The sequence below is a fragment of the Alosa sapidissima genome, chromosome 5, assembly GCF_018492685.1.
Source record: "Alosa sapidissima isolate fAloSap1 chromosome 5, fAloSap1.pri, whole genome shotgun sequence".
In the NCBI taxonomy this organism is placed as follows: Eukaryota; Metazoa; Chordata; class Actinopteri; order Clupeiformes; family Clupeidae; genus Alosa; species Alosa sapidissima.
In genome coordinates this window covers 30523344-30665523 of record NC_055961.1, presented here as the reverse complement: position 1 = coordinate 30665523, position 142180 = coordinate 30523344, and the positions used below count along the sequence as shown (strand labels likewise).

The following is a 142180-nucleotide window of genomic DNA, read 5'->3' as shown; positions in this document are numbered from 1 at the left end:
TAGAATTTGAATTCTTAATATTCTTCTAAATAAATGGGAAACTTTATTGTTGCCATCATAATTTAAGTCTAGCATTGGCCGAATGACCTAGTGGCTGAAGCCAACCAGCCTGAACCTTATTCTCTAGTTCGCATTTGTGGATGTCTGTTGAAGACCACTGGCCAAACCTTTGCTTAGTTCTTACTGGAACAACTTATTTTTTCATATGTAATATTTTTTTATCTGCCATCATACATCTACTTAGCCAAAGCATGACCAGCAATGCCAAAATATGGCAACTCGCAACTCCACTAAACATTTTGTAATGTTATACACACACATTGCATGTGTTTATAGCTAAAATGTGAATTCTATTTGGAAGACATTAAAACCTAAGCATGGAGTGGTTTTGTATTGTTTCTCCTCTATTCTAGGGCCTCCGTAGGACAAAATAAAATAATATACCTGAGTCTGTTTTTCCTATTTTTTAGCCACTACAGATCAGTGGCAGAGATTTATCTTTTTTAGCGTCAAATACAAAATGTGGGGGGTTGAATGGGACAACCAGCTCATTTATAATTTAGTATTCAGTACCATTTGTGTGTGATGCAATCTCACAGTGTAATCACTGCCTTGCAGAAAGCAGTCACCACTGTAAGAGTTTAAACCAACCATTGAAGGCGCTTCTTCTATGGTTTATTAACGAGGGAGGCTGAGACAAGACAGCTAGAGCAAACGTGCACACGTCACCATCACGTGGCTATGAATAAAGTAGATCTACAATTCTTGAATTCGGTTCCACTCAAGTTCCAGTGACTCAGGTTTTCATGACAATCTGGTTTTACAGGTTGGGTTGCATTGCATCAACACTGCATACTTCAGTGTTGATGCAGTACTTTCTATGGTTTTGAAGGACTTGAAATGTGGTTGCCAGTATAATGCAAATAGCAATGACAAATTTGCCTGAAGTGAGGATCCAGCTCTAAGATTCCTTGCATTATAGAAAGTAAAATCTTAAAGGGGGCTTGGGGGTTAGTTTTAAACATGCCCTAGTTAAAAAATATATAGGAGAGTAAGGAACTTTTATGTTAGAATGGCTTTTACCCTTATACAATAACTTACTAACTCAGTGATCATTGCTTATCTTATCTTAAAGATAGATCTAATTATAATCAAATTGCTGCTTCAAGTGTTCTGTCTGTGCAAAAAAATACAGTTCTGACTAAACTCAAAGCAGCTCAAACTGAGCAATCTTTTCCCATCGGGGTGGGTGATTTTATTGGCAAAAAAACCCCCACACAATTCCACTACACAAAACACTCCAGAGCATCACCAGATGAAGGAAACACTGAACTGAATTTTAAGAATGTTTAATTCTTGTATGTTTTTCATTAATACAACTATATTTAATTTTTAATAGAAATCATCAAATATAAATAAACACAAAAATAATCACAGAAATGCAAAACAATTACCAACACACAGAACAACACATAGTGCGTTCTGAAAAACAAATGCACAACCCACGCACACCAACTAGGTTTTTAAACTTGCCTACAAAAGGAAAAGACAAGATGACCAATTATAGTGACTTTCTTTCCTCCAGACAAGGTATTGCTTTCTGGTTTTGTGCATGTGTGTGTGTTGTGGTGGCAAGTATGGGATAAAACATATTTACAGATATATGCACATCATCCTCCTACACAAGTCAGAAATAGATGGGATGGTACTGTTTGCGTGTCAGCTTGGTTTGGCACTTTGGGCAGGCGTGGGTCCGGTCAAGGGACTTGCACAGGCATTCCTTACAGAACATGTGGCCACACAGAGTAGATACCATTCCTCTGCCCCTCTGCACAATCTGGAGGGGAAAAAGGAAAACATTTCAGAGTGAGATTAAAGGAACTAAGTGCAGTTTTTAGTTGAAACATTAAAAGACCTAGAAATAGCAACAGAATCCTTCTGATGTGATGTCAAATAAATCACCTCAGCTCTGTGTTGTCCAGATATCCACTAAAGTTAGCATGCAAACCAGACAGAGCTTAGCCCACTCTCCTGTTATACCACTTTGTACCATGTGAGGCACCAGATCAAATACTATGCAAGTCAATGGAAGAGTGCAGTCATGAACAAAATGGTGCATTCAAGATCACTTGAATCCTACATGACAAGCACAGATATAACAGAAAAATTATCATGCTCAAGCCAGTGACCTACAGGCATCCGAGTGCAACTACCGGCATTTTAACAATGGAACTTGGATTCATTAGTTTTCTACTTCAAAAGGAAAATGTATACTGATTTTCCATTTAACATATGGTCTGGTCTGTTTATGTATTGTATACATTTTAAACTAAGCAAATAACTAAAATGCTAAAGGTTTTCATTAATATTGAAACTCTTTTTAAGGCCAATAATTTCTAAATATATTCCAACAACAACACAGTTTCTGTTTGCATAGTTAAGGCGGGCTTATCCATTTTAACAGGGTGGATGAAGACTGGACCTTGCTGCAAGTACTTACCTCAGCATATGTACTGAAGCATACCTGACAACTCACTTCACCTGTTGTAGACCTATGAAACACAATCTGATTTTATTATCCAGGATTTCGATGTGAATCATTAACTTCGGACCTACATGTTATCCATTAACCTAAGATAACCATTATTAACCTCATATCAGTGATCAAATCCATGATGTCATATAAGCACATGTATGCTCTTGGTCATACTAGAATATTTAAGGTCCTTATACATGAAACTCTATATCCATCTGATCCATCTGCCTTTCAATCCCATCACCTTATAATACACAGCAGGTCAGTATAGCACTCCATGCACAAAAGAAAAAAAACAGTCCACACACAAAAATTATTTATCATTGACACCAAGAGGCAACATTTTCAGACATGGTCTAATTAAGGAATATGGCATGAGTAAGAGTGGGTTGGTAAGGATATTACCATATCTGTGGTTTGGCCACAAGTAACCACAGCCACGGGTTCATTTCAAATAGTTTCAATCTTAGACGCTGCACATCACTCGAGAGCCGAAAGCTTATGTGCTTGTGCGTACAATCATTTGTATAGCCTACTTCTATACGTCACATGCTAAATTGAATATTCACTCCATTACATTTCCTCCATTTCTCACCCTGTAACTGTCAAAAGTGACATTATGAAACCACTGCCCTCTCGTTTTGAATCAATGGAACATCAGAGTGATTACTAGCAGTGAAAAGTCCAAGTGAGGATGTCCTGGGAAATTCCCACTCCAGAATGTACCGGACCGTACTGCTGCATTGTATAATTACTCTAATGACAAACATTGAAATATGCAGAAAACATGTCTTAAGAGGCTACCTTAATCTAGAGTTCGCTCGGAGAGATGTAGTGGTGACTGGGGTCTCTTCTTCATCACTGATTAAAACATAGCCTTCAGCAGCTATGTTGTGATGGCTCCGTGGACCTGAGGAATGTTTACAATTATCTAGATTTATCCAATTTCACTCAAAATTCCCCCTACTGGCAAGGTGCGTTCATCAGTTATATACAATATTATAAATTATTGTTCTGTTATTAATATGGCTTAAGGCCAGTCATTTTCTTGTTTTATTTTGCATAAGCAAGCTGTCAGGCATGAGCACACTGATATATTAAAAAGCTATTTTTCCAAGAATCAATCTTTGTAAATATTTATTCATTACCTTCATCCACCAGCTGCCACAGCAGTGATCATCAGTTATGAAAGAGACAAAATATGTTATTAGACAAATCTCCATTAAATTCATTTCAACAGATGTCCAAAGATGGATTATTTATAATGATAATTTTGAAACCCACCACCACGCAGTCAGTATTTGTGAGGTCAACCACCGATGTTTCAGGGGTTTCGCTTGTTAGGTCCACAACCTCTTCACCTGCACATGAATACAATTACACAACTGACAAAACCCCCAAAAACGTCACATTAAACAAATGATTTATTTTTATTCTGACATCAAAACTTAATGGCCATTTTGGTGAAAGGTTGTTGACGATCACACTAAATAGTCAATCAAATTACACCCCTCCCTCCTGTGCTCTGAAACAAGGTGTTGATTTGCTGAAATCGTTTATGGCTGAGACTGAGCCATTACGTTTGTCTTCCATTAACAGAGCCAAGACTGTTTAACATACTTTCTGGAGCTGACACACAAAAAGAGCAAACTGGAGGACCACAATGAGAAATTTGCTAAATATGACAAAATGTGTATTGATTTGGACTCTGCTTTAGTCGTTTGAAGAACACCACCATAGGGCATTGAAAGGAAAATGTATTCAATAAGAATACTCCCATCAAATAATACCTGTAACCTACTGTGCCACCAGTATAATGTAGTAACTTAGATAATACTGTGCAAAATAGAGCTTAAAAAATGATAAAATTTCAGTTTAATCACACATTGGCAAAACTCCACTAGTATTTTTCAGGAACTTACCACGAAGTCTGTCATTCTCAACATCAATTGTCTCTGGAGGTTCTTCCGAGGTCATGCTGTTGGTGTTACGTCTACTCCTCTTGGACCCTGGTCTTGAGCATGCATCACCAACCCGTTTTTTCCTCTGAGTCTGTCATGATAAACAAATGTATGCAATTATATCAGGAAAGGTAGTGAAAGGTTACACTGGACAACTGTATTAACTATATGTTCCCTGCAACACATTATCCACAAAATCATTTCAATTATACCTCAAATTAGATAGATAGATAGATACTTTATTGATCCCCACAAGGAAATTCAATTCCATAGCAGGGCTCAAGACTAACGTTTCACTTTTTCAGGTGCAACCAAACTTTTTTACAGCAACGCAGCAGATAAGGATTATGTGTTATGAGACACTTTTCAAGCAGCTAAAGCTAAAGATGAAGAAATATGCTGGATCAGCAGGTAAGAGGAGACGGGAGTGCCACTCGCCTCGGCTAGACTAATTTCTGTCAATTAGGCCTTGCTACTAATCTCTTATCAATGCAGTTTTATTGACCGGTAGCCTCATTTATTGTGATGTCCAAGTCCCACGTTACTGTTTCTTTCACGCATGCAGTGAGTGATTTGGATCAGGGGTGGCACGGGGTGGCCACGGCCACCTCAACAGAAACTCTGGCCACCCCTGTGGCCACCCTGGCTATGTGGCTGACGGAGACAAAATGTGTCCAAATTCACACCCATTATTCTGTTGAATTGCTCACGGAGTACTTATCACACATGTGAAAGAGCAGAACCTGAGCTTTCCAATGATATTAGCGGCTAGGTGTTGTGATAAACGGTTCGCGAGAAAATGAACGTTGGATATAGGCTACATGACATTTAATAATATTTCCATTGTGCACACACCGCTTTGTCCATCTCCACACCCATTACTCTAAGTGGTATATCTCACGAACACCTTGGTCAAAACATAGCAAACCATATATCGACATAAACAGCAGACCTTACTAAATAACGGCTTCTACACACAGTTGCGTTCCGTCAACGCATGCCAGTGGGTGTTCCCGACGGTAGCTATGCAAATGACTGAGTATAACCATAATTTGATTGGTTGGTGCAGTCCGTCGATTGGCTTGATTGGCCGCTGCCGTCTGTCTGTGCAACAGCTGAACTTCTCAACGCGAGCTACGGGAGAAACGTAACGGCTCCTACACACAGCTGCGTCCGTTGCAGTGCTGGAGACGCATCCCATTCACTTTACATGGGCTCACGTCATCCGTTGTCGAACTGAATTGTGGGTCCGTTGCGTCGCGTTTCTCCCGTTGCTCGCGTTGAGAAAGAACGCAACTGTGTGTAGGAGCCGTAAGAGGATATGAAGCATTCCTCTGTACAGTAAGCGGATCCCGAGTAATCCGGTTTTGAAATTGCAGCAAAATTCTACATGTTATCCAACTTTGGGCTGAAATTGTAATATATTGTAATAGCAGCCCAAAACAATGAACTTCCTTTCCAAATCAAAAAATCAAAAGTTGGTCATGGCATGCACAGATCAACAGTGCATGCTTCATGTGGCATGGATGCAGCACAAAGTATTTTTACCTAACATAAAGGCTGACAGGCTAGACGGTCTTAAAACGATATAGCCTAGCATATGAAGAGCTCTTTTCTAAGACGCTATAAATCCAAGTCATGTTATTTAATTGTGTTTTTCAGGTAATATCAATAAAAGTGCAGTTGTGTTGTTTTAATTGAGTAAATAAATTGTGACCGCAGAGAGGGTGTCCATTTCACTCAACGTAGGCAAAGTGTCCCATAATTGGAATCAATAGGTGTTGCATTTTATTTATGCACATTAGGCTACCACGGATGTGCATCACTAATTCCCATGAGTTGGATGGAAACGCTGAGGTTGTGACTGTAGCTAGTTGTCTCGGTTGTTTTCCCATGATCATGAATTAATTGTGTTGTTTTCCCGAGATCCCAAATGAATTATTTTGATATCTCAAGATAACAAGGTGAAAAAAATAATGATATGACATGGCCTCACTCGGCTTCCGTACTATTCCACTTGCATGTGAGAAATCTTTCTCACATATGAAAAATATAAAGACAAACCTGCGCTCACGTTTAAGGGCAATTCCGCGCAAAACTGTCACATCCATAACGGCAACACAATGCCATGGTATTTAGTTGGCGTTATGGATATATGAGTTTTGCGTGGAGTTGCCCTTAAATGATGACAGCCAATTCTTGCATGAAACTTCACCTCACTGAATATGAGCAGGCCAGACTCCAAGGCCATCACCAAATCTAATCTCTGGTAGGCCTAATGTTGAATTTCGTCAATGAAAATTGAGTGTTGTATTGTGAACTATGATGTTACTTTGCATACCAAAGGACACTGGCAAAATAGGGGGTGGTGTTTAGCCTACATGGGAAGCCTAAGGCCTATAGTATACTTATGTCATTCCACTTTACATTTCAAGTTACTTTTGCACATTACTTTTAAAACTAGTAGAAAATGTATTAAAACATCCTCTGTTGAATGAAAGTAACTATGTTAAATATCCAAACTTTTTCTTGTAATCGTCTTTATGAGGCTCTTCTGAGATTAAAAATAAATACATTTGGTAAAAGTGTCTCTCCAGGCAAAAAAGGTTGCCGACCCCTGATCTAGCTTCATGGACATAGGCTAGGCCTACTAAATAAATAATCTCTCTCTCCTGACACGGGCAAACACACACACATTGACACAGACGTGTTCAATCGGTTTAAACCCTTGATATCTGTCTGTTGCCTAAACTACAAATGTTCATGAACTAGACCAGAAAGTTGAAAGAAAGTTGAACTTAACAAAAATGCATCTGTATACACGATCATGTTTGATTTAGGTTAGCTGTTTGGCTGCGCTGTGTAAAAAGAGAATGGAATCCACCGTTCCAGGATATAATCTATTTCGACGCGCCTCCAGCACCTGACCAGCAGCTGAGCTAAAAGCGCGCTCACTTGATGCACTTGTTGCAGGAATGCAGGTTGCAGCGCACCCTCAGTCATGCGCCTGTGTGAGAGGGAGAGGGGAAGAGAAGATGGAAGGTCTTGTAGACTAATCATCATATCGTAACCTGTTTTATGCAGTTAAGAGAGATTGCAAGAAGGTGTGTTGCACTTTATGTTCTGTAGCCTACATTATTAATAACTAAGTGAGAACTTTGTGAGAAGAAGTGCTTTGTCAATTTTTGACCCGTCCCGCCCGCGATATTTTCCGATTAAGCTTACCCGCACCCGCCCGACCCGCGGGTTTCCGCGGGTAACGGGTTGACCCACGCAACACTAGTACAAGGATACAAGGAAGTTTATTGTCACATGCATATAGTTACTGGATGTAAGAAATGCAGTGAAATTATGTCTGGTGTCAGCCTATTTGTGCATTTATGGGGGGGGGGGGGGGGGGAAGCTTCCTCATGAGACAATGTGCTGTGTATGTAGGGGGGAGGAGGGGGGGGGGGGGGGGGGGGGGGGGCAGTGTACTGCAAGTATGGTGAAGGGACTTACTATTGCAAGCAGAGTACTGTATGTAAGATGTATGTGAGTGATCACAGTGTAGATGTGTGTGTGGGCGGGAGGGGAGTGGAGCAGTGACTACAGATACCCAGATACTACTAGTACCCAGATAAGTTACAGTTAATTTATGTAGACATACATATGCCTTTCTGTGCAGAAATTGAACGACTTAGGTAAAAAAAAGTGTAGGCCTACTAACTCATTTTCAATGACTCAAAATGCAGTGTCTCAAAGCTGAACGCTCTGTTTGCATTAATACTTACGGTGCCACTCATGTCAGTGTCATGTAGATTCTGTTGGATGCTTTATATCCAGGAAACTTGTCACCTCCGTGGGCACTTGAAATATTTCAACTGGGGGGAAACAACTGCTTAGAATAAACATACAGATCAAATTAAACACGTTGTGTCAACAAACCACCTCGGTCAGGCAGCCCAAATCCAGTTGGCAAAGGCTGATGAATATCAATTTAGGTAGCATTCAACTATCGCATTTGAAGCTAGATTTGGCTAAGGTGGCTTACTATTAGTTTGACATCTTTGACAGACACCTCCCTGACAGTATTTCAAGATGTCAATTACAGCATACCGTTAAGTGTTGTAGGCCCAAGGGTAACCCTATATTTCAACGATAATGTGACTAACTAGTCATCAACATCAACCGTTACGTTAATGTTAATCAACATAGCTAACGCTAACGTTACCTTTGTCTTTCAGTTTTGTTTTCCCTAACGCTAACGTTAAAGCTATCTATTCCATCAATTAACGAAATAGTTGACGTGGCAGGGACCATTAATTGAACTCAGGGGTTATAAATATCTTCATATCATTCTAATGTTAATCAACACACAAGTAACATTAGGTAACGTTACAGCTAAATCCAAAGTGTTCCAGGTTGTAGGCAACATTAGCTAGCAGCTAACGTTAGCTAACCCTAAACAACCTCGAATCGGCAACAAAAGGTATAGACTAGCTTCTTTAAGATACGATACGTAAGAAATTCAAACAAACTATCTAAGCCTATGCTTGAGATATCCATGAGTTGCGTGTTGCATCCCTTCTCGAGTTTAACGTTGCTTACACAACGCAGCAACGTTATGAATTGTAAGGCTAGCTGGCTATCTCTTCTAATTCCATCTGACGACCTAGCCAGCTAATGTTAGCAGCGACTGGTAGTGACATTGTATTTCAGTAAATTAAGTGAGACAGTGACAATATTAATAACCAACAAGGCCATCCTTCTTTCATTAACACCTAAATAAATTAGAAATAACAATTTAAAACAATTGTGTTTAATCTGGCAACTTACATTATGTCGTGAAACAATCCATTTGTCGGAGTCTCTAACGTCAGAAAATTCAAAAACTACTCTGACTACGTCTTGTTCTTGTCAGTCTTGTAGCTTGTCAGCCACTGTGTAAATTAACATTTACTGCCACCGTCAGGATTGGAGTAGCCATGGCAATGGCATAAACTTTCCCTCAGGGGATGGGCAAGGTACCTATTTTAATCAATAACAGAGTAGACTGTATATATGATATATAGGTTTGTGTTTTATACAGTCATTGCTATCAATTATTTGTTGTCTGTGTATGCTTCTGTCAGTATATCATCCTTTACTAAACAGTTATACCAGACAGTTGATAAAGTATCTTGGTTATAGTGGGTGCATATGTGGTCATATGCCACTTTGGAATTAAAGGGCAATGTCTTTCAAATGTTGAATACAAAGTTTAATACACAATGTCTATGCAGATATTATTTCAAAAAACAAAACAATATATTATGTTAATTACTCAATGATGCACTGCAAAAGTTAAGCGAAAACTTTTATTACAGGTCTTTAATTTGGTTTTGGTAAAATAATCAGGCAGAAAAAATGCCACTGGTAGACTCTTACACTCTATACAGAAAAAAACCTATGGCGGGCGGCACTGTTGGTAGTGGTAGACAGGTACACGTTAACCATAAACCACAGAAGAGATATGTACAACATATACATGAATTTATATCTGGATATCGCATTTTAACAATATACAATGAAATGTGCATCAAATGTGCAACTGTGATGGTGTTAGCTGTGCACCACAACTTTCAAAATAAGAACTTCTTAGACTGTGTTATGCTTTGTTTTGTAGTGATAAATACAGCTTAGTAATAATTTACAATCAAACAAATATTCAAATACTGAACATGGACAAACACATAAGAAAGAAGAAAAAGAATAGAAGTATTTTTTTGGTTTGGTTACATTGCACATGAAAAGCAAATAATTGGTCAACAGCAGCATTATATGGTCACTGTGTGGAGTGTCATCACAGCATGTTACAAATGTCGTAACCTTTGGTGCAAATTTTGAGTTCACAGCATCTTTATCCATCAGTTATACGATACAATACACACATAGTCCACTGATATCCCCCAAGTACACCTGCTTATTTAAACAAAACATCTCTGTGTGAACTCCAAACCATATGGCTGTAAGGCACGTAAACACAGAAACACAGTCGAAGAGGTCAAGGGGATGTCTAGCTGCCCTCTCAGGGTTTTCAAACATTACATTCTTTCGATATTTAGAGTAATTGTGCAGTAAAGGAGAGATGGATGTATGAGGGAAAAACAAACATAAAATGTCTCTCATAAGGCAATCAAATACAGGCCACCAATGCTCAAAACAGGTGCAGAGAGGCATTTCTGAATGGCCAACATGTAGGAACCTGAAGCAGCGACAGGCTGTGGCTAACAATGAGTTCCACTCATGCTTATTAAGAAGATAAAGCTAAATTTGGGCATTTGGTTGGGGGAAAAGAAATTAAACCACTAAGGAAATTCTGCTCTGATGTCTGTGGCAACATACAGATGACAATTTTTACTTTGGCTTGCTGTAAACAACATGAATCCATCTACCCTGCCTCGTACAATACAGTATGTACAGACTAATGCTGGTGTGAGGAATGTTTTCTTGGTACACACTACCCTCCCATTAGGATTAATCGAGCACAATCTGACCGTGCACATCCCTTCACCACTAGTCTACCCTGTTCAAGTGGTCACCCCCAAGATTATGTAACAAAGCACACAGGATCTCATTCTAGTGCCATGAACATGACAATGACTGCTATTAGCTACCCTGGCAACCATAGACCCCGGATCTTATTAGTTCGCCTTTGGGATGAGAAGGATCTGAAGGTCAATATCATGTATCAGTGACCACAAAGTTCAGCATTTAACAGCTTGAAATTTTAACTTAAATGAAAAGTTCATTGTGGCCAGAAGAAGGGATACATCATTGTTGCAGGTCATTGTTGATCATTTGCTCAGTGGGTATTTAGATGAAAGAAAAAAAGCTTTTTTTTTCCAGTGAAGACTACACATGCTCAACTTTTTTCAGACTAAACATACTCATCAGTTCAACTGCCCTTTAAATACCCCCAGTATCTTCAGAGGGTTTGTTGTGAATATTGAAGACAAAAAATCTCCTTTAGGAATTCTTAAAAATTGCAGAAATAATGCAGAAATTCCATGACAGCATTTTTGCAGTGATATTGCAATATTACGAGAATCTGTAATTACAATTAGCAAAATTCCAGAGGAACTGGACAAGGTGTGGTAGATAAGGCCAGTCCATCACAAATACTGTGAATGATCAGGACTATTATCTTTGTTGGCTCGTTGCTGTCATTTTTCTTTATTTTCAGTTCAGTCTGGTCTCTGAAGAAACTCATTAACTAAATAATATTACTCTTCAGGCAACTTTAATATCTTGTATTTATTTACCATATACATTTTTAAAAAAATCTAAGGAGAAATATTGCACTTTGCACATTTTTCAGTACACAAATAATACTGATACCAGCACTTCAATGTACCCTCATTTCACACTTATAGTGTTCGGCATAAGACTGCTGGGCTTTAAAACATGGGAGGGCTTTTCCTTCTTGTAGTGTTTCAAACCACCAGTGCCCCGGTAGAGATAAAATACACAAAAAAAGGGGGAAAAGAGAGAGTGTGGGGCGGTAAAAACAGGCATCTAGGTTAGTAGTGACAGAGGGAAGTAGCTCAGAAATGCCTTTTTGTCCTGTCAGGTCATGTACTGTGTGATTGCACGAAGAGCGTAAAGCAGTTCCGCCTGCATTCGAGCCTCCATCAGAAGAAGATTCACATGAACCTTGGGGAGGGGAACGGCAAAATGAAGGTCATTTAGTTATTCAGACAGTATCAGTATCACTAGCCAATATGTGATTTACTTTGTTTACTTTTTACCACAATTATTATACGATGTCTGTTGTTATTTCATTGTTACTGTAATCTCAGCTTCACTGAAAATGAGGACTCTCCGAACCTCAGAGAATAAATAAGGGTTGAATGAATGAATACATGAATGATTGATTTTAATTGGTTCCTTTTCCTTGAGTTAGAATGTGTAAATCAATGAGCCTATAGAGACATATCATTTATGTCACAAATCTAAATCATAGACACACAATCAAACACAATGACACACAGACACACAATCGCATCCAGGCACACAGACACACACCTTCTCAGAGTGGCGGAACTGATGCCAATAGCGGTCATACATGCGACGTGTGGTCCTCTCAGGATAGCAGGTCACAGTCTTAATGTAAACTTTCAAGTTGCGTTCCAGAAGCTGATTCACCTCTCCATAATCGTAATCATCATACCTACACACAGAGGTCCCATGAATTAGACTTACATAATCAAAGGCAACAGTGCTGCTCATCTGATGCATTTTACCATGTTGGTGTTTCTTACCTGATACCATACATGCAATGGACATAGTTAAAAAGGGCTCTCCGCAGCATGCTGGTGTCCACACCCTCTCGGCTGGCCATGTTGTAGTAGGTTAAATCACAAGCGGTCCTGAATTTTTCATCCAAGAGCAGGCCAATGTCTGAATACAATCTGTTCACCAACGAGAATCCATGATCTTCCCATGAATAGTCCTACAAAGTAAGAGGCATGCATCTTAAACAATCAAATTATTATTTTATTCTAATATACCTGTAAAAACACACAGATGTACATATGCTGGACAGTACACAATTAAAATACCTGTGCGCGAAATGTTGGTGGGTTATCCTCTCCTCGTCGGGCAAAGTCTTGATAACCAAAGGCAGCATCTTCGACAAAACGTGAAACTCTGGACGGTGAAATCATTTGGTCATCAAAGTCTGTTCAGGCACAAGCAGACACTAATTTCACCTCAGACAAAAAGACGGATACATGATAAGAAAAGTGATCATTTATTATTTTTTACATTTCGGTTGCTAAGATCAGCAAACAAGACAGTGAGTAACTGCTGCGTGACTGTTATCACTGAATCATGGCTCAACGATAACATCCCCGACTCTGCTATACACCTGGAGCAGCTAACGTGCTATCGAGCTGACCGAGCCCTAGCAGACAAAAGACGTGGTGGAGGAGTTTGTGTTTACACACATGATGCTTGGTGCCGAGACGCTACGGTAGTACACAGACACTGCTCTCCACTGGCGGAGTTTATGATAATTAAGTGCCGACCCTTCTACCTCCCCAGGGAATTCACCGCGATTCTGCTGGTCGCGGTGTACATCCCCCCCCAGCAACAAAAACAGTGACAGGAGCATGGCACTGAATGAGCTCTATCGGGCCGTCAGTGAACAACAAAGTGAACACCCGGATGCCTTCACAATCACCGCTGGAGACTTCAATCACGCCAATCTCAAAACTGTACTACCAAAATTTCACCAACATGTAAACTTCCCAACAAGAGGACAAAACACCCTGGACCTTGTTTACACCCCACAGAAAGAAGCCTACAAAGCCAAACCCCTCCCCCACATTGGACAATCAGACCACATTAGCATCCTGCTGCTGCCCCGATACAGACAAAGAGCAAAAGTCACCAAACCGGTTCTGAAGGAGGTGAGAATGTGGCCGGAGGGGGCAGTCTCACAACTTCAGGACTGCTTTGAAACAACAGACTGGGATATCTTCAAAACAGCTGCCACCCACAACAACCACATTGACATTGAGGAATACACAGACACTGTGACCTCCTACATCACCAAATGCATCGATGATGTTACAGAAATAAAACACATCACCAATCGGGCCAACCAGAAGCCATGGCTGACAGGAGACGTCCACAGACTGCTGAGGGCCAGAGACAAAGCCTTCAGAGCTGGAGATGTAGCTGGCCTAAGAACAGCGAGGGCTAACCTGTCCCAGGGCATCAGGAAGGCAAAAAAGGATTACACAGACAAAATAACAACACACTTCAAAGACAGCAGAGATGCACAGAGCCTATGGCAGGGCATACAGGCCATCACTGACTACAAGCCTGCGCCACGGAGCTGTGAGAACAACACCTCTCTGCTAAATGACCTGAACAGTTTTTTCGCCCGTTTTGAAGCACAAAATGACACTCACCCACAGAAAACCCCACCTCCCCTCCACGACCAACCCCTGTACCTGTCCTCTGCCAGCGTGAAGAGGACACTAGCCACCATTAACCCACGCAAAGCAGCAGGCCCAGACAACATACCAGGACGAGTGTTGAAGGACTGTGCAGAAGAGCTGAAGGATGTTTTTACAGACATTTTCAACACCTCTCTGGAGCAAGCAGTCATCCCATCACTTTTCAAAACTGCCACCATCATACCCGTGCCAAAGAAATCATCACCATCATGCTTCAATGACTACCGTCCTGTAGCACTCACGCCCATAATCATGAAGTGCTTCGAACGGCTAGTCATGTCACACATCAAAGCCACCCTACCCCCCACCCTGGACCCCTTCCAGTTTGCATACCGAGCCAAACGATCCACGGAGGATGGAATCTGCTCTGCCCTCCATCCAGCCCTCACCCACTTAGACAATAAAGACTCATATGTGAGAATGCTGTTCATAGACTTCAGTTCAGCATTCAATACCATAATACCACAACAACTCATCAGCAAACTGGACAAGCTAGGATTCAGTACCTCCCTCTGCAACTGGCTGCTGGACTTCCTGTTGCAGAGACCACAAGCAGTACGTGTCGGGGACAACACCTCAAGCACTCTGACCCTGAGCACGGGGGCCCCTCAAGGGTGTGTGCTCAGCCCCCTGCTCTTCACACTGCTAACACATGACTGTACAACCACTCACAGCTCCAACCATCTGGTGAAGTTTGCGGACGACACAACACTGGTGGGCCTCATCACTAAGGGCGATGAGGCTCACTACAGAGAAGAAGTAGACCTGCTGGCTAAATGGTGCAAAGACAACAACCTCCTGCTAAATGTCAGCAAGACCAAGGAGATTGTTGTCAACTTTCAGAGAGGCCACAAACAACTGCCACCACTGTCCATCGACGGAGATGCTGTGGAGAGAGTGAGCAGCACAAAATTTCTGGGGGTGCACATCAGCGACGACCTCTCCTGGACCACCAACACAGCATCACTGGCGAAGAAAGCCCAGCAGCGCCTCTACTTCTTGCGCAAATTGAAGAAGGCAAGTGCCACGCCTCCTGTCATGACTACATTCTACAGAGGGACCATCGAGAGCATCGTCTCCAGCAGCATCACAGTGTGGGGCGGAAGCTGCACAGATCAGAACAGGAAGACCCTCCAGCGCACTGTTAACACAGCTAAGAGGATCATTGGAGCACCACTCCCCTCCCTGCAGGACATTTACACCACCCGCCTCACCCGCAAAGCACTAATGATTGTCAAGGATACAACCCACCCTGCACACGAACTGTTCAGCCTCCTGCCCTCTGGAAAGCGGTACAGGAGCCTCCGCTCCCGCACCACCAGACTGGCAAGTAGCTTCATCCACCAAGCAATCAGGATGCTGAACACTCTACCCACTCTCCCATCACTGACAGCCCCCCCCACCCACCAGCCAGCCAGGAACCTAGGAAACTAGGATCCTGTCTACCCTAACCCCCCCCCCCCCCCAACACCGCCATGTGGAACTGCACTGTGACTGTGCAGCCTAACGTGTTGCTGCTTCACATCAAGCCTGATATACTTGAACGAAATTTCAATTCTTTGTATGACCAGTGCATGTAAAGAAATTGACAATAAAAGCCGACTTGACTTGACTTGATTTTGTCACATAAAGCTTCTTGTAACTTCCAAACAAGTTCAATTCTTTTTGTGGTATCATAGTGTATGTGTCTGTTGTGGTACCTGTAGACCCCACAAAAAGGCTCTCCTTTTTCTCCTTCTCGAAACGGATGACCATCTCCTCCTCGGAGGCCTCCTCTTCCTCCTTCTCCTCACGCAGCCTCCTCATCCTCTCCAGAAGAGACTCCAACTCGCTCTAAAACAAACACAGTGGTGCTCAATCCTGTTATGTGTACATCCAAAACACACACACACACCTTACCAATGTCGTTCTTTTCACTTGCACACCATGGGTGATGTAAGATAACTACAGTTATCAGAGCTCAATTTTGTCACGGTCTGTCCATCTTTTGTTTCTCCATGTAAATATGAGTCGCCATAATACATGTAACACCTAACTTTGCCATAATAATTTGAACTGACATCCAGGGTAAATAATCTCATTGTAGTGTATTGAATTGACCCATAGACTATGTGTTTCAACTATCTCACCAGAACATCTTACCAGGCTTTACGCTGGTATTGCTCATCAGTGAGTGGGCACTCACCTCCGGACTTTTGCTGAGAAGGATATCCTGCTCCAATTGGCCAAATCCAGTAAGCTCACAAGTGCAGTAGGAACTGACCGGAGCTAGCGTGTCAGGGTTGATGCCACTGCCAAAGATGAAGCTGGCCAGTGCGTGAAAGTGCGCCAACAAAACAACAGCATGGACCAGCTCAGCCAGAGACCAGCTGTTCTCCCCAGTCTTCAACAGGGCCTGAAAAACAATGACAATGAAACACTAGTGTAAGGATATTGTTTGCCATCTTTCAATCTGCAATCTTTCATTCACTCACAAGGTCTGACAGACTTTATTCAGTTTTTTTTATGTATTACTGGCTGAGTATGTGTGATGATGGTGTATTAAAATATGCATGACTATGTTCTTGATATAATATCCATTACACCTTCATACTCTGCTATGATTGGACAGTAGATAGTTCAGTGAAAGCATAAATTACATTACCGTACCTCTATATGTTCCTTGGTAATGAGCCATGGTCTGTGCGCAAGTATTTTGTTGAGAGTGTTGAGATTTCTTAATTTCTCGTTGGCATATTGCAGTCCTTTCAGCCACTCCAAACAAACTCCTATCCGGTAAAACTCCTGCACATGCAGTAAAACCAGGAACCAACACTGATGCCGCGCGGCTGCCTACATTCAATACAAGACACACACACACACACTTAATATGAGTATGAACTACAAACAAACTACCAATAAATTGCCAGCGATACTAACAGTATATCCCACATGAAAGATACAAAGTGAAATGCTACAAAGCAGATAGCAGTGAAAGATACCCATTCCACCAATAAGATCAATGTGCCTCAAAAACAATAACAAGTGAAGAATCAGTGTGGTAATCTGTCATATTGTTAATAGTTAACAGCACATGCTGTATAAACCAGCTGCACTTTATGCTCTCACCATAATGGCAATATAGTGTCTGTAGTGGAGGGGTAAGGGCCCGTCTCTCCTCAGCAGGTAGAACTGGCAGCGCAGGAAAGCCTGCAGGTAGTGTGGATGCAGGCCCATCACTTGGGTCAGGTGATCCAGCCGGCCAGTGGGAGAGCAGAGCTCGGCTAACAGCAGTTCAGCGTGGGGCTCCACCACCCACGTATCCAGAGACCAGGCCTCCACTATCTGTATGCAGAGAAAGAAGGGTAGTGAGTTTGTGTGTGTGCGCGCGTGTGTGCGTGTGTGTGTGTGTCTTATGCTGTCTCTTACCTCTTCTTCTGGTATGAAGGAGCTGGGGCCAGTGGAATACAGTCGATGGATACTTCTGCTCGGCTCCTGGGAAGACACAAGAGTGGTGTCTCAATATTAACTCACAGTCTATCAAAATGCCTTAGTTAATGACTCAGCTGAAATCATGGCAGATTGTGTGGAGTTACTCTGTTCGTCACAGACCTCAACCCTACCAGCTACAAATGGGAAGTACATCAGAAGTGATGCAATTAAAATGGGGAAACCTGTGCAAACCTGAGATGCACAAGCATTCATAAGGGAAATGATGTCCTTTACTTAGTTCAGGAAGTCTGACTCACTAACTGGCCGTGTGCATGTTGGCCAACATTTTAAGTCTCACAATCTTCAAAAGATGAAATCTGTCCTGATACAAAGTTGTTATCAACTCCCCTAACCTACATCAAAATTCCAAGACCATATGGAATAACAGTAAACTCTACTACCACTACCTAAGTTTCACACATATACGGTTAAGTAATATGAAGAATGAAAAAAAAAAAAAACATGCAAGTCTATTCAGGCTAAACACTGCAGCCTCTCCTTTGAATATGAACACAAATCTTCAGTTCAAGATTGACTGCCAATTAAGACCACAATGAAATATGAACAGCTCTATCTACTAATCCAAGGATGAAAATGAAAATAAGATGGGCCATGTCTGAGTAGTTAGCATGCAGAGCACAATGCCTCCAGTGTTTCCCATACATTTACTTATTTGTGGCGGTGGTCAATCAACATTGACCACCACACAATGATTTTCCAGGTTGTACTACATTGTGCTTAAATCTGGTTAGCATCATAACCACGCTGCGCTAATTTGTTAAAACTGTTGCATTCAAGTTAATTCTGCAAACCTACCATCACAAATAGAATACAATTTGTGGGAAACACTGGCCTCTGATTATTGAGGATCACATAAGGAGACATGAACTTAAAAAACATACATATGTCACAGTATTGAACATTGGATCAGAGTCGCTAGCTGTACAAATAATTGCAGCCTTTGCGATTGGCTAATTGCATTAGTTGAAATGGCAATGTCTCTTCGATAAATTTGATTAATCTTTCAGCTCTAGTCATAGGTCGGAAATCCTGTGCTATTCAAACCTTACTGTGAACTGACTACAAAATGCCTCTACAAAGCATCAGCATACATTCAGCACAATAGCAATACTTAGCTGGCACCAGTAATGAGCAGAAGTAGTGCTTATTATATTATCCATCATGTCACTTCTAACAATAACTAGCCTATTCAACAACAAACAATATGCCTAAGAACTAAACTCCTAAGAATTAGTCTTAGTGATTTTGTGAAAAGTAGGCTTCTTCATACGTCATTGACAGTTCAAATGGTGATTCAAAGCCAGAGTGTAATTAAATCTACTGTATGAGCCCCTGGAGAATTGCTCTCTAGAAGGCCCCATAAATGAAAAGATAAGATAAACGCAATATCAGCTGAGATGATTTTCCAGCATCTAACCACTGGCTGCCCCTCAGTTACCTCACATCATAAAAGCCAACGCACAGCAGACTGCCATAAAAAGCTGTAAGTCCACTGGAAACTGAACATTGTACCAGCACTTTGACAGCAGAGTAGTTACCAGTGGAAATATGCCAAACAGCCTGAAATGTACAGAGGGAAAGAGCTACCCAAATATTCTCATTAGTACACGCCTTGAATTCTATAGACAGTACAAATTAAGATAGAAACTAGATGTACCGCATAGCGGTACAAAATATGACCGCCGCTCAGTCCTGTACATCCGTTCCGCGAAAATAAATCACACTTCAGTTTGTCTCCATATTTTACTCCATCCCCCACTCTTGAAACTTTTGTGTATGCTTGTTTGGCATGCCTGAGTGTGTGTGTGCGGCTGCACAGAAAGTACCCTACTGGTGCTGAAAAGGTGAATAGATTGTAGAATAGCCAAAGAAGATGCAGAATTGTTATAAAACCTTTAAAATCTCTAAACAATCACAAGTAGGGCAGTTCATCACAGTTCATCCATTGCAACTGGATTGATGAAAGGTCACTTACACCTGTAGGCTACATTGTATTTGGGAAAAGCAAAAGGTATCAGCATAATGTTATTTATTTATTTATTATTATTTTTTTTTATGTATTTTTAAACAAAAACATCTCTGTCAGTTCCATGCCGTTTTCAACAGCTATCAAAAACAAAGGTCATTTTTGGATGGATGGATTTTTTGTGAATGTTTCTTCTTCTACATAAGGTTTTAGTCATCTTTAGTTCATGTAATACTTTATTGTCAATGCACAAGTTAAGTAACAGTAGTCTGAAACGTTATTGTTAATGCACAAATTAAGTAACAGTAGCCTAGTCTGAAACGAAATGCTGTTTTACATCTAACCAGTGGTGCAAATAACTGACATGTCCAAATGGGCCTTGATGAAATGCGTCGCTAGACTGTTCATACACATTTTAACGGGCCAAAGTTGAAGAGCTTTTCTCCGTTATTGTTAGTGCAAATATAGGCTGATTCATGTTCCCTTGCATTGTTTAACTGAGGTCCATGACTAGTCTGGCTTTCATCAGACCAAGCTCAATCTTTTAAGAAATCAAAAAATAAATAGCGGGCAGATCAGGCTGGGTTCACCCAGCCTAGTCCATAGGCACCCGATATTGTTTAATTTTCCGATTGAGATATACACGCTCTGGCTATTCTAAATGCAAAAATGCATCAGGGAGTTATGACAAAACGGTAACTAACAAACTAGATCCTAATAGAAAGCTTCCCTAAGCTACAGGTAGGATTATAAGGTAGGCCTATTTACAACATAAATTGTCAATAGGCTATGCTGGCGACACAAATAAAATCTCCTTTGGAAACCAATGGCTTACGCCTTACAGTATCAAGCGGACTTAAACTGTCATATCGTGGCGAAAAGTTGTAATAACATTCACGCAGCTCCATGAGTCAAGGAAAGCGCGAATGAAGTAGCCACTTCTAAATGGGACCCACTACACAGTAGCTTAAGGTGTTTTGCTAAAGCAGCCATAATGAAATGAAGGTGTCATTGTTTGGATACTTCACACACACGTGCTTTTTAATTTCACAGACTACAACTACCAAGCTGTAATCAAAGCACATCGATTCCCCTCTCACACCCTGCACGCACTTAAAACAAAATAAACAGGCGTCTCAGTCTCACACATGTATAGGCAAAACTGTATCAGACCGGTGTAACGTTGGTAAATCTTCCATTGCACAGAATGATTTTGTAGCACGTGCAATAAATGACAGTCGAAAGATACAAACAGTGCTGCTATACATTTGCTTGCTATAACCGCATGTATAGTTTTCTACAAATGCAATAAATCAAATGCCTCCATCACTCAACCAACGCTAACGGTAACATTACCTAGGTCCTTATTGATATTACAAGATTAACGTACCTGCAGTAAAAACCAAGCATGTCCGATAAACATCCTCAGATTTATTTCGGCTTCAAGAAGAAATGGGAATTACACTTCATGTGAACATCGTCCTATCCTTATTAGATGTTCGCTGCGGTAAATTACAGTCCTTGTATGAAGCGTCCATTGTTTTTTCCAACCCACTTTTAACTTCCAACAAAATTACGTCTCACTGCAACGATGCGCCATCTAGTGGACAAACGACTACTTCTCGCCAATACTGAAAATGCAGCCATGATGATGATGATGAATATTTATTTTGGCTTTCTTTTAATCCTACTGATTTTCATTTTTTACCGGGGGGGGGGGGGCAAATCACAAATGAGTGATAATGAGCCAGGTTGATGTGGGCCCTTGAGACCAACATACCATAAAAGATTCACAGAGAACTGTGTCTGCCCTACCCTCCTTTCGGGGGGTCCAGTCCAGCGGGGGGGCTGCAGATGAAAACGAAAAATGACGGTTCCATGCTATCCATGTGGGGGTACATGCCCACCAAGTTTTGTGTACCCCGGTCTTTCAGTGTCCCGGGAATCCTTGTTGGTGTACGTCACTAAATGTACACATAAATTATTTTATTGTAAGGCCCCCCATGAACGAAAGTACACAAAACTTGGCATGCATTCAGAGGGTGTCATAATGATCCTACACTTTTAATTTCGTGCAGTTTTGACCTTGTCAGCCAGAGATATTGAGATGAAAACACCTAATTTTTTGCTTTTTAATTTTTAACTAGGTGGCGCTATACATGAAATAAGTGGTAATGGGATGGGTTGACATGCCCCCTTAAGACCAACATACATAAAAAAGGTGGACCTCCTAGGCCCTACAGTTCTCGAGATATTCACAGAAAACTGTCTCCGGCCACCTACAGGCCAGTTGGTGTATAGTAACATAAATTAATTTATTGTGTGGCCCCCCATGAACGGAATTCCACGAAACTTGGCGTGCATACAGAGGGTGTCATAATGATCATACACTTCCAATTTCGTGCAGTTTTGACTATGTTAGGTCACAGATACCTTCAATTACAACACCTCATTTTTACTTTTTTGTGTTTAACTAGGTGGCGCTATACATGAAATGAGTGGTTATGGAATGGGTTGACATGGCCCCTTGAGATCAACATACAAAAAAAAAATGGTCCTCCTAAACCCTACGGTTTTCGAGATATTCACAGAAAACTGTGTCTGCCCTACCCTCCTTTCGGGGGGTCCAGTCCAGCGGGGGGGCTACAGATCAAAATGAAAAACGATGGTTCCATGCTATCCATGTGGGGTTACATGCCCACCAAGTTTCGTGTACCCCGGTCTTTCAGTGTCCCGGGACTCATTGACGGAAATTTGGGCATGCGAAAAAGAAAAAAAAAAAAAAAAAGAAAAAAAAAAAAAAATTCTGACTAAACCTATATGACCGCCGCTTCACTGCGCGGCGGTCATAATTAATGTCTCAAATTATTGTTGCTTTTTTTACATACATGTAACAAATACATTACATCTAACTAGAATTTTAACTCTAGCTGATAACCCTCAACAAGTAGGCTAGAATATGTATGGCATGGTCCATGAAAGCAGTTAGTAGGTCTGATATGTAACAGGGACGTGATCCTGCGTCAGAAATGTTTACACAGAACTCCCCCCCTGACACACACACACTCACTCTCTCTCTCTCTCACACACACGCGCATATGTACAGTTTACTCTGGTCCCTTCTCTCAATGGACTTGTCTGAAAGGCAAACAGACATTAAGCCAGTAGAACATCAGTCCCAGTGCCCAGACACTGCAAACAAAAGGGCCTGTAAGGCCCCCGCTAGCTTTTATGTGGTGTGACCGCATTCACACACGCGTATCAGCATATTCGCACCATGTGTAGAAGTGTGTCAGTGTGTGTCCGCGTCTGTGTGTGTAAGCAGTGCGAGCGGCATATGTCCCGGTTAGGTAACTCCTCTCATCAAACACACTCACCCTCACACCGATCTAGCTCACACACAGCCTGTGCTGTGTAGCTTTAGTCAACCACACCGGCTGCACACAAGGGGTTGACTAAACACAAATTAAATTATGCTGGCTTTTTTGAGATAACATTCATATCTTTGATGCGTGTTATATAAGCAACGTGGACAGTTATATCAAATTCTCAGTTAAGACACAGTCAGTGCTCCATAACCTTGTGCAGAATATGCCCCTCAGCCTTCCTTTAGACTACATTTTAGGTTTCATGTCTTCGAATACTACTGAGAATACTTTTTCTGCATTATTTAAAATAAAACGACAATGATGTTACATTTTAGTGTAATAAGTGAATTATATATCAGACATTGGTGAATACTCTTCAACATTAATTTTCAAATCATAAATCCTGTTGCTGTCATACAGTCCTAGTCCATGACTTAGATCTCTATTTAAGCTTGTGTGATATGCCAGAGTGAGGCTGCTGAAGGGCTGAGCTTGGCACTTTTGATGTTGCTGGAGTTGGAGTGAAGCCAATCACAGTGTTCTGTCTGTGTTAATGCGCTGGAATGTGACTTTCTGTCCTCACCGAGATATAACTTAAACAACATCATGTGATTGTGTGGTGTCACAGTGTTTGGTGCTCCCCCACTGCTGTGGAATGTATTGATCTGTCTTGGCTTTGTACTAAATGTTTTCATGATAAAATTATGCCTAGTGTGAGTACATTATTACAGGACATTCAGGTTCTGGTTCTTATCCGCCGAGGGCAATCTTTTGTACTGAGGCTTTCATGCTGGCAGATTTCATTGTTTCATAGACCCAGGAGTTCTCCCGAGTTCTGCACTGTACCACACAAGTAAATGCAAGTCCCATGAAACAGAACTACTGTATGTACGTCTGCTGACCTGAAATCAGGGTCAGTGCCTCATGCATCAAATCAAGCACAGCTGGAAGAATAGGCAAAAAACTTAAATCAAGGTGCTTGATTCAATTTGACCTAGATAATTCTGGGCTGAATTTATACTGTGCCAACATATCTCTCAGAAGTGCAAAAGATATGATGCCCCACAGTACAGTATCATCAGTGCTACATAGAAACAATCCTAATCTTATTCACATTAAGTCTGGAGATTCATGGGTGCAACATCACTGTAATCAAGAACAATCCATTCCAAGAAACTGCAGTGTTGTGCAACATATTGCAAGGATGACGATGACAAAGCAAAGCATGCTTGATAGGACATCTGGCCAGTCTTAAGGGCTTTGCTGAAGTCCCTATTCACACACTTGTGTCCTATGAGAGGTGATAGGGTAGGACGTTGTATGTTACATGAGTGCCCATGTCAGTGAAACAAATGGAAGAGTTCTGTTGTATGAAGGCAAGTAGGAGTGCAATGGAAATATTCGGTTTGGAATGTCCATGTAAAATAACCACACGTCTGACTTACTACAAGTTGCAGGTATATGCGAACACCTACAAAACAAATGTCAAAAAGTTCAAGAAGGAAGCCTCCATTTTGCACAACAGGGAAATGGTCTTTTATTAGCCTTTTACACTACTTGGAAAACTAATGACGGAAAGCGATAACTAATGTGGTTGACTAAAGCTAACCAGTTTCATCACCACAAGGAACTAGTTATTTCAAATATAAAGTATCATGATAAAGTTTACACAAACAGATCACAAAGAGCAAACAACAGGACATTTATCATTCAATTCAATATGATGAAAATTCCACGTCAACTAATATGCAATTAGACTTTGATGTTATTCCTTAAAGAATGAATTTCCCCTTGAGGATCAATAAAGTATCTATCTAAGATACTTTGTGAAGTACATGTGATAAAATGAATATATCGCACAGCATTTGGTGAGTGATGTACACCCACCAACTCAACTGCTATATTCTGTCATGCATGTGCTGGTGTTACTAACCATTTAAAACTAGGTCATGTGCACTACTTTCAGAGTGATGAATGACCTCTTAGAATAGCACCTCAGAAAAGAAGGCCAGGCTGAGAATTCCACCACCTTACCCCACCCCCTCAACGTCTCACTATTCTGCTGCAGTCACCTCTTTTGGACAAAAAAATATGTTTGTATTGTAAGTAACATTTTCCCTTTTAAAACTGCCCATGCAGTTATGCACAACAAATCATGATTGAATACTCTGGTGTTTTTTGACGTTTTGAGATAAACAGACCTTGTACTGTCGAGACTAATACACCAGATTTTCGCACAAATCCAGGATAGCTCATCCAGCTCACTCTTGTAGATATATAGCACGGCTAGTTTGTTAATCATTAGGTGATAATCGCACAAAGTGCTGACAGGATCAAAAGAAACCACCTGTGAATGCACCAGTAAAAAAACACTGCATCCTGAACTATGTTAGCCCTACCGCCTGGCTGGCTGGCTGAAGTGAACTGGGTGACGAACTTCTTCTCGCGAGTCAATCACACACTCCTCGTTCTTTATGAGGAGTTATCATAACTGTTAGTTTTACACAACAACTGTCTGAAACTTGTGTAACTCATACAGATTACAGTGTATGTGAAAGGAGATCACTTACCTTGTCGAAGATCATTTTCTGACAGACCGAGCAGATGGGATAGGTGCTTGGGGAGGCATGAGGGTCCGCGTTCACATTCATTCTGAGACTGTCGCCCAACGATTACAAATAATTATGCAAATTGGTGTTACGTCTCCAGTACCTTTGCTGGCACACACAGGAGAGAGACAGGGAGAGAGGGAAAGCCGTTGAGATGTTAGGGAGGAAGTTGTTGACTTGAGGTGATTCGGACAACCGGCCTCCCCTCCGCGTGGCCTCTGCTCTCTGCAGGCAATCACCGCTAGCGCACCGTATCTGTTCGGGGACCGTGAACACCACGCCCCCTGGCCTGGGCACCAAGATCCACGCCCCCCTCCCCCCGCCAGTTGTGGGTGATTGGATTTAAATCCAATCGTTAGTATGATCAAGTGGCCATCAAGCAATAATATCATAAACTTTAAGGGACCATTGGGGCTATAACGTAATGAATAGCATCTGTGACACTTGATGATGACCTCCCTGCAAGTTTTACAGTAGGCCATCCATCTCCAGACAGTTGTCCATCTCTTTCAAACACAAACACTTGGAGGCCTTTAAGGAAAAAAGGCTACATTAATGTTTTGAATTGAACTAATTAAAAAGAGTCAGTTTAAACCTTTTCATGACCTCAAAAAGTATCTGTAGTATACATTCGGCCTACAATGCAAAATAGTTTTTTTTTGTTTGGTCTGTTTTAAAGATGTTGATCAATGAATAATTTGGTCAAGACATCAACCAAAACTGTGCAAAATATATGGTAGGCTAAGTTGTGGTTATTGCTTGAATTTTAGGTAGAGAGTAGTAAAGAGGAGATAAATGCATCAGCAAACCCATTTGGCCTGTTTAATTGCTACCATAGCCAGCACAACTAATGTTAATTTAACCTTCAATGTCTGTGATAAGTAGCCTAGCACTATATTGCATCAGATAGCCTACAAACCATAAACCACACGGCATGCACTGCATCTTCAATACTGAATAACATCCACATCTCCACTTCAAACAAAGCATACGTCCTTTGAGAAGACTACTTCCCTTATAGTCTTGACTGAAGATAAACAGGCCTAGCATGTTCTTAGTCATCATAGCTTTTGGCTATGACAACATGGAGGAAATGCTGACTGGTAGGCTGATAATAGATACATTCTTTCAAGATGATATTGCTTTATTAAATTCACTCAAATATATTCTTTGTTGGGTTATGAAATATTCCTAAAGGTAATGGCATATTTTTTAAGATGCAAAGATTATGGAAACGTGTTTACAAAGTTAGCAAATAAAGGGGGTCAGCAGAATTTTATAAAAATAAAAAGACAGCACTAATTTTTAACTAACTAACCAGCACAGTTTTGAATCAGGTCTGGCCATCCCTCCCAAAGAGAACAATTATTGTGTCATCAGGGCTCTACAGTGCGCCCATTTCACTCGCACATGCGAGTAAAAATGATGGCGTGCGAGGTCAAAAAAATATTTAGGCGCACTGGTGCGAATGACTTCTAACCATGTCAATGTTTGTCTACAAAATACACCGCAACATTAAGAAACATTACTGGTGCAAACCATAGAATCACGTCGCGAATGCAGCATAAAAACTACAACTCCCATCAACGTTAGCAGTTTCGCGTTGTGACTCGCTAGTAGTCGCTTCTATCAAATCCAAGAGCACGCAGAAAAAGTGGAAAGTTAGACTAGCCAGCCAAGATGCAAAGATTGAAGAAATTAGTTCTTCTATCCACCGAATTCATCGGATTTTGGAGGAACAGGATGAGATTCTGAGAATGCAGTGAGAGAAGAAAAGGTAACCTAACATGCCTTTTAGCCCAGTTGACGTATTGGCTGCAATATGCAAAATATAGCTGTAGCGAACAGGCACAACAGTAGCTTCCCGTAATACTCCCATTTTATTCAAAGGTAGAACGCTACTGACAACTCCAGGCTTCCACGCATGCTTGTTTGTTTACACCGAATACAAGCTGAAGTGCAAAACGAAAGGAGGCCTAACGTTTGCCTACTGCCCCCATCAATGCAGATATTTCAAATAAAAAGTAAAAGTATAAAAAATATATATATCCTTGATTAGCCTATGTTGGGTTTTGTGGATGAGAAAATGTAGTTAGCTGTTTTAGGCAGTATGCAGTCAGATAGGTCACCATGGGCATATTTGGATTAGCTACAGATGGATTCACAAATAAATAAATTAGCCTATTTGGCAGGATACTTGATATACAGGCTAAATGCAAATATGGCAATGTATTATACTATTTTACATTAACAAAATGTAGGAAAATAGAACAGACTGAAAATAAAGTAGGCACTGATCTTTAAAATCCTATTTCCTGTAGCCTAAATGTTGTCAGTCATTCTTAATATTCGCAATTGGTGCACTGGCATGTCTAAGTGTTAGCTGCAGTGTAATGTTAGATTATGTTTAAGTTAAGTACAGAACTGACTGTGCGCCCAATGTTTTCTCTGTGCTCCTAATTTTTTTAACTTGGGCGCACAAGTGCTCCTGGAAAAAAATGTTAGTGTAGAGCCCTGGTCATACAACAGCTTAATTCTCAAGAACTATTGTGTATGTATTAGTTTTTCTGTTGCTGATTAGCAGGGGAAATATGTATTGATTGCTAATTCGTAGTCACATTTTACTGCCATTAAAGTGTAGTGTAGGCCAATTTCACATTTTGTATATTGTACATACTGTTTTGAGTCATTTGTTTCTGGCAGATGCTATGGAGCTTCGATAGTCACTTGTGCTGGGCTCATTGTCACCAAATTCAGTTTCTGCTTGACATACTCACCACACTTCTCTTTGTAATACTTCCTGTTTGGAGCCATGATTGCATGAATGTTTTTGATCCATCATGTTCTTTTTCCTTTGCTTGCCATCACAGCTTAGCTTGTCAACCATTTGCTAATGCTCCTAGCCTAGTATGCCTATTGGCTCCTATTGACTGATATAAAAATGAATATAGGCTACTTTTTTTTTATGAAAGACAAAATAGTTTACATTTAACTTTAGTGATTGTGTGGTTAAGGGGCCGATTACCACCAGTGGTACCCGTACCACATTTTGAGAACCACTGATATATCAAATATTTGAAGTCGAGAAAATACACGTTGAATGTTAAATGGATATTGAACTGTTGCTCATTTTTCCTTACACTTTTAAGGTTAGAGAATGTGTATTTGTATGTGAAGTGTTCAAAAGGGGCTCTCGTCCTGGTCTTTTCATAAACTAGGCTTCCAAAATTGTGGTTAATATCAGCAATGTGTCTTATTGTCTTGACACTAGAGATTCAATACTGACACATACATAGATAAGTTATTACTTGATCATCCCGAAGGATGCAAATTATCATTGGGCTGTCCTAAATGGTATAAAATGCTTTGGATATCTTCAAAGACGCTATTAGATTCATTTATACTCACATACTGGAATACATTCACATGACAATATGAATGGTTTTGTATTTGCGTATCCAAATGAAATAGGATACATAATTTTCTGGATTTTATTTTGAAATGGTCAAATACTTTGTATATTGCAGTATCACATACAAATGCTCAAATAAAAGGGAAATTTGACTCAAGTCTGTTTATATGTCTGCTTCTTAAAACCATAAAAAAATTCACAAATAAAATGTACTTTTAAAATACTATTGTACAGATCCAATTCCAGAGTACTGTGGATGTGCCTATTTGTGCCAATCACACACACACACAGAGAAATGCAGTAGAGTTTTCAGATGTAATATCCCTGGGTTTGGAAGTAGTAAAAAAAGGTGATCCTAGACACCACAGCAAGAAGTTCATCCCTCAGTCCACACACGCAGATAGAGAATGAGAAAGGGGGAGAGAAAGACAGTTGTAGAAAAGAGGAAGGAGAGAATACATAACTGTAGTTTTGTACAGAGCAGGAAATAATATGTATTTAAAAGTGAAAGAATAAGACAGAGGGAGCTTTTATAAAGTGTTTCCTATTGGACTACTATTTAGTCTGCCTGGCAGTATAGACACACTAAACCCATCATTATAAATACATAAGGCTGTCCACACTACCAAATAAAATCATGTGGATATTTCATACAAATCAAAGACAACAGAATAATATGGTAATAACAGGCTTAAAAGTACAATACCGTTCAGGAGTCATGCATCTATACAATCGTTCCACGACAGAAAGAGTGTACGAGACATTGGGGGGTAGGGAAGCGGGGTTTGGGAGTGAAGGTTAAAAATATGCTCAACAGACACTACCAGTCTCTCATGATGAGCTGTCTTTGCATACAAGGTCCTGGGCTGGACAAAAGAAGTGGGGGAAAAATATCCACTTCCACATTTCCATGATTCAGGAATACGAGTGAAGATGTATACATGATTAAAACGGAAAACCAAAAGAAAACAAATAAGAAAAAAACAATAAGATCTTTTTTTTGCATATGAAGTGTTTGAAGTAAAGACATTAAAACATAAATGAATAAATACAGACAGAACCTAAAAAAATGGTGGGTGAGCCTGACCCGTCTCTGCTGTTTACAGTCTACCCAACTATCTGTGGAGGTCTTTGACATGTCTTACTGGTCGAAAAAAACGTCAGCAATTCCATGAAAATCCTGTCAAAAATATTTTAAAAGAATCTAAAATCTGTGACAGCTTCTGTTTGTTTGAACGAGGAAAAGAAAACGATCAAGCTTCGAGAGCACACAGAGGCTTAGCCTCTTATCTCAAAGCGACAATACGGTGAAGCCCATCTCCATGCCATTGATTTGTGTTACGGCAACAGGAGTGAACTTCCAGAGCGATCAAACTTCTTCCCTTTTGAAAGTGCAGCCACTTGTTTCATCAACTCACGATTTTTGGCCTGTAAAATATTACATGAAACAAAAAATGTGAAAGTTACCCGTGTTCCCAAATGTTTACAATATTTTGGGGCATAATTATAGTGTTCTTCTATCCAGTCTGTTTGGGCCTGTGGTGAGGAGACATACCTGTTGCTGCTCCATGGACTCCTTATGGGCTTTCTCCATGTTGTTCATCTTCACCCTCATATTTGACTCCTGGTACTGAAAATCTGCCTTCAGCTCAGTGAGCTACGAACAGAAGAGAACAAAAAAAGAGCATATTTTTTTTCCCCCTTCATGTTTTTTTTTACATCATATTGTATAGACCTCATCTACCTCACTGTGTACTTACACAGAGCAGCAACAAATAATCATCTCCACCATCTCTTTTGATCTCATTTTGTTTCCGTTACTCAAACAAGAAACTTCCATAACTTGGTAACTCATTCAGACTATCCTCAACAGTTAAAAAAAAAAAAAAATAATTGAGGGTTCCATCCAGGAACTTAAAGGGAAGAATCAATACCTTCCGGTCCTTGTCCAAGATGGTTTGATCTCGCTGCTGCAGAAGTCTCTTCAGACCCAGAACCTCCTCCTTCAGCTGGCTGATGAGGATGAAGTTGTCCGTTCCTCCTGAATCCACAGACTGGGCAATTGAGCTGCTGCAGGATTTACACATGGATGCAAGGACAGACAGGGAACAATCAGATGATATGATTTAAAGGAGCGAAGAACACAAACAGTGATGTATTGATAAACCTTCTGAGAGGTCTGGAGGTTTCTACAGGGGAAGCTCATTACAGCATGCCTGCATCTGCTTTAGTACCTGTCTCCATTTGATGGCTTCATCTCTAGCTTTGGTTTCTTCTTTGGAGTCTCCTTCTGAATGGATGATGATTTGTGGCTGTGATGATACATAATTAATACATTTGATTACAATGGGAAGACAAAACAAACAAAAACCTTTATATACTTGCTATTTCATTAACACATCCCTCATAACATGATATAACAGAATAAAACATTGCTTCTCAATACTGTCACCAAACAGACACTAGAGGTGGTATCAGTTCTCAGGTCAGTGGGCCTCATGCAAGAACAAAGCATTGTGGTCCAACAGAGAAACTAATAGGTCAATGGGAAGGTTCGCAACAATCATTCTGCTAGAGACTGTTGATAATTATGCCAGTAAGACTGCATACACTAAACTCAGTCAGGTAGTGTAAATTAACAACCCACCCCCCTTTCTGTCAACTACCGCTTATGTGTGATGCAAAATATATGTTATAAAATGACCCGTTTAGGTCCCAAAATGTAAATGTAAGTGGCAGTGCTGCATTAAAGATATTTTCTTGTATTCTCTGAAGCATATCTGATCAATTTCTCTGCTCACGTTTTATTGCACATCCTGCACAATCATCAATGTGTGATATTTGGTGTGTCTGCTTTGGCAGACAGCATGTGTTATTCAGTAGTACAGTAATTTTGTTCAAACACGGCTTTCTTTTGAAAGTGGGAGTAGACATTTTGTGGCATCATCATGTGTCAACAGCAACTCATCACAAACTTAAGTTCAACTGTCTCCTAACTTTACAGTCCTGCTTTTATAATGTAAATGAGAAATTACAACTGGAAATACATCTCGCAAATCAGGAAATGCTTAAGAAGGATAATCATATGGCAAAATTAGTAAAATCTTTACAAGATGTAATGGACTAATTAATCAACAATCAATCAAAAACAATTATTTAACCTTTGATGAGAGAGGCATTGGAGACATAAGACATTTGTATACAGTTGCAAGATCCTGACCATTAAATCTGACATGGTCTCTGATGTACCTTGCATGAGCTTTTTCACAACAAACTGGTTTGCAAGAGTGGTCCTTGTATGAGGCCCATTGAAAAAAAAAGGCCTACACTGTTTGTAGACTAATAGACCCTTTCAATCTGTTCTTTGAGGGATTCCGGGTATGTGCCACCGGAAATGCCTTTGGAACGCATGTTTGTTTATGCAGTTGAAAGGGTGATTAATCAATGTTCCAGCTTAAAATCTCATTCTATGCATCTCCTTTTTTTTTTTTTTTTTTTTATGAGCATCACTGTGTGTGACTGTGACTATGTGTGTGTGTGTGTGTGAGAGAGAGTGTGTGTGCGCGCGCATTTGTGAGTATTTGCGTCCGGTCCTCACCTCTGCTTCCATAATCCCTGCTCTTGCTCTGGACTCAGGCTACCACTGAGCCTAGAAGATGTTCCACAGACAGAGCGAAGGGGAGGGAGGGAGAGATAGATAGATAGAGAGAGAGAGAGAGAAGAGAGTAAACAACTCAATTCCACTGTGGATTCTCTCAGCGAGTCATTCAATACACGACTGCCCAGTCATTCACTCGCATGGCATCTCGCCCCAGATACTCAGCAGTTATGATGAATGCTGCTGCATGTCAGAGGAGTCAAGTGCCAGTTCTAGGCTAACAGTGCTAGACTGGAATTGCACTGTGGACCTCAAGAAATGCATGCTATCGGACAGCATTGTTGACACCAATAGAAGCAATGCATGCAAACAGTTCTACTGTCGTACTAAAAAGGGTATTCACAGACCATATGCAATTCAGTCAGGAAAACTCTTGTTGTTTGACACCAGAATGAAAGCAGTTTTATGTTTGTGTATTCCAAATTGTGCACCAATGTGTCGTGAACATTTAAATGCTTGTTTAGCAGGGAGATTAAAACAGTATATAACCAGGTTGGACCCATCATGAACACAGGCACTAGCTTGTCAAGCGTCCACAGATGTCCCGACACTCAAGTGTGCCCAAACTGTGATTCAGGAGATGCATGACGAGCATCAACAAAAACAGCCAAACAGTGACGTGAAAGATAAAGTCTGTATAGCATCAATGTTGAAGAACACAGCTAGTCTACTTTAAATGTCAAGATGATGTGTCAGTGACAAAAGACGCAAAAAAAGACTTTAATAGCAGCAACACACTGATAAGCCCAGACAACTCTATCTGCCATGAGCCACATCTATATTTCCATGAAATTTTTCCTCTTTTCCCACACCATCATCTTAAATGTCGCCTACAGAGCACATCCAAGAGCTCAAAAAGGGACAGTTGTTGTTTAGAGTTTTCCTATCAGAATAAATAGTTAATTACAGTAAGCGGCTTGAGAGTTCTGCTGCTTACATAACTATGTTGGCCAAGTTCAGCTACACTTAATGCCTTCAGCAACAAGGCTAATCTGCAGGCTAATGCGTCAACATGAAAACAAAAGTCGCTGAGCAGAATACCAAAGAGACACTGAACAGATAAAGTCAGCAATACTAGTGTGAAGATTTGCAGCTTAGATGACACAGTATGGCGACACGTCCAAACCTGAGATTGACTATAATTTCACTACTAGACCAATTTCTAACAGAATATGAAAAAAAAAAAACTTTTGAGATCAATACAACACAATAAGTCAAGTAATGAGCTACACGCCAGTTGATACTCAGGTCTACACTCACCGGCCACTTTATTAGGTACACTGCGCTCCTGTGTCTCCTTCAGGTACACCGTGATCCCGTGTGTCCTTCGGGCAGCCTTAATTCTTCGTGGCATAGATTCAACAAGGTGCTAGAAACATTCCATCAGAGAATTTGGTCCATATTGACAAGATAGCATCACACAGTTGCTGCAGGTTTGTCGGCTGCACATCCATGATGCGAATCTCCATTTCTGCCACATTCCAAAGGTGCTATTTTGGATTGAGATCTGGTGACTGTGGAAGCCATTTGAGTAAAATGAACTCATTGCCATGTTCAAGAAACCAGTTTGAGATGATTCAAGCTTTGTGACATATCCTGCTGGAAGTAGCTATCAGAAGATGGGTGGCCTACACTGTGGTCATTAAGGGACAGACATGGTCAACAACAATAGTCAGGTAGACTGTGTCAACGTTCAATTGGTATGAGGGGGCCAAAAGTGTGCCAAGAAAAAAAATCCCCCACACCATTCCACCACCAGCACCAACAACCTGAATCGTTTACACAGAATAGAATATGCTTTCATATGGTTTATGCCAAATTCTGACCCTACCATCCAAATGGGGTAGCAGATATCGAGACTCATCCGACCTGGCGACATTTTTCCAAACTTCTATTGTCCAATTTTGGTGAGCCTCAATTTAGCCTCAGTTCTGTTCTTAGTGGACAGGAGTGGTACCTGGTGTGGTCTTGCTGCTGTAGCCTATCTGCTTCATAGTTCACCATTTTGTGCGCTCAGAGATGCTCTTCTGTTCTGCATACCACTGTTGTAACAAGTGGTCATTTGAGTCACTGTTGCATTTTTATCAGCTCAAAGCAGTCTGGCAATTCTCCTCAACAGGCATCAACAAGGCATTTTCTCTCCCAGAAAACTGCTGCTCACTGGAGATTTTCTCTTTATTGGACCATTCTCTGTAAAGCCTAGAGATGGTTGTGCGTGGAAATCCCAGTAGATCAGCAATTTCTGAAACGTTCAGACCAGCCCCTCTGGCACCAACCATGTCACATTCAATCTTTTCTTCTCCATTCTGATTCTTGGTTTGAACTTCAGCAGATCATCTTGGCCATGTCTACACGCCTAAATGCATTGAGTTGCTGCCATGTTATGGCAGTTGAAGAGGTGTCCCTAATAACGTGGCCTGTGAGTGTATATAGACTATGTCTCTCTATTTCTCTAGTTAATTCCAAACACTCCCATCCATCTAATATCTGCCACAAAACAATGGGAGGATACATAATGACTGCATGTTCCGTCATGAATCTGCTCTGCGGGAGAGCGGGTGGACGGCAAAGCAGGTAAAACGGCTTACTTGTGGTGTGAGCTGCTGTGGCGGTGTTGGTGGTGGTGGTGATGGTGCTGCTGTCTCGGGTGCTCCTTTTCGCTGAGCGATGACGAGTTGGAGTGGGACGAGCCCAGGCCTTTCCGCTGCTCCTTGGTCTTCTGGAGCACACGGCGATATGACAGAGTACACAACCAGCACAGGAGCTTCCCATCCACCTACACAGAGAAGACGACACAAGACGAGGGAACACTATAAACAAACCTCACTGCATAAGCCTTTCAGACCTTTCCGCCAAGTTGTGAAACAAAGCCACTCAAAACAAAATAAATAGTAAATAATGCTTTGGTTTAGAAAACAAATGATGTTTGGAGAGCATCAAATTACGAAAAAAAAACTGTAAACATTTTGGCAGTGCTCCGGTGAAATTTGAGGCAACGGTAATGTCACCTTTCGCCGCCCCTCCTCTTTCCTGTCGAAGGCACACTGCTGTTTGCACTGCTCGCAGGTCTGTGGAGGGCCATACTTCTTTTCAGAATTTGTGCAGCGCTGACACTTTGTTCCGATGAACGCAGCAATGATGTTGCAATACTGACACGGCTTTGGCTGGAGGAACACACACATAACACAACGTGTAAGGGTAAAGTCACTCGGGTACACCGCAGAATGGTAACTCAATGCAATCCTCAATACTCAAGTACAACCGTACTAGGAAACACTTAAACTTGGATTTACATGTGGTTTGTGGAAATTCAAGTTCAGTCTATGAAATCATTGTTGAACAATACTGAACATCACCTTAACCAAACCCAACCTGTATCCTTAACCTTAACCATAAATGGTTGTTAATGGGGTGTCAACATTTTCTTTATAATCTGAGCATCTGTGGTCTAAAGCAGACCATCCAAGTAAAGTGTGACCCAAAACGACCCTGTTCAAATTGTGATAAACCATCAAATTATCATTTGCATAAATATTTACCTCCTTAAATATGTTTAATCTCTGCACTTTGATGAGAATCCTGTGACCCTGATTAAATTATCCCTACCCTTGACCAAATAAAGGATTTGCTCAACCCAAAGTCAAGAAATGTTTTGGAACCAACATATTACGATTATGATATTTGAGCAGATGCAACCCAGGAGGATAACTTACCGTCCCAAACTGTTTAACATTCTGGGCACATTTCTTGCAGATTGTGTTTGTTTTGCTGTGAGACAGAGAGACACACACTTGGTGAGTGCTGAAAATGTGTACGAAAATATTGGCCTAACGGGTTATACAAATAATAATAAAAACAAAACAAGGACTTACCTCTCCTGCTGAAATTCAGACCTGCAGTATGTACATTTAACAATAGGGTGTGCGATTCGACACTCCTGTATATAAAACAAGAAAAATTGTTGAATGCAACATAACAGACACAACCGTCTTTGGTCAGTTAATTACCACACCAATCTAAGGCTACAAAACAAAATATAAATTCACATATTCTAATATAAGTTCAAATATTTACTTAGGTAACTTCTGTCTATGAGATTGACAGGTCATCTATACGGCTTTCAGCGCTGTATCAGTCTTCAGTGGGTTAAGACTAAAGCATTAGGCTACAGTAGAACAGTCTGTATTTATAGAAGATAAGTCCATGTTAACCATTTGGATGCTGACTGCTACTGCCAGTTCTTGTGTGAATATAAAAGGTAATTCATATAGCTGTAGGCTATTTCATACATAATAATCTACAACTTTACCAACTACGTGCCTCCTCGTCTTAAATTGATTACTGCAGCATCTTAACTACTGCTCATTAAACAGATTATGTAAACACAACTCTAAATGTCTACATTCAAGTGTGACTCATGCAGCAGTTCCGACACAAGATGCCAATGCAAACAATTTCACTGTTAACCACAGCTGCCACAGTTACTAAAAGGTGTTCATTGGGGAAATTGAGTAGGCCTACGCCTTGCACTGTGTTTACGCAACAACATTGTATCTCAATTCCGCGTACTTTGTATTGCACAAGTCATCCATTTAAGACGTAAGAAGCAGAGGATCGACAAAACAGGTTAAACTTTCGTATAGGCTACAATAATCAGCCTATTCTTTTAAAAGAGCTGGTACCTTATCGGCCGAGATTCTACCACTGGTACCACATCGGATGCTACACTTGACAACGTACGATGAACATTAGCATTACACCCAGTAATCATAAGCTCATACTGGTGCATTTCAAACAAAACACTAAGTTGGTTAGCTAACGTAGCTCCTGTTAGCCGTCAAAGTTCTAACGTTAGCTGCTGCTGATGAGAAAACACAAGTTTGTTTACGGCTGATTTGGGTTATTTCAAGAATATGGAAACGAAATAACACAAGACCTTTTGGTAAAGCGTTCTACTGGGACTGTTTGAGACAAATATCACATACTGCTGTGTCAGTGTTCACAAAAACTAACGTTACCAGCATCAAGTCGATGGCTACCTCAACAAGGCTAGCCATCATCCGGTAAGTACCGTTAGCATCCAATGTACCTGCTAGCCAGGGAACATACAGCCATTTGTCCTTCCATAGCATGCTAACCCTAGAGTAGCTTTGTTGCTATTTCTAGCCAGGAAAACTGACATTACATAATCTGATAAAACCCTCTTTTTCACAGGGGTACTTTAATTACTGTGTCTCAAACAACTGTTATCATAAAAGCTTAATTTAAGATCGATACATATCAGAATATTTCCCAAAGGAAGATATAAGTATGAGCATGCACACAGATACAAACCTTGCACAGTTGTTGTCCCTGGGATAGCTCCTCGAACGGATATCGCTGGTTACATTTTGTACACGCGTAAAGGGCCGATGTTGCCATTCTCACAAAAACACAAAACACGCCAAGTCGAACTCCAAGATTGTCAGAAAGCCACACGACCGATACCAGACAGTCTGTCAACTGGATGGTCTGACAGACAAATCCAATTTGAAAATAAACAAAGGAGCCAAAAATGATTTGAGATTACAACTGGGGCTAACTTTGCTATGTAGACAGCTACTTTTAGCTAGCAATGCTAGCTTCCTAAACATCTAACGCTAAGTAACTAATTGTTTGATTTGATGAGTAACTAGCTTGTTTCCCTACAGATATCTAACCGGATCACACCGTACCACTCAAATATCATATTCGCTATCTATCTGTTTAAATACCAATATCTGGAGTTAAAACCCTCTGTTATTTTCCCTTTCTCCGTCTTCAGCGCATCCGCGTCGTCACGCTGACCGGAAAACGCTCAGCAACGACAAAGGATGGGCAGGAAAGCCAATCACGATCCACCCAAGGTGGGCGGGAATCGGCATTTGAATTGTTTAAGCCAATGGTATGAAAAAGAACACTTCTTTGAAATGTGTCCAGCCCAATTTCTGAAACATTCACGTTGAACCATATAGCCACGAACTCAGTTCACAAACTTTACGAGCAGAAATTATAAGGTATCAAGTTGGTACTTGTTACGTCATGTGACCAAAGAGAGAGCAAGGGAGGCATTCTGATCTAAACAGATATTCATATCCCTACTACACTGAATCAGAATTCTTGAATGTATTATTTTATGTACAGAGGTGTGGGGTCCCATCAAATATACAGTACCCTCTTTTGGGACATGCATTTCAGTTTAACCATCATATTGAATTGAATACTTAACTTGGTGTAAAGAAGTCACTCCTATTTGTAAAAGTTTCTGGTGTAAAACATGCAGGCTCCTGCGGGCGTTGATGCGATGGTCAATGGCCATCCCATGTAGCAAGCAGGGAACCAGTTGGTAGTTCACCAAAGTGCCTGACCTGTACACTGTATGAATGACAGTCTTGGAGCAACAGAGCCGATGCAGAAAGTCCAGCGGGTAGGCAGTGCATAAAACAGTATTGGACATGCCAAGTCAGTCAGTAGGCCGTGTGGCCACGGCATATTATCATGTCTGAGCTTGTCCATCCTGTGATTTACAGTAATCCATTACTCCTTCACAGAGGTCACGGATTTATGGATTCAATAATAGCATGTTGTTGAAGAAGTCAGACTTTACAAAACAATTCTGAATTCCATTTAACAGAACTTTATTTCATATGGCTTTGCAGTACACAAAATTATGTAGTGCCAACTGATGACTGGACCAGTTTACATTATCATTGTATTAACCTCTGTAGACATAGACACAGAACTGTACAAATTCCATGGATTTGTTTCTATATTAGTGGTCTTATGAATAGGTTGCTATTTTCAGTGTTTGAAGATGTAATACCTAATATTTGATATCCTAAAGAATTAATAACATTGGCTGACTAGCGTGTATTTGTTACAATTTGGATGGTTTGGTGTCAACAACTTCTTATAAAAAGTCGTTAACAAGCTTTGTGTGTGATATGCATGAGTTTTATTTACAACAGAGTGGAGTATGTTGGTATAATTCTTGGTGTGGTTGATGTATGCAGTATAAGGAATGCTACCGTATTGACAAGAATGCCTGCATGTCAACCAAATATTTACAACATGGAAAAAATGCAGCATTTGATTTGTTAATAAGATGCACTTGAAAAAGCAAGCACATTTAAGCACTGACAAAAGACACAAGGACAATATCCTCCCTGATACTTTCACAAAGTTCCCTTCCCTGGGAATAAGGCAAGCAGTCAGAGAAAAAAAAACGGAAACTGTCCTATCCTGCATATGCTATAGTAACAACTTTCACTTTGTTTAGGAGGTTTAGGAAGTCCAGCATTAAAGATATGAATATTTGCCCCTTAAAGTTAAGGTCAGAAATATAGTAATAAGGATCAAGGGTTAGAGCAGCATTAGAAACATTAGCCTGCCTTGTGCAGATAATTGTTTGTTACTAGGAATGTATCACTGGCTTAAAGATTAACGTTACAGCTTCTATTGGCTATAGGCCTCAAAAGAGAAGAAGAATTCTAAAGCGCATATATCTCACTCTATTGACACAGACCTGTTTCTCGCGCACACACACACACACACACATACACTTTTCCTAGTAAATGTATCGTTAAAGCTGATAAACCAAGTAAAGCTGATTCATTTTCCTGCCAGTAAATCTCTGCAAGGCCTACACGCAACCACTGACTAATATGTGAATTCCATGAAAACCCTCCTCTATTGTATGTCTGTGTGAGATCAGATGACCCTGCCTCAGCGTACATCCGTTCCTAAAGACGGACACATTCTGCTGCCCACTACTTAAACTTGAACTACCTTCTCTCTGTGACCTATTTAAGCATGTCAAACATAAAATAAAACTGTACAAGTGCATAAGTACTTTAATGTAAATGTAATTCACACCTAGTTCCATTAGTAGCCTTCATCTAGAATGAACTGAGTTGCCTCTAGTAACTAGTTAATTTAAATTAAACCTTGACACTAGGATTTTTCTCCATTTGTTAAGTCTATTGCTGTAATGACAGCAAATTATGGAGGGATCAGAAAGGCAGTCTATGGCGTTTAGTCAGCCGTGGGTCCCTGACCCACACTACTGCTGTCGAAGAAGCGGCCATGTTTGAGACCTAGGAGCCTCCAGATCAACCCTTACACTCTCTCTCCCCCTCTCCTAAAGCACCTGTACAATCACACGAAAGTCTGCACAGGTGTGATTGAGCGTGTGGGAGACCCAGCTCTCTCGGAGGAGGACGAGGCCGCCCGATTGGCCACCTCCCTCTGCAGCTCCTCTACTCTCTTCTGAAGTTCGGCACGCTTGGCTAGAAGCTCTTTGTAGCGCTGGTGCAAAGGCTCCTACAAACAAACAAAAAACAAAAACAGATGAGTGAGAGAACAACAGACAGATTATAGCCCTCTTTCCCATACTCCTGAAGCAACATGTTGATTGGCTGAAATTGTTTATGATTTGGACTGAGCCATTATGTTTGTTTTCAACAAGCCAAGACGGTGAGAACCCCTGAGCTTATTTTTTTTTTTAACATGCATGCAGAATGGACAGCTAGATGCCTGTGAGGCCTTCTGAATTTTGATACACCTTTAAATGAAAAATGGCAGTCATATCTGACAAATTATTTCTCTTGATGAATCAGCATGAATTCCAAGTGTAATAGAGGATGTTTGTTTAGGAAGTTAACAAGAATTCCAAACTATGTGCAAGTGAGCATATAGAGAGGTGTATTTACTGAAACTGACCTGTGGTCTCATGCGAGGATTCCAGCGGATGTAATACCCCACCCACAGCTCTAGATGGCGCATACTGACTACAGGAAACAGTACATGAGAGGAGTAGTTCACATATAAGGGGTTAGAAAACTCTTCAAGCTGACTATTAATTAAAGACCACAGTGACACCGTCTTCTTTGGTAATTCCTGGAAAACGAGAACAAAAACGAAAACAAAAATGTATTAATAAATAATATATGTATTAATAAATATATAAATGGACAAGTTGCCATCTATTTACATCACAATAAACACACAATGTAATACACACACTCCTTACAAACCTCTTTGAGTCGTTGCTGTTCACTATTACACATGAAGGTCCCAAACAAGCAACTGTATAGATGGTCCAGGATGGTGATGAGGAAGTACTCATTAAATTCAAATGCAGCAGGAAACTACACAAAGACAGATATCACATAAATATAACAATTTCATTACAATTATACATTTTAAGATTATATTCCTAAAATCAGTATATATCGATCTCTACTTCCTAATCACTAAGTTGGTTGTTTACACTGGTGAAATCTGAAGAAGTCCAAAAATAATTAAACTACTGCTTCTTAACCGTAAATGTCACTTTTTCCTCAATTGACTGTTAATTCTAACCATCCTACAACTAGTTACTATTTAGGCTGACATCTGGGACCAGATGCATAACTTTTAGCTCACCTGCCGAGTCATCTGCCAAACACAGTCGATGAACTGCAGGAAGACTGGAGAGCGATCAGCATCTGTGTGGTTCTTGTCTCCATGACCAATCCTCTGCACGAGGAAAAAAAGTAACAGAAAGGAATAGTGACCGTTTCAAGAGAGTTCCATTATCAGCATCATAGTTGTTTCCACAAAGCTTCTGTTTTAACATTCCATATTGGTTGATGTAAATTTGCCATTTGGTTGATGTTATTTGCCATTTGTGCACTGATACTTGTATGCTGTTTAAGAATGTCTAAAGCTGACGATTCACAAATTAACTTTTGAAACAATGTTGCATGGACATTGCTCCTGAGTGATGTGGTTCTGACACATTCTCATTGATTTTGGCCAACAACAGCTATGTGGTTGAAGAGAAACATTGCTCAAAAAGTTGCCGCATGCATCATCACCTAAAAATACAACTGTGAAAATAGTTTATGATATAGTAATAGTTTATGAACTGTTAATGATAAACGTGTCCTACTTATGGCAAACAGTGTGAAATGTGTGGGTAAAAATGGTGCACGTAGCGTGTAAAGCATCTAAAGGCGGAGGATGAAGCACCACCCACAAGACAAAATGGCTAGACAACAATCTAAGAACAGATTAAGTCTCCTTCCCCTCATCTTTTCTCTCTGCCCCATCCCTCTGTCTGTCTCTATCAAGCTTTGCACCAATGTCTGTCTGTCTGTCTCTCTCTAGCTTTGCACCAATGTCTGTCTGTCTGTGTCTGTAGCTTTGCACCATTGTCTGTCTGTCTGTCTGTCTGTCTGTCTCTCTAGCTTTGCACCAATGTCTGTCTGTCTGTCTGTCTCTCTAGCTTTGCACCAATGTCTGTCTGTCTGTCTCTCTCTAGCTTTGCACCAATGTCTGTCTGTCTGTCTCTCTATCTCTAGCTTTTCACCAATGTCTGTCTGTCTGTCTGTCTGTCTGTCTGTCTTTCTCTCTCTCTCTAGCTTTGCACCAATGTCTGTCTGTCTGTCTGTAGCTTTGCACCATTGTCTGTCTGTCTGTCTGTCTGTCTCTCTAGCTTTGCACCAATGTCTGTCTGTCTGTCTGTCTGTCTCTAGCTTTGCACCAATGTCTGTCTGTCTGTCTCTCTATCTCTAGCTTTTCACCAATGTCTGTCTGTCTGTCTGTCTGTAGCTTTGCACCATTGTCTGTCTGTCTGTCTGTCTGTCTCTCTCTATCTTTGCACCAATGTCTGTCTGTCTGTCTGTCTGTCTGTCTGTCTCTCTCTAGCTTTTCACCAATGTCTGTCTGTCTGTCTGTCTCTCTCTAGCTTTGCAACAATGTCTGTCTGTCTGTCTCTCTCTAGCTTTGCACCAATGTCTGTCTGTCTGTCTGTAGCTTTGCAACAATGTCTGTCTGTCTGTCTCTGTCTAGCTTTGCACCATTGTCTGTCTGTCTCTGTCTAGCTTTGCACCAATGTCTGTCTGTCTGTCTCTCTCTCTCTAGCTTTTCACCAATGTCTGTCTGTCTATCTCTAGCTTTGCACCAATGTCTGTCTGTCTGTCTGTCTCTAGCTTTGCACCTGTCTGTCTGTCTGTCTGTCTGTCTGTCTCTCTCTAGCTTTGCACAAATGTCTGTCTGTCTGTCTGTCTGTCTCTCTATCTCTAGCTTTTCACCAATGTATGTCTGTCTGTCTGTCTGTCTCTCTCTAGCTTTGCACCAACGTCTGTCTGTCTGTCTGTCTGTCTGTAGCTTTGCACCATTGTCTGTCTGTCTGTCTGTCTCTCTCTAGCTTTGCACCAATGTCTGTCTGTCTGTCTCTCTATCTCTAGCTTTTCACCCATGTCTGTCTGTCTGTCTGTCTCTCTCTAGCTTTGCACCAATGTCTGTCTGTCTGTCTGTCTCTCTCTAGCTTTGCACCAATGTCTGTCTGTCTGTCTGTAGCTTTGCACCATTGTCTGTCTGTCTTTCTCTCTCTAGCTTTGCACCATTGTCTGTCTGTCTGTCTGTCTGTCTGTCTCTGTCTAGCTTTGCACCATTGTCTGTCTGTCTGTCTGTCTCTGTCTAGCTTTGCACCAATGTCTGTCTGTCTGTCTCTCTATCTCTAGCTTTTCACCAATGTCTGACTGTCTGTCTGTAGCTTTGCACCATTGTCTGTCTGTCTGTCTCTCTATCTCTAGCTTTTCACCAATGTCTGTCTGTCTATCTCTAGCTTTGCACCAATGTCTGTCTGTCTGTCTGTCTCTAGCTTTGCACCTGTCTGTCGGTCTGTCTGTCTCTCGTAAAGTAGATTGGGAACAAAATAGAACATTCAAGCATTGTTTTTGTTTTTCTTGTTGAAAGGGTCTATCTATACTGAAAACCGCTCTGTCCAACTATAACTATGTTTGGATCAGTGACTGTACATAAACAATCTATGTCAGCATATGTCATTGAGGAATGATAATGAGATACCGGTAATATGTTTAGTATTGTCTAAGTAAGGCTTGAGAGGACTTGTCTAGTATTATGGCTAATAATACATAATTATGTGCCAAGCATTGGTCTTCATACCAGTTGGAAGCGGTGACCAAAGCTCAGCCACTCTTTCTCCAGCAGCACCTGGAAGCCTCTGATGGTTCTGTAGTGAGCATCCAGCATCAGCATGGCTAAGGAGGTCAGCTGAGCAGTGCGGTCCCAGCCATCACTACAGTGCACCACCACAGAGGTCTTGCCAGACTCCACTTTATCTGCAATCCGCAGTGCTCCCGCCAGGATAGACTGGACATCAGAATGAGTGACAGAAGGAATGAATCATCATGTCAAATTTAATTAATGGATGCTATATCTGTATCATATACTTAAGTCTCATAATACATTTTCCCAGTAATTGTTTATTCCTACTTTCTGCCTTTGGGTTGACTCTTACCTTGATGTGCTCAAGCCAGTGGGTGGACTCCAAGTTTGAGAGCCAGTGAGCCTCGTCAATGTTGGGATACACCACCTCCTTCAGTTTTCGTAGTGACTCCCGCATAACATGGAGATTGTGGATATCTAGAAACACCAGCTCTGCATTCTGATAGGCATCTTCACTCTCGTAACCGCCACCTTTCATCTAAGAAATACAAGTAGAAAATGTCAGAACCCATCTTCTGTTCTGTTCATTTGAAAAGTCATACTGTATGTCCACCTAGTCCTGGTTTGGTATTGTATAATCTGGTCAATTTGCCTTATTAGCTGCTGCATTCACACTTGGTCTGACATCAAATATGAAGAGCTTGTGGGACTGTGCATTGGCATCCATGATGGCTTGCAGAAGTTTCTCGTCCTCTTTGCTGCGTTTCCCGTTCACTCCCACCATGGGCTGGCTACATCGTGTTATCGTTGCCTGGCTCTCTGGGTGTATCCATGACAACACCTTCAGGAAAAGCAAACGGCCATTTGCATGGTGAGCATGTTAGTTTTTAAGATAAAGATTCAACTTTAATTGTAAGAACTGGACTGAGGGCCAAATTAGATTATATTAGGTTAGATTCAACTTTATTGTCATTGTGCAGAGTACAAGTACAAAGACAACGAAATGCAGTTTGCGTCTAACCAGAAGTGCAAAAAAAAGCAGTGCAATGTGATATACAAAGTATAGGCAGGTAGTGCATAGACAGGACAATACATATAGTGCAGTGTAGATAGTAGTATACAGTTGATTTACAGAAGGTGGTTTAGAGTAGTATAAATTAAATATAATTTAAAGGACCAGTATGTAGGAAATAATGGAAAATAAATTGTAAACATTCCAAAAATGTCCCCATATATCGTCAGAGGGTAAGAAAACACGATGAATTGAAGTAATGGCTTATTTGACAACATTACTATAACCCATAAAAACCCGTAAAACCCGTGAAAAAAAATGAGTTACGGGGCGGAATCTCTTGGAATTTTCGTTTATGTTTTGAACGATTAATTCTAGAATAGCGTATTAATAATGGGCTAGCGCGTCCTCCTATTTGGGTTGCCAAATTGGCGAAGGCCAACTGTCAACAGCTGAGCAAATTTCCAAAATTAAAACAAGAAACCAATTAAGTGGACATCGGAGGAGCTTCCTGCGACGTCTTCGTCAACCAGAGACGGTTCTAAAGGATCTTTGGTCAAACGAAGAATATCAAGTCTGACGCAGAGCTGGCCATATTTCTCCACGACAGGAAGCCTAGGCTAAACTTCATCTGCATCGCTAACTTCAGCTAAATATGTTACGTTGGTTAGAGAGGTATGTTTTGTTTTCACTGTTTCCGTAATGTGTAGCTGGGTCATGGTTGGAGAAATGTTAAAGCAGCTGCAGATCAACTAACGTTAGTCTGCATTACATCTGGCAACCCAGAAGAGGCTCGCGTCTAGGTAGTCTTGAGAACGTTCACCAGTGTTTTGATTTTGGCCTACAGAACGTTCGGTAACAATTCTACAAATCGCTCCTTTAAATATAAATGGGCAATGTCACTTACTGGAATGCGGCCTTTGGCCCTGAAGGCTGATACCCTCTTCAGCTCCTCATCGGGAATGGTTACCGGAACAACGAGGGTGGAGGGGTATGTGTCACACAGTTCATAATGGTCATTAACCTTAGATATCCTCCAGCTTTCATTGGGCAGTCCCTAGTACAAAAGAACCAGTTAAAACAACAAATAAAAAAAACTGCTAATACCAGTCAGTGTTTTTTTAATGCAGAAATCGCTCACCTGTCGTTTATATTCAGCCAGGGCATCATATACTTTCCATCCATTCTCAGGAAAAACCTGGTCATACTCACAGGCAAACAGAGGCTGAAAGACATACAAGGAGAAAGTGCAGGTGGTTCAGGGAGAGAAGTAGGGAAGTGAAGAGACTTACAGCTGAAAAGTCACACCCAACATGCTGACAAACAACTTTAGCTTTTAACAAAATAGGTTTAAATGTTCACAAAAAAATGCTTTACCAGTCCATTAGAAACAGGGAAGGCGTATTTCATGAGGTTCTCAAAGATCGACTTCTTCAGAGTATCTTCTGGCTGTTTATGTACAAAACGCAAATTTCGGATATCCTGGGAAAACAAAAACAATCTGGGTTAGGGTAATCTGGGTCCATCATTCTTACGGACAAGTTGCTTAAACACAGTTTCTCTCCTTACTTTACATATGATCCCATAAGACACCTCTCCACGACTTGTAGCAGCTCCAATCTTTTCCACACGACTCAAAACGCCAAGAGGTATATCTAAAACTGTGCCCGCATCCTGTTATAAATATGAACCCATGTCAACATTGAAACTTTATTAACTATGTCCATAGGAGATACAGAGTGTGTTTGTGAATGTGCATGTCATGAGTACATACCCTGTCCATGCATTTGAAAAACAGTCGATAGTTCGTGACAGTCAAGGTCCCTCTGAGTGCTCCAATGAATGGGCAAATGTAAGTGACGTCTTTGGCTGAAATGTTTAGAGAAGGAGCATACAAGTTTTAGGACAACATAAAAATATAAGAGTGGAAAAAACTAAGACCCGCAACAACGATTTATAATATTTGCACTAGGCCTACTGTACATTTTTTTCATCACAAACTGGAGTCTACATGCTATACAATTCCAAAGCGTCAACAAGTTGTGTAATTTACTAATATCGATGTGCATACCCATATCTTGAACAGTCTCCTTGGTCAACAACTGTGGTTCATCTTTATGTGAGTCTCTGAACACCTTGGGGACTGGTTTGTTTCTTATGTTTGACTACTCAGTGGTGAAGGACAAAACATAGACAATTAAGATCATCAAAATCTACAATGAGTAATTTCTGATCAAAAGGAAAAATTGTTCAATGTATTACCCGAAGCTGCTCGGGGGACAAGGGCGAGTCTGACACCGAAACAGAATCCGAGGATATAGCTGAAGGAGGCTTTGCCTGAGAGGAACGGTCAGACCGTGACGTTGAGGAACTGTGAATAAGTGTAAAGTATTGGTCAGTCAGTTAACTTTTAGAAAACGTCAGGACGTTTTCTATCTTAAACTGCCTCTTTGCAGAAATGAATTACAAACATTTCGACGTAAATAAATGCTTGCTAACATTAGGGCTAGCTATTCCAATTACACCAGAATACAGGAAGGCAGTGTTAATATTAGTAATAACGTTATAAGGATATGGAAGAAACAAAGCTGGTTGTGGCAGTGATTGTTAACGCCAGGCTAACACCAATGTTGGTTGACTAGTTCTCATGTTATTCACGCTAGTGTACAGAACAACATTTTAACTGGGATAAACAATTCCATACAACTTCTGCTAACCTAGCTAGCTGCCAACTAATTTGGTTAAGCCCCACCTGGATAGAGAATCAACACTCGGCTGCCGGGAGGATGATTGTTTGGAACCCAAACTGTCGACGCTACCACTCTTTTCCATTTTCAAGCTCTTGCTTCAAGTTTCGCCAAGTTAAGGTAAAAATAGGCTATCTGATTTTTATATATAGTTTTTACTTTGTCCTCAAAGGAAAAGTAGCCTGCTGAAGGGACAGGAAGCTGCCATCTTTTCCCACAGTTCCTAATCCAGGGGTGTGGTTTGTTTTCCGCTGACAGATCCGTGAACAGAGAGGGGTGTTCACAAACCTCACACAGTGGCCTGCTTGTTCATCAAAGCCTAAGCGCACCACACCAAAGCATAGTGCCTAAATAAGCCCAACTGATACTAATTTGATGTAGGCCTATGACATTTTAACTAATAGCCTATGCTTTGTTTAGATACTTGCGCCATTTCATCTTGAACTTGAACAACCTTCAGTGCAGCACAATAATGGTAAATTAGTGAAACTAACTCATTCCATAAATTATTCATCTTGAATTAAATGCATATTCATTTCTTTCATATTTGAAGCAACACAAATCCTACATATTACATGCATATATATTTTATAAGCTAGCCTGCATATTAAACAAAACATTCAAAAAACAAAATAATAAGCAATAAAACCAATTGGATTTGTTTCTTAATGTACACAGATGACAATGGCTAGACTCAATTGTTGCCATTAATAATCACAATATTAATAACGACTGTATTAATCCCCCCACCATCTCTCTCTCTCTCTCTCTCTCTCTCACACACACACACACACACACACACATGCATAGACAGTGACAAACACACACACACACACACATGCATACGCAGTGACATGCAGTCATGCAACAGTCTCTGTCTCAATCTCTATCAAACAGCTATATTTTGTATTTAAACAATGTTATGTTGCGTCAAAGCCTGTGCGGGTGGACAAGCTGTGGTGCGTCAGAGTAATCGAGTCTGAACTATGGGTAGGCGGAACTCTAGGTCGAATTGGGTGGGAATTCTAAAGAGGCTTGTTGGAGCTCAGTAAAGGCTGCTATTGTATGTAAATGATCATCATAAGGGCATATGACTGCACCAGTGCTGGACAGAGGCTAGTGTGAGGGAAATCATTAGCAATGCAAAGTCATGGTGCTCTGGTTCACAGACGTCCTGGTGAAAAGTACCCCTTCTCTTCTGATGTTAACTCCATTGTAGCCGATTGGGTTTTGGACATCTAAAGGTAAATATCTCTTTCATGGACATGCTCGAGGCAAATATCTGTACTGTAATTATTTCACTAAACTATTTCTTGTGTCGAAGTGATATAAATTGTTTCAGTTTGGAGATTCATTACATAATATCTTGTACATCTTGGAGTAAGAGCACCCTGCTTCACTGAATTTAATTATTTGTCTCTTTCTAATCTTTCTAATTTGGACATCATGTAGTTTTATCGGTTTTGTGCTACTTTGTCATGCTGTTTTAGGGCCACAGTTGTCAAAATCCATGCATTGTTTGTACTTGTGCTGTATGTTGTGATACTCGCCACAGTACATGAACATGTTGACATGTTAACATATGTTCATATTAAAAAGACAGCACTTTGCATTCTTACAGTGTACATTAAAAAGCCCTTGTGGTGCAGTATTTGTCTGTTAAGCCCTTAGCACACAAAATATACTGTTTAACTACATGTCACACCTCACTCTTAAAATACAGAACACCTGAAAACTCATACACTCATAGCATGTTTAGCACACATGCATTATACATTTATTGCCATAAATAGGCCCATCTGTCATACACTTGTTCCCTTCCCTCTTTTGGACACCTTAACTGGACATTAGTTTTGTATCCCTCAGTCATACTAAAACAAGTGCACTGGCTAAGCTTGAAGATAAAGCCACATTGCAGTGTTATTTAAAAAATAAAATCATGGTCTAATGAAGAAACAAAACAGATTGTTGTGAAAACTGATAGCTGTAGTGGATGCAAATATTCACTGTCTACTTGTCTAGTGTGTGAGAGGTGCAAAAGGACTAGTCCAAAAGAGTATTGTAGGACAAAGTGAAACTGGAGAAAATGGCTGCATGGGGAAAATGACTGAAATTGTGTAGGTACAAAAAACCCTCAGACCCTTTATGTATTATGCAGTATGTTTATGGAATGGGAGATTGTGGTCATTGAGGAATTTTCTTGGCAGAATGTCCACAGCCACCCATCCATGCACATGAAAGCTTAAGTGTCACTAATATCAGATTAAGCCCACACCTCTCGCTGTGCTGCACCCAGACTAAGCTCCTGGACTGAGCCCACTCTGTTGCTAGTCGCTGCCTAACCCTCAGGTCACATGCCAACTCTCGCATTCATGCCAAGGATGTCCAGATTTCTCAGCGTCCCATTGGCCATTGGAAGGTCACATGACTCCCAGTGCCAGGCGCTGGTGCTCTGCTTTTAAGCTGCCGCGCACCAGTCAGGCAGGCACAGAGGGGTCGTCTCTATGCCGAGTCTTGCCCAATGCCCATCCTTCAGCGGCGGGTCCACGTCACCCTCCACCCGGGCGCCCGCCCATGCCTCTAACATCACCTGCTGAGCCTGGTAACCTTTTTATTCCCTTCTCCTCTGTCCTCACTCCCTCCTAAACAATCCTTTCCTTTTTCCTTTTCCTTTTTTTAACTTTTTGTTTTTTTGTCTTACATCTGAAATATTAATTTGAGAACTTTTTTAAAAGAAAAGAGTGATAGTGAAAATAATTAAGTTACAAGGATCAATGTCGGAAAGGACTTCTGGGATTATTGATAATTATATCAATTGGTAGATATCTTAAAATAGGACATGTGTTAAGTAGAAATAGCAGGTAGAGCTTCAAAGCATAGTTTGATCCGTACCGTCCTGCTTTTTTAAAACTCCTGCATTTGAATTTCTCTTCCTAGAGCTGGAACCAAAAATGAACTGGGCGTCCTTTTATGCCGTGCTCAGCGGTGTAAACAGGCATTCCACGGGCATCGGTCGCATCTGGCTCTCCGTCCTCTTCATCTTCCGCCTGCTGGTGCTGGTGGTGGCCGCCGAGAGCGTGTGGGGCGATGAGAAGGCCCACTTCACCTGCAACACGCAGCAGCCCGGCTGCAACAGCGTCTGCTATGACCACTTTTTCCCCATCTCCCACATCCGCCTGTGGGCACTGCAGCTCATCCTGGTGTCCACTCCTGCCCTGCTGGTGGCCATGCACATCGCACACCGCCGCCACGTCGACAAGCGTCTGTACCGCCAGTCGGGCCGGTCCAGCCCCAAGGACCTTGAGCAGATCAAGAACCAGAAGATGAAGATCACCGGCGCCCTGTGGTGGACCTACATCATCAGTCTCCTCTTCCGTGTGCTATTCGAGTCAGCCTTCATGTATCTGTTCTACAAGATCTATCCTGGTTACAAGATGTTTCGGCTGGTCAAGTGTGATTCCTACCCCTGTCCCAACACAGTGGACTGCTTTGTCTCTCGGCCGACCGAGAAGACGGTCTTCACAGTCTTCATGCTGGCCGTCTCTGGCATCTGCATCCTACTCAACATTGCCGAGGTGGGCTACCTGGTGGCACGGGCCAGCAACCGGCATCTTAATGCTAAAGACTCTCCTATTGGAGCCTGGATCACACAGAAACTGTGTTCCTTTTAACATGCCTCCTTAGATTTGCTTTAGGCACTAAAGTGGATCAAGTGCATTAAGGTTAATAGGATCACTTTGTGACAGTTGTAATCTGGGTCTATCGACAACCACTTAGCTCCGAGCTAGTGTTATTTCTTCCAAGGTGCTTACCATCGTACCAGCACACATGCAAATGCATCTGTATAGGACTACATCTGTAAAATGGATGCCCCCTTTTGAACTGGTGTGGGTGTGGCAGGTGAAAAGGAAACATTGATCCACCCGTCCATCCACTCATCCATCATTGTAAATGTTTTAATGTCAAATTAATGGAAAGATATGTCAGATTAGGATGTGTGTTGTAACATGTCAAGCCTAACTTGCGTACCATTCTACATACTGGGTAAATAATTTGTTGTTTACTGCTAGAGTATTAAACTATAACTTTAATGATGTATAATATTTGTGAGGTAATGCACTGCATATTGTCATATAAATAGAGGCAGTCTGTAATACTACATGCTTTGTACTGTTGATTAAAAGTCATTCAGCACGGGGATTGTACTGTCAATTATAGTTTTTTTTCCAATTTATGCAAATATACCTCCAGTTTTATTTAATCATTTAAAATAAAATGAAATTGGTGCTTTATCTATAGATGTCATATTTATTTATAACTTGGGCTTTATTTGTTTCTTACTCATTCATGTCTACACAGGCTACAAATATCCGCTCATCTGGTGTGTCAGTTCAGTGAAATTGAATGTTAATTTATACCACTTTTCTGTCTACCTTTACCCTGTGGTTACCTATTTGCTTGAATCACGCATCACTTGTAAGTTGCTTTGGAGAAAAGAAAGGCTCGGCCAAATGGAAAGCTATTCATTAAAATGCAGAGGGAGAAGACAGTAGGTATGTGTATACTACAGTGTTGTGTGGACATCTTCAAATAATATTAATTCTTTCAAACAAAAGTAGTACTTCCTCATTTGTGTAACTTACTGAAGAGTTATCCAGACTCATATTACAGTACAATAACGGCAGGATGTGTCCAGTTTTTCACACCTCACTGCAGTACTGACAGTGCCCACAAGGAGGCAGCATTAACACATGTACATTTGACACACAAGCATGCATGGTTGCCCACAAGCACTGACACAGACATGCACTTGTGTGTACAAGGCACAAATGAATGCAAAACATCCATGCTTGTAACACCCCTCCTCCACCACCTCCACCCACACTACTGCCCATTACATACGTAGGCACATATTCAGTGGCCTCTAGGTGTCATCATTGAAGAAGTCCTAGAGGACTCATTTGCCCAACACAAAGATCCCTCCCAAGAACAGCTGTAGCCAATGGAGAGGTCTGAGGGGAGAGCTGGTGTTTCAAAGAGATGAGCCTCTTTTTCAAAAGGTCAGCAGGGTTAAGGTTAGGGTTAGTTCAGGACCATTTATACCACGTCTGGATATATGGGAAACTTCTGATGTGGAGTCATCTTCATCATGATTTTCTCTCTCTCTCTCTCTCTCTCTTTCTTTTTTTGTGTGCAAGTCACAGAAAGTCTCTATGCCTACAGTATAGCCTAGTAGGATTACAATAGCCATCAAATATATTTGTTACATGTATTTCATGTACAGTAAGCATAATGATGTTTGTATACTGTGTGGTGTGTGTTTGTTTAAGTTTGTGTGTGTGTGTGTGTGTGTGCGTATATGTATATGTGTGTCTGTACACACGCGTGTGAGTGTATGTGAAAAAAATATATAACAGTGACACAGTAAAGAGTGAATTATATTTAGCCCGCTGCCGTAGAACTTTTCGCTCAATCTCATTGGTCAGTCTAGCTGTCCCTCAACAAGTAGGAACAAGTCTGGGCCAAATGTTTGGCTTTAAACTTCTTCACAGGGAGTGTGTGTGCGCACCCTGCCAAAATTAACTCCCTCAAATACACACCGTCAGAAGGGGGCTCTAGAAAAAGAAGTAAGAGGTGCCAACACCAAAAGAATCTCTCCTGTCTCTCTCTCTTTCTGTTTCTTTATCTGTTTTGCTCTCTCTCCTTTTCTGTCTCTCTCTCCTCCTTTTCTCTGTCCTTTTCCACACAGGTTGTGAGCTGTGAGTTGCATTGTGAGCTGTAAGTTGCATTGTTCTTTTGAGGATTCGTCTTACATGACATTCTCTCACTTCTATGGACATACTCGCTTTTACTTTTATTAAATCCTGTGCCTTTAGGACATACAGGGGGAGTGTATGAAGACTGCCCATGCTTACCAAAGAAGACAGCACATAGGAGATGAGGACTTAGAAAAGGTGAGTCTCAATCATCTGACACTTTACACAAACCCTGAGTCACCAAGGCTATTTAAAGGAAACTAATGAGATAGTTATCTGCAAATATATGGCATTAAGTATTACATCTAAAATTGTTGTTATACATTTTATACACAAGGCAGTTTTTATTGTCTTATCACTCTTATCATTGTTCTATCATCTTTCTCAAAGTTAATACTAAACGATCATACCAGGGGACATTGAAATTTAAATTAATTAAATTCAAACAGTAGCCTAATTTCGTATTGTTTGCACAGCCATATTCTTACTTTCATTAATAATGGTCTTAATCATTATATCGGTTCTCAGTCCACAGACTGATTGTAAGTTATTCTAATCATTAGATCACTTGACTATTTTGACATTTGTAGACCTTGGTCAACATAACAAGTTTAATTTCTGTAGATATATTAATTGTGGTTTCCTGGCTGCAATACCGTCAGACACATTGTTTGTTTTGGCTACTGTATATAGTCCTACATCAGAGGGAAAACTTACCCCTGGACCTGGTGTCCAGACAGAGGAGTTGTTTTAATACTTGAGACAGACTATTTCCTGAGGAATGTTGTAATGTAAGTGTGAGTATACACCTGTGCACTGTGGACAGTCACAGAATGCAGGAATGCAAAAACAACACAGTTCCGATAGCACTAAAAAGACAGGACATCACAAAGCTTGTCACACCAACCTAGTTGAGATAATAAAACAATACAAATATGACCTGACTAGTAACTAGTATGCTGAAGTGCAATAAGCATGCTTACACACATGCCTAAAGTACACCCAGATGTTTCTCATATATTATGTCAAAGAATTCAGTAAGTTATTTGCTGCTGCTCTATGTCAATACTGAATTGTGTGTGTGTGTGTGTGTGTGTGTGTGCGTGTGTGTGTGTGTGCACGTGTTTGTGTGTGTGTAATGCATAGGTTTGTGTGTCTGTGTGTAATGCATAGGTTTGTGTGTGTGTAATGCATAGGTTTGTGTGTCTGTGTGTAATGCATAGGTTTGTGTGTGTGTAATGCATAGTTGCTTTACAACACATTTTTAGCACATTAAATCTAATGATGATAATAGCACACATACATCGATATTCCATTCCAAACATGGAGTTCACAGAATTCCAGAGCAGATTTACAGTATCTGCAGTTTATAGTGATGAGAAGCAGAAAAACCCTTATAGAAGCCCAAAATAAAAACAAGCTTTGGCTGAAAAAACGAGCTTTGTTTCTTCCCATAAAAGCACTGGCTCAGAAGGTAAGGGTATCCTCCAGGTTATATATTGTAAAAATCATCACAGTCCATGTTTCCCATTTACATGAATAGCCCGACGCCATAATACTTCTTTTGCTGCAGGCTTTGTCTGTACTTCCCTAGCATCCCTTTACACAATGGAAACGCTCCTGTGGTGTGTCCTTGTGTGGTGCAGGTTTTGGGGAGTGTGTTTAGTGCTCGTGTGGTGGTGGAGCCATGGGGGACTGGAATTCGCTGGGGAAGCTGCTGGAGAGTGCCCAGGAGCACAGCACGGTGGTGGGCAAGGTCTGGCTCACCGTCCTCTTCATCTTCCGCATCCTGGTGCTAGGCGCAGCCGCCGAGAAGGTGTGGGGCGACGAGCAGTCGGGCTTCACCTGCGACACCAAGCAGCCCGGTTGCCAGAACGTCTGCTATGACAAGACCTTCCCCATCTCGCACATCCGCTTCTGGGTGCTGCAGATCATCTTCGTGTCCACGCCCACGCTCATCTACCTGGGCCACATCCTGCACCTGGTGCGCATGGAGGAGAAGCAGAAGCAGCGGGAGAAGGATCTGGCCGACCAGCTGGAGGAGGCGCAGCTGACCGCCGCTGCCGCCGCCCACGCCAGCGGCGACAAGCAACAGCTGCTGCTCCTGGCGCCTGACGCTGCCGTCGCCATCGCCAAGGGCCGCAAGGCGCCAGTGCGTGACGATCAGGGCCGCATCCGCCTACAGGGGGTGCTGCTGCGCACCTACGTCTTCAACATCATCTTCAAGACGCTGTTCGAGGTGGGCTTCATCGTGGCGCAGTACTTCCTTTACGGCTTCGATCTCAAGCCGCTGTACACGTGCAACCGGCCGCCGTGTCCCAACGTGGTCAACTGCTACATCTCGCGCCCCACCGAGAAGACCATCTTCATCCTATTCATGCTGGTGGTGGCGTGCATCTCGCTGCTGCTCAACCTGGTGGAGATGTATCACCTGGGCTTCACCAAGTGCCGCCAAGGCCTGAAATACCGACGCACGCAGTCAGTTCTGACCGGTGGCAGCGGAGGGAACAAGCCGCCCAGCAACACGACGGAGGCAGTGGTGCCCTTCGCCGTGCCCAGCTACAGCTACTACCCGCAGCCGGCCACGGCGCCCGAGCCCTACACCTCCGAGTCCCACTACGGCATGACGGAGCCGGACTCGGCCTTCCAGCCCTACAGCAGCAAGGTGGCCTACAAGCAGAACAGGGACAACCTGGCGGTGGAGCGCAGCGGCAGCACCAAGCCCGACACCGCAGAGATGAAGCCCAAGAGGAGCTCCAGCTCGGCCCCGGGCTCGCCCATGCAGAACCAGCGTCGGCCCAGCCGCTCCAGTCGCCACAGCAACAACAAAACACGGCTGGATGACCTCAAGATCTGATACGGGGGGCAAAAGGAAACTGGAATAGTGGGTAGCTGCCTAATGGTGGGCTTGGCACATACAAAGAGCCTTTACCTTAATGAGAAAATAACAGCAAAGAGTGTTACAGCCTGTGGATAGTTTATCCTGAACATTAAAGATTTACTTGAAAACTGAGTCAGAACAATGAAATCTTTGTCAGAAGTTGTCTGGCAGTGAGAGGACAGGCTCTTGTTCTGTTTCACTTCTGATGTTCTGATGTACAGATTTTACATTTGTTTTCCTATTTGGGCATTTGTTATGGGAATGTGAGTAAAGCTGTGCTGTCTAGGGGTTTGCTATTACATTACATTACATTACATTTTGATACTTTTAGGTGGATCTTAACAAAGAAGTAGAATGAGAGATCCTAACATTAGTGAAAGTATATTGAAGGTTTGGACAGATACTTTCGATATTGAATGCTTTGCGTTATTTTTCTTGCCTAAGTGGTTATGGGTACATGCACATGCACACACACACACACACACACACACACACACACACACACACACACACACACACAGAGATGTGCACGTATAGACATGTTGAGTTGCATAAATGTATGTATAGGGTGCACACCAAGGCCCAATAAATTTCCTGCAACAGATCATATTACTGTGCCATGCAATAGCACATTGTGGGAGGTTTGTCAGTAAATAGATTTAGTATATGAATTTGAGAGGTTGACTGAATGCCTTGAGCATGTTTTTAAACACGCTGTGCACACACTGTCTTTATTATTAGGATGGGGGCGTTCATGTTCTTTCTTTTTACACCGGTCCAATTGAAATGAGACATTGTGGATGTGACTTAAAATGGCAGCTGATTGATGGTTGTCAGAGAAATAAAATGAGTTTACTGTGAATGAAAGAGCATAGTGTCAATGGCCTGAAGTTCTCATATTTACCTGATTTAAAATCATGTTTGCATTCTCCAGACTGAGAATTTGTCCTATTAATCACTTCATCAGGACATCTCATCTAATACATGCACCCTTCACACTTCACACATAAACGCACGCGCACGCACGCACACGCACACACACACACACACACACACACACACACACACACACACACACACACACACACACACACACACACCTGTGTTATGACTCCTATGAAGAGTCATAACACAGGGCTGTGGTTCATCCTGCTGCTGTTTGGTTCTTCCTCTCAATTCCTGAGATGCACAAAGTCAAAAGTTCAGACATTTGATAACAAGACGTGTGTGAGACAAAATCAACGGACAAGGGGAAAGGAGAGACATCAACATTTCAGTATGTGTGTGTGAAAAGACAATTGGAAAGAGAAATATCAACAGTTCACATTTGTCTATATGAACAACTTTAAAGCATCAACAGAACAAATTCAAATGCACTCACCCAGACTAGTAGAGATAAAAACAATGAAAATCGCTGCAGTATGGAGTTAGCTTGCTAATATTACTATGGCTAAGCAGCTACACAATACTATCCTTTGGGGTATGTTGTTACATCAAAGTGAAACTCTTATTTCACCACTGACTAGGCTCAACATGTCATTTTCAAGTGTCGGCCAACATGGACAGGATCTCCCCTTTGTCTGTTTATTTCAGTAAATGTAAAGAAACTGTTTAAAACGAGTGTTTGTAGTCAGTGACCTACCTTTGTCTTCCTCCAGTGTTGCTCCTCAGTGAGTCCCTGTTAGTGTTAAGTTGTTACATGGGAGCTGTATTCTCGTTACTGGGCAACATACACTGAATCGACTAGTAGGGACCTAGTAGAGACCTGGGAGAAGATAGAGGTGAGGAATTGACTTTAACAATCATTTTCTAAAGTTTCTGTACACTTAAGTAGTAGATGGAGATGTTGTTACCAATGTATTTTCTTTTTTTTAGGGGCTTTTTGCCTTTATTCGTATAAGACAGTGAAGAGTGAGACAGGAAGTGAGTGGGAGAGAGAGATGGGGTGGGATCAGGATATGGTCGCAGGTCGGATTCGAACCTGAGTCCCCATGGCCAGTTGGACCCGTATATGGCATGAGCGCTGTAGCCTGTTGCGCCACAGCACCCCCACTAATGCACTTTTAATGACATTTTGAGCCTATTTCAGTGGTGAAAAGAACTGGTTTACTTCTATGGTTCCCTCATGCCCATAATCTTCCACTGTATAGCCGGATGGGCTACGCATTTTAACTCAACACTTCACCAATCTCAATATTAAAATGACTTTTTTAGATAAAATATAGAATGTTTGATATAACAACCTATAAATAAAGTTTAGGTTGAAATATACTGGACTTTCAGGCTTGGACAAAATATGTTAACAATTTCCTTTTCTCATAATTCACCAAGTGCCATATGTTGTCCATGAATAAAGCGGCCTGGAACAGTATGATTTCCGTCTGCTTGCGTGACCCTACTGTCACACTACAGGGACAATGTCATGGTGCCCTCTTTGGTCTCATGTCAGAAACAAATTTCAAGCATGTAGGTAACGCACAGAGACACACAGACACAGAGACATTGATACACACACACACACACACACACACACACATACATACACACACACACACACACACACACACACACACACACACACACACACACACAAATACACCCTTGCGTATCAAGCTGACGACAGTGGCAGACATGAACACATTCCCCGGGTACATCCGCGTACGAGGCTTAAATAAACAGGAGACCTGACTGACTCCTGGTGCCGGGAATCTCACGTGTTGCAGGAGTGCGACTGGGTCTGCCCAACTGTCACATTCCTGCAGACAATTTAAAGCCCAAATAAACACCACGGAGGCCTTCACCTTCTCTGCTGCTATACTGCGCTATGTGGAAAGGTGCCATGCGCCCAGCATCCTGCCTGCCAGTCACCGTAGTTCTAGTCTTCCTGTTGCATATATCTATGTTTAACTAACATGACCCTATTCAACTGTGTTCAAATCAATCAAGTGCGCCTTTATTTGCGTAACTGTATGATATCTCAATGTAGCCAGCCAATTGAAGATTTACACCACAGTTTTTCATTCTCCTGCGTCTCCGTGGACCGTATAATAAAGAGCTGAGTGGGGACAGTTTTGAGCTGAGACAGTTTTTCCTTTCTGTCATCGCAGGTTGAGTTGTGTAGAGTTAATTTGGGTGGAAAGGCCTCCGTCTCCCTCCCTCTCTGTTGAAAGGCTGTATGCCTCCAAACAGGTGAACCTTATCCCACCCCATTGAGGTTATGACCCCGGCAATGTTTTTTTTGGGGTCAACCTATTTCAAGAAGGACCAATGGAGGCAATTATCATGTGACGACTGTCTTCACTACTTCCTGTACGCAGTCAGTAGGGTAAAGTACGGATCATACAGGAGGCTGTTTTAGAATGAGTACTAAAAGAGGACTTTTGTTACAGTAATTAAACGGAAAAAAAACGTATCCAGTATCACCTTGTAATCACTAACCTCCTGTCTTGAGTAGTCAGTCATTTGGAGTGAGCTATACTGTATTTTAGTCTCACCTCAGAGACACATGTATCAGGTCACCTAAATCTGATTGTGGCAGCAGACTGGTGTGGTGGTGTTTGACCTTTGACCTCATCCCCCAACTGTGCAGCCAAAAGGGTCAAGCAAGCTGTCTCCGCCAGCACCTGTCTCTCCGGACACGGCGAGAACCATTTCTTTTTCCATTTCATGTGGAGCATGTGTGCACTACACAATGTGTGCTTAATCATAAGTATAAACAGATATGCATACACTACATATTAATGCACACACAGTATGCATGCACACTATGTGCACATTTCCTCACATCCACATACATCCATTCTACACACCAAATGCACATTTCAGCACATCACATCACGTTAATCATTGTGTACTTGCCCATTGTACATCTTGATGACATACAGACAGTATATGCATATCTTATCTTCACCATCTTTATTTACTACATACTCTTTACAGCTTCATACTCATCACATTCGGGAAGGTGACACACACAATAAACACATGCAGTAGAGCCGGCGCAAGTCAGTCCTTGGAATTGCTTCCTGGTTGACTTCCAGTTTCCCCTGCTTCTGAAAGTATTTTTTTAGCTTTTGTCTTACAGTAAATGGAGCACAATCAAAGGCCTTGTATGTCAGTATGTTTTTATCTGTGGTGTAAGGCAAGAGAGAAAAGCTTACCTGGTCGCTATTTTCACTGGAATCAGCAGGGGAGAACTGACCTGACAAAGCTGTAAACGTATACAATTTTAACAGCCTATTATACAGCCTGAACCAAGCATATGTTCATGCTTATGTGTGTGTGTGTGTTTGTGTGTGTGTGCGTTTGTTCTGAGGCTTAGTTCATATATGATAGATATCGGCTCTATATGGCCAAATTCTAGGTTGAAGTAGCCTTCCGAATAAAAAAGAAAGGCAGAAAAGTTTGACATATCAGAGAGCCTTAAGACACCATGCAACTCAAAGCTCAGAAAAGAGTGCCAAGGACATGAGCTGTAGAATTCATCTGAAGAATGTGGCATGTCTGAGGAAGGGTTGATTTATAGCAATGATCATAATGATTGCAAGCAATGGTAAAACAGTAAACAGCAATATCAAGGAATCGCATGTATTGTACATGCAATGGTGCATCTATGTACAGTATGAAATATGATAATGAAGTTGACAAATATAAGAGAGGAATATTTCATAAACGGATAAAATAATCTGACCTTGACCCACCATGATAAGTAGCTTACCAGATTCAAAACTGTATTTAAGGTCATGCACTCTGATAAGGTCATACTGTTTGCAGTCTGCACGTCAGCCTTGATTTCCTAGCACTTAAAGCATCTGAAGAGCTGAAGAGTCTGAAGAAGGCTGGGTGGTTGTGGCAACATGTGGAGCTCGTAACAGCCTCGAGGAAACAATGGATAAAGAAGGAGAATACCCATGAGGAAGTACTTAACATGGAGTCATTTACGTCTCATTGCAACACTTACAGTTGCTAGTAACAGACAAGGGGTTATCCTGAATACTAAGAGAAATGCCAGTTTTAAAGATGCATAGTCCATGCTGTTTTGGTCATTTGTCTTCCTGATACTGTGAAATTCAGTTCTCTGAATTGTTGGACCGTCAGAGGGATTTATTGCTTGTGTTATCATGTGCTCAACAGACATAACTGTAAGATCAAACACTTGCAGAGGATGGAAGAGAGTGTTTTTCGGGAGGTGGAGAGGAGGGGAGGGGAAAATGGACTGGAGGCCCTACTAAGGTTCTGCAGTTATTCTGCCCACAGGAGCCTAAACAGCATGTTACAAATATAAAAATGGCTTGTTTTAGCACTTCAAACAATCCTCACACACACACACACACACAGACAAAAAAAAAACTTTTGGAAAAACAACAAACATGGGTAAACATTTAAGCACAGATATTTGGGTCACTTATTTCAAGATGTTGATGAATATCAAAAGGACTAAAGCACATACAGTTAGTTAACTTGATTTTCTACATTAGAGCATCAATACACAACTATCAGAATTCCCAATATATGATGCAGCATATAGTCAATTCTGACATGTACTACGTATACATGTCTACCAAAACCACTCTGACTTTTACTAAGTAGAAAACAAAGTAAATTGAGCTGTGGTCTCAGAGTAAGGCAACATACTGAAACTTCCAAAAGCAGTAAACATTTTTTTGTTTGCAGAACATTACACATAAACCCACTTGATCTGTGTGTGTGTGTGTGTGTGTGTGTCCATATACTTGGCCCCTGAAGGCAAAGTTGAAGAATGTATAGCATAATTACAGCAGTGTGTTCTGCCGTGCTGACTGCTATTAAAAAGTGCTTACTTATTTCTAATACATTTTATTGGACTGATTTACAAATGACTAACAGATGTATGAAGCTCAGAACTAAAGTAGTGGACGACGCCGGTGCCAGCAGGCTCAGGGTAAACATTAATTTTATTCACCACATTCCGATACCCACATGCCTTCTTTTCACTGGGGATTTCAGTGTCCATCACACAATGTTTATAGTTTGTCACTGGCTCCACCCATCATGGCTTGAGAGCAACTGAGTACATCAGATGGTCAGTTTATGTTAGGAGGATGCAGAGCTGGCCTAGAGTGGCATCTACGGAGGATATGGGGGGACACTGCCCTCTACTGGTGACCTCCCATCCTAGCTCTACCCTGTGGCTCCTGCTACTATAGGCTTAGTGTGGTATGTGAAGCAGGGGTGTAGTGGTAAAATAAGAGGTGGGTAAACTATGAATTCTGTGATCTCGTGAGGTGAACTGTGCCATGCGGTATCGGATTATTTGAAAAGGCATTCAGAATATGTTTAATGATGGTGGTATGAAATGGTTCCTAGTGTTGATGATTGTACATGTGAATGTGGATAATACAGTGTGATTTTTGAATGTTAAAAGTTGCAATTGGTGAATAAACTCTTTTGAGAGGTGGATAAACTCTAATAAAAGGTGGATAAACTCTATTTCTGAAATGTCAGAGGCGTTTAGCCTCCACTACAGCCCTGATGTGGAGGTAACGCACTTAGAAATGAACAAATTCCCATCTTCTATTCATATGTCCTCTATGCAAGTGTCTATGTGATATGAGAAATAATTTAATCCATGATTTTAGGACGGTATTTATTTATTTCCTTATAAGAGACAAGAGACATCTACATAAAGTGACTTCTGTGATAGGCACAAACAGATACATTTCAACACCTTTAAGACATATTTAACAAAGTCTGCAGATATTTTACAATCATTGCACAGATAAGTTGACTGAAATTGGCACCTGTAAATCAAAACATGTTGACAGCAGATTGATGAGAAAAAAAAACACGAGAATGTTTCAAATTATGTGTCATTATCAACACATATACAGTACATATTCCACGTACGTCTGAATTAAGTCAAAAGTCTGTGGGGTGTTGTCCGTATAGCCATCGTGAAGACCACAGAAATCTTACGGTCCTTCGCAAATTAAATGCTTCATTTTCAAGTGACAGCTTCATCAGGTTTTTACCACAATACTTTGTTCTTGTGATTTTAAAGGGACATCTGATCAAATGTCCCCTTCAGTCCACTAGGAAAGGACTTGTTCATTACACTAAACATGTGTAAGTGGTCTCCCCATACAAACAGTATTAGTAATGCACTAAAGCATATTTCAAGTTCTCCTTTCAATTAGAAAAACATGTAGTCTATTTCCTAATTTAAAAAAAAATAATAATAAAAAAAAAAAAAAATCGCAATTAACAGCATTCTTTGATCCAACTTCAGTGGCTCTGCTTTATATTTTCATATAAATAAATGGAAACTACACATTTCTACATATTAATCCACATTAGATCTATCTTCATATCATAGACATCTCTGTAACATCTTATAACTTTAATAATTGATTGAGAGTCTTTTTATCTGGACTCCATCTATGGCTTAATGCATTGAGTGACTTTTGCAGTTGGTCCTCTTAGAGCCAAGCTCCATTGGAAGCACTGTGGAATATAATTTTTGATAATGACTCAGAGTCAAAACTCCCTTTGAACTCATGCAGACTCTATAGCAGCCCCATATGAGCATATGCGCATGGTCACACTTAGCAACAAAATAAATGATTTTCATCAACATTAAAGCTATAGTCTGACAAATAAAAACATAACAGAAATAAGGTACACTCATCTGAATGCAATGTCAATACGCAATAAAATACAATTAAAATATATTAACAAGAATGTACGTAAATGCATTCAGGTTTTCATAATAGAGTTCCGATAAGGTGTTTACGGCGCCTCTGATGGCAACTTAGAGGATTGGTCCAATGACAGCGGGCCAATCAGACCTTTCCCTTTTGCATGCTCATGCACCATCCCATGCCACAGAGCCAACAAGTAAACAAAACAGCAGAACACAAAACAAATCAAAACAAAACATAACATAACAAACAAACCAGAAACTCAGCACCTTATTGACACATATTTACATCTAACCTTACTGTAGATCACACACACACACACAGCACATAATAATCCCTTATTGTACTAAACAATACATACCTGATCGGTGATGCTAAGATTTAATCCTGAAGAAATGTCACTATTGACCAAAGAATGACCGAAACCAAGGGATCATGTGACGAGGAACTTACCATAGACCCTAAGAGTCAGTACGACCACCACCTACATATGACACATCTACAACAAGCCCTCTTTACACGGGCTTACAGTAGGTTTAGGTCAGTTCAAGGTTGATGTTGAGGCAAAGTATGTATGTATGTATGTATGTATGTATCTACAGAGTATGTAAAGCATGATAATGTTTTAATGTTTGTACATATGTGTGTGAATGTGTGTATTTTAGTGTATTCATGTGCTTTGCAGTGAGTATTAAGGCTAACTGACATAGAGGCAGAGTTATGAATCCGGCTGGTGTCATTCTACGAGTACTCAACAAGACACGACGTAATGAAAAACCAATGACTGTTAAATTCTTATTCTCTTTTTTAGTCATTGGGGGAAAATAAAACCCCTAATCATGTCAATGCCTCTCTACCAGAGAATAAAGCTGGGCACAGCGACCATTCCCAGGCTAAAGGGAACAAAAGGAACCAAAATGCTGAGGCTGGAGTGTCATGTGTATGGCTTTCAGGTGGGGCAGTTAGAAGCTTCGTCTGTGCCGGATCCTTACTTGTTGATCTGTGCTTTCAGCTGGTCTCTCTTGGCCCGGTCCAGGTGGCGCTGGACGTCCACGGGCTTCTCGAAGAAGCGCACCAGGACAGGCTCGTTGAGGAGCGACGCCAGGACCTGCTCGAAGGAGAAGGACCAGTCCATGGCCTGCGGGCTGGGTGGCGCCGTGTGCTCCGAGGGCGTGTTGGCCGGCTCTGTTTCCATGGTGCTGGATGAGGGGGGGTCCGAGGTTCCGTCGGGAGAGGAGGGGGCTCCCCCGTCCGAGGTGACTTGCCCAGGGCTGGACGGGTCCTGGTCTACCTGGAGGGTCTGTAGCTGCTCGACAGCGCCCTCTACAGGGCTGGCGGTTTGCGGCGGCGGTGCACTGCTAGGGGTCTTGCTGGGGCTGGGGGACTGTGGGCTGGTGGAGGAGGTCTGGGAGGGTGCCAAGTCCTCCTGCAGCCGGCGGCCCACCTCCTCCATGCGGAGCAGCAGGCTGGTGACTCGGGCCACGGCGCGGAACAGCGCCTCCTCCTCCGGGTCGCCATGGAACAGGCTGTACAGAGTCTTAGACAGCTGGATAAACTGGGCCTGAGGGCGCACCGCAAACAGACACACCAGAGGGGCATTCACATTCACATTCTCTGAACAGAGGCGAACGCTCGAGTCGGACACAGTTAAATTTGAACGGATGTAAATATTACAAATTATTCTATTTCCACGGCAATCCTCTATCCAGTATTCATGTATGCTCAGAGAACTACCTCCTCAAACTGTTTGCAAGTGTTTTCAAACATTTGTCTTGGTTTGCAAATTTGAACACACCTCGAGATAATGCCTTTGGTCACTGAAATAAAGACACTTCTAAGATACAGAAGACTTGCAATCTTTCAGTAAGTAAAACAATGTGTACCTGATCAATTCTGGGCAAGTCTTTAATGCTCTCCTCCTTCCTCTGGATCTCATCTTGCCACTGCTTCAGATAAGCCTGCAGGTCCACCTTCCCGCGGCCTGAACAGGACAAGACACCGTTAAGACACTTAAGGGTCATTCACACCAAAAGCGATAGCGATAACGATAACGATAATGATAACTATAAACAAATATCGTTCTTGTTAATATGAATGACGACGTTCACACATAAACTATAACTATAACGACATGAAGAACGATATCGTTGGGAATCACTAACTCAACGATAAAAAGCTAATAACCAATCAGAACCCATCAAATTTTAGCCGTCACATTAATTTACACAAGGAGAGACTTTGTTTATCGTTGTTCAGTGTGAACGCTTTTATCGTTATGGTTATCGTTATCGTTCTTGGTGTGAATGACCCTTTAAGGAGCTTGCACACTGCTCCAACAAATACCAACAAACTCCAACATCCTAAAGCTACCAGCTGTTGGTGGTAGTCTTTAGAATGTTCATAAAACCAACTGTCATGTCAAACTCTTAACGACTCCATCCAACAAACGCCAACAAACACAGACGACCGTCCCACACTGACCCAACATGTTGGTGTTTGTTGGAGTTTGTTGGCGTTTGTTGGAGCAGTGTGCAAGCTCCTTAAGGCCTAATCGTACAAAAGGTCTGCTGGTGCAAACATGACGCAACCTGCAAAGTAACATACAAGCAAACGTTTTAATAAAGCACATAAACAGGTGCATAACTGGGCTCAATTCAAATCCTGACTCGATTCCATACCATAGGAGATTTTTCAGCGGGTCATACCAAGTTTACAATTATCGATACACACAAGGCATAAATTACAGTTTAAGAGGAAAACATTATGCAGCAGTGTGTTAAGTGAGGCAGGGTGAAATGGTTTACCCTTCTCTGGGCTTTTCCTTATCACTCCATCGTCAGGACTGTCCGGAGAGCACACTGTAAGGAGATCAGGAGAGGACAGCGATAAGGACTTGACTGGCCTCGTTCTGATGTAAGCAAGGGACACAGCACGGTGTTGTGCAATGCTCTAGTTATAAACAGGCAGCGTACAAATACCTCAAAACACCTACACCTACACCCCCCACCCCCCCCCCCCCACACACACACACACACACACACCCGCCACACATGAAAAATACAAAAGCAGACATGCATGTATGCCTTAAATGAAATGAACTCTATATAACACACACACACAAATGCACGCATGTATGAAAAGCACAGAAGCATACATGAATGTGAGAGCACACTCCAATGCATTCTTAGACACTTAGACACACACACACACACACACACACACACAAGCCTCCATCTCACGCTAATAATAGATGCGTCTAGAAAAAGCTGAAAAGGGTTACAAGGCTGACTTAATCTAAGTGGGGTGACGAGAACAGAAGAGAACATGAGCGAACAGAAAAGAAGAGAAGAGGGCGAGCTGACCAGTCAGGCGGGTGAAGTTAGGGAGCTCTTCGTCCAGTGGGACAGACTGAGAAGGCTGGCAGGCTTTAGAGACATCACTGTCTGTGAAGGCTAAAGAGAACAGGAGCTACTGAGACACACATAGCCACCCACCGCATGCGAGAGACAAGGAAAGGTGTTAATAAACCCCACAGACAAGTTAGGCAGTGAGAGAGAGAGAGAGAGAAATAGAGAGAGAAAAAGAAAGGGAAAGAAAGAGAGAGAGAGACCCAGAAGAGTGGCTGGTAGAGCATGTCAGAAGAACCTTTCTACAAGCTTAATTACTGAGACATGCATCAGAAAGCCAGTTCAGAGAGATAACATGTCTGTGACATTTACACAGCATCCCTAGGCACCCCCCCCCCATGTTTACACATACCTGGTGGCAGATGCATCTTGAAGAGGAATTTCAGCTTCTCTGTGAAGGAACCACTGTAGAGTATATCTGTACAGGGAAAGAAACACACACATTTGTGGGTTGAATCCTCACTGAATCTGACCGTTGATTAAGGCCTGATTTGTCCTTTCTTTCCTATCAGTGTATTGGCAAAAAAAAAAAAGAACGAAAGATAAAAGACGCGTTGGCCGACCTTACCCAGGGCTCGGCAGAACTCGCGGAAGTTGACGAGGCCATCGTTGTTGTCGTCGAGCAGGCGGAAGGTCCAGCGGGCGAGCGTGTGCGTGTAGGCGCCGGGGCTCCAGGGCTGCAGCAGCAGGAACAGGCTGGTGAACTGGGCTCGGCCCAGCTGGTACTGCTCCAGGTAGGGCAGGCTCGGGTCATGGTGCTGCAGCGCTGGGCTGCTCACCGTCCAGTAGCAGCTCAGGAAGTGCTGCCTCTGTGGAAAGAAAGAAATAATAAATAAATAAACCCAAACGCAAAACAAAAAGAACTGTGAGGGGTCAACACATCAGAGAAAGCACAAGCCATTTCTGCTCCAAATGATGTGAAGCACTTTAGAATAGTACATCACCCTAGAACAAAGTGCAAGACACAAAGTTAAGGAGAAACTGCTTGTGATTGGTTTAACGCTGTTGTATTTCAACCCTTATTCTAGGAGTTAGGGCTGAGGCAGTTTCACTGTAAAACCAAGTAGTCATGTGTCTTCGTTCCACTGTTCAATTATTTAAAGTGTGCTGCATCACCATTGCCTTATGTAAAGGCCTCCCTACGGTGACTCTGAAGTCCAAAACACAACAACAAATGGGAGATACAACTACACAAATCACAAACCAAAATGGCGAACAGAGAATCACAATGTCAAATCTAAAAAGACAAAAGCTAAACTGAAACCACAACCACAAAGCACCAGACACAACAACATTCCAGAAAAGGTAGGTGCACGCTGGAGACAAGGTCCACCGCTGATTGGACAGACACACTAACCATCTCTTTAAACCACTAGTAATCACTCCATTCAACAACTTCAGTGAACCTTCTCAAGCTAAGTGAAAGCAGCCTTTCTTCGCGTTAAAAAAGCCGCACAGTGCATTCCTTCAGTACTGTATGATTCAGCTGCTGTGCTATTTGTGCTGTGTAGCTCTGCTTCTGTCTGGTCCATCTCCACTCGCCCTGCTTAAAGCACCACTCTTCAAACAACAACTTCCATTTTGAGTGGAGAGCTAACTCACTCACTGGGCCATTGTACAGCTCCACGGCCTTTAGACTTTCACACTTCATTGTACACCATTGTTAGCCTGGCGAGCCAGACCCACATTAAAATGTAGGGTCTGGGCACTCACCGTTCGCAGTGCTCAGTCCGAGGGGCGGGATAATCAGTTGTCTTTCAAATTCCCTCTGCACGCAATAGGACGCAATAGGATATTTGTTTTCAACTAGCAGGGAATTCAAGCCGAACCGTTGCAACTCTGCCATCAATCATTATGTTAAGCCCACCAAACGACTCTATACACGATTTCAATGGCCTGATTAAGTTTCGATTTCTGGAGCTCACAAGCAAACGGAGAGTTGCTAGACTAGCCCTGGCAGCAAATTGTTTCAGAGGTCTTTGTTTATTGAGTGTACTGGGCCGAGAGTCACTCTGAAGCCACTGCAGCCTTTTTGAAAATTAATTTCACTGAATAAAACTAATGGTCTGTGAGAGGAGTTGCTTTCTCTTTCGTTGTGCCCTCATGCCCTAGACAGGGCAGAGCGGTTTCAGCTAATGGGGATGTCATAGCTGTCAACCCTCCCTTTTTTTTCCGGGTTTCTCACGTATTTTAACTCGTTTCCCGCTGTCTTCCCGTTTTAATATTTTCCTGTAAAATATCCCGTATTTTCACAATCTCATAACATTAGTTCTACCATCGGATGTTGACATTTTCCCGTAATTTTGGGTGAGAAACCCGGGAAATCTCCCTTATTTTCAATGCTCAATGTTGACAGCTAATTGGGACGTGTGTTCTCTACAGGGAGAGACGGAGGGAGCTGAGAGTGGACACTCCGCCACTGACCCACCTTGAACAGCACATACAGCTCATCCATGTGTGAAGCGCTGAACTTGACCTCCTGGGCCACCACCCTGACCTGCACACAAACAAAGATCAGACAAGTTTTTCACACCAATACACACCCAATACAAATCAAGAAAACAACACAAACAATTATGCTTGAAGTAAAAGGCAAAACGCAGTGTTAAACTTGGAAATGCGCCAACCAGATAAAATTGATAAGTAAAACAACACACAACACACAATACATAGCACTACAAAGGAGAGTAAAGTTGAGATCTTACACACATGAATGGCCATTACAACCTACAACGGTACTTTAAATATATCCAGAATGGCTTTGCATTTCACCACAAGTCTAACTAACACATTTTCTTACCCCTGGCTGTTTACTGTGTCTTAAAAAACGAGTGTGTAAGCTGAACATACCGCATTCTGTCTGGTTGTGTCCTCTAGCGTTTGGATTACGTACAGCTTGTTCCTCCTCCTCATACTCTCGACTTCCTCGGATTTGATATCTCCATATTTCTAAAAAAAATATTAGTCAGCAAAAATCTATGTGTTATGTGTGTACAGTAAGTGTAGGTTTGACTTTAAAAAGGTGCCTTTTCTATTTCTGTAGTAGAATGAGAGAGTAGTTGGGGGCGTTTACCTCATATGCTTCCCTGATGAGGTCACTGATGTCCACTCTCTGAGCCGCTCTGTTGTTGCTGCCCACTGGGGCCTGCTGGACAGTGGCAGGCAGGGGACTGTCTTTATTAGCCACACTGTCAAAAAACCTGCCTCCGCCAAAAGGACACACGGAAAACGTTGACTTGAAGTTGATAAACTTTAAAGAAATAAAATAGTCATCAGCATAAATCAGCCGAAGATAAGATAACAAGATGATATCAACCAAGGATAAAAAAAACTTAGAACACTGGTGTGTGTGTGTGTGTGTGGGGGGGTGGTCAGTCTACTGAAGCTCACCTGCTGAGGATGGTGACGGCCTCTGTGTCGTCGTTGCAGCAGAGCAGAGCTTCCATGTTATAGTCGAGGGTGGCCAGTCCCAGCTGCAGGATGGCCTTGATGCCGTCAAAGAAGAAGCAGTCGACCACGTTGACCGCACTCTCGATGGGCAGCACGCTGATGAAGAGTGTCAGGAACCAGGACAGCGAAACCGACGACAGGAACGTCAGATCCGTCATATGCTCCGTCAGCTGGGACAGGTGCTCTCGGATCAGGTCCTCAAAGACGGCCTGGTCAACCAGTGCGCCTACAAGAAAGAAAAATAATGACAACTCTTCAAAATAAGGCTGATCAATTTGGGGAAAATATCTATATTCGTTGTGATTTAATTTGCAATATCATTTTTGAAAGTCAAGCTTCTGTTCAGTTGTTAAAAAAAATTTTTTGCTGTACATTCATTGTGCTGCCGTCTATGGGGTTTTTGAACGTGGTGGTACATGTTCATCATGTTGCCCCAGGAAGTGGCAAAATACTCCCAGTCGCGAGCAGCACAATCATTGCTAACTGTATTAGTTCAAATTACGATTTTGTTCAAATATCGATTAATCTGTCAGCCTCAAAATATTCAAATGCACTTCGAATAACTGCATGTAGAGAATGTGTGTATGTTATAGATTTTGTATGTCTTACCAATGATCCTGCGGTTGAAATAGTCTGGAAGCATCCGTTCACATACAGCAACCAGTAACCAGAAGGCTTCTTCCTCCTTGGCATACAACAGTAACACAGATGCTAGGATATTCATAGCCTGCATATAGGAGCAGAGAAAGAGAGAGAGAGAGACAGAGACAGAGACAGAGAGAGACAGTCAGACAGAGAGAGAGAGACAGAGAGAGAGAGAGAGACAGAGAGAGAGAGAGTTGTTGGGGGTTGTTGTGCCATAGGAGTCTCTTTCCAGACACAGAAGTTAAAGATAAAGTTTAGTCAATGACTGTCCATCTGCACATATGTCTGTACCTGGCAGTAGCCTATCTTGGGGTTTCGGTAGGCGTACGCCGTGAGGACCCTCCGTAGGGCTGATATGCCGGTGTCGCTCTGGAATGCTGGGTGGTCAGGCAGAGAGCGGTGAAGGTCACGCTCAATCTCATCAGTGGCCAGAGAGCTGGTGCCCAGGGACGCCTCCACCAGCTCAGAGTAATGGCCAGGGTGGGTCGCCATGTCATTTACTGCTCCTATGGCACATACACACAAACACACACACGCACACGCACACGCACACGCACACAGAGAGAGAAACAAACACACATGTAATTCCACATTGAAAACCTAATGATGTAGAAAGTAGAGACACAATCTTTCTCCACACACATGCTGTACCTGAGAACAGCATCCACAGCTCTCCTCGTAGTGACTCTGGTACTCCCCGCACAATAAGGTCTCTGGTTTTCTTTGTGCAAAACATGCTGGTTCCACGTCCGTACTCCGCAAAGTGGATCTGCCAAGACTGCTCCTTCATCTTCTCTTTCAGCTGTCAATCACAGCAATTACAGCCCAAATTATCTCATGCCCTTCGAACAGAGCGATCTCACAGCTGACAGACGCAATGAATACGTACAGTCAGATGGGAAACTAAATGCAGCAAGACACATTCAAGTACATTCCAAATAAGTGTCAGAGACGGTGTGCCCTTCTAACACACTCCAAAAGCAGAAGGAAACACACACACACTACTGTATATAGATATCCAAAATACCATTTTCGGGTCGAGGTTTTCAGCATCCTGGGGATGGAAGACATTCATTAGGGCCTCTGTGCTGACCGTCTTACTGCTGTCCTTCTGGCCAACCATCAGCCCTTCTTCATCCTCACCACACTCCAGCAGCATCTATACACACACACACACACACACACACACACACACACACACACACACACACACACACACACACACACACAGACACACAATATCCTCACTGAATAAGACTCACAGTTTCAAACATGTGATTAGAACTCATACATATTGGGTTTCCAAACCATACATTTGTTATTTCCTTCTCCTTTTTTAAACATGCAACTGGTACATGCTGTTTGCTTCTTTACAAAAATAAATGTTTCTGTCACAATCAGATAATTTATGTTTTCTCTTCCAAATAAATGTAAATGAAATAAATTTAGCATAGCCTTCATTTTATGTTTCATTCCATAACCACCCATTTCCTAGAGACTGCTGTAATACGCTAGGATTGTATGACACCGAGCTAAGTCACAGAAGCATGCGTGCGTGGGGAGAGCAGTGACCTGGCTGGAGGCGGAGTGCTGGGGACTAGCAGTGTTCCCACACTGTCTGCGGATGGTGCCGGCCAGACGCTCAAAGTCACGGACCTCGGAAAAACGCAGCGCTCGCTTCCCCCGCATACACACGGTCAGGGCCCGGCTACTGCGGTCAGGCTTCTCCACACTCAGAATCTGAAACAACGCACAGGCACACGCACGCGCACGCGCACGCGCACACACACACACACACACACACACACGCACACAGTCCATGAGACACTAATTGCAGACAAATGTAGCATAAGCCCACAATTGTCACAAACACACAGAAATACACACAAACACAGACATTTTTGCACTCAACTGACAGTATTCTATGGCTGTGACATTTACTCCCTGACAAATTCATGACTGAACCTGAAAACATTCACCCAAACAGAAAACGTTTCATACTCCTTCAGATAGGGCACTGGCACAAACCACCTAGGCTGAAAATTCCTCAACGCTGTGGTAATGTGTGGCTCACCTCTCGCATTGCAATGATAAGGTGGCACTTGCTGCCGTCCTGGCTGGCGAAGCAGAGGTAGTTCTCTGATACGCAGATCTTGCCCAGCGTGTTGAAGTGACTGAAGGGGACCCACAGGAAGCTCTCGTAGACCTCCAGGAGGTTCTCCTCGCGCGGGAGGCGGAAGAACGCCCGGAAGGCCTCGTTCCTGGCGTGAGTCTCCAGTCCCCTGGAAGCGAATGAAGAAAGGTGGAACCACGGTTCTTAAGAGGAACTGTGACTGCTGTCTATGGTTGTCTTGTTAAACTACAGGAGTCAAGGTTTAACTAAGGTTATCAATATGGTTAGGTTATTTTTTTTCAGATGCTCAATGACTAGAGTAGCTCCACAAATACAAAAGGGACAGGTAGTTCTGGATTTTTTGTTGTTGAAAAAACTCACGAAATATGAAGCCACTATGAGCTGTGTTAATAAAGCACCCTCACAATCTACATGCACACATACATGTATGTCCTGTATGTGCATGTTGGCTTTGCACCTTTTGGTAATTTGCAGTGGATCGGTAAGAATGTGGTCGCTCGGAAACGTCTCCTTGTCGATGAGCCGTCTGACAGCGTAGTCGGCCAGCTGCTCCATCAGGAGGAAGGTCTGCTGCAGGTGGAGGAACATGGAGAAGCAGTGGTCCTCTCCACCCGAGCACACGCGGATGCTCTCAGTCAGCAGCACGCTGGACGTCTTCTCCAGCCGGCTGATCTCCACCCACGAGATCACCAGCTTCACTGAAGGGCAAAGAAGCCAATCATACAGAAAGACAGACAAACAGACACCATCAGGACCTCCATTCTCTTGGCACCAGCACAGACCCATATTAGTAAAACAACGGTTGAATGTTGTATGCCTACAACAATGCTTTTTGAGGAAAATCCAATGTAAGCTGAAATGTTTGAACTGCACTTTTTGCATAAAATTCTGAATTTCTTCTTGCTTCCTTCCTGCTATGCTGAACCCAGATTCATGTCCCAGCTTAGCCTGACGAGCCAGACCCACATCAAGATGTAGGGTGTGGGGACTCACCATTCGCAGTGCTCAGTACGAGGGGCGGGAAAATCGATTGTCTTTCAAATTCCCTCTGCACGCAATAGGACAGCACTGAGTCCCATGCGTTTTCCCACCAACGGAGCTAGTTGGCTAGTTCAAACTTTTGCCAACTTAAAAAAAGCTTAACTCGTGTCATGCTGTTCGCCAACAGCAACATCCATCTTCTTCGTTTTCAAGTAGCAGGGAATTCACGCCGAACTGTTGCAACTCTGCCATCAATCATTATGTTAAGCCCGCCTACCGACTCTATACATGATGTAATTGGCCTTATCGAAATTTAATTTTTCCAGCTCGCAAGCCAACGGAGAGTTGCTAGACTACCCTGGCAGCAAATTACATTTGCGGCCGCTAGGGTGCGTCTAGATTTCTAGGCTAATCCCAGCTATGTCCTCCCTCTCCTCCTTCTCACCTTCATTGCCCAGCAGGTAGGAGTAGAAGCAGAGGAAGTTGGTGCTGAGGTAGAGCCAGCCCTGGCATGGGACGCGGCCTCTCCAGTAGCTGCACGAGTAGTAGGTCACCAGCTTCTCCTTGGCGGGCAGCGAAAACCAGGACTCGAAGCGGAGCAGCGCCTCACGAAACTTCTCTGGGTCCTCCTCCTGCACCAGGCTTACTTTCCCCTCCTCAGCGATCAGACCCTACGCACACAAAACATGACAGCACTGACCGATGGCACCCACAGCACTGCCCAGACATGTCACCAAAGCGTGTGACAAAGATAGCTTATCCACTCTTTACACGCAGTAGACTTTACATCGACTTTCCAAACATTCACCTTAACCCACTGTGAAATCATGTACATCTATTATGTTCTATCAGTACAAATACAAATGCCATTTTTTCAATGGAATGCGAAGGCTTACTCTGATCTTGCCCTGGACGAAGCTGGTGATGTCATCACTGGAGTCGAACACGGAGAGAGTTCGCATGATGTTCTGCTGCAGCCACTCCCAGTGCTGAGTGATCTCCTCCTCAGAAGCGCCTGTGGACAGCCACACCAGAACACACATCAACCCAACAGCACAACGATAACTCCAATCTTTTTATAACGACTACAGTATATAACGACTTCTACAGTATACAACCTCCCCATTTGACCTCGCCCCCACCATAACTAAGTTGTTTGACAGATATGTAATAAGAACTATTATTATTATTATTATCATCATTACGGTCATTACAAATGTTGCATTTTGCTAGTGACCTCGAATCCCACTTGCAATGTGTTCACTCCTCCAGTTTGAGAAACATTGCTCTAGCATTAGCATTAAGGCGACAGCGGCAAGGAATAACTACATTTTTAATGGATGAAACTTTGAGCAGTACACTGAATATGGAAAGGTTGTAAATAAAGCTTCTCTTCAGATATAGCGTATACCTAGATGTGCAGGTTTTCCAAGTCCCCTTTTCATGCTGTATAAATATTGACTAATCAGGGTGTGTTTAAGTGCGATATACACTGACATTGAATGATGAAGAATGAGAATGATGGTATCATTGTAATCCTCCACATGCTTTATGGCTTGCTTGTTTGTTAAACTGTGAGGCCATCTGTGAGATACCACAACAGCAGCAGAGCAGAGTTAACACAGGGCCGGCTCTTGCTCACCACATGCTATGATCCAGTAGACCTGCGAGTCGGGGGTCTGGTGCAGGATGCGGAAGGGTGCGACCTTGGACGTAGAGTCGAGCACAGCATCCAGAGTTCCCACAAGGAGCCCTGCATGGCAACACAACCACAACCAGATTTCATCAAGCTGACATTTAACAAGAGAGAGGGAGTTTCAAATACCCAAACCCGGTTCTGTCTATCCATCCATTACAGTCGTTATGTCAGCTTCATTTGTAATTAAAGGTACTGTAAGAAATTCAGCTGTCCATTTTGAGCAGTATACTGTAAAACAAAAACATGGTTTAAATACATAGCCCTCGCTCTGTAATCCATGATTTTGAAGTGGAGCAAGCCTGTCCTCAAAACCATAACCAAATTGTTCCAGCTAGTCCCCGAAAGGGGGTAGGGGGTTGGGGAAAGTAAGGGAAGAGGTGTTTAGTGGTGTTTTGTTTGGTGCTTTGTTCAAATATCAAGAAACGTCACGTCATCCAGAATGGCTAACAGCATCTTTAAAGAAATATCGAGGTACTCTACAGACCTAGACGTCCAAACACTCAAGCACATTAGCGAGGGAGTATAAGGAGGATCTACTCTGAGAGTGTGTTACTTACTTTCTCCATTTATTTACTGTTTGAATCTTGTCATCACTCACTACCAACATCTGTGTTAGCCTCCTCTCTTATTAGAGCTGGCAAGAACCACTCCCTTCTTACAAAAAGGAACAAAATCTGACTAATCCAGCTGAAACCACAGAGCCCAACTGTCTGGGGCTGGTCCTGGACAGAGAAAGGCTGAGGGGAAGTGTCGGAAATGAGAATGGGGGGGAAGTCCAGGACAGAGTGTGAGAAAGTGAAAAGGGTAGGCTATACACATGACAGCGGAAACACATTCTGGCACTATTTTTAATCAGTAATACATCATTGTGAAGGTTGCAATTTAGTGCTAGCTTATGTCCTATCAATCAAATGAACATCACTAGAAGGTAACCACCTCCCATCCAGCAAGTTTTACATGTTGAATAAAATACACAAACGTGTCTTTCAAATGGTTTTATCAGAAGTGAAGCAATGGCACACTGGTCATATATATTGTGCTGAATGTGTTGCCTTTGTGAGGGTTATGAGAGGGTAGGCTGGATACACAAGGGATGGGAAGCATACCAGGTCCATTCTGCTTATGCGAACAATTTGAGCCTCCAGCCTCAGCGATGCCATAGCTAAGTGTGTCACATTACCGAGGCCCAGAGGTGCCCTTCATTAATTATTCCACGCTTCAAAAACATTGCAATGTCATATCTCCGACCAGCACAGACAGGAATGTACAAGGCAGGGGTCCGCGGGGCACAAAGGGTTGTAGGCTGTTTATGTCATGCATTGGTTCCCCACATTGGCTCTGTCTGACGGCACAGGGAGTACACATTTACTGCCATGACTGATCTGAAAACATTCCATTGGATTCTAATGGGGTTACGGTTGGCTAATTGTTAATCCAAATTATATTGAAAGTGATTGAATCAGCTCGTCACAAACTAAACAGAGGCCCAACAGAGATGATCAGCCTAGTAAATTACCGCTAAGTTACTATACCCAAGGAGATGAGCAATAACATTCTTTCACTTTATAAAGGCCCCGGTGACTCTCTACTTAGATTCTATGTAATGCACACACATTCTGATGAAAATGATCAAATACAGAGCCACATTCCTAACTTCATTGACAGGAGTCAAACTGTCAGGATTAAATGTCAAACGAAAGCCCATTTTCTCTGTTTTGACCTAGACCATTCCGTGCAGCTCACTGATTGATATCAAAATGATAGATCATATGATGCACAATAATCCACATGGAAACAAGTACATTTATGTATCCGTTTTCAGATTTCCAAGAATGAAAAATTACAGTACTCAGAGAAATCTAGGGCTTTAGATAGAGAGCCAAATGTAGGCTGCTACACGCCAAGTGGGTAGCCCACACCAAGCTGAAAGGGTAAGCGGGTGATGCCATTGACTTTGTCAGCTTGAAGAGCAATTAAGGGCAACATTCCCTTCAAAGACCCTCATTAACAACAATTATAGCTCTGCCTCACAGTTGGAGCAAGAGGAACTCAGTCATGCTTTGTATCAGAGTACAGCCAATGTCCAAAATAATCACCACGCCATGGCAAAAACACACGTTTACAGATAATACACACAGAAATGTTCACCGAAATGAAAAAGAAATGTCTCTGAAGGCATGTTCCCAATCCCATAATGCATCTGATCATGAGAGCACTAAATGACACTTAATAGCGATTAGAAATAATCAATGTAACCCATGATAGAGTAGCCTATATCTTTTTGTGGCTTCATCAACCCCTTCACTATGTTTTTCCCCCGTATCATTAACATTATTTGTTCTTTCTGTTTGTACTTCATTTTCAAGAAGAGAGAGGACATAAGCAAAGATTGTCTAGTTACCTTTATCAACCGCCTCTGACACAAGTTCTCTAACAGTCAGAAATCGAATGAAGTCAAAGGTCGCATGACATGTCATTTACTTGTTGACAAATCGTGTCACTTGTTAGCACTACTACCAAGCATGACTCTGATGACAACTAACATGAAACGAATGTTTGGACATAACGTTACTGAGGTTAGCCAACACATTATTCTATTTGACCCGCAGCAGATCTAGATAATCTGAACCTGTCAGAGCAAACGCCCGTGTTTACTGGTCAAGTGCAGCCTGTGCAGATGTGGTACTTAACGTGAACGTCCCTGTTTTTTCGATCAAGCTATGATAGATGTTCCAGAAACATATAACAGGAGGTTACACTCCATGAACAAAACCCGGAGTCATCACGTTAACAGTCACATTTAACTTTGCATTATCGACCAAGTGGTATGGCTTCATTATATTCAATTTGCTCAACTTCCAGGGGTGGCTAAGTGACTATCCAGCTGTTGACTAGCTTGCCGCTGATGTTAGCATATACTGTAGCATTACCTGCCAAACCGCCACTTCCTTCACCGTATCCCCGTCGTCTCTGCAGTATGAAATAATCATTGGATTTCACGGTTGCCCATAACTTCAGTGCATTTTTCAAAAGCACTTCTTCAGGTTTAAGCCACATGCTGAAATCTAAATGTATACCCTGTCAGCAACATGAATATCACTATGTGCACTGCATTCCTGCAGCTGTATCCGTAGACATTTGTTTGCGCGTGGAACCATTCCCCACGTCGACAGATATTTTGCCAATGTCAACGTTCCTAGAGTTTCTGGGATTGTAGTTCTGAGAGGTAACCAATGATTATGAAACACGGCCTCTGTGTTATTTCGAACAGCATTACCCATAATCCACCACGCTTTCATAATGTTTTCTGTGCTCACGACAGAGGACACTCCTAAAACCGTTCCAGGATCAGGTCATTCGGCAGCTCATGGCTTGGGTGCGCGCAAGAACTCTGACTTCTCTGACTTGCAACAAGCCATAGAAAACTAAAATGAATGTTAAAAATTAAGACGTAGTATTTTGTGAAAAACAATTGTGAGCACATTATCCTATTAACCTACCATCTTTCATCTACAAAAACAAAGTAGTAGTAGTTGCGAACTTGCGACACAGTTACAGTTGTAAGTGTACAGTAGGCCTATGTCATTTAAGGGCCCCTCAACCATGTAAAATGGGCTATGTTATTTATGTCATTCCCTCTATTGAAATCCGGAGACTTCTTCTTATTAGAGGGGATGCATCCCCTCTATTGAAATCCGGAGACTTCTTCTTCTTATTTTTTCATGTATGGTAGCTTCAACATTAACACGACTTGGTGAGGATGATATTAATAATAATACATAAATAAATGTTTAACTTTGATGACTTTGAAGGCGAAGGAAATGTGAGAAGAATTTCTGTGTGTCTATCATATGAGTTACAAGATTTAGTTCTATGGCTATCGTCATGAAGTTAAGTGTGAGGCTGCACAGTACTGGACCAACTGAAAAATCGTTCTATTTGACTCAGTGCCCTCCCATTGAAAACGACGGAGTCTGTTCGTCCATTTCTTTTACTGTCTATGAGCAGTTCCCAGGCTAATCAGAACACTGGCACAGGTGTCACCTGTGAGAAATCCAACTGTCTCAGCTTCTAAGCATACAATCTAGCTCTACCTGAACTACACATCCTGTTAAAGTGTTTCCTGTTTGTTAAAATAAAAGTCCCAGCCATATCTCATGCATTCAGCATTATATCTCCAGAAAGGCTTGACGTACATTCTTCAAATTTGGTACGAGTGTTTTTATGGACTCAAAGGTGAAGTGAGTTGATGTTGGAGGTTGAAGGTCAAATGTCAAGGTCAAAAACACCTTAAGTGTGATATCTCAAGAATGCCATGTCACACAAGATTCAAATTTGGTTACTCCAAAAGCACCTTTGCAGGTATCACAATTACCCTACCAACCAGCTAGCAGCAAGCTCAACAGCCCCACCAACACCCTAACCAGCAGATTGCATCCCCTCGTGTAATTCCTCGGAATTGCATTTCTAGTTCACCCCCGATATCTGAAATGGGGCCCCTCAGTCAAATAACACAGGGCCCATGTAAATACTGCCGAGGATAATTAAATAATAAAGTAGTTATTGTGCTTTTGCCCAACCTGTGTACTGCTGCCGATTCCTGCGTAACATGAATGCAGGGTGCAGGTTAGGTGTGTGTGTGTGTGTGTGTGACGGGTTGGGGGGGGAGAAAATTCCTGTAATTTGCATGGCCATCAAACTTTACTAAGAATATCACAGGTCTGTTAGTTTAGACATTTCGCAAGGTGTCAGATTAGGAAATACATCCTACACATACATATCACTCACTCCATACAAGTTTAATCTATTTGTCATAAAACCTGGCAACCTAAAATCAGCATGTGCACACTGCGTAATCAAGCAAGCGGGCTAGTACAAGCATAGATAAACACTGATTATGATGCAGGGTATAGCGTTCCTCACGCCATCATAAAACCAGCGTAGCTACTTAAGCCAATAAGTGGGCTATACAGTTAAAAGACCAAGAGAGTAATTCATTTAACAATTACATGGGTACATTCTAAAGGTTTTAGGGAACACTGAACTTTTCTTGAGAACAATGTGGGAAAAGACACCGAACACAGAAACCTAGCCTAAAAAGATATTGTCTTGCGTGAGGATGAAGGCACTCATTATTCTGTACCTCTCCAATCTACTCATGTGGCCATCATTTAGATTGTGTCCTTCTATCTGTCACATTAGTAGGCCTACACAAAGTTGTCTATGAAACCGGTAGGACTATTCGCTTACTGTCTACAGCAGACAACAGCACACCGTTTTCATAAAACAAGAATTTATTAATTTCTTTTCGCAATTTATAGCTGTTATCAAAGACCCAACACAACCCAAGTTAACAATGAAAAGGTAACAATTCCTTTTGTCCCTTAACATTAATCAAAAACACTTAAAATGTCTTCATTACGAAGAACTGGAACCTTTAAGCAAAGAAAAAAAAACTGCAACATAATTCAATTAATTCTTGTAAAGTGCATGCAGAAACTATTAATTTCATCAAGTGAGAACACATATTTTGTATGAGATATATGAGGAAATAATTCATTACTAGATGATAACTTTTTAAGGCACACTATCTGCACCAGCCAGTTTACACCAGAGCACATGACTTAACGGTGTAAGACCAGGTGAAGACTAAACAAAAACAAAAAAACTCTTTTTTCAGGGAAATACTTTTAGGGATGTCTCAAAAAAATGTAAGACAGCATTACATACAAAATGTCATTTGGAGGACTAGCATCTATCCCTGTATAAAAGTAGGGTTTTCACAACATTTACAATGGTAAGCACTCAATGACATGATTATTTTTTTTCACACAGGTTCACCTACATGAAATAGAGAAATCAACAAACTATGAAATGAAAAGTACAACACATTTCTTTGATATTACAGAACACCCATTTTCATTACAAAAAGTTAGTGTGGTCTCACACATGCGCTTGTGTATGTAGCTGGCGATGGTATAGCTGACAGTATTACACACGGACAGCAGATGGAGCACTACAGGTTTTTCTAAAACGGGGACATGTAAACTAATGTCCACATTTTCAGGCAGAAAGTGGTAAGGCCTTGTTTATACATGTTTCTCTGGAATGCACACTGTACAAACATAGAAAAAAAGTACTAAACTGTGTCCAAAAGCCTAAAGCCTTAAATAATAAAACTTCATTTAAACTACTGCATCAAATCTCTCACTCTCTCTTTCTCTCTGTCTCTCTCTCCCACACACACACACGGACAAACCCATACACTCAATATATACACACACACTCTCACACATACAATTACATTTAAAAGAGAAGACAGCAAAGCAACAAAGAAAAATGTCTGGCTTGTGGTCCGATACCTCATGATCCACCACTGGTACTGCTAAAACACAAAGAAAACTGTCCTATCGACATAAAGGAATTTTAGCTATTAAAACACATAGCTTAAGACACAATGATTGATGACAGACATTCAAGTAACTAACCTACTGATTCAAATTACTTACATCACATACAATTAAAGTATTCTGATGTCCAGCTTGTCCTGGCCTGAAGCAGAGATACTCTGCAGAGATTTGATATCAAAATAATGAAAACTAATATGCATAGATACCACTCCCGCTAACTTAGCCTTTGTTTTTGTGTGTGTGTGTGTGTGTGTGTGTGTGTGTGTGTGTGTGTGTGTGTGTGTGTGTGTGTGTGTGTGTGTGCGCGTTGAGGGGTGGGGATTGCAGTGATATGCATAGATAGAGTTAGGCCAACCTGAGTTTAACTAAGTCCATCTGTTATCAAAGGAGACTTGGATGTGACTGTGTGTGTGTGTGTGTGTGTGTGTTTGTGTGTGTGTGTGTGTGTGTGTGTACATTCGACACTCATGTTCTGGGGTCTCTAGGGCTATCGCTCTCAAAGGCAAGGTTGTCGTAATGTGGCTGGATGTCCACTTGAACTGATCCAAGGTCAGGGATGGACTCTGAAACACAAGAATAACACAAACCTTCACAATACAACAAGATACAAGGACCTGTTGGATATTACAACAATGTGGTTTAGTGATATAAGCTAAGTGACATCACCCTACACAAGTTAACTCTGTGGTAAACCTCCTTGACGGTTTAATAGAAGATTCCTATTGCTTCATTGTGCAAGCATAACAAAGTCCCCAGGTGCTTCTTTGAGGTGGCTTACCACTTACTTATTCTGGGTTGTCACTAAACCATGTTCTTATTTATCAACTAGTCCATTCAAACCATCCAAAATTGTCAGTGAATTTGGACCTGCACTAAAGAATTGCAGTAGCAACAGCTCATTGTCTTTTCTAACCCGTCATGACTCTGTTTACAAAAGGATTAGATGTTAATGACACATGTTTCTTACGCTGAATAGGTGAATATGTTAATTACCCAGAACATTAAGCTATGTAAAAGATTGGGTAGAAAATGAAATAATTAAAAAAAAATACACCTCCCACAAATGTATACTTAAAAGAAAAGCTAGTAGGATTCTACTTTCCCAGTCTCACTGATGGTGTTTATGTTACAATCACCCTCTGTTGGAAAAATGCAAATGTTCTGCAATCACAGAATATTCTAGAATTTTAGGACAAGGAGCCATGGGCATTTGGCTGAGAATCGAGAAACCATGGCATAGTCATGTTTCCCAATTTTCATAATACATTTTATAATATATTTACAGAAAGTCAGTAACCTGACATTTTTTTTATTGTGTAATATGAAATGGCCACTCATATTTCATTAACTAAAATTAAATTAAGATTAAAGATGACATAGAATGGATGAACAGAGTATTTTACCTTGTTCTCTGATGTCAACATAGAAGGAGGTATGCAACTTGCTCAGATGCTATTTTACAAGCACATTTCCAACCCTATAATTAGGCTGGGGAAGAAAATGGGCCTTTTGGCTGATATCTAGGTGCCCCTCATGCTTATCTGGCACCCACATGAATAATTAAATGAGCTTTATGCTGATCGGCTGCCTTGTATGGGAAAACAACACTGTAGTGCTGCTTTTTAAAACTCGAAACCAGAAAAAAACAAACTTCACGGAACACCCTAGCCTATTACTTTTCCGCACTTTTTTGTCACATCAAGCGGAGCTCATGACGTGACCAGCGGCTCAGTGTTCAAGAATGACGTCCGTTCTCCGAACACATGTCTTACTTCAAGGTAAAAGAGGATGATGAGGGAAATGTGAGAACAGCCTCTCAAGTTTCAACACCTCTGCTCTGTTTTTTTTTTCCATCCAGCGCAATTCCAAAAAGTGCTTCTCAAGCGCAGCTTCACCTCAGACACAACATGCTTGACATTGTCATGACATTGACGTTGGAAGACGTTGTGTTATTGGTAGCTGAAATTTAACACCTCCCTCTCAGGCCATACACTGTACACATCTGCACTTAAGCTAATGTGTAAAATATAAAAAAAGATTTACAGATAATAACAGTGTAAAAAAATTGTGTAAAGTGTTCTGTATGTCCCGTTTACCATAGTATATATATATATATATATATATATATATATATATATATATATACACGGGAGGTCAGTGATCATGCTATGTGGAAAAGTGCATACAGTTATAGAAACATGCACTTTAGTCATATAAACATAAAACGTATAAAGGCTAGCATATAAAAAAGGGGTCATGTTCAAATCAACTTTGTTGGCAGCTGTTGAGGTCTTATGATAGGCAGAATACTAAAGGTTGAAAAAAAAATATGAAGGTTGCGGTCCAGCCCATGCCATATGATCAGCATGGAGGCGTGAAAGGCCCGAGCACCCTTTAACAGGAGGGTGAGAGGTATGCAGGGCAGAATTTAAGAGACATAACAGCACGAGAGCGAGGGGGGGGGGGGGGGGGGGGGGGCTGGTGCATTACCAGGGCTGGAGTGTGGAGTGTCCTCCACTGGGCTGTGGTGCTCCATGCCCTGGATGGAGGCGTAGCCAGACGAGGCCGTCTCACTGCGGCTGTCTTCGGTCACGTTGGGGAATGAGAGCTCCGGAGGCACGGTGATCTCCTGGGGCGGCTCCTCTATGTCAGGCTGAGAGAAAGAAAGAGAGAGAGAGAGAGAGACAGAGACAGAGACAGAGAGAGAGAGAGAGAGAGAGAGAGAGAGATGGATGGAGAGGGAAAGAGAGGGTGATTATTTTTCCAAAATTAGCTAATATGTCTCAGCACATTCAGGGCACATCCAAATTAAGGTGCTTTCAAGGAAAATGGATGGGGATTTTTTGGGCTGTGGAGATGGGAGTCAAGCAAGTGCACAATGTAAATGTTCTTACCTCCACTCCCAGGGCCTTCAGGATGTCACACTTGCACATCGGACACGTTCTGTGTTCCAGTAACCATGGCTCAATGCACTGCTTATGGAACAAATGACTACAAACACACACAGACACACAAACACACGTTTTATTATCACTAATACATTTTCCATTCTTTTCAAATGACTGAAATATTACTTTACTTTTTATTTAGATCACTGTATCATTACAAATAGTACATTTCGATTACTTTAACTATCTCGGCACTGTAAGCAAATTTGCCTCATAGGTGTGAATCACTGCTTTACATACTTGCACGTGAGAATGGAGAGCACATCTCCGGCCTTGTACGCATCAATGCAAACTGCGCAGGTGTCTGCATCTGGCCCCGTCTCCTGCAAAGTAAACACCACATGTTTCCCCATTTCCATTTATTCATATAGCAGACGTTTTCATCCAAAGCCACGTACAAAAGGCATGTTTCATTTCCATGCAGAAGGAAGGAGGGAGGGAAGGGAGGAAAGTGGAGCAGGAAGGGCTAAGACCGAGATGGGAGGAGGTGAAGAAAGTTACAAAAATGAAGGAGGGCAGGTGGTCAGTACCTCATCTCCCTGTTTAAGTGTGCGGACTTGCAGTTGGCCAATCGCCTTCTTTGCTTCGGCCTTAAGCTTTTTCTGCAAAGGGGAGAGGAGGAAAGTGTGTCAAGAGGACGTGGATGAGGGAGTTCATCGGTGTGTGTGTGTGTGTGTGTGTGTGTGTGTGTGTGTGTGTGTGTGTGTGACGAGGAGTGTGGATTACAGCGGAGCACGTGTAAACAAGAGGCCATGAGAATGCTCTACGAATGCATACGTTTGCTCTGGCTTTCCCACGTTTCACATTGCATGGTTTTGCATTATTCAGCCACTTCCTATCTCTCTTTCTCCCACTTCTTTATCTCTCATTCTCCCACTTCTTTATCTCTCATTCACTCATTCTTTTCTTGTCCCCTCTCCCTCTCTGTCTTACACACATTTACATACCTATGGTGCTGTTCAGTTCTACGTTCTGACATTCTTTGTTTGACCTTGAACTTGAACTATGTGCCTTAGCTTTGTTTCGTTTAGAATAATAACTAGTGTAAAATGTATGTGGCTTTGGTTTATATGGTGAAGCTTAGTTACTGTCTGTATTTACATGTTACATGTACATTATATACACTAATTAATATATATATATATATATATATATATATATATATATATATATATATATATATACACACACACACATAATGTATATCTGACAACATATGCAAATGAAATGATTGATAGTCAAATTGACAAACTCATCACACTGTTATGAACCTAAGAGCAATACTGTCTGGGGCCAGCCATTATGATGTATATAATCATGACATGGTAATCACTTTCTAGATTTACCTCAGTGGTTAATCCATGACACATTTTTATATCCTATTGTATATAAAAATATATAAATGTAACTGTGTACTGTTGTTATGCAAGTCACTGAACTTGCTAATTTACATGTGCCAGGTTTCAAAATATGAATGTAACCACACACGGGTTGTTATGCAAGTCACATGTTTGTCTAGAATACGGTTGTGCAAGCATCAAAGTCAAGGTAATCTCCATCCTCATCTGGGTTCCAGAGGAAGGAGATGATGTCATCCTGGAAGAACCAAGACACCCTCACCCTTGGCTTAGATGTTTTTCAGTCGAGTCATTAAAACACTCCCCAGGGGAAAAGTCACTGGAGATTTTAGAGACGTAAATGGCAAGCACACCAAAACCCTATCACACACGCTTTATATGTTTACATATATTGTCTATACATAATGTATATTTGACAACATATGTAACATGAATGATTGATACTGTCAAATTGACACTCATCAAATTGTTATGAACCTAAGAGTAATGCACAACCAATCACAGCGGGGATTACTCAAATCACTTGAGAATATCTCTGGAGAGAATTAGCAGGATGTTTTTTTACAAAGCCTCTATGCTTGTTAGTGTGCGTCTGAGAAAGAGAGACAAAGAGAGAGAGAGTGTTTGTGTATGAGCAAGCATGTGTGGGTTTGTTGAGCATGCAGGTTTGTATGTGTATTCATGACATTTTGAGTGTGTCTGTGGTGTTTTGCATACACTCACACGGGCAGGACAATGCTCTCCTTTTTGCCCAGAACTTCACACTCTGTGGGTGACTGTTTGACAGTAGTGTTTGTCTGTGACACACTCGCAGCTGAACGTGTGTGTGTGTGTGTGTGTGTGTGTGTGTGTGAGTGTGAGTGTGTGTTTTCCTTCCCCCTTCACTAAGGAGTTATAAGACAAAAACATTTATCAGGCATGTGGAACAGCCCCCTCAGCCTCACTGTTTCAACCCTTGCAAGGTGAACAGGCATATCTGCTGGCAGTTCAAAGGTCTCTGTCAGAGTTGCAGCAGCTTGGTGAACCTGAGCCCACGGCAAACATTACTAGCTCAAAGAGCAGCCCAGGCATGCCAGCATTCTTCCCTGGCTCATGGCAGTGTGGGGCAGGCTCATCTACTGGATTGCTGTTGGCTTTCTCTATGCATAGCAGCGTGTGCGTGTGTGTGTGTGTGTGTGTGTGTGTGTGTACTTCTCCATGTCAAGAAGTGGGTGTGCTCAACAGCATGGAAAAAAGGTGCAGGCAGATTAAGGGCCCCTATCGTTTCTGTCATATATACAGGGCCCCACAGGAATATCAACAAACACAGAAACTATGTGGCCAGTCAGACCAGACAGGTCCAACCTGTTCTTTGAGGACACCTGAGAGAGAGAGAGAGGGCTGTTGGAAGTTTTTTGTGATATCCAACATAACACTTGTCATTCCGTTGTGGTTAAGGACAAGGGTGTTAGGTTTGCCTGATGTAACTCGGGGCGAGTTGGTGGATACCTGTTTGCGGTTCTGCAGCCGGACGGTGTTGAGTCGTCGAGCCGAGTAGAAGATGAAGTACCCCACGGTCGCCGCGGTCACCACAAAGAAGGAGATGGACACAAAGAAGACGGAGTAGTGGCTCATCCAGGGCCCGTGCAGCTTGCCCACCTCGATGGACAAGGTGAGCTGGATGCCCTGCTGCAGCAGCCGGGCCATCTCCATCCCACGGATGTGTCCGATCATAATGGCCACTGTGTCACCTGTGCCTGGAATCACGCGCATGTGGCTACATTAGAGGCGCTCACTCTCAAATTAAAATTATATTTCTTGACGAAACACTGAAATTTCACATTAAACTCAGTAGATGCTCTTAGGCTGGGAACCCCCCCACCCCACCCCCCAACACACACACACACACACACTCTCCTCACAAATGTGCATGCCTGCTCTCAGACAGAACACTACACAAAGCCATCTGTGTTTTCACCCTTACACAGCACAGTCTGTGCACACACGTCACACACAGACACAGACACACACACACACACAGCTCGGTCATTGTCATCACATCACAGTACTATTCTGGTTTCTGTCAGTTATGAATAAACACACGTATTTCATCCAGCATCCATTAAGACTTTCCAGACCTTTGGCATAGCTAAGAATACAATCCGTATGAGCCATCCAGTCATAGGTCTTCCCACCTCAGATGACAGTAACCATCAGTTTGGGGGTGAAAAAGTAGTTGAACAGAAACTGTCTATTTAAGAAATAAAAAACAGGCATCTAACATAATGTTTCTTGAGGGCTTATACACAAACATACAATAAACACGCACATTTACTATGAATAGTACTAACTGAGATATTATGGCTTTATTGTGGGGGAAATTTCCCCGTGACAGTTTCTGCATATTAGATTACTCCCTTCATATCATACAAACAGTAATGGAATATGAAACTTTTTAGTATGAATGGACTAATTGTCATGGAATTCCCAGCAGGCACATTGCTATGACCTAATTTTTAGTGTGAGTGTTTATGTATAGGAAATCTTTTAGCTTGGGCAGATAATTTGCGGTCTGAACACTTCTTGTCAAATGCAGGTGTGAAAATCAGGAACCACTGGCCAAACATTTGACTCATGTGACAACTAAACCACAAAAGTCCATTTCCAAAATATATAAGCACACAGGAAGCAAGAAGCAAGCCAGTCACAATGCAAGGACAGAAATATCGGAAGCAAAACAACTGCTGTCTGACAAAGAATGACAAGACAAGACTCCATGTCTGCCAAAAGCTCTTCATGAGCTGTGTTGAGTATGTCATGTGAGACAGCATGCCGTCCACCTGACTTGACAAAACAGTGTCAGCAAATCGCTCTATGGCCTCAGGTAGTGCGACTCTCACATTCCTCTAAACTGTACAAACTCCAGCCACTAATTGTGTTTTCCCACATTTTGGTTGAGTCAGTTTCCAACAAGTAAAGTATAAGTATATATACTCTTTTGATCCCGTGAGAGAAATTTGGTCTCTGCATTTATCCCAATCCGTGAATTAGTGAAACACACTCAGCACACAGTGAACACACAGTGAGGTGAAGCACACACTAATCCCGGCGCAGTGATCTGCCTGCTACAACAGCGGCGCTCGGGGAGCAGTGAGGGGTTAGGCACCTTGCTCAAGGGCACTTCAGCCATTCCGACTGGTCGGGATATCACACTATTTCTGTGGTATTCTAGAGTTTACTTTCCCTGAGGTATATCTATAGCAACTAGCTGTAAAGATTATGGAGAAAAAAGATTGCAGTCTTGTGAAATCTTGGGAACACTTTGTGAAATATAGTACTTTGCCAATTCACATTTGAACAAGAAGAGAGTGTGTACCGCTCGCTTTTGTCATACAGAGATAAATCTCAGAGAAAAAGAACACAGTTACGTGATATGATACCAATGGTCTGGGTGATACGTGACCAGCAAGGAGACCAACTAAACGTAACCTCTTTTAAGGCCCAACTTCCTGCTTGTTACTGAGGCAGAAAGGCTTTCCTCATAGGAGGCCAATTAAGAGAACAGCAAGTTCTCAAGCACAAAAACACTCACTATGTCAAAGAGAGAGAGTAGAGAGAGAGAGTAGAGAGAGAGAGAGAGAGAGAGAGAGAGAGAGAGAGAAATACAACCTTGTTTAAAACGTCACAAGTAATTTAAAGCCAATATTGTTTTATATGCATATTCTATAAATAGGCCTACATATCGGAACATAGACTACACAACATGCAGGAAGGCAAAAATGAGAGTTCCAATACCTCATATTTAGGAGAAGTGGTGCCCTTTAGAGAAGACCAGTTTTTCAAGTTCATTCACAAGAGCCGGGACAAAGAAAAAGAAACTAGCTATTACTGGACTGAGAGTCGAACATCCTTTTCCTTTAACCTCTGTTAATACTTTTCAGTTTCCATAGCGCAAATATAATACGAATACATTTAGGTCATTCCGTATCAGGTAAGGTTGCCTCTCAAAAGTCCCAAAACCAAGGCCTGTAAAATATCTCTGTTAAAATCCTATTTTTCCTATTTTATACATTTATTTCATTATATAGTCAGAGAAACAAAAGATTTTGGAAACATTTTTTTTTGGCCATTAATATTTTGAAAAGTATTATTTATAGCCAGTCCAATCTTTGTAGGATGGAAGACAAACATGTTCTCAGTATGACTGAACCATTAAAAGTTTGTAGGGCAAGTTCAATGACTTTCTGTAAGGCCCTAGATTTGGAAAAATATGCAATAAGAGTGACATTGGGGGTATTCTAAATATTTTGTGACTTTGTATTTTTTCTTTAAATACACTATCTTATCAATTTTGTGCCACTATTTCATTTATCCACATACAATGAACATGAAAATATTATGGACATATTCTCTGTCATTTATAGTAAAATGGTATGTGGGGAACTAGCCTAGTATAGTAGTCACATGAAAATCTATGTGTGGCAATACATAAATAGAGGTAAAGACATTGTTTCACCTCAGGGACAAGAATGAAAAAGCAGGGGCATACAATGTAAAAAACAAAGTGTATCCTTGAATAAAATATGGTAATAAAACACTGGCACTTGTACACTAAATGAGTTTGAGAGCTAATTCCACTGAGATTTTTGTTGTGTGTTCCTACTAACTACCCCACATACCATTTTAGTCCTAAAATTATCAAATACATCTAATTTTATCCTTAATCTCTTCATGTGCTTTTGTTGTGAAGATCTCAAATGTTGGCACAACATTAATAAAGTATTGTATCTGCAGAAAAAATACAGATTTTTTTCCAAGACTCAATATCACTCATTTTAAAATATCATATACGGCCTTAAATAAAAATCAATGGGGATGCAGTACACACTTTTAGTGCTTCAGTCAAACTGAGAACATGTTTGGGTAGGCTATGAATAAAACTTTTTAAAGGGTAACGTCACTTCTGTTGACTTTCAAACAAAACAGAGAGCTAGCTCGCTACTTCCTCCCCCTCCCTCCCGTGCTGCTCCCGTGCAATTGAAACTCTCCTAAACGCGCATCTCGTCTGTGATTTGCTGGAACAGTTTGTTATTATGGGCTAGGTTTGCCCAGGTTGTTTTTATTGCCGTTTTGGGAGCCTGCTGTCCACAGAGATCGTGTTTTTTTACAGTGTATTCAGGACACAGACAGCTAGCGGTTGGTTAGGTGATGTTTGCAGTAAGTGACATAAATTGTTTTAGCCAAAAAAAAAACATAGCATAGTCCAAACATGGCCAACATTTTTTGGAAAAAACATGGCTCTTTAGTTTTGGAACCCAAACATGACAAACATTGAGAAAAATCTGAGACAGTATGGCAACCATTTTGCTGGATTCTGTCTAATTTGACGCAAAATTACCCATTTGTGTTATAACAAGAAGTGTTATACTATTTTCTGCATTCATGCTGTTCATACATTGAAAAAGGAAATTTGATCATGACTGAATACAAAGCTTTGGTAGGGATGTTCATTAACTTGGTCAAATCATACTGTTTGAATTCTGTCTAACTAAAAAACTTTCACTCATACTTCTGTTCATAATCAACCGTTATCAACACAGACATATAAGTCTATAATACACACTCAAAAAAGACTGTCTCGGTGTCAAAGTTTTTTTAAACAGAGATGATACTTGAGGAGAACTGGACTGAAATGGTTCAGTGAAAAAACGTCAAGAGTGTAGAAACTTGACACCAACTTAGACCTCCCTCAAGATGACAATGGTTATGATTTCCCCAAAAAATTATCTTTCTAATCTTTCCAGTAGCCACCCAAGGTGACAAACGTGCCTTCTCCTGGCTTTCATAATTTGCGTAAAAGTGTTTTAATCTTTAATCTTTTTTCACCTTTAATCTGCTGTTTATTTGTCAGATCACATGACTACCAAGATAAACACAGTTTATTGGTTCAGTCAATAGCATTGTAGAAATCAAAGTCCAGAAAGATCGGAGGAGTCCAAATGCCATGTATGCAGGCATGTACAGTACACTACATAGCCTACTATGAGCTGGACAATGTGTACTGCATGTGTTTTGTGTATAGAAATTGATGTCACCACTATTTATCTATGTTCCGTCAAATAATCAGGACCAAACCAACCTGAATGTCCTATTGGTTTACCGGCAAGCAAGTCATATTTGCATACATTTGCAACTGAAAAAAATTGGGGATTTTTGCAAAAAAGGTCTACACTCTCACAAAGGTGATGGTTAGCCAATACTATAATAGACCCAGCCAATCTATCCACCTGGGTGCAAATGACACTTACAGTATGTCTGCCTACATACTAGTGTTGCACGGTGTATCGATACTAAAAAGGTATCACGATGCCTTCACACAAAAAACAATATGATTTCCGACGTTTTTAGAATCGATACTTTATTAAAATTAACGTTCTGTGTCTGCGTGAACTGCTGCTCTCACTGCTCCTTGCACGCCATAGACTGTATATATAGAACTGTGATCATTTTGACGAGACATAACGAGCTGTAATCATAGGGTGCTATCGTGATGAAAGCGCAATGTTCACGCCAGAATAACATTACCATAACTTGTAAAATCTATTTCATGTTTGGTCAGTACTACTGGTAATATTTGTCATGGCATGTAGACTGCAATTTGTTCAAAGTATTGCCCAGATGTAGGATAGGATACCCGAAATGCGCTAATTAAAGCCCACAGCATATAATACCACCAAAGCGTGTTGAGTCCTAATAATAATAGCGGCTTATTGTTACGTGGTAGCAAATCATGTTATCAAAAAAATAGACGTAGGCTAATGTAGGAATGCACAAAGACATATTGCAACAGGTAATGGTGTAGGCCTATCTGACGAAGACCTGAGTGGTTGGAACGTCGTACTTGTACACTGGGCGCAAAGAAGACTATCCTCACATTTTCCCCTTTGCAACTGTCAAAGAAATCCCATGAACACGGTAAGGCCTAGGGAAGCCTATACTGTACATCAGATGGCCTAAAGATTAGGCCCCTCTGCATAGCATTCAGTGATTTGCATGCAGTAATTTCAACACTGACCTTGATCTAGCCTAGTTTGGCTATTTAAAGCTACACACAACACAACACAATGTAAATGAAATAGAACAAAAAATAAAGGACTTAATCACACAAAATAGCCCTACTATTTTACGGACTATAAAAATAATAATTATGTAGGAAGTTTAGAACCCAGAATTGACCTGCACACTACAAAAGTGCACCGAATTCAACACAAATGACTCAATACACTTGAAGGAGGTATGAGTCTTAGGATTTTGCCGAAGTATCGTTTCAGTATCGAGCATCGTGATATTTATGGCAGGTATCGTATCGAAGTCATAATTTTGGTATCGTGACAACACTACTACATACCAAACCAAACTTGAGGGGTTGATAAAGGCCCTATGACATTTGCCAAATACAGAAGCAAAAAATAAAAAAATAAATGAATCCAACTTCCTCAAGGCCGTACCAGCAACTAGTAATATCACCTGATAAAGCCTGACTATCAGACATGGCAATTAGCTTTTACTGTTTTTTCTTGCTTTTACAAACTCCTTTGATAACAGACCGTTACTGCTCATTTAATTTCTGCTGCAGAGAAATTATATAAGACAAAAAGCAACCAACATGATTTTTGACAGCACATTCATAAACAGTGGGCTAAACCACAAATTTAGACATTGGGATAACATAAGCCTGCTTTACTCCTACGTGAGTCTACATTATCAATTTACGGATGCCAGTCATCATTTTGTTACCTTCCAAGCTGAAGGAATTTTCATGAAAGCCTTGTTGATGGTCAGGATGCCAATATCTTAAATTAAACTGTGTGGTTAAGTTATTGTAGTGACCTTCTGTGACTCAATTTGCCAGCTGCATAAAACTTTGTGTCTCTTTTTGGAGGAACCACCATAGACAACTTATTTTAAGAAGTTCCTTATCTGTGTGTGTGTGTGTGTGTGTGTGTGTGTGTGTGTGTGTGTGTGTGTGTGTGTGTGTGTGTGTGTGTGTGTGTGTGTGTGTGTGTGTGTGACTGACAAACAGACAGAGAGAATGGAATTACTAAAAGCAGATGGACTCTTACAATTGATTCTGACCGACAGCCAGGTACACCACATTCTAGCTTACAAAATCTGCCCAGCCTAACCAACACACTTCTATTAGGCTTACTTGTTATACAGTAAGTTAACAAAAGTAGAAAGAACATTTGTGCAGCAGCATGCACACTAGGGGGATGTCACTACAAAGTAGATAGAAATTTAAGGAGTTTATTTGATATTTTGCTGATTTGCTCCCCAATGCCTTGACGCAGCATGACAGAGTGTACAATGCAGTCAGTTGCCCTACATTTTACTCTCTAGAGCCCTGTTGACCACCACTGACCCTACAGCTCAAGCTGACTGTTAATGGACCTCACTGAATGGTGTATTCCATTTCATCCTGAACAAAGGCCATAGACTGTGCTGCAGTCAACCCAGAGGACAGTAGCCTCTGGAACACTTCTGACCCCATGGAAAGGTCCCTAGAGAGCATTTCTGGAAAATAATTGAGATCGTAAAACTTGGGCTTCCCATTGTTTCGATTTAGGATGCACCTGGTCAGCACTGTGCACTGGTGTTCACTGTTCATTTTTAATTATTGTATTGTTTTTATTTTTAAGTCGCTTTGGACAAAAGCGTCTGCTAAATCATATATTATGCTTCACCTCACTGTGTGTTCACTGTGTGCTGAGTGTGTTTCACTAATTCACGGATTGGGATAAATGCATAGACCAAATTTCCCTCACGGGATCAAAAGAGTATATATACTTATACACTTACTTACTAACTACTTATAACCTTAACCAGAACTATAACCATGTGCAGTCAGTCCTGCCCATGCTGCCTCAAAACTAGATTTCTGTTTTAGTCAGTGTTAGCCTCCTTCTCCTTGTGAAAATCAGCTGCCTATTGTGTTGGCGATATTTGTTCTTGTGATTAATCTGTGACAAAAGCTTACACTGAACATAGCACTAATAGATAGATAGATAGATACTTTATTGATCCCCAGGGGAAATTCAAGGAATTGACGCAGTCAATTGTAATTGACACCTTCATGGCCATTAGAGCTGAGAATCGCAGAGTAAGTCACAAATTGATACAGTCACTATACTTTGCCCACGATTATATCCCGATTCACCTATACTGGAGACACTGTAAAAGACTAATCTATGATACATCAAAATATCTGTATTGAAGAAGAAAATGGGAAAAAGCTGGAATCATGTATTTATTCACTGCATTGCTATTGATATTAATGCTATCATTACTATTATGCTTTATGCACGCTTTTACAAGTTATTTTGTTTTATAACAGAGTTATTTTCAACTAATGTAATGTTCATATTCTGTAAGGCGCTTTGGACAAAAGTGTCATATACCATATCAATATCATACTATACCAATACCATAACCATTTCGCAACTGTTTTGAAACAGTGTAAAAAAAGTGTTTATAGTTTTAACTTAGTGCCTTATGCCTCTCTAAAGAAATAAACAGATTTGTTTTCTTATTTTTCTCTTCTTATTTTGAAGGGAAGGTAGAGCTTGCAAAATAGGAGAGCCTGTCATAACGTCAGACGGAGAAGCATAGACACAGCATTTGAAGATGAGGGAACTAATTATTTTGTTGCCATGTCACATCATGTAATGGGCTATTGCTCTACAATCAGGGCTGTAGTAGAGGCTAAACGCAAGTAAACACAGTTTATTCACCTCTGACATTTTAGAAATAGAGTTTTTCCACCTCTTAGTAGAGTTTATCTACCTCTCAAAAAAGTTTATTCACCAATCAACTTTTAACATTCAAAAAATCACACTGTATTATCCGCATTCACAATATACCCTTATCACTCCAGGAACCATTTAATACCACTGGTATTATTGTAAACATTGGACAATAACCTACACCATAATCAATCCTTTTTTAAAAATCAGATACCGCATAGCACATTACCCACCTCTTATTTTACGACTACAGTGTTTCCCAGAGAATTGAATTCCATTTGTGGTGGTTGGTTTGCAGAATTAACTTGAATGCAACAGTTTTTAACAAATTAGCACAGTGTGGTTATGATGCTAATCAGATTTAAGCACAATTTAGTACAACCTGGAAAATCATTGTGTGGTGGTCAATGTTGATATTGTGGTGGGCCACCACAAATAAGTCAATGTATGGGAAACACTGGACTGCACCCCTGTCTACAATGGTAAGATCTGTTATCTTCTGAATAGTCTGACCTGAGGGAGGAACACTGATAAAGTAGAACACAAGCCCAAAATAAATATTAGGCCTACCTACTATCATTCATGTTTAAGCAGCAAAGTGCCAACTAGCTTTCACAACAGTGAGAGGAGTTTGAACCTTTACAATGTTACCACTGACCAACATGTTAACATACAGACAACTGTCATTTACGCTACATGTGAATAATGGGCTATTCTGATTCATGAATTGCTTTCCATACAGATATTCTCTAACCATTTCTGACACTCATGTGATGGTGACGACAGATCACAAGGAATACCTGCTGACATTATGAATTGTGTGTGCCGGGGCAAGTTAAAGGTTTTTGTTGCAGGATATTAAAACATAGATTATAAACTTAGATTACAGTATTGTAAGGAAGTGTGAAAACAGAATCGTCCCCAGTATTCCTATACAGGCCACAGATCAAGCTTCCTCCACCCTGACTAATTGTGGTGGATCATCCAGAATGTGATTGTTCTGTTTGGCTTAATCACCTCAAACACAACGATCGTAGGGGCACGTCAGTCCGTCAGTGAATAGGTCTATGTTTGCATTGTTTTAGAGTTGTCTAACTTTTACTCTTATGACCCTGTGACCCTCCCCTCCACGACCACCACCTCCCCCACCCCAGTGTGTGTGAGTGCGGGGCAGATAGGCTACCATAAATCCAGTGCTAAAAAGCATGATGATCATACTGACTGTTTAGTTGATCACAACATTTCACAAAAGTATATCACCCCTCGGATTAGTAGGCCTAATGCCACACACTACAGAGCTTGTATGTCCATATTCCAAATCTGATCTGTTGGCCCTGCCACCAGTTCGCTTGGTCGTCGTCATGGGCGTCTGAGCTGAAACTCAGGTAAGTTTTAACATCCACAAAAGAGTTGCATAACATTCAAGAATTCCCAAGTTCGCGTACAAGGGGAAACATACCTGGATGGGACATTTGTATGACCCTGTTATCACTGCCGATATTGTTAAATATAACAGCTCCAATTGCTCCTTTGCTGGCCGCGACGTTGATCTTCTCTGAAAATGTGCACCCATTTCCACGTTGCATGAGAGCTATCCAGCCTTTGGATCCGTTGGGATTGTTATAAACAGTGTCACTGTCACAACCGTATATTGGGTCGGGAAAGTATACGTCTCCAACTACAGACGCCTTTGGCGAGTCCTGTCCGTATAGTCCGATTTCTTCGTATCGCCAGATAGTTTCGTTGCTTTGTGGGGCGACAAAAGATAGGTTGAGATATGCTGTGCATATGTATGTTGCCTGTGCGAAATGTAAACTCGATACCTGTAGACTCGACGCGACGAACAACCACGAAAACAGGTGCCGTTTCGCAAGCAGAGGCATAGCTTATCTGGTCGCAATGCCGATTTGGCACGTATGCTTCTCAGCAGAATTTATGCTATTAATTTAGACCGAAACAACGTCAGACAAGAACAAGAAATCCGTGATAAATGCTCCCTTCATCCAACCTCCCAAGCTCTCTCGGCACTGACTGCTGCTAACAGGTGAACTAGTTGGAACAGGGTGCGATCTATCCTCATCGAGGTCAGGTTGAACCCACCCCATTTCTCTCTTAAAGGTACAGCTACAGCTACAGTACAACTACGAAGTTCAGGCGCGTATGCCAAAGTCAGTGATTTCCATAGCCGAAACAAACGACATTCAAGGACCATTGAAGAAGCGATTATATTGATATCACAGCTGCCTAAACGGGGATGAGTCGGACGATGAATAGGATCAATAGTATCGATGCGATCCTGAAGTGGTCTTGGTATTTTAGGCAAAGTTTGTGCGCCCCCTAGAAAATATCGGCTCTTATTTTCCCAGCTGTTAGGCCTATGTTGTTTTGGCCATCTCCAATGGAGAAAAAATACTATATTAAATAACACAGAAAGTTTGAACTTTTGTCTTTGCAAAGGGTTTGGCAACTTACCAAATAACCAAATGCCACAACCAATTACACGGGAACTCTATTGGCTGTTGCATCCTTCCCAATGCAAATTATCTACTGTAGGTCTGGTTACTTAGTCCTATTTTCAAATCTCTCGTACCTTGTCACAGGGGCGCCTGCAGGAATTGCTATGCTATTTAGCCCTATACAGGCTAAAGTTACCTTTAGTTTTGTTCTAGCGTAACGTGACGTCTGGCTTTAGTGCAGTCTAACGTTCTGACAAGCACACCAATTGCCTACCTTGTTCTTGCCCATCTGGAATAACTCCTAGCTTTGCTGCCTCCATCCTTTCTGTTTTCGTTGTTTAAACTTGTGATATCCATGATGAGTATTGAGTTAGTGAATTAGCTCAACATTGTGTGCTGATAACCATATATAGATAGCCGAGTAAAAGAAAACAACAAGTAGCCTTTTGCGTGTCTGCGTGCGTATTCTCTCTCCTGCTCAAACAAAATGCGTGCACGTTAATTTTGATAACGTGTTCACTAACTTTACGTAATAGAAAATGGTAAATAGCCTAATGGCATGCAGCTAAAGGGATACTGTGCATAGTTGGGAAGGTATGTAGGCCAATTTGGTGTGAATACACACACACACACAAGGGAACATTTCTGTTGTTGAGTAGCTTGATGGTACGCACAGTGCGTACGGACGTACACCTGCAGGCGCGCCTGCCTTGTCACCACAACGAATGATGATGTATTGTAAAACATAGTCAGTGTGGCTTCTCAGATCGATTGCTACCTATGTCCAAACCAGAATATCTAGCCTACAAGACAAAACATGACATTTGGGAAATAACCACAAATGGACAAGTAAGACAGTTTGGATAGATCTTTATTGCCAGATCTTTTTCAGTGCTGTAAATAAAAATAGGCTACTGTATTTACTGTAATACATTTTTTCATAAGACTTGATGGTCTTTGACATCTTGCAATATCTTTTATGACCACTGAGGGATGGACCAAGTTGGTAGTGTAGACTGGGTAGTGTGTTTCCAGCATGACATGGACACAAACAAGACGTTGCACTGAGAATGTAGTAAACATCAGCATCAATGGACACTCACTGTACCCACTCAATTTCAAGCTGTTTTGTTTGAGGTGACTGTAAAGGTATAGGCTAAAAGTAAGTGTTCATATGGTCACATTATATATGAATAAAGTGATATGCTAGCATGATAGCACAAGAGGGATCATTTGTCAGCAATACCTTGAAGTATACAGTACAGTGTCAATGTGACACTGACCTCAGCTGTGAAAGTGGTTATTATTGTCCTAGATGTTACTGTTGACCTACATACAATAGGTCTGCATCAGCATTCTCAGGTTTGTTTTATCACCTGCCTTATAATGCATGACTTTAAGAAACATTTAGACACTAGTATCTTTGCATGAAAATTTTAAATGACTCTGTATGTAACCCTACATTACTCTGTATGTAACCATAGTATTGTTTGATCCTCTTCTGTTGGGTTTCATGCCAACATGCAGCCACCAAGTAGATTTTTCCTCTAAAAAAAAGTGCAAGCATTTATCCCACAAACCATTTGGCCGTTCAGTTTTATATGAATAGAGTACATTGTTTATCACAGATAGGGAAAACATGTGAATGCCCTTTCTGTGACCACATCTTTCCCAACTCGGACTGAAATAACACTCTCGGAAACGTATTATCAATCATAGAATTCATCCTCTCTCAAATCCCAAAATATTATCAAAATAACTACAGAAAAAAGTACTGGTCCTTACATCAATTATAAGCATTTCAGCAGAGAAGAATTTACTATTTGCTGGTGTTGTTCAATACAAACAAAAATAAATTACACAAACAGAAACTAAATTAAATACAGTAAAAACAGTAGAGATAAAATGCTTCCACTATATAGTTAAAATCAGGGTGTACAACACTGCATGCTTTACAATTGTGTTTCTTATCATAGTAATGCTTCATCAAGAAAATACTTCACACAGTTATATACTGACAATGCAGACAGGTAACTCCTCCTATTCCTATTGTCATGACATCCACAATTCAGTTTGAAGGGCACAGAAGTCCATTGGTCACACAATAGTGAAAGATGTTGCCTTTCCTCCTTTGGGTCCATAGTCCAGCTGCTGGTGGCTAATACTCATCATCTAAAAACTCTAAGGAGTCATTGCTAGGCAACCCTTGCACTCTGTACTTCTGGGAGATGTGTATCCATCTGCTGTGGTTGGAAGATATAGAGTGGTGGAGCTCTGCCGACCCAGGAAAAAGATCCTTTAAGAGCCTTTTCAAAGGGATACAGAGACGATTACACAGACCATACAGTATGTTTTCTTTTCAGAGAAAGAATTCAAAATATCTGGAAACATGGAATTATAAGATAATCAGAATTTAATACTTCAAAACCTCAAAAGAGATACTTAATAGCTGGTCACTATCTAAGGCCATAACACAAGGTTTCTACATAGCAAAAAACATTCAAGATATCTTATTCAAATGGTTAATATTCACATTAAGAAGTTGGAGGAATATCCAGCTGCTTACTTGAATATAGGCATAACAATGTGTTCCATGAAGCCAATCTGCAAGTCTGGTATGTAGGCCTTCTGCCTGTCCATCATATCAATAGGTGTGTTTCCCATGGCTTTCTCCTACACCCACGCACAATAACACGCACACACACACACACACACACACACACACACACACACACACACACACACACGCACACACACACAGGTTGTTACTGTATATGTTTTTCCTGCCTCAGTTTAGGCTGAGGCCATGAAATCTCAGTGCTCAAATTTGCATACTGCTAGTGGTCTCCATAGTTTCCCAATTTGCTGCATGAAGTTGTCTCAAGGTGTATCAAAAGTCCATAAGATCAGATAATAAACTAAATCGGCCCATCCTGGTCAAGAACATGAGAAGTATGACAAAACATGCGACCACCTGGCATCACCTAGGCACCTGGAGTAAAGAGATCAACTGCGGTGTAGGTATGGGAATGGAGCTATCACAGACATGTAATTATCACCAAGACCAACATGACGCCAGATCAGGTATTTGCTTTAAACGCTGAGCTTATTTACATTGAATGCCTAGGTGGTCATTTAAACAGTACATGGCTAGAGTTTGAAATCCTTGTTGTCGTTTAGACCTACCGCACTAAATCTGAAGCATGTTCATGGGCTTTGTTAGGTTCCTGAATATTTGTATATTTGTTGACATTTCCATCTTTGGAAACGTTGTTTCCTTACAAACAACATTAACATGCAGACCCATTGATGCCACAAAACAAGCGACACATACTCGATCTCCCTGGGAGAAGAACTCTTTGTAGATGAGCTCAGCCACTCTCCGGGTGGTCTTCCAATCTTTGGTCTGGTCAGACAGATCACTTGCGCTCATTAGTAGACACAACAGTAGTTCATGGTGCTGGGGCTTGTTAGAGTCGTATCCGTCTGGGGGCATGACACAAATACAGTAGGTGATTAGGACACAACGGGACACAGAGAAGACGTGCAAGAAAGTATTGCTTGTAATGAGGGTGTCTTCACCTGTTGTCATTTTTTGTAGATCGCCTAAAATGCGCAGATGATGGGCGATGTCTGTGGCTAAGATGATGTCATGCATCAGATCAAGTATTCGATGATAATCCTAGCCATGAAGACAGGGTATAAAAGGGTTTAATGGAGGCCAGGCATTTTTGGTTTAATAGAGGTAAGACATTAACAGAGGCAAGACATTTTTTCTACATCAGATATGTAACTATGCAAGATTCAGAAACGGTACATTAAGCATTGTTCAAAATCCATACATCTGCCACCAAAGCACACACAATTGTGAAAGATCTACGTAGTAATTGTATTGCCAGAACTATAGTGCAAATGTTCTGACAGCTAGTCCTCTGGTGATAAAAGGTCTTTGATCTATGAATCCAGACCATGCAGTCTTCTCAACATCATTAAAAGAGTGCCCCTGGCTTAATAAATACCCAGTCTTAGCTAAAGAAATATTCAAATGGTGTCTTGCAAGGGTGATTAGAAGCCTAAGGGCAAAGTTGCAGCATACAGTATGTGTAAAACAAGGACTTGCTTTTTGCTTTTACCTTTCTGGAACAGTTGTCAAAAATGTTACAGCCCTCCGAGTTAAGGATGGATATAGCTTGGGCAAAATGGTGTCTCTGCGGAAGGTGGGAATTGGAAAAGTGATGAGGAATGAATTAAACAATTTCCATGAAAGCTATTTTTGACTATTCAAAAGCTGTGTAGTGTTGGATGGAATAGTTTGGCACCTCCAACACAGATCCATCTGAACTGTAGAGGTGAGCCAAGACTGACTTCTGTAGGAGACAAAAGGTGAATCACAGGATGAGAGGGACAGACATTAGCTGCTGTCTGCTCTTGTACGCTGGGTATTCACAGCTTCAACCCCACCCAGCCACACCAAAGTATACGTGACTCACCGATACGATCTGGAAGGAGTTATTAGTTCCACGGTGATCCAGGTCATGACACAGACACGAAACAAAAAGAGCAAACATCTCAATGTCCCTATGGAAAAGCAGTGAAATGGACAGCCACATAAAGGTGTCAATCAGTTTTTGTACTCAAAATTCTTGTACATTCTATGTATTCAGTTTGCTTTTTTATCTTTTTTCAAGACACACAAATGAAATCAAGTATCTCAACAGGAAACAGCACAGAAATAAACTACAATGTTTCAAACAGAAGGTAGAAAAGAATGGGGAGAGTGAGGGCGTGGCGGTAATTTGGTCTTACTCAAGATATTGTCCCATGTTCAAATTCTTACATAGGAGGTAACAGAAGTGGCTCACTGAGAAGGCATGCATCCAGTTGTGATAGGGAGGATCCCTGTACCCTCTCTTAACCATCAGGCAAAACCTACAACAGAGGTGCACATTAGCTTTCTCGACTGAGACCACATCGCTATGTATTTGGATCTGTTTGTGTGTATGCTTTGACTACCGGTCAAAGGTTTGGGGTCACTTAGAAATGTCCATTCCACTCCATTATATACAGAATACCAGCTGAGAACAGTTGCATTGTTTGGTAACACTTTATTTGAAGGTATCTACATAAGAGTGACATGACACTGTCATGACACATGAACCGTAACCCTAACTTGTCATGACAAAAAACGAATGACACTTAATGACAGAAGCGTTATGTCATAAACGCTTATGACTTGTTTAATGTTTATGACACATTCATGACAGTGTCATGTCACTCCTACAGGGAAGCTACACCAGGCACGTAACTGAAGCTTTCCGTTCGCAACGCGTAAAATCCATTTTTAGAAGAATTGTCTATTTTTTTCAAACGTATGCGCCGCTATCACGTCTGGTGTAGCTACTTCCATTGATTACAGTGGAAGCTAATTGTTGCAGCAGACGCAACGCGAACGGAACGCTTCAGTTAAGCCCCTGGTGTAGCTTAGCCCTTATGTAAATACCTTCAAGTAAAGTATTTTTTTAAATTATTTTAAATGATTTTTTTAATCAGGGCAGCAATTTTCAGATTTCATGTGCTTACATAATAGCCTTTTAAAATGATATCAGCTTAGTAAACAGAATGTGCATTTAGATGAATTAGATGAATGGTTGCTGATAATGGGCAACGTAGATATTACTTTAAAGATCAGCCATTTCTTTCTACAACAGTCGAGAAGAGAACCCTTTTGCAATTATGTAAGCACATAATGTAATCTGAAAACTGCTGCCCTGAATATATATATATATATATATATATATATATATATATATATATATATATATATATATATATATATATATAGTGCTGTTTGAACATTTGTGAACACTCAGTCATGGTCAGTTGTTTGTTTTTAAAAAAAAATCAAAATAACCTTTTTTAATGTACATCCAAACCCCAATTTGTTAAGCTGGCCTTCCAAATAATTAGTTATGTATTTTTTGTGAATATTAGTTCACAAAAAATTCAAAATATGACATTTGCAATAGTATGTGAACCCATGTAGTTAATTTCTTGTAGCACCTCCTTTTCTAACCACTACTTCAACCAAACATCTTCTGTACCCATTAACCAGTGTCTCACATCTGGTTCTGCAGATTTTTGCCTACTCCTACTTGCAGAACTCAGCAAGGAGGAGTAGGAGGGTCAACTGGCATGTACTGCCCACTTCAGATCTAGCCAAAACATTTCTATTGAATTGAGGCCTGGACTTTGACTAGGCCAATCCAGAATTTGAATTCTCTTTATCTTAAGCCATTCTGTGGTAATTTTGCCTGAATGCTTATAGGGTCATTGTCCTGTTGTAACATCTATTTCCTCCCTAGCTTCATCTCCCTGACTGACATGAGATTCTGATCAAGAATGTGTTGATAGACCTGAGAATTCCACATCATCCAGGTTTCCAGTCATCATCCAGTCATAGGAAGCCCCACACCTCCACATTTCCACCACCATGCTTCACTGCTGAGAGGAGGTCTTTTCTTGGTATACAGTGTTGGCTTTCCTCCAAGCATGACGATTTGGATTGTGACCAGATAATTCTATTTTGGACTCTCCTGTCCAGAGAATGGACTTCCAGAAGGCCTCTGAAAGTTGAATCGGGCAGTTTTGTTCTTTGTTAAGAGCAGATGCTTCCATCTAGCAACCCTCCCATGAACGTTGTGTCAGTTTTGTCTGATTGTAGACGCATGTAGATTTATTCCAGATGCTGCCATCGAGGTCTGTAACTTTCTAGAGGTGATGTGTGGGTTGGCTTTTACCCAATTTATTATCTTTCTGGTGCATCTTGTCATACTTTTGATGGGCATCGACTTCTAGGTGATGTTGAATGCCCTCCATTTGCAAATAATTTGTCTTATAGTGGATACATGGAGCTGCAATCTTTTAGAGAGGGTCTTGTAGCTTTCACCAGACTGATGGGCTGTCACTACTCTCTTCCTTATGTCCTCAGATATCTCCTTTCCTCTTGGCATTGATGATCCCTGTGGGTATGCCTTGGTACTGCAATGCTTTGCTGGATTTCCTCTCTCTTTTAATCATGGCTGCTCAAACCCTTTCCAACGGAAGTCTGTTTGATTAGGATCCTTAATTGATTATTTCAGCACCCAAATATGTTTTACATTAATCAATTATCTACTTGACTTTACCAATGCAGCAGGGGGTCCACTTACTTTGGTACATACATTAATTCCATGTTTCATGATTTTTTGACTTCTCACGTAATTCCCTCTAAACCAGTCCATGCATTTGATAAATATACACACCTGACAGTTTATATTTAAAAAACTTGTGATTAAATAAGAAAATCATGATAAAACAACAGAAAAAACTCCAAACTGTTTAAGGCGTTCACATGCTTTCAAGCAGCACTGTATGTTAATATGAGCATGAATGATTTTACTGTCTCTGAACTTACCGTGCCAGTGAGTTCTTTTCTATTTTGTAAGTGTTGATGAACCCCATGTCTTCAAACATGCTGATAACTGCCTAAATGTGGGTATGGTAGGATGGAAAAGAGATACTTAGCTGCTGCTTAGCAATCCTTTTTAGTTTTACAATTTTGATTCATACATAAAGCATACACACTGAAACACAACACACACATACAGGCACACACATACAGGCACACAGATACAGGCACACACACTCTCTCTCTCACACACACACACACACACACACACACACACACACACACACACACACACAGATACACACACACACCGTAGCTGTGTTGTCATCACTGAGTGAGCGAGGGATGTAGCTAAATTCAGCAAAAGAGGGGTGGATCTTTTGGATCGGCAGGATGCCACTGGAAAGTAGTCCTTCCACCTCCTCATCAGTCAACTGCAGAGATGTAGAGATTTAGAAACACTACTTGTTACATGGTAAACACATAACCTTGAACATATGTCAGATTAACAGTTAAATTCACCTGCTACTCAATAGAAAGTCATTATTTTGTGCGTGAAATCTACCAGCCACTTTCCTGTTATGTAAGCATTTATTTAGTATCTGGTGCTAATTTCCAATTATGCACCCACAGCATGTTTCCATACCTTCATATGGTATCTCATCATTTCATTGGACAAAGTGCTTCTGAACTGAGCTTCAAGCACTTTCTGGTACAAGAGAGACTGGAGAGGGAAAAATAATCAGGACTCATCAATACTTCACAACACCACCCCCTCCACAGATGGCCCTTACATTAATGATAACAAAAGTAACAGTAACAGACCACAGAGGAATAGATGGGTTTGGTAGTGACATAAAAAAGCAAACCTCCCCTTTGGAACCATTTAACATCTGCAGTACCTAAAACACACTGTTGGCTCTTTCCTATGAAATGCCACACTCTCTCTCCTAAGGGTATGTGGTAAGACTAAGTGTTGTAGATTCTCACATGAGCAATACTGATGCCACAGTATATTGAGAAGGTCATTGCCAAGTCCTCATCAAAGCGGTTGAACCATGGTCCATTAATTTTGTTCACTAGCTCAGCAACACCAACAATATCTGATAAAAAAGTATGAATAATTGAAGTTGAAATTGAGGGCAAACTCAGCAAAATAAAAAAGTAAGAACAAGAGAGAGAGTGAGTGATAGAGAGAGAGGGAGACCATTTACCTCCATTGACGTCTTTAATAGGGAAGCAGAGAATATTCTGTGTGTGAAAACCTGTTCTCTCGTCCATGGCACAGTAGAAGAGCGGGTGGGAGTATGCATCCTTGATGTTGAGGATCTCTCCTGTTGTTGCCACATGACCAGCGATTCCCTGATTAGCTGGAATGTGCAACTCAGTCTAAAAGATAGGCCAAGAATGCAACGCACCACAGAAGAACACTGATTAGATTTGGAGAGACTTTCTAAAAGAAGTGGCTACTTGACCTTTTGGTGTCAGATTGCCAACTGCTGTCAGGGTAACACTTTCTGACAATGTGCTGATGAAATACTGTATCATATTTGGCATTACAATACTAGTTTGCAGAGATAAGTAGGTGGGTTTACATAGACATTTTTTTTGTCACTCCGATTAAACTATTCCTATTGAAAAATGTGTCTGTTTTTGCATAGGGTACGTTCTATTCCGATCAGGTGCTCTCAAGCGATTTAGAATAGCCGTTGTTGCCTACTTTTCATTGAAAAGATACAGCAGGCAATCCGACAGACCGTATACATGGCTGTTCAATCGGAATAGGAACAGAATACACCACCTCTTTCATTCCGATTAAAATTCTGATCGGATTGTCAGTTTTATTATATGTGTCATTTCTATTCCGATTGAGCCGTTATTCCGATTCTAATCGGAAAAAGTGTCCATAAACCCACCTAGTGATGACCTATCTTGTTAGGCGTACAACTCAAAATCCCTGCATAGTCAATTGAGATTGTACGTTGTGCCCTTGCATGGGCCACTTTATCTGCACTACTTCAGTCCATCCCGATGTATGTGTACCAGCTATGGCTAGGAGTTGTCCTGCGATGAACCGCTGTCCCACTCAGGGGGGAGTCTGTGTGACTCTTGTCTGCTTAGCACCTCAGAAACTGGGTAGAAGCACCGGCCCTATTAGCTGCCATGACAAGAGAAGGATAAGCTATTCTAAATGGGAGGGGCAGTGGCAATGCACTGATGCTTAGAGGAGATGGACGCTGATGCCCAGGCTACAGCAGACAGACACACAACTGAAGCAGAACGTTTGAATGAATAGTGCAACTGTTAGCTTTCATATGTGCTCATTTAATTACTAACCGCTTTAACCCTCTCTACTTGTGCTCTGCATACACTCTGCATCAGCTATGCTTTCACTGTAGGCCTGACACGCACCTCATTTTCCCCCACCATCCCTCCATCAAACACCTTCGCCACCAGCTCCTCGTTGGCTTTGTCCAGCAGGAACACGGAACATCTGAGGGCAGGAGCACAATGGGAATATTTCAGATTTCAGATTTTGGGATCATTCAGCACCACTTTGTCAGCATCAATTTAATGTAATTGAACATTTGAGAAAGATAATGTTTCATTACATGATAATAGATTAAACTGATGCATGAGATGTGTGCACGTGATGTGACTGCATGTGACGCGTGTTTACGTATAACTCTCTCACCTCTCTGCGTTGCTGAGGCTCCGGGCTTCGGCAATGATCTCTTTCAGCAGTGTATTGACATCATCTGCACAAAGACGAAAGAGGCCCTGTTAGTTTGAACAGTCTACACGTCTGGTGTTAGTTTGCAGTCTACACCTGTTTGTCCTGTGGCATCAGGTATTCATACATGTGTGCTTGTGAGAGACAAAGAGTAATAAGCACAATGTTCACCAGTGCTCTACATAGCCTTTTATTAACTCCAGGTAAATTCACTTCTCGAGTAAATGACACCCACACTGTTATGTTGTCATATAAAAACATAATGCCATGTGTTAATTATAAGCTTAATTGAAACACCATACACCATCTACAATATCCTCACAGGTCAACTGAATTGTTTAATCTATGACAGTTGCACCTTATCACTGGGCTAAGCTCAAATATTTGAATGTGTGTGTGTGTGTGTGTGTGTGTGAGGTAGGGAGGGAGGGAGACAGAGTGTATTTACCTAAATGAGTGAACAGGTTTTTTGCCACCTGCAACAATGCCTGCAAAACATGACAGTAAAGAGGATCACAATACAATAATCTACGATAAAGAATACAATACAATAATCTAAATAAGAATCAAATAGTTATAACAAATACAGTAAGGTATGGAGTATGGTGGTACAGTACATTAATGATTAAAATATTAAATGTAAAAACATTGTAATGTATGAAACCATAGTTTGCTTTTATTTCAACAGTTGATTAGGTAAAGCTATCCTGAGGTTCCAAATGTGCTGAGACTATGCCTGTGTTGGAGACATATTACCTGACACTGTTTCTGCAGTTTGCGCTCCCTTTGAAGGGCCAGAGAGCTGCTTAGCACTGGGGCGGTATGCCGGACACAGTGCTGAATGATGTGTTCGTCTGCCTCTGTGTATCTGATTAAACCCAACCCATACGTACATGTTTTAATAGGCAACCATATACAGTATATGTTGTCATACGCATGTAATGTACACACTGAAACATCCACAGACCATATACAGTATATAGATTCAGATACACATAAACACACAGACATAAACAAAAGGGTCATTCCACGTCAGTTCAACCAGGGCCCACGCACTTAGGTCTCAAAAAATTCTGAAAAAATTACCAGGTGTACCTATGTTACCCAGGAGACACACTGTAAAATTACTCTTATGTAAGATCAATACTTTCCAAGATACAGCCAGTTTTACAGGGGGAGGGGGTGTCGATTTTGTTCGGGCTCTTTTTTTTGTCAAAGTTCACAAGCCCACAGCGCAAGAACTAAACCATGTAGGAGGCTCAAATTTTGCATGCTGGTACATAAATAGGAATAGTATGTAGCAAAATCGTCACGTTTGGTCTGGATAATCCTGCATGGTCATAGCTGTCCCTCAAAGTTGATACAAATTTTATTGGAGTTTTTGGCTGGGCTCTGTTTAAGCCTTCAGAAGACATATTTGTACTCAACATAGGCTCTTGATTTATTTTCCTTACTGAGATAAGTAGAAACACTCTCACAAAAAGCAATGAACAGAAAATAAATCCCTTCAGGGTCTGAACAGCAGACCTCACAAGTCTGAAAAATCATTTTGGTTATCATTTTCAGAGCACCCAAACACCTTGTGGGAATATACAAAGATTTTTTAAATATGTTTTTCCTTATTCTCCATGATCCCTTCTTTTTGAAAACACCAATTTGACTTGTCTTATGCAAATCTTTCTTTTTTATTTTCCACCCTGAACATGGGCAAAATGCCCCATTGACATCAATATGTTTTATATAGAGTCACCACACTGCCACCTGTGGTTGTATAGAGTAACCTGTGGTAGCTCTATACAAAACATATTGATGTCAATGGTGCATTTTGCCCATGTTCAGGGTGGAAAGTGAAAAAGAAAGATTTGCATAAGACAAGTCAAATTGGTGTTTTTAAAAAGAAAAGATCATGGAGAATAAAGTATCTTTGTATATTCCCACAAGGTGTTTAGGAGCTCTGAAAATGACAACCAAAATGATTTTTTAGACTTCTAAGGTCTGCTGTTCAGACCCTGAAGGAATTTATTTTCTGTTCATTGTTTTTTGTGAGAGTGTTTCTACTTATCTCAGTAAGGAAAATAAATCAAGAGCCTATGTTGAGTACAAATATGTCTTCTGAAGGCTTAAACAGAGCCCAGCCAAAGATTTGTATCAACTTTGAGGGACAGCTATGACCATGCAGGATTATCCAGACCAAACGTGACGATTTTGCTACATACTATTCCTATTTATGTACCAGCATGCAAAATTTGAGCCTCCTACATGGTTTAGTTCTTGCGCTGTGGGCTTGTGAACTTTGACAAAAAAAAGAGCCCGAACAAAATCGACACCCCCTCCCCCTGTAAAACTGGCTGTATCTTGGAAAGTATTGATCTTACATAAGAGTAATTTTACAGTGTGTCTCCTGGGTAACATAGGTACACCTGGTAATTTTTTCAGAATTTTTTGAGACCTAAGTGCGTGGGCCATGGTTGAATTGACGTGGAATGACCCAAAAGCCGATTGGTCCTACCTGCTGGCACCTTCCTTGTTGAAGGAACAGAGCAGGGCGGCCACCTTCCCTGTGTCTCTGCACTCGACCGGGACACACAGCATGGTCTCCACCTGAAGAGCCAGCTTACCGCTCAGAACCTGCAGGTCCTCCTGCCACAGCGTCAAAGGCAACAAGAGGCTCCATTATGATTGGTGGCCCTCGAGACCAATTCAATTGTTCTGATGCTATATACGGTGTCAATACAATAGAATTGAATTGAAATGTGATGCAAAAGGATGTATAAGTTACTCACAGTGGTGAGATCTTGTTGAGTGAGATACTTTTTCTCTTTCACTGCCTTCCCCAGATGTCCTGTGACCAGCTATAAATTACACATTATGAAGTGGTTATCATTAACCACTAACCAGTATGAGTTTTATTCCTTAAGGTAAAACACTAGGCACTCGTGTAGGCCTTGCAGCCTCAATTTGTACGACTGATGATAATATGACTTTGAATGTAAAAAAGCTATCTCAGTAGGCCAATAGAGGGCGCACATGTTTCAGTGTAGCACAAGCTAGTTCACCTTGCCTCAGTTGAAGGCTACAGAGGTTGTGAGTGTGTTCTGCTCTGAAGACAATCCAATACACTGACATAATCCAAATTAAACTGGTGGATGAGGAATATTTGTCCAACGTCAATCATGATATATGAGAGAATAGGGGAGAATAAATTGCATAACTCACGGGAAGGCTGATCTCCTCCTGTAAAACATTGTCACCAATCACCTGTGAACACATTTGCAGATGTCTTGTCAATAGGGTTGCATTCCGGGAAAATTCCGGGAATTTTCAAAGTTGGAAATTTTCCATGGGAATTAACAGGAATATACAGAAATTAACGGGAATAAACAGGAATTCGTGGGAATAAATTGGGAATTTTTAATATGGCAAGTTAGTCAATAACAGGGAACTTAAATGTAGTGGACAAAACCCCATCTTGCAGAATAATATTAGTTAAAACAACCTGATTTAATGCAATTTCAGTCAAATTTCTACCCTGCACATACGTCAATCCCATGCACACAGCAATCAGCATAGGCTACATAAAGGAAACCTATGGTGCATTCATGTGCATGGGGAAAATAAATTCCGGGGGGAAATAAATTCCCAGTGAAAATATCATCTCATGTGGGAAGAACTGGTGTGAAACTGGGGGAAGTTTGCAAACAGAGTTGCCCAGTTATGGGCTTGTCGTCACTTTTGTCCTCATTCAAATGGGTGTACGTCATTTTGCATAAGCTGTAATGGGACAATTAATCTGTCTGATTAAGCTTGACAATTTATATATAATTTACATAATCTATGTTATGTATCTAAGGTTTGGTTGGGGTGGTATGTTGTGTCATTATATTTTTATTTGTTTTACCATTTTCTGAGATTCTAACTGAACAAAATGATAGTCAGTCAATGTTCCAACCAATTTGATTTTGTTGTTGAGTGGCGTGGTGTCTCTTGGGCAGTTTAGTGGTTTCAGTGTTGCTATCTTAGCACGCCAGTAAACCATAGGCAGAGAATGGCATTCCTGCTAGCATGGTAGCTAGCTTTGTATTCTAAGCTAAGCGAAAATATGAACAAACAAATCATATTGCTTATTACGAAACAAAATGTTAATGTCTGTATATGAAACAGTAGGATTTACCAAAAATTCCCAGTTAATTCCCGTAAATTCCGATAATTTCCTTTAATTCCATGAAAGTTTCCAATTTGGAATATTTCCAAAATTCCCCAGCTTAACTTCCCATGGAAAGTTTCCGGAAATTTACCGGAAATTTTCCGCCCATTTGCAACCCTACTAGTCAATGGTGTTCACAGCAATCATTTATTAACCAACAGGACTGTGTTGAATTTATTGGGGTAAAGTAGTTCTTGAGTCATTTCACAGGTCTTGAGTAATTTTATGTTAAAACAGGGAGAAAGAACAAATCATCATACTGTCAGTGGGTAATGGAGTATGTCTATACTTAAAGTCATTTTCCACCAAGATCTCCATATATAAAGAATCATGATGTATTTGTGCATGAACTGGTATTTGTTACCTGGCAAAGCAGCTGGTGACTGTCTTCTGAAACCAGTAGAAAGCAGTACACAGACTTGATCTCTTTTTCCAGCTGTTAAAGCAATCAGAGCAAGTAAACCGGTTGTGTGTCTCTCAGTCATTCTGTCAGACTCACCATTACAATAACATTAATGATGACAATATAATCACTCACATATTGAATGATTTTTTGCTGGACAGTCACAGCATTCAAATCGTACAGACTTCCTATGAAAACAGGTCCATTAACAACAAGTCTTCCGTATATAAACACGAATGATATGTTTTCATCCCTGTAACAACCACATTCAATTTCAACCCATACCACAAAGCTGTAGGACTTTTTGATCCAAGTCTCTGTTTCCTGCATTATCCAGTGGTGCTGGTAAATGATTCTGGGATGTATTGATTAATGGGCTCATAAATGACTTCTTGGCCTTCAGAGTGAGCACTCTTTTACAGGCTACGGTGATCTGAAAGGAGACAGCACGGCACGAAGGGACATTATTACTGCCTGTCGTTTCCTATTAACAGAAGAACTGATAAATATTTGACCTTTTGGCTTACATGCTTCTCCAGCAAGTCTAAATGCTTGTCCTTCTCATCACTGGTCTCTCCACAACTAATCTGCAAATACAGTGAAACACAGCATACAATTACTCCAATAAACATCAGCTTGCTGTATGATCATTTTTATCAGTTTCTGTATTTGCTTACAAAATCAGATAGGTAATTGTAAGGACCCTCACCAAAAGCACAGCAATAGCTTCTCCTTGATCTATAAGAGGTGTAATGACAACTACAGTACAGAGGGAGTACAGATATGAATTATATTACAGATTTGAACAATTTATTGTAGGCTACATACTGCACACATACATACTGTACTACATACTGACGACGTGCACACGCTCACACACACACACACACACACACTTGCACAAACAACACCCCATGAAGACACATCCCCAGCACATACAGACAAACAAACCTTTCTGTTGTCCTGGCAGTGGCTTAGCCAGGCTTGGTCTCTGGTCCTCATGCAGCTCTGCTGGAGGTATGCCATCGCATATTACCCTCCTCTGCTGAGCAACAGCTTCTCTGGGAGCAGGGAGTGCAGATACACTACTCTTATTTGTGCCGTCTCAAAAGTTAACCAGTTTTACTCTGCTCATGTTTTCGTAATCATCGTATTGCATAATTACTAGCATTATTAACAGCAGATGTAGCTAAGCTACATCACTGGGGTTACAGCTCTTACTGAATGCTCCCCTCATTCTGCAGGTTATGTTGAGGGTCTTCGCAGTTCAGGAAGTCACCTTCCAGGAGATATGTATAAACACTGACCTTCAAGACAGAAAAAAAAGCAATGCAGTATCCAAAAGCTGTTGAAAATAAGCTTGTATGAATTTTCTTTCCTGAAATTGCTACTTGCAAGCATCTCAGTTGCTTGCTTTCAAGAATAGTGTGTGTAGAAGTAATGTTGTGTGTGTGAGTAAAGCATCTGAAGTTCTGTGGGGTGCTGAGGTGGAAAGGGAGTAGCTTACTGGTCCAGCTAGAACAGCACTGAGGGCAGCCTGAGCAGCTACTCTCAAAGATGGACAGTCCGTCACTGAGGCTAGTGACAGTAGAGAATCCTGTCAAGGCAATGACAGAGACATTTTAATGTGATGGCATTTTTAAGCTTTTCCATTTGATCACTAGCTACACGGCAGTTAATGCTGATAGTGAAAAAAAAAAGGCTTAACTGAAGATTCCTGACCCTTAGGATACTAAAAATAACTGCATTTTTGTTCAGTCTAGTTTTTGAAGAATTCCATATGCAGGGAATGCAGTATTTTGAAAATGAAAACCTTGTATTGCTTTACATTGTACTGCACTTCAGAAAAAAGAAAACCATTTACTTAAAGTATTAAGGCATGCATACTGTTAAGAAATGGAACAGCACATTTGCTTACTTGCAAAAAGGCCATGTGGTGAAATAAGAGTTAGCCCGCTGTTTCTTTGTCAAACATGAACATATAGCCTAGGTTAGATATTTTTTGATTCCAGGATGGATAAAGTTTTGGTAATTCATCACTTTCAGCAGGTAGGCTAATATGTTATGCTACACTAATGTAAGATGTCCCATTAGAATTTCTGCTTTATATCTGTCTGCATATTTTAACGTTGCAGGGAGTTTGTTTAACATAAGTTAGGTAGAAGCTAGCGCTTACAAAAACAACGGCTTTTCAAGTGTTAAAACTGATCGTTTTTCTTAGAAATGCAACATTTTGGACATGAAACGTACGGCAGTACTTAAAGGGAAAACTGCTGTAAAACTGTTCCATAACTGCAGTTATTTTGGGTAGAAGCTAACGTTAAAGTTAAGCCTACCATTTCAGGTAACATTAGCCAGAATAGCTAACATTAGTGGTTAACATTAGGCTTCGTAGCCTATTTCGGCCACATGGTCATCAAAATGCAGTTGTTTGTGTAACGTTATCACCTGGTACACATGGTAGACATGTAGGCCTGTCATTACTTGCTGTAGCCTATGCGGTTTTCGGACGTGGTTGGCAGACATAATGTAGCCTAGTGAATTTCCATTCATTTGTAGGCCTAAGTGATAGCCTCTTTTCAGGCCACATGTTGCATGGCAACACCTTGACTAGACATCCTGTGATTTGCTTTCCAGTTTCCATTGTAGTCAGAGGAAGATAGGCCTATTCACTTCCAGTCTTCCACTTGCTATTAGCCTACTGTAGGTCACTCCAGAACTGCAATGCAAATTTGCAAACTATGTGCAGAAATTTATGCAATTTAATGCTCCATAAAAAATGTGTAAATTAACCCCATTTCATTCATTTCAGTTTCTGTTCACATGAATATCAAAACATGTCGACTCCCCTTTGGTGTTGAACAAAGAGATCACATGACCTCTTGTGAAAACTTTATGAAGACTTTACTGAAGTCAGATAAATTGGGCCTTAAGTTATAGACGAGAAAAGGTTTAAGGCGTAGGCTATGAGATTCACTCTAAAAGATTAACTCTGCAGGTTCAAATTGTTTATGTAAATGTAAATCATTAATGTAAATCAGATTTCTCGGCCAAGTATACTTGCGTATACAAGGAATTTGGTCTCTGCATTTATCCCACCCGTGAATTAGTGAACACACAGAGCACACAGTGAACACACAGTAAGGTGAAACACACACACTAACCCGGAGCAGTGAGCTGCCTTGCTACAGCGGCACTCGGGGAGCAATGAGGGGTTAGGTGCCTTGCTCAAGGGCACTTCAGCCGTTCCTACTGGTCGGGGATTGAACCGGCAACCCTCCGGTTACAAGCCCGAAGCCCTAACCAGTTAACCTGACTCTCGCCAGATGAATTTAGTTCCGCCTAGCTCCACTCATCCATCTGGGATCGCTCCATTGGAGAGGTGTTTCAGAAGGCTGGGCCTTATCAAAAATCCTTGCATATGATTGGATAAGCCACTTGTCCGTCATCTTTATTGTTTCCACCAACAAAAGCCTCTGTTAACAAAAAAATATTGAGTAGATTGGACAACACGGGTGAAATAGCAGCATCAATGTTGACGCTTGCTTCCTCGATGCGAGCCGCCATTGTTGTCTGAATCAAAACAGTTTCAGTCGCTTCTCTGCAACATCACATCAATGAAACTCCTACTAATATTGGTGATTGCAAAGCAAACTTAAACCACTGGTATGAGCACAGACATTACACCCGTAAAACACACACACACACAAACAGTCACACCACATCTTGCAGTGCAGTAAATTGATATGCTGAAGGGCATTGCTGGCGTTAGGTGAATTTGACACCAAATGATGCCTTTAGACAAGCAGCAGCCCTGAAACATTCTACCAATCTTTGGTTGGAATATGGGACTTTCCTATCTTTTTCTGAAAGTGTAATCTTTTGAGTACCTTTATGGTATTTACCGTACACAATAACAATCCAATATTAACTGCTTTTGGGCTGGACTGCTGTAGCGTTCTGTTTTCATGCATCCATGCTTTGTTGTATTTGAATGAAGTTCTACAATAATACTTTGAAACACATAAAATAAAAATTAAACTTGATTATGCTAATGGTTCTCTCTCGCTCTCTCTCTCTCTCACACACACACATGCATGCATATTTATCTACATACAGACTTTGTCCAACACTGAACAAAGATTAAAGAGTCCATTAATTCATCAAGGGCTTTAGGGTGAAAAATATTATATTGCCCTGGAGTGTGGCGTGTCTGCACTGATGTACTCCAGAGACAGTTGTCGAACTGTGAGACAGATTTGAAAAGAACATGTGATGAATTCCAGAGGGACTGTGACGACAAACTACGACGAAGGTCTGAGGAATGCCCATGCTATTCTTCCCTCTGCAAGTCCATTAAGGTTCACAGAGTCAGTAGCAATACGCTTATAGCACTCAGTTACCAGGGAACCGACAAAGTGTTTGTAAATATAGCGTGACTGTTTTAAAAGCTGAAAAAGCAGCAGACAGATTGATTAGGTGAGAGCTGACATTTAAAGGCTCAGACAAAGTAAAAATATAACCAAATGGGCACACACAGGGTCCAGAGCTACTTCAAGGCCAAATGCCCTATCTCATGATGTTAGCAAAAGTGAAAATTAATTTGAGAATCCCCTCACTTAACACTTAACAGGTTCTTCCTTGGGCCATACTACACATGTCCACCAAATTCCATGAAAATCAGAGCAGTAGTTTATCCTGCTGACAACAGATAAACAAACCTAACAACGTAGCCACGTTGGCGGAGGTAACTATTGATAATTTAATACTGTTGCCAAGTAAAAGAACCCTAACTAAACCTTAACGGCTTGTGAGGCTCCAGTGAATAAACAGTCCGACGGCAAGAACGGTCCTCACATAAACAAACTGGACCAAAATGAAGGATAGAAACGCACACAAATGCCCAGAACTGGATCAGTGTGTCTTTTAGGGAAACCCCACACAGAGGAACTAAAGTTGCAGAATAAATGTGTTTTTAAATTCCCTAAAAGACTAGTTAACCAAGCTCATGTAACAATTATGTAGGTGGTTTTTACCTGCAAGTCGACAGGTGAGGCTGTTCTGTTCTCCACTCGAGGAATGAACTGTCGTCCGCCAAGAAAGCGAAAGAGCTCAACAAGCACTTGCACCAACACCATTTCAACTCCTCTCTTCACACTGGATCACAGAGATTTTCACTCTGTCTCACTCAATATTCCAGGTCCTACCTTTTTGTCTCTGCTCTCTGATCCTCTTTGTATGTGTGTGTGTGTGTGTGTGTGTGTGTCACTGCCTTGTGACAGGCAGAGAATGTGGAGTCCCTTTGTAAACAAGGCAGCTGGTCTCGTCACCACTCCTGTCCCGCTCTCTGTCTCAGCTACCTCTCTTCCTACTACACTCTCCCCACCCCTCCCTTTCTACTGGTTGGGCAAGCTGTCTCTGCGGAAGGGTGTGTGTGGCAGCAGGTGAGGTGTATGACGAGAGGAGAGAGAGAGAGAGAGAGAGAGAGAGAGAGAGAGCGCAAGTGAGAGAGTGGAGGATGCAGTCCACGTCAAAATCAGCAGACATGGGCACGTGGTTGCGGTTAAGGAGTGAAGTAAACAATAACAGTAAACAAATTAAAAAAAGCTTGGTTTCTTGATTGGAAGACTTATATTTCATGTACGCTTTTCATGAGCTTTTGATTGTGGTTTTTTTTTACATTGCTACATTACTTTTTACAATTTTTGTATACAGTACTACTGAAACTATATGAGCAATGATCCTTAAAAAGGAAGGAATCATTTTGATTTCATTTTTAATTGGTTCTCTGTGATTGAAACCATTTTGACCATTCCCTCTCCTTTCATTCTGCCTGCTGTGAAGGCACGCCCAGTCAATGCATTGGTCAGTATAGCCACCAGTTGACCTTTGGGTATAGTGCATCTGCAAAAAGACGGGCGTTGCTGTAGGCGCTCCCACAGTGACAGCGTCATTATGGATAAACCATCTAAATCTCTGACCCTGACAAGCTCCACTTGATAAAAACAGTTCTTGCAGTGTAAGTTATGCAAGCCAAGAGTAATACACTCTTCCGCAAAGACATCAAACACAAATCTAAGAACGCATATAAAGGTCAGTGTATTAACACTGACTTTACTAGCCAATTAAACGGGATTAGCCCGGATTCTAGTTTCTGGAAGGCAGATTAATGGACAATGATGACATTAAACACCAAAGCTGACATTCCTAGCACTTTACAATGAATTGTGAGGTATTTTTAGATTGTGTCACACGTAGTCACTTGCTACCAATCAGCTCAATTGAGTGGCATTTGTTGTTGACGTGACTTTTTTTGTATTTTTTATGTCATATTACCATATGGCAATGTATTTGATCATTATTTTAAAAAAATAGTTGAATTACTAAAAGTAGAATTACTAGAAGTAGCTTCAAGCTAGATATTCAGCTAAAAACAAATGGCAAGGAGTGCTGCTACTGGGTGTTCCTCTGGTGCTGGTCAGTTAGGAATCCAAGAAGTTTTAAACAAAGTCTGAGGCACTCATGAAGATTAAATTAAATAAAGGCTTTTTATTTAATCTTCATGAGTGCCTCGGACTAGCCTCAGACTTTACTTTGAAATAATTATAGTTTCAAACTAAACTTCTCCCTAGGGTACCTTATTCCATTGTGAAGTAATTGACAGACTGCAAAGCTATGCTTTCAAATGGCAAAATGCTCTTTACTGACCTCTTGTGGAAAATCACCATACAAACAACTACTGTTACAAGACTTTTTTATGCATAATGTAATGAATGTAATATATTCAAACAAATACAGCAGAGCACAAAATTACGATAAGAGCAAATGTATTATTTGCATTTTTTTGGTGTCAGAAACCAACCAGCCATTGTAATAGAATAGAATAGAGATTTATTGTCATTGCACAGTAATACAACGAAATGCAGTGCACTCACGTACTGGACTCATTAAATAAAGGTAGCATAATAAATAGTCAGTAAAATAATACATTCTCATTCATTCAATACATTCATGTTGTCATACACTATACCATCTACTCAGTGCCATTTTATGCAAAGTAGTGCAAAATAAATAAGTTCAGAGCAATGCATGAGGTATTGATGGCATTGATTAATGCTGACAGATATCAGTGGGTTTATTTTCAGGTCAGAGTTGAGTATGGTGATAGCTTTGGGACAGAAACTGTTCATGCATCTTGTGGTGTGTGTGCTGATGGACCTGTAATGTTTCCCTTAGGGTAGCAGTTCAAACAGATCATTAGCAGGGTGGAATGAGTCAGAATGTTGTGTGTCTTCTGCAAGCATCAGGAGTTGAAGATGGTGTCCAGCTGTTGTTTTGGGTGGTTTTTATAGTCCTCTGCAGTGACTTCCTGCAGCAGAACTGCATACCACTGGCTGATGCTTTTTAATTCTGGCTGATGCTTTTGTCCGACTTAAGCGACTTACAGATGACAACTAGAAAGCCATTCCGAGAAACGGCAAAGTGTGCTTGCTCAGGTTTGGTTGACCAACAGGAGCAGACAGTGGAATAGGTTAGGGCTGTGCAATTAATCACATTTTAATTTCAATCTCGATTCCAGAGCCAAAAGCACATTCTCTGCTAAGTTTGTTATTATCGCTGTTAACCGAGGCCACCAAACTACTTAGAGAAATTATGGCAAGATGGTCAATCTAGTGATTGAATGCGCCTGGTTTTTTAAATCAGCACGTTACAGCTTGTCAATTACTACTAGTGCAAGTGGATAACATCAACCACAAAAGTTACTATTAAATCATTAACACTGATTGTTTTTTTTCCGGCCCAATGGATTATGAAACATAATTTCCAAGACCCATAGGAGAAAACATTGGTTACATTTAAAGTTGCAAACTTAAAAAAAATGGGGAGAAACTAAACACTCCGACCAGCATGATTAACTTAAAGGGGTGATAGAATGATTATATAGGGTATTTCACGCTGTTCCTTAAGGTCACCAAATAGGTATGTAACATTGGTTGGGCATCACCTAACCAACCGCTAGCTGTCTGTGTCCTGAATACACTGTACACTGGGATTCGCCCGTTTTACAGCGGCAGTTTCAAATTGTGAGATTTGCATATGAAAGAGGTGTCAATGGGACTTTGAGGTTCTCAAATGAAATGTATGTCCATTTTACCTACCGAACTGTCGTTATTCAACTATGACAAGGTAAACTCGGTTTTGCTTTACATCACCCCTTTAAATGTTAGCTATCCAACTTTCAACTAGCGCTGCTGTGTAGAATTCAAAAGAAAATGGCATTTTTATCAGATCATCAGCGAATATGTCACTGGATATAATCCAAAATGCCTGAACATGCCACACACCACAGTATGTAATCCCAATGTAATGCATCTGCAATAGGCTATGCTGTTGTGAATAAGTAGAACAGAGTGTGGTAGTTACTACCGTTATTTTGTGTGCGTTTGATTAGCATTTTTGCATGTTTCGGTTCGTAATAAAAATCCCCATGACAACATGAATGGGGTTTCGGGAATCATAAAAAATAACGCCCCGATAGTTAATTAACTGCTCATGAGTCCCTGCATTTGTTTCTTTTCAATAAAACCAGCGTGTATGTCGTCTCCATGTGGACTTTAGATCCGCCATATCTCTAAAATATGACTAGCTACGCCTCTGCTACCAGCAAAAAACCCTATTAAACTATAAACGATTACAGAAGGGTTTGGCAGCCACAATTGGTTGGATAGTATAAATCAGATGTTTTAGGCACTATGACTGTATTGTAAAGTTACATGAGAAGTCGAAGGTGGTAATGAAGTGCCTGGAGAGACTGGTTGCAGCTTACCTCAACACACACCACCCTGCTTTCCTTGATCAACTCCAGTTTAAATACAAGCACAACAGGTCCATGGATGTGTCCATCTCCATCACCTTGGCACCTTAGGCACCCTGCCCTAACTCACCTCGACAAAAATAACACCTAGGATGCTGTTCATTACAGCTCTGCCTTTAACACTGTTGTACATCAAAACTGGTGTCAAAGCTCAGAGAACTGGGTCTGAGCAGCCCCATAATGCAGTTGGGTGCTGGACTTCTTGACCCAGTTAGTTAAAATAGGCAACAGGAAATCATCCATGCTGATCCTCAACACCGGCGTCCCACAAGGCTGTTGCCTCAGTCCTCTGCTATACAGTCTGTTCACACATGACTGTGTAAGGCATGAAAACAACAGCATCATCAAGTTTGCAGATGATATTACAGTGATTGGTCTCATTAGAAACAACAATGAGGCCTCCTACAGAAAGGAGGTGAGAGACCTGACTGTATGGTGCCACAACAACAACCTCTCCCTGAACATCAGCAAAACTGGAGATAGTCATCGGCTTCAGGAAGAAAGGTGGCAATCACGTCCCTCTCTGCATCAATGATTCACCTGTGGAAATGGTCAGCAGTTTTTGGTTCCTGGGCATACAGATCATGACTCCCTCTCATAGTCCCACAGTGTGGCTGGGGAACGTGTCTGCTCACAATCGCAAAGTGTTGTCAAGGACTTTCAGGACTGCATCCAAAATCATTGGGGCTGATCTCCCTCAGCTTCAAATTATCTACTCCACACACTGTTAGAAGAGGGCTGACTTTATCATCAAGGATGCCAGCCATCCAGCTCACTCCCTCTTCTCTCTTCCCTCTGGCAAGCGCTAGCGGAACATTACCACCCACACCACATGATTCAGAGACATTTTTTTTCCACAAGCTGTCAGAATCCTAAATGTACATGTCAACTCCCTTTGTTTAAGGTCCCCCCTGTGTTTATTTACCTCTCCTTGCACTTGAAACTTAAAGGAAGTAACGAGTTATCTGTAACCATGGATACCTCTCAACCGTCCTGCTTGCTGCACCAGGCAAACGACACGCAACTCGAGCAACTTACACCGGTTCTGGCTGGACCTTCCAGAGTTGGACCGGTGGCGATATCTCAAAAGATCTAGGAGCAGGAGCTGGCCAAAAAATGACGGGAATAATAAGAAGAAGAAAACTTAAGAAGAACAATAGTGTGCCTGCTTTAGCAAGCACACTAATTATTACAGGACCAGTCTCCCTGGAGCAACCAGCCCACTGGTGTTCTGGCCCAGGAATATGAATGGAGGTCGCGTAGATATCAGACACTAGTTTAGCTGCATGTTGCTCTATTTACTTCCACATTACAAAGAAAAAAAGTTTGGACACCGAAACCTAAGAAGGCCACTTATATGGCCCACTCATTGCAACCCATGAAGGTAATTCTTTTGGAGATGCTGGAGGACTTGCTGTATGTGATTCACATAGTATTGTAGAGAATGTCATCCAAGTACATGAGTTTAAAACAAGTTAGCATATTTTTCTGAAACATGGAACCTACAGTAGCTGTAGATTTGAGACGAAAGAATTTGAAATTGCATGTTGCCAGAAGTGCCTTAAACCTTGGGTGTGGTCTGCTTGCAGGTGGGTGGTTAATCTGAACAAATTCTGAAGAATATTCTTATTCAATCACCACTCTACATATATGTTAAAAAATGGCCTGATTCTGAGATAGTAAGTTTCCACCTGTGGGCGTATCTTTAAAAAAAGTCACTCTGAACCGTGTTATGCTTTTATTGCTTTTTGCCTCGCTTGAAACTCATGGCATGAAGTCAGGCAAAAAAAAAAAACATGCAGAACTAGAAACAGCAACTTAATTTCTTCTACTGATAAAGTTGGTGTGGCATCCCCTTAAGGGTGTACTCTGTGTACTGTTTGCTTATTTGCTGTTTAAATTACTTTGTCTCTGCCTCTCTCTCTTTCCCTCTGTGTGTGTGTGTGTGTGTGTGTGTGTGTATAGTCATAACCAAAAGGTTTGCCATTTTGTGTTTCACAAACTTTTATGACCGCCCTGCATGTCCAAATTTCCGCCAAGGATTCCCGGGACACTGTAAGACCGGGGTACACGAAACTTGGTGGGCATGTAACCCCACATGGATAGCATGGAACCTCCTGTTTTCGTTTTGATCTGTAGCCCCCCGCTGAACTGGACCCCCCGAAATGAGGGTAGGGCAGACACAGTTTTCTGTGAATATCTCGAGAACCGTAGGGTTTAGGAGGACCATTTTTTTTTGTATGTTGATCTCAAAGGCCCATGTCAACCCATTCCATAACCACTCATTTCATGTATAGTGCCACCTACTAGTTAAACACAAAAAAGTAAAAATGAGGTCTTGTAATCGCAGGTATCTGTGACCTAACATAGTCAAAACTGCACGAAATTGGAAGTGTAGGATCATTATGACACCCTCTGAATGCACGCCAAGTTTCGTGGAATTCCGTTCATGGGGAGCCACACAATAAATTAATTTATGTTACTATACACCAACTGGCCTGTAGGTGGCCGGAGACTGTTTTCTGTGATTATCTCGAGAACTGTAGGGCCTAGGAGGTCCACCTTTTTTTTGTATGTTGGTCTTAAGGGGGCATGTCAACCTATCCCATTACCACTTATTTCATGTATAGCGCCACCTAGTTAAAAATTAAAAAGCAAAACATTAGGTGTTTTCATCACAATATCTCTGGCTGACATGGTCAAAACTGCACGAAATTGAAAGTGTAGGATCATTATGACACCCTCCGAATGCATGCCAAGTTTCGTGGACTTTTGTTCATGGGGGGCCTTAAAATAAAATAATTTATGTGTACATTTAGTGATCGTACACCAACAAGGATTCCCGGGACACTGAAAGACCGGGGTACACGAAACTTGGTGGGCATGTAACCCCACATGGATAGCATGGAACCGTCATTTTTCGTTTTGATCTGCAGCCCCCCCGCTGGACTGGACCCCCCGAAAGGAGGGTAGGGCAGACACAGTTCTCTGTGGGCAGACACAGTTCTCTTTTATGGTATGTTGGTCTCAAGGGCCCACATCAACCTGGCTCATTTGTGATTTGCACCCCCCCGGTAAAAAATGAAAATGCAATATTATTCTGCTTTAATCGCCCCTATCTTCAGTTAAGATGTTCAGAACTGCACCAAATTTTATGTGTATGATTGACCTGGTATTCTATGGGGGTCTGGGGGTATGCCAAGTTTCGTAGAATTTCATCCATGGGGGGGTCTAAAAAAATTAGGTTATGTGTACATTTAGTGACTGTACACTCATTGGCCTGTAAATGGCGGTGCACACATATAAACATGCACACACACAGGCACCCACATACTATCGGTATTAGAACGGCCGATACATAATTACAAATTCAGTAGGATCAAAAGAAAGCCAAAATAAATATTCATCATCATCATCATCATGGCTGCATTTTCAGTATTGGCGATAAGTAGTCGTTTGTCCACTAGATGGCGCATCGTTGCAGTGAGACGTAATTTTGTTGGAAGTTAAAAGTGGGTTGGGGAAAAACAATGGACACTTCCTACAAGGACTGTAATTTACCGCAGCGAACATCTAATAAGGACAGGACGATGTTCACATGAAGTGTAATTCCCATTTCTTCTTGAAGCCGAAATAAATCTGAGGATGTTTATCGGACATGCTTGGTTTTTACTGCAGGTACGTTAATCTTGTAATATCAATAAGGACCTAGGTAATGTTACCGTTAGCGTTGGTTGAGTGATGGAGGCCCATTTGATTGATTGCATTTGTAGAAAACTATAAATGCGGTTATACCAAGCAAATTGATAGCAGCACTGTTTGTATCTTTCGACTGTCATTTATTGCACGTGCTACAAAATCATTCTGTGCAATGGAAGATTTACCGACGTTACACCGGTCTGATACAGTTTTGCCTATACATGCGTGAGACTGAGACGCCTGTTTATTTTGTTTTAAGTGCGTGCAGGGTGTGAGAGGGGAATCGATGTGCTTTGATTCCAGCTTGGTAGTTGTAGTCTGTGAAATTAAAAAGCACGTGTGTGTGAAGTATCCAAACAATGACACCTTCATTTCATTATGGCTGCTTTTAGCAACACACCTTAAGCTACTGTGTAGTGGGTCCCATTTAGAAGTGGCTACTTCATTCGCGCTTTCCTTGACTCATGGAGCTGCGTGAATGTTATTACAACTTTTCGCCACGATATGGCAGTTTAAGTCCGCTTGATACTGTAAGTCGTAAGCCATTGGTTTCCAAAGGAGATTTTATTTGTGTCGCCAGCATAGCCTATTGACAATTTATGTTGTAAATAGGCCTACCTTATAGGCCTACCTGTAGCTTAGGGAAGCTAACAGCTTTCTATTAGGATCTAGTTTGTTAGTTACAGTTTTGTCATAACTCCCTAATGCATTTTTGCATTTAGAATAGCCAGAGCGTGTATATCTCAATCTGAAAATTAAACAATATCGGGTGCCTATGGACTAGGCTGGGTAAACCCAGCCTGATCTGCCCGCTATTTATTTTTTGATTTCTTAAAAGATTGAGCTTGGTCTGATGAAAGCCAGACTAGCCATGGACCTCAGTTACACAATGCAAGGGAACATGAATCAGCCTATATTTGCACGAACAATAACGGACAAAAGCTCTTCAACTTTGGCCCGTTAAAATGTGTATGAGCAGTCTAGCGACGCATTTCACACAAAAGTTTCAAGAGTGGGGGATGGAGTAAAATATGGAGACAAATTGAAGTGTGATTTATTTTCGCGGAATGGATGTACATATTTTGTACCGCTATGCGGTACATCTAGTTTATTATTATACTGTATCTGCAGCACCAGCTGTTTTTAACTCTGTTGAAAAGGATATATTTAGAACTTATTATTTCAATAAATTTGACAATTTTAAGCTTGACCTACCACTTTCTTAGAGCGATGAGGGACAGGTGGGGCTCGAGAATGCCCCCTCAAAGTGGGGAATGAAAGAAAAAGTTTGAGAACCACTGATCTAGTTTGTTAACTACCACAGTCACGAGTTAGGTCGCGATAGTCTGTCATTTTTAAAAAGTGGGTCCCCAGAAAAAAAGTTTGAGAAACACTGTTAAATCTAGCCGAGTCTGCATGGCTTCAGTCCCAAGCTTGTCATTGTCTTTGCACTTGGCATGTCATTGTTGATTCTTACTGTACAAGAGGTAAGGGAGGTGATCTAAAATAGCCTTTGGTTGAGCTGTCGGAAGAATGGGATTAATTTTAATGGAACAAAGAGATATCAAACTATACTGAGCTGTAGAGTAAAGTAACTAGGGCTGAGACAACGTAATTGACTACATAAATTCGTCAAAGTGAATAATTTGTGTCAACTCGCTGCAATGTAGATTTATTAACGAAGTAGCAGCAACTGGAATCCATACATTTCCATGGAATTATTTTTGGAATCTGATCCCTTATCATTCCTGTTCATTCGTACTCGTCGCTCAACTTATCGTGACTAAATTCAAGATGACGGAGAACGGTAAACTTCCTGAAGGTACTGTCTGTATAAATCGTCTTGTAAATAAACTACCAGTACTTTTTCAAAGTTCTAAATGTCTCTTTTTAAATGTCAGGGCCCTCGGAAGTCTACTAATGAAGTGTGGAGCTACTTTGAGCCTCGTAAATGGTGTAAAACTGATTTATTTTCATGGCTAGGCCGATGCCCGAGGCACCCCCATCGAAAACGTGTTGGTAGCATCAGCTAACTAGCGCCAGGTTTCGGAGTGCAGGGGACAAGCTGAGATGAGCTATGAGACAAAAGTTCACACTCGGTATCATGTTTCAACACACTTTAGGTCAATATCACACCAGAATTCTCCTTTAATTTGTGCATTGACAATAAAGTTGAATATCATATGAACTAAAGATGACTAAACTTATGTAGAATATGTATGGTATGTTTTATTGATTGGGTGTGACGAGAGAGTGCCGGTGCGTGTTTTGCGCGACACCGGAGCGTCAGAATCCTTTATTTTGGAATCCACCTTGCCCTTCTCTGATGCATCCGACACTGGGTCGGTTGTCCTTGTCCGCGGTATTGAGATGCATACCATCTCTGTTCCACTGCACCCGCACCCACCCACACACACATAAACATAAACATGCTGTATATGCACACAATTCAAGAATTTCTCAGAATTATGAACAGGCAAGATGGGGGTGGGGTTGTATAAAATGTATATTACATGTGAAATCTATGAACTAATCATGTTTTGGTACTTGTTGTCTAGCAGATACCAGTGAGAATTGAGTGTGCATATAATGCAATTCAGCGAGACAGTTAGAATCATATAACAACAGACAACAACTGCAGTGAGTTGGGAGAGAGAAAGCAAGAACACATAGGCTACTACTGGCCAAATCCTCTCCAATTGTTAGAATTGGACTCTGGGCGTTTGGGAACAGCTGAGGGAGGAGGCTACTTGAAACTGTGAGTTTCGGTCGGTGTGAGCGAGCGGACTTTCAGTTGACAGTAATTAACACCCTTTTGAACAATCTAAGCTGTGCGAACGTCAGAGGGCGGTCTACGCTGATGCATCATTAGTGAGACAGGAGGACAGCTGCATGCAATTCCTAGCAGAATAAAAATAGTGGCTGCTGCTGAAGCGGCAGCCCTCGTTTCAGCCAGCCTCGGTTAAGACGGACACGGTCAAGACAAGCAAGTTTACCTGTGCAAGTTCACCGCGCACAGGCACCGACAAAGGCCAAATGTGCCGTTCCACCATATCTGTTATCACCGGCCATTGCAGAAAACGGCATCATGCCAAAAGGGGCAGAAATGTCAAAAGGGGCAGAAATCCCCTTAACCTCCAGGAACTTAAACGGTCCTCACCGACAGAAACCTCCTTCTCCATGGGCTTGTGGAACTGTCAATCCGCAGTCAACAAAACCGACTTCATAGCTGGCTATGCCAACCACCTTTCATTGGAACTCCTTGCTCTCACTGAGACTTGGATCAAACCAGAGAACACTGCCACCCCGGCTGCACTCTCCACTAACCTTACACTATCCCACACCCCTCGCCTATCTGGACGAGGAGGCGGGACGGGCCTGCTGATCTCCAACAAATGGAAATTCACCCCGCTACTGCCTTCAAACAAATATGTCTCATTCGAATTCCATGCCATCACAGTGATCGCCCCAGCAAAACTCTACGTGCTGGTCATCTACCGCCCTCCAGGCCAACTAGGCGACTTTATTGACGAACTTGACACTGCTATCCTCCATCCCTGAGCATGACTGTCCGCTTCTTGTTCTCGGTGATATGAACATCCACTTAGATGCCCCAGGCTCAGCGGACTTTTTGGCCCTGGTCCACTCCTTTGACCTCGAACTGGTTCAAAGCCCACCGACTCACAAAGCTGGCAAAGAGCTTGACTTGATCTTCACTCGGAACTGCAGCACAGACACCCTCATGGTGACGCCTCTCCATCTTTCTGACCACTTCTTCATCCAGTTCAACGTCAGCCTGTCAGAACAGCCTCCGGCTCCTCAGCCGATGGTCACGTTCCGCCGCAACATCCGGAACCTGTCTCCAACGCACTTCTCCTCTGTGGTTGCCTCCGGTCTACCTCCACTCAACACCTTCTCCTCTCTGGAGGTTAATGAAGCCACCGACTCGCTCTGCTCCACACTGACCTCGTGTCTAGACGAGCTGTGCCCTCTTACCACAAGGCCAGCTCGATCCAAACATTCTCATCCATGGCTAAATGATACCCTCCGATCGCAGCGCACCAAACTCAGAGCCGCGGAGAGGAAATGGCACAAATCCAAACTAGCTGACGACCTCAAAAACTACCAGACACTCCTGACCTCCTTCTCAGCCAGCATCACTGCTGCTAAGACTGCTTTCTACCATGACAAAATCAACAGCGCTACAGACACTCGAAAACTTTTCTCAACCTTCAAATTGCTACTCAACCCTCAGCTGCCTCCTCCTCCATCCAGCCTTACTGCAGATACCCTCGCCTCATTTTTTACAAACAAAGTGGCGGCAATCAGCAGTCAATTCTCTACATGCCCACTCAACGCATCTGACTCAGATACCGCACTCCTACAACCTCTAGGGACTGCTGGAACATCTTTTTCAGCATTCACGCCTCTCTCCGAGAGTGAAGTGTCCAGACTCCTGACATGCAGCCGTCCTACCACATGCTCGCTGGACCCTATACCTACGAGCCTACTTCAGTCCATCAGCCCGACCATCGCTCCAGCTATCACACATGTGATCAATGCCTCGCTAACCTCCGGCACATTTCCAACAGCGTTCAAAATGGCCCGGGTAACACCGTTACTTAAGAAAGCTTCTCTCAACCCTGCTCAAGTCGAGAACTACCGCCCTGTCTCACTACTGCCTTTCCTATCCAAAGGCATTGAACGAGCAGTCTCCAAACAGGTCTCTGACTTCCTTTCACAGAACAACCTTCTGGATCCAAATCAGTCTGGGTTCAAAAGCGGCCACTCTACCGAAACGGCTCTGCTGTCTGTAACAGAAGCCTTAAAAGAAGCCAGGGCGACCGCTCGGTCATCAGTACTCATTCTGCTTGACTTATCGGCTGCCTTTGACACGGTTAATCACCGTATCCTTCTCTCTATACTCGCTGACATGGGAATCTCCGGTTCTGCTCTCTCCTGGTTTGAATCCTACCTCCCAGGACGCTCGTTTAACGTATCATGGCTGGGTCAGCTATCTACACCACCTCCTTGGGACAGATTATCCGTTCACACGGCTTCTCATACCACTGCTATGCAGACGACACACAGCTCTATCTGTCCTTTCCACCTGACGACCCCCTGGTTTCAGCACGGATCTCGGATTGCCTTTCAGACATAGCTACATGGATGAAGGCACACCACCTCCAGCTGAACCTCTCAAAGACTGAACTGCTGGTCATCCCAGCTAAACCTACCATACACCACGACATCAACATCAAATTTGACTCCCTGTCTGTTTCACCGACCAGGACTGCAAGAAATCTAGGAGTTGTTCTTGACAACCAACTAAACTTCTCAGATCATGTTGCCTCAGTCGCCCGGTCATGCCGTTTCGCACTCTACAACATACGGAAAATCAGGACTTACTTGACTCAAGATGCTACCCAACTTCTGGTTCAGGCAATAGTCATCTCACGACTCGACTACTGCAATGCCCTCCTGACAGGTCTCCCAGCCTGCGCAGTGAAACCACTTCAGATGATCCAGAACGCGGCGGCGCGCCTGGTCTACAACCAACCCAAAAGGGCACATGTTACCCCGCTGCTCATCCAGCTACACTGGCTACCTATGGCGGCCCGCATCAAATTCAAGTCTCTAACGCTTGCCTACAAAGTAGTCTCCGGTTCTGCTCCCACCTACTTGAATGCCCTCATACAGACTTACACTACCTCCAGACCGCTGCGCTCCTCTGACGAACGACGTCTAGCTCTACCACCGGTACGCTCAAGCCAATCCAAACTTTTCTCATCTGTTGTTCCTCGTTGGTGGAACACACTGCCAGTTCCTACAAGGGCAGGGACATCCTTTTCCACTTTCAAAAAACTCCTGAAGACCCAGCTCTTTAGAGAACATCTACTCTCATAGCAACACTTACAACAAGTCTTACTGATCCTAGCACTCACCAGCCGTTTTAAACTGACAAGTAACTGTTAAAAACAGCACTCACCGACGCACTTATTCTTACTGTACTCTAATGTTTTTTTAAACTGTCCTAAAATTGTGAGAATTGTTCCAAAACGTACTGTTTACCATGTTGTTAGTCGCTTTGGTTAAAAAGCGTCAGCCAAATGTAATGTAATGTAATATATGCCTTTCAGGCCAATTTGATTATTGGTGTATATTTGTAGAAAACCATAAATGCGGTACCAAGCATTATACCAAGCAAATTGATAACAAGACTGTTGTATCTTTCGACTGTCATCTCATTCTTTTCTGACCATAAACTACTAACAGGAGCTAAGTGAGTTATCCACAACACGTTCGCTAACGTGATGGTTTTCTAATGGAAAATATACTTATAACCTGTCTATGATGGATCCTAAACACCGGGCTGGGACATTTCTGCTTGCTAAATAGGTTTTTCTGCTGTTGATTCGCTCACAGTCCTTGGTGGCCCTGTCAGTGCTTTGTAAAATGTTGCATTAAGACCACAAAAAGTCTCAAAAAAGCATCTGAGCTAACGTCCATTCCAAACACCCACTAGGCCACTTTAATCCTCTATTTTCAAAGGTGTTTCAAGTGGGGTCATCCCTATGTTCCCCGGGTCCTATGTTCCCTGCTTTTTTCAAAAAAGGGTTCTATGTTCCCCGCTGCTTCCAAGTAGACTGCAGCCGCATGGCAAGGCGCGGGTTGGTAAAGTGCTGTCGCGCGTGTTTGAGCTCCGAGTTGCCTCTTCTTGGAGGAAGAGCGCATGTTTGAATCTGCAAGCACGTTCACTAATGAACATTTCTTGACGAAGCTGGCCTATCTTAGCGATATATTTGATATATCTTAGCGATACATTTGAGTTAAATGTCCAGTTACAAGGCAAAGACAAGCACCTACCTCACCTAGCAAATAAGATTACTGCATTCACCAAAAAAACTTGAGTATGGGACAGGCGCCTCGATCGCGACAGTATTATGCCTTTGAGATTTCGAGCGAAATCGCTGGAACGTCTGATTGGGAGGCACTCTTGTGATCCCATGTATTAAACAGTAGGCCTACATCACATCCCTGCAAAGTTTATTTCAACAATATTTCCCAACCAGCAGTGCTCAGTATGACTGGATTATGGATCCATTTAATGCAGCATGTTGGCATTTCATTGAATATATTGTACAATGCTGTAAAATGGCCTATGCTTCCTAATATGTTGCTGGAAAACATAAATATGTGTGTTATGTATTTATTTATTATTATATCTGCAGCACCAGCTGATTTTAACTCTGTTGAAGAGGATATATTTAGAACTTGTCATTATTTCAATAAATTTGACAATTTTAAGCTTGACCTACCACTTTCTTAGAGCGATGAGGGACAGGTGGGGCTCGAGAATGCCCCCTCAAAGTGGGGAATGAAAGAAAAAGTTTGAGAACCACTGATCTAGTTTGTTAACTACCACAGTCATGAGTTAGGTCGCGATAGTCTGTCATTTTTAAAAAGTGGGTACCCAGAAAAAAAGTTTGAGAAACACTGTTAAATCTAGCCGAGTCTGCATGGCTTCAGTCCCAAGCTTGTCATTGTCTTTGCACTTGGCATGTCATTGTTGATTCTTACTGTACAAGAGGTAAGGGAGGTGATCTAAAATAGCCTTTGGTTGAGCTGTCGGAAGAATGGGATTAATTTTAATGGAACAAAGAGATATCAAACTATACTGGGCTGTAGAGTAAAGTAACTAGGGCTGAGACGACGTAATTGACTACATAAATTCGTCAAAGTGAATAATTTGTGTCAACTCGCTGCAATGTAGATTTATTAACACAGTAGCAGCAACTGGAATCCATACATTTCCATGGAATTATTTTTGGAATCTGATCCCTTATCATACCTGTTCATTCGTACTCGTCGCTCAACTTATCGTGACTAAATTCAAGATGACGGAGAACGGTAAACTTCCTGAAGGTACTGTCTGTATAAATCGTCTTGTAAATAAACTACCAGTACTTTTTCAAAGTTCTAAATGTCTCTTTAAATGTCAGGGCCCTCGGAAGTCTACTAATGAAGTGTGGAGCTACTTTGAGCCTCGTAAATGGTGTAAAACTGATTTATTTTCATGGCTAGGCTGATGCCCGAGGCACCCCCATCGAAAACCTGTTGGTAGCATCAGCTAACTAGCGCCAGGTTTCGGAGTGCAGGGGACAAGCCAAGATGAGCTATGAGACAAAAGTTCACACTCGGTATCATGTTTCAACACACTTTAGGTCAATATCACACCAGAATTCTCCTTTAATTTGTGCATTGACAATAAAGTTGAATATCATATGAACTAAAGATGACTAAACTTATGTAGAAGAAGAAACATTCACAAAAATCCATGGCCTCTCTTCTTGATACATGTAGCTGTTGAAAACTGCATGGAACTGACAGGGATTGTTTTGTTTATTAATAAATAAATAAATAAAAATAAAACTGATACCTTCTGCTTTTCCCAAATACAATGTAGCCTACAGGTGTACATGACCTTTCATCAGTCCAGTTGCAATGGATGAACTTTGATGAACTGCCCTACTTGTGATTGTTTAGAGATTTTAAAGGTTTTATAACAATGCTACACATTTTTAACCTGACTCTCGCCAGATGAATTTCGTTCCGCCTAGCTCCACTCATCCATCTGGGATCGATCCATTGGAGTGGTTCTTCATAAGGCTGGGTCTTGCAGGGTGCTGAGTGCAGGGGTGGCGCCCAGTAGTTAATGGGCTGGACTATAAGAAGGCCGGGTTTCCCATGGACGCTCTCTTGGCCTTATTGCTCATTTGTGGCTTGCTCCGATGGGGAGAGCCTGGAGAGAGCCCTCGCCAATCGTGTAGCCCTGTGCTGGGAGCTCCCTCCGTCTTCGTAGTGTTTTGTTTTGTTTATTCATTTTCCCTAGACACACTTTGCACGACACTTTTATACATTATACTGACTTTTCTATTTATGTAAATAAATTATGTATTTATATTGAACGCTACGGTGTGGTCTCCCCCATTTTATGTCAGGTCTGCTTTGAGCCAAGCAGCCTTGACATGTGGGGGCTCGTCCGGGATTTTTTTGCTTCGGGGATTTAGAATAATTGGATGGTTTCGTTTTGGATAAATTGGTTGTGCCTGCATTGTGCAGTCGAACGCAACAGTTTGCTGCTATTTCGGTGAGTTGCAGCAAACTTAATAGGCCCAGCTGATTTGTAATTGGGGGAACCCCCGTAGTGATTGGTTAATTTGAGTTATGATGCGAAGAATGGGAGTTCCGTCGTTGGTCGGTTAGTTTGTTGGTCGGGAACAAACTTTTTGAGCGCACGTCTTGTTGATTCAATCATTTGGTGGTTTCTGCTACAAAGAAGAGAATAAATAGCGAATTGGATTACATTGGAGCAACGTGAACACCCTGCCATAGGTGAGACCGCTTAAAAGTTTTGTTTTATTTCCTGCTTATTTGTTGTTTTTGCATGTTAAACGAGGGGGGGGGGGCTGCGTTCAGCTCAATCACGAAGACACGTGAAGATTAGAGTTTGGAAATAGGTTTTGGTTTTGCGGGGGAATTTAGATGCAGGGCGCTCCAGTCTAAATTGTTTGTAGTCCTTCATTGTGTCGGAAACCACTTTTAGTTGCCAAGACGTGTAGCTTAGTGTGAAAGAGCAAAGCGAGAGTTATTTGGATCGGGTCACTGGAAAAACGAATGCCCTGCTTTGCGGGAGAGGCGACGTAGTAGGTTTCAACCAAAGGGTGCCGGTTGTGTGGTCAGGATTGCGCGTTCTGAGAAACAGCAGTGTGTAAAACATTCAAATATGACTTCAGCAAGTGGTGTCCCTCTGAGTTCTGTGAGTGAGAGCACTGACACAGTCAGGGAGGTGCTGCTTTCAGAACAACGTCTCCCTTGTGGAGGTGCTAGTGAGAGCTATAACCCATTTATAACTAAGGGGTATGTTTTATTGATTGGGAGTGACGAGAGAGTGCCGGTGCGTGTTTTGCGCGACACCGGAGCGTCAGAATCCTTTATTTTGGAATCCACCTTGCCCTTCTCTGATGCATCCGACACTGGGTCGGTTGTCCTTGTCCGCAGTATCGAGATGCATACCATCTCTGTTCCACTGCATCAGATAGCCCTGGAGTCAGAGCTTGTGAAGGCAGAGGTTGTCTTGGCTGTTCGTCCGTCACTGCCTGTGGAGTTGACGTGATTTTAGGAATTAATTTGGCAGGGGGGGCGGGTGTGGCCAGAGATGCCACTGCCACCTGTAGTAACCCATAAGTCTGTTGTGCCTAGGGAGTCCGACCAGTGTTCTATTAATATTCCTGAAGTAGTTACCTCCTGTGAGGTGACCCCTGCAATGAGTCCCGACCTGGAGGGACACCAAGAGTCAGAAGGGTTGGATTTGGACTGTGTTAGCTTGACCTTGCCTGAGTCGCCACCTACTCTTTCCTGTGAGAAGGAAGCTGTTGCTCAAGGTAATGGGGAGGATGGTGTACCGTGGCTGTGGTTGACGGCATGTGAGGGGGTGCAGACTGGCATAGATTTCAGACCCAATGATTTCGTTTCTGCCTGTCAGGTCCATGATCCTTTGACTTTGTTGAAAGATGGTTTGGAGGAGCTCAAAGCTCCAGTGAATGTGTTTGACAATGTGAAGGGGTTCCGTCGGAGGTTGCTGCTGGCCTGGAAGATGGGCCGTGAAAATTTAAGTAAGGCCCAGCAAGACATGAGAAAAGTGTTTGGTCAAGTGGTGGAACGAGCATTTAGTCCATGCGATCAGGTCTTGGCTTTCTTGCGTATGCCCTGTTCACCATTTAGTGCTAAATTCGCTGGCCCTTATTCTAGGTTCCAACAAGTGTCTGAGCGTGACTACCCATTCCTTACCCCCGACAGGAATATACTCACCCAGTTATGTGATCTTAACTTGCTTGAGTCTCACGATTCGCCAGGTCGCAGTTTTGGTCTGGTTTGTGTGGATGTCTCATCTGCTGCGGTGGCTATGGTCAACAGTGCGCTTCCTAGTCATCCGATGGTGGCAGCAGAGCTTGACCCTGGTGGCACTGATGACCCAGTACTGCAGCCAAAGCTTGACTTTTCAGAAATATTGGCTAATTTGGATAGCCTGGTAGGTTATCTTTCAGAGAAAAGCTTAGAACTCAAGTTTTGGATTTGGTCATTTTGTGCTTCGTTTTCAGATATGTTTACTTGTACTAACACCATAGAAAGCAATATAGGTGTTGGTGGTCCACCTATTGTCAGTTGTGTTATTGTGTTGGCCTTGATGAAAAATAAAATAAAATGCATAAAATTGGGGAGGCCGAGGTATTTAGATCATGGTTAACCCTGTTTAATTGCACACACTACACATTCCCAACTTGTCTTGTTCCTGCAACACTACCACTTGAACATGCGTCACATCAGGGGTGTGGACAATGTAACTCATTGTCCTGCTCCTGTGGCAATGTTGAATAATTGTTCTCTCATGTCTTCTGTCCCTCCTGTTCCCTTTTCTCCTGGCCTCTTCTTAAAGTGCTTTCCAAGGGCCCTGGATAGCTGGTGGAGCCATATGTGGAGGTTTGGGGGGGTATGGGAAAAATTGGCAATGCACTTGGTGGTGGTTGGTGTGACATCTAAACTAAGGTTTTGTAGTGGTGTCTTGGGTTTTATGTCATGGTGGAGTAATGATTGATGTTATGCCTTGAAATAGTTTATTGTTTAATAGTTTAAATTCTTAGTGTTATTGATCCCACTTAGGTGGGCCTCTGTTTCGAAGGGGGGGGGACTGTTACGACCCTGTTGACTCTTCTTGGGGCTACGCCCCTTCATTCTGTGTGTTGCCTGTTTGTCTCCTGCATGGTGCAGGGGACACTTTGCTTTTATACATTATACTGACTTTTCTATTTATGTAAATAAATTATGTATTTATATTGAACGCTACGGTGTGGTCTCCCCTATTTAATGTCAGGTCTGCTTTGAGCCAAGCAGCCTTGACATGTTTTTCATCTAGTGCTCTTCCAGCACAACTAACCACAACACACTCTCATTCTGTTTTTATTGTATTCAACAAAATGTTTTATATTGTTGTTGGACCAGTTTAGCTGCCTGCATGTAACAACCTGTATTACAAGGATCACATGAGCCATGTCTCTGGACTTTCCCTGTCACACTGGTGACGTGAGCTGTGAGTGGAGATGAAAATGCTGGATCTGTGTCTGTATATCAGGGGATCCTCAAGTCTGTACTTCGAGACAGAACAGGGATGTACGTGGTTCATTGAAATGCAAGTATGTGTGCGTCATTCAAATGCACAGACACACACTGAACCCCAACTGTTTCTGTCAACTTGTTTTACTGCAGAGATCTTCTAGAATTGTCCGCCACCCCCAGGGATCCTGCAGTTACTGTTACACAAAGTAGGCTACATAAAAAGCGTGTCTTAACATTGTATGTAGCATTGCAAAGCACGTACACAGGGCACTTCAGACCGTCACATTATTGTTGCCCTGGCAACACAACATTATATGATACAGCACCTTCCACATTTATTGGCACCCCAAGTAAAGTTGAGTAAAGAAAAATTATCTTTTGGGAATTTATCTGAATCTTGCTGAAAACATTGAGGAAAAAACATCCTTGAAGGGAAGCAAGAGAGAAAAAAAAACAATGCATCAAAGATGTTTTATTTTATTTATTTATTATTTACAATTATTGCCTCCCCTGCATTTAGTAGCATACATTGTAAAATCTCCCTTTGTGAATAAAACAACTCTTAGCCTTCTCCTTTGACATGCCATAAAGTTGAAGGATATACAAAGAAAGGGTACAAAATTTCTATACATTGTCCATATTCTTCTTGTGCATTCTCCTCTTAGCTCACTGGTTGGTTTTATGGAGTTATAATCAGGCATATATTTTGGTTCATTAACCAGCAGGATGATCCAATCATGACCACAGGATATGATTCAACATAGAGCCAATAACATTATGCAACTCCAGACTTGTACATTTGTAATTGTATGACAAGAAAGGCCTTTTCTCCTGGTATGCCTTTTGAATCTATTAACATAGTCCATCTGAAGGTTTTTGTGGAGCCTTGGTGACTTGGTGATTTTTTGGCTCTCTTACTATCCACCTCACTGTGCGTGGAGGCAAGATAAACATGAGTCCCTATTCATACAGTCTTGATCAGTTGATTGGGATTTATTTATTGTTTTAGCTGTATTTTCATGCCTATGTTTTGGCCATATACAGAGGTCAACTAATTTTCCCAGATTTAAATTGTGAATTCTCTTGTCATGCCTATATGTTGAAGAATGACTAGGGCATTTGACCTCTGTGTCACATTATTTGTATCCTTTACCAGCAAGTAATGGAATACTACTTGAAAGTCCACAGACACTCTTACCTTAGAAAAAGAATAGAATACACTTGATTCCCTTCAAGGTGAGACTAATATATAAAAAATAAATAAGATAAAATGCCCAAAGATGATTTATTCCTCTTCTGTTCAACTTTACCAGGGGTGCCAAAAATGTGAAGGGTGCTGTATGTTGTGGGGGTCCTACCACCTTGTCTCTATCAGCCAAGAGTTTCTTGGCCTAAATACGTTGAAGACCTCTGAAATTATGTAGGCCTATTGCTATCACCATCTATATTTGTATCAAAACATGATTTGTCTCTGGAATTTAAAGATGCTCAAAACATAACATGGAGATATACAGTAGACACATTGCACCTGTATATCTTAACTGTTCAAAGTCATGTATGTTGTAAAACTTGAATGGCATAACATAGCAAAAATGATCATGAGATATGTTCTGCTCTCAGACAAAATCAACTACTTGGTACACTCTTATAGATAGAGGCATTATCTGGAGCAAAGATACATAATCTGCTAATCTTTTGTAACGGATCAACAATACTGTTGATAAACTTCCGTATTGTTTAGAAATATTTTGTTTATGACATTTTACCCCCCAAAACAGACATTAAACATTAAATCTAAATAAGTCACTGTGTCTGGAGTTCTGGCCACAGATTAGCACTTGTTTAATCATGTTAAGATTGTGAAACACAATCTTGTAAAAACATCACAAGTTAGTTTACTGTTAACAGTAACATGCGTGTTGCCATAATATACAGTTTTCCAATCTACACCCACACAACATCGGAATAATCTATCTTCTATATAGCCCCTAGCATAATCTATTTTAGCTATACTAGCATAATCTATCTTCTATGTAGCCCATAGCATAATCTATGTTCAGAGATTTTGGAGAGACTGGTTTAAGAGTAGGTTTTGTTCTAGGTAATAGGTCAAGACAGAGTTCCTGACCTAAGTGTCATCATCTGTTTTTATGTTATTGCATGATTCACTCCTTTCTTCTCCGTCACTGTGCGATCTGGGACTTTCTGGAAGGTTAAAATCAAGATTTTTCAGAGTATAGAGTACATGTAGTTGAAATAGGTCTATGCCTAATCACTTAATCCATAATGATAACTGACTTTGACAGTTTTAACATGAAAGTAAAGACAG

The 142180-nt window shown here is 41.6% G+C and overlaps 10 protein-coding genes across 20 annotated transcripts in view; 3 read left to right on the top strand and 7 right to left on the bottom strand.

Moving 5' to 3' along the window:
- The window catches only part of LOC121708739 (microfibrillar-associated protein 3-like), a 2491-nt gene extending 2043 nt beyond the window's left edge, over positions 1-448 (top strand). For both annotated transcript variants that reach the window (XR_006031753.1, XM_042091580.1), the window contains one exon: positions 1-448. This exon is cut by the window's left edge. The gene's annotated coding sequence lies outside the window, so the exon portion shown is untranslated.
- A 780-nt stretch (positions 449-1228) lies between these two features.
- LOC121708741 (E3 ubiquitin-protein ligase RNF4-like) lies at positions 1229-9445 on the bottom strand. 3 transcript variants are annotated; one of them, XM_042091587.1, is made up of 8 exons: positions 9316-9445; positions 8271-8374; positions 4459-4588; positions 3821-3897; positions 3685-3697; positions 3341-3446; positions 2501-2552; positions 1229-1837 (listed from the first exon to the last, which is right to left on the bottom strand). In XM_042091587.1, the coding sequence occupies exons 2-8, from the start codon at positions 8280-8282 to the stop codon at positions 1688-1690; spliced, it is 540 nt and encodes a 179-aa protein (XP_041947521.1). In that variant the 5' UTR covers positions 8283-8374; positions 9316-9445; the 3' UTR covers positions 1229-1687. The 3 variants fall into 3 exon arrangements, with proteins under 3 accessions (XP_041947521.1, XP_041947520.1, XP_041947519.1); XM_042091586.1 differs by having other exon boundaries at positions 8271-8360; positions 9316-9434; XM_042091585.1 differs by lacking the exons at positions 8271-8374; positions 9316-9445 and adding an exon at positions 7453-7575.
- A 377-nt stretch (positions 9446-9822) lies between these two features.
- sesn3 (sestrin 3) lies at positions 9823-26168 on the bottom strand. The gene is made up of 10 exons (XM_042091579.1): positions 25886-26168; positions 17898-17963; positions 17598-17813; positions 17139-17321; positions 16675-16884; positions 16190-16322; positions 13083-13201; positions 12783-12973; positions 12547-12691; positions 9823-12174 (listed from the first exon to the last, which is right to left on the bottom strand). Exons 1-10 carry the CDS (start codon positions 25964-25966, stop codon positions 12088-12090), a joined length of 1431 nt encoding a protein of 476 aa, XP_041947513.1. The 5' UTR covers positions 25967-26168; the 3' UTR covers positions 9823-12087.
- A 3233-nt stretch (positions 26169-29401) lies between these two features.
- fam76b (family with sequence similarity 76 member B) lies at positions 29402-38842 on the bottom strand. Of its 2 annotated transcripts, XM_042091581.1 has the most exons (10): positions 38329-38842; positions 36867-36931; positions 36708-36762; positions 36003-36158; positions 35583-35770; positions 32935-32985; positions 31571-31648; positions 31271-31406; positions 30892-30993; positions 29402-30764 (listed from the first exon to the last, which is right to left on the bottom strand). In XM_042091581.1, exons 1-10 carry the CDS (start codon positions 38413-38415, stop codon positions 30675-30677), a joined length of 1008 nt encoding a protein of 335 aa, XP_041947515.1. In that variant the 5' UTR covers positions 38416-38842; the 3' UTR covers positions 29402-30674. The 2 variants fall into 2 exon arrangements, with proteins under 2 accessions (XP_041947515.1, XP_041947516.1); XM_042091582.1 differs by lacking the exon at positions 32935-32985.
- A 791-nt stretch (positions 38843-39633) lies between these two features.
- On the bottom strand, positions 39634-49016 carry mtmr2 (myotubularin related protein 2). Its single transcript, XM_042093037.1, has 15 exons — positions 48735-49016; positions 48245-48353; positions 48054-48147; positions 47757-47851; positions 47552-47656; positions 47360-47464; positions 47124-47207; positions 46890-47039; positions 45623-45811; positions 45323-45508; positions 44968-45174; positions 42439-42531; positions 42048-42161; positions 41734-41910; positions 39634-41334 (listed from the first exon to the last, which is right to left on the bottom strand). The coding sequence occupies exons 1-15, from the start codon at positions 48812-48814 to the stop codon at positions 41170-41172; spliced, it is 1953 nt and encodes a 650-aa protein (XP_041948971.1). The 5' UTR covers positions 48815-49016; the 3' UTR covers positions 39634-41169.
- A 787-nt stretch (positions 49017-49803) lies between these two features.
- gjb1a (gap junction protein beta 1a) lies at positions 49804-53021 on the top strand. 3 transcript variants are annotated; one of them, XM_042093739.1, is made up of 3 exons: positions 49804-49973; positions 51026-51331; positions 51667-53021. In XM_042093739.1, the coding sequence occupies exons 2-3, from the start codon at positions 51154-51156 to the stop codon at positions 52398-52400; spliced, it is 912 nt and encodes a 303-aa protein (XP_041949673.1). In that variant the 5' UTR covers positions 49804-49973; positions 51026-51153; the 3' UTR covers positions 52401-53021. The 3 variants fall into 3 exon arrangements, with proteins under 3 accessions (XP_041949673.1, XP_041949674.1, XP_041949672.1); XM_042093740.1 differs by lacking the exon at positions 51026-51331; XM_042093738.1 differs by lacking the exon at positions 49804-49973 and having other exon boundaries at positions 49984-51331.
- A 1233-nt stretch (positions 53022-54254) lies between these two features.
- On the top strand, positions 54255-57498 carry gja2 (gap junction protein, alpha 2). 2 transcript variants are annotated; one of them, XM_042093927.1, is made up of 4 exons: positions 54255-54356; positions 54479-54507; positions 54606-54683; positions 56132-57498. In XM_042093927.1, exon 4 carries the CDS (start codon positions 56173-56175, stop codon positions 57340-57342), a length of 1170 nt encoding a protein of 389 aa, XP_041949861.1. In that variant the 5' UTR covers positions 54255-54356; positions 54479-54507; positions 54606-54683; positions 56132-56172; the 3' UTR covers positions 57343-57498. The 2 variants fall into 2 exon arrangements, with proteins under 2 accessions (XP_041949861.1, XP_041949860.1); XM_042093926.1 differs by lacking the exon at positions 54255-54356 and having other exon boundaries at positions 54369-54507.
- A 6479-nt stretch (positions 57499-63977) lies between these two features.
- Positions 63978-80524, bottom strand: tbc1d8b (TBC1 domain family member 8B). Of its 2 annotated transcripts, XM_042093882.1 has the most exons (21): positions 80292-80524; positions 77305-77415; positions 76559-76677; positions 76108-76333; positions 75139-75379; positions 74622-74829; positions 74120-74287; positions 73575-73706; positions 73199-73349; positions 72839-73053; positions 72512-72629; positions 71843-72128; positions 71526-71652; positions 71303-71401; positions 70881-70949; positions 69021-69261; positions 68805-68870; positions 68408-68497; positions 67850-67903; positions 66929-67026; positions 63978-66606 (listed from the first exon to the last, which is right to left on the bottom strand). In XM_042093882.1, exons 1-21 carry the CDS (start codon positions 80416-80418, stop codon positions 66034-66036), a joined length of 3519 nt encoding a protein of 1172 aa, XP_041949816.1. In that variant the 5' UTR covers positions 80419-80524; the 3' UTR covers positions 63978-66033. The 2 variants fall into 2 exon arrangements, with proteins under 2 accessions (XP_041949816.1, XP_041949817.1); XM_042093883.1 differs by lacking the exon at positions 68408-68497.
- Positions 80525-82637: 2113 nt separating this feature from the next.
- On the bottom strand, positions 82638-99913 carry rnf128a (ring finger protein 128a). The gene is made up of 7 exons (XM_042093921.1): positions 99319-99913; positions 89566-89813; positions 87250-87321; positions 86960-87042; positions 86666-86762; positions 86262-86424; positions 82638-84334 (listed from the first exon to the last, which is right to left on the bottom strand). The coding sequence occupies exons 1-7, from the start codon at positions 99740-99742 to the stop codon at positions 84237-84239; spliced, it is 1185 nt and encodes a 394-aa protein (XP_041949855.1). The 5' UTR covers positions 99743-99913; the 3' UTR covers positions 82638-84236.
- A 1255-nt stretch (positions 99914-101168) lies between these two features.
- Positions 101169-120478, bottom strand: LOC121710042 (cGMP-dependent 3',5'-cyclic phosphodiesterase-like). 3 transcript variants are annotated; one of them, XM_042093890.1, is made up of 29 exons: positions 120140-120478; positions 116611-116700; positions 116325-116410; positions 116055-116164; positions 115813-115862; positions 115631-115690; positions 115389-115536; positions 115239-115291; positions 115065-115136; positions 113713-113754; positions 113280-113348; positions 113006-113136; positions 111253-111364; positions 110945-110984; positions 110458-110521; positions 110175-110256; positions 108977-109151; positions 108753-108865; positions 108409-108486; positions 108074-108196; positions 107769-107839; positions 105122-105244; positions 104806-104893; positions 104635-104682; positions 104449-104523; positions 103898-103997; positions 103650-103801; positions 102882-102988; positions 101169-102621 (listed from the first exon to the last, which is right to left on the bottom strand). In XM_042093890.1, the coding sequence occupies exons 1-29, from the start codon at positions 120239-120241 to the stop codon at positions 102474-102476; spliced, it is 2712 nt and encodes a 903-aa protein (XP_041949824.1). In that variant the 5' UTR covers positions 120242-120478; the 3' UTR covers positions 101169-102473. The 3 variants fall into 3 exon arrangements, 2 of the variants coding, with proteins under 2 accessions (XP_041949824.1, XP_041949823.1); XM_042093889.1 differs by lacking the exon at positions 120140-120478 and adding an exon at positions 117552-117718; XR_006032086.1 differs by lacking the exons at positions 101169-102621; positions 102882-102988; positions 120140-120478 and adding an exon at positions 117552-117725 and having other exon boundaries at positions 103663-103801; positions 105153-105244.
- Between the last annotated feature and the right edge of the window lie 21702 nt (positions 120479-142180).

What these genes read in the sequence shown, in the direction of transcription:
- rnf128a (XM_042093921.1), bottom strand. Translation starts at nt 99,742, where the DNA reads ATGCCTCTGCTTGCGAAACGGCACCTGTTTTCGTGGTTGTTCGTCGCG. An exon ending in CACTTAAACAGGGAGATGAG is followed by an intron (nt 87,043 to 87,249) that starts GTACTGACCACC and finishes TTTACTTTGCAG; the next exon opens with GAGACGGGGCCAGATGCAGA. An exon ending in TGAAGGCCCTGGGAGTGGAG is followed by an intron (nt 86,425 to 86,665) that starts GTAAGAACATTT and finishes TCTTTCTCTCAG; the next exon opens with CCTGACATAGAGGAGCCGCC.
- gja2 (XM_042093927.1), top strand. Translation starts at nt 56,173, where the DNA reads ATGGGGGACTGGAATTCGCTGGGGAAGCTGCTGGAGAGTGCCCAGGAG.
- fam76b (XM_042091581.1), bottom strand. Translation starts at nt 38,415, where the DNA reads ATGGCAACATCGGCCCTTTACGCGTGTACAAAATGTAACCAGCGATAT. An exon ending in CACAGCAGCTCACACCACAA is followed by an intron (nt 32,986 to 35,582) that starts GTAAGCCGTTTT and finishes AACATCTTCTAG; the next exon opens with GCTCAGTGGTAGCCTGAGTC. An exon ending in TCTTGGACAAGGACCGGAAG is followed by an intron (nt 30,994 to 31,270) that starts GTATTGATTCTT and finishes TTCTGTTCGTAG; the next exon opens with CTCACTGAGCTGAAGGCAGA.
- sesn3 (XM_042091579.1), bottom strand. Translation starts at nt 25,966, where the DNA reads ATGAATGTGAACGCGGACCCTCATGCCTCCCCAAGCACCTATCCCATC. An exon ending in CCTTCATACCAGAAGAAGAG is followed by an intron (nt 17,814 to 17,897) that starts GTAAGAGACAGC and finishes CTCTGCATACAG; the next exon opens with ATAGTGGAGGCCTGGTCTCT. An exon ending in CATTGCATGTATGGTATCAG is followed by an intron (nt 12,692 to 12,782) that starts GTAAGAAACACC and finishes CTCTGTGTGTAG; the next exon opens with GTATGATGATTACGATTATG.
- gjb1a (XM_042093739.1), top strand. Translation starts at nt 51,154, where the DNA reads ATGACTCCCAGTGCCAGGCGCTGGTGCTCTGCTTTTAAGCTGCCGCGC. An exon ending in AACATCACCTGCTGAGCCTG is followed by an intron (nt 51,332 to 51,666) that starts GTAACCTTTTTA and finishes TTCTCTTCCTAG; the next exon opens with AGCTGGAACCAAAAATGAAC.
- LOC121710042 (XM_042093889.1), bottom strand. Translation starts at nt 117,656, where the DNA reads ATGAATGGAAATTCACTAGGCTACATTATGTCTGCCAACCACGTCCGA. An exon ending in GTGCTGTTCTAGCTGGACCA is followed by an intron (nt 116,411 to 116,610) that starts GTAAGCTACTCC and finishes TCTGTCTTGAAG; the next exon opens with GTCAGTGTTTATACATATCT. An exon ending in CTCAACAAGATCTCACCACT is followed by an intron (nt 113,137 to 113,279) that starts GTGAGTAACTTA and finishes ACGCTGTGGCAG; the next exon opens with GAGGACCTGCAGGTTCTGAG.
- tbc1d8b (XM_042093882.1), bottom strand. Translation starts at nt 80,418, where the DNA reads ATGTGGCTTAAACCTGAAGAAGTGCTTTTGAAAAATGCACTGAAGTTA. An exon ending in CCAAGATAGGCTACTGCCAG is followed by an intron (nt 72,630 to 72,838) that starts GTACAGACATAT and finishes TCCTATATGCAG; the next exon opens with GCTATGAATATCCTAGCATC. An exon ending in ACACAACCAGACAGAATGCG is followed by an intron (nt 70,950 to 71,302) that starts GTATGTTCAGCT and finishes GTTTGTGTGCAG; the next exon opens with GTCAGGGTGGTGGCCCAGGA.
- LOC121708741 (XM_042091585.1), bottom strand. Translation starts at nt 7,560, where the DNA reads ATGATGATTAGTCTACAAGACCTTCCATCTTCTCTTCCCCTCTCCCTC. An exon ending in TGAGAATGACAGACTTCGTG is followed by an intron (nt 3,898 to 4,458) that starts GTAAGTTCCTGA and finishes ATTCATGTGCAG; the next exon opens with GTGAAGAGGTTGTGGACCTA. An exon ending in GCTTCAGTACATATGCTGAG is followed by an intron (nt 1,838 to 2,500) that starts GTAAGTACTTGC and finishes TTTCCCCTCCAG; the next exon opens with ATTGTGCAGAGGGGCAGAGG.
- mtmr2 (XM_042093037.1), bottom strand. Translation starts at nt 48,814, where the DNA reads ATGGAAAAGAGTGGTAGCGTCGACAGTTTGGGTTCCAAACAATCATCC. An exon ending in AGTGTTGATTCTCTATCCAG is followed by an intron (nt 48,354 to 48,734) that starts GTGGGGCTTAAC and finishes ACTTATTCACAG; the next exon opens with TTCCTCAACGTCACGGTCTG. An exon ending in TTTTCAAATGCATGGACAGG is followed by an intron (nt 47,657 to 47,756) that starts GTATGTACTCAT and finishes TATTTATAACAG; the next exon opens with GATGCGGGCACAGTTTTAGA.